Here is a 110,173-nt window from a genome sequence, read left to right as displayed (position 1 = left end):
GATGTTTTGATATACCGTATTTTAATTCTTATTGATATCATCTATATTTTACTTAATTATTTGAATATATACAGGGTGGGACAAAAGGAGGTTTACAGTTGTCCGTGTGGGAAATAATACAATAATTAATAAGTCATAATACAAAAATAAAGTCTGTATTTTCTGTACTCACAACTGTAAACTTACTTTTGCCCCACCCTCTATATTTAGAAATATATTATCTAACTCCTAAAAACTGAGGTATTTTCTAGTGGCATTTTTGCTGTCGACTTCTACTTTGCCATGGTAACCAAAGAACATACTGCCTAACTTAAGTCCTCTTCCTTTCTGATCGGCCCTTGAGGTTTTTGTCTGCAACCACCTCTGTGCTGTTATGGCAGCAAAACCGTCATTATTTTTATCCACATTTCCTTGATCCCTAGAGCAAGTTTCCATCGGGGGGGATATTTGTCTTTTGTTCAGAATTTTTCAATCTTGACACAGTCCAACGTACATCTTTTTTCTTTATAATTTGTATGTACCTTTTATTTTACATTTCAGTAAATCATTCCCTCTCCGGGCACCCTAAAGATATTCTAACACATTTTATTCTTTTAAAGTTTCTACAACAGTGAAAGAACATACAAACCGAGTAAGATACCAAGACAACCTGCATAAACCAGGACGGGCCTAAACAAACTGATAAATACTGCCACCCTACTCAGAACCCCCACCCTTTCGTTAAAAATCTCTTACTTTATCTCATCTGTCCAGATTGAGTGCAGACCTCCCAACAACAATAGCTATGTGTTAGGAACTGTGCTCAATTCTTTGTAGACACGTTTTCTTTAATTCTCACCCCGGCCCTGGGAGGTAGGTATTATCACCATCCCTGGGTTACACCTGAGGAAGTGTGGCTCGGAAAGCAAGGGGTTCCGTAAGCCACCGGGCCCACCCTTGAATTCAGGCAGCATATTCCGGAATCCCACAGGCAGTCAGCATGGAAGGTCAAGGCCATTACCAGCGCTCGGAGAACTGCAAGTAATGACTCTTTCTGCCTTCAGGATTTCTCTCATTCTGCTTCTCCTCTTTCATCTCCTGTTCCTTGTCTCCATTCCATGCTTCTGACTTTTTGCTCAGGCTCTTTGAATTGACAGCTCTATTTTAATGATCGGCCTAGCTTTGATTTAGAGCGGACTTTTTATTGCTGCCTACTACTTTTGGCTCCGATGCCACACTCCTGGGCTCTCACTCCACGCAGGGCTCGGGGCGGGGTCTACTGCTTGCCTAACAGGAGATATTAAATGAGAAATGTTAGATTCTTTCTGTAACCGATAATGACTTGTGACACATCCAATATCACCTCCAAATATCCTGTGTTCATTTACTCATTAGTTTAATTAACCCTTTTCTCGCCCCTTCCTTCCTTCTTTCTTTCCTGCCTTCCTTTTCTTCCTTCCTTCCTTCCTTTCTTCCTTCCTATTTTCAATCCTCCCTTCCTTCCTTCCTTCTTTCTTTCCTTCCTTCCTTCTTTCCTTCCTGCCTCCCTTCCCTCCCTAAACTTGTCAAACACTTAGTGCTGAGCTGACCCATTCTAAGCACTGGGCACTTGGAAATAAGTAAGGTATGTGCCTTGCCTCGTAGAGCTCATATTCCAGCTGAGAAGACAGTGTATGAAACATCATGATGATAACCAACGAGAGAGCATGGCATAAAATAGTCTAGGTATAATGGATGTTTTCACAGAAGAAGCAACAAATAAGCCGAGACTTCAAAGATGAGTGTTCTGGGTGGAGGGGGTGCTGGAACTAGTCGTTTACAATGCCAGTATAATTGGCATTGGCGTCGCCATCTTGTCCCTTGGAATCGAAGGGGACAGGGCCCAGGGAAAGAGTGTGGATGATCCTGGGGGAGGGGCTTATGGTCTCAGAAAGAGCACAAAAACTAGGAGTTTTGTTATATTGTTTATTTAGGCCTTTACTTTCATTTCCCTCCTTTTTTTTAATTCATATTTCTCTGGGTGGTTTTGGTCACCACAAAGCTGGTGAGAATTTATCAGTGACTCGTGTTTCAAGTGGAGTGCACAGGTCCGTAGTCCAGGGAAGCCCTAGTGTCCCAGGAGGTCGCCTGCAAGGCCAGAGGGCGTTCAGGCCCCGGGGGCACTTTGCCTAGAGAACCACTGTCCGTGAGGAGTAACTCCGGAGTCGTCTCAAATGTTCCCCCCTTTCTTCCGAGTCTAGGATGTCTCTTGATAAGTTACCAAAGCATTAACGAACAATTAATTTAGAAAACTCAGGGACTTCAGCCAGATTTTTAAAATCAGTATATGTGTTGTTTGGAATGTAGATATGGCTTCTACCACAGATACCTCTTCCACAGAACAATGGTATCCTGGAATCAATTCAGGCTCCTAAAAACATTTTCTTAATTATTCATCATTTCTTCAATTGAAGAAATGATGAAATGAGATGTTAAATAGCCCCGCTGCATAATGTATTACAGGCAAAGATAAGTAGTTATCCACATTCCACTTGATTTAAAGCAAAAGATAGTTGGAAGATGGTTCTGGTCTGTGCCTCCACGCACACCCTATTGGTCTCTGTCTGGAGGAGCCTAACACCCGCTTCATCATGTCCTCACATTTAAATAATCCCAGAATGAAGCTCCAACCTACCCCCTCGGCTGGACCTTGACAAACACCCTCCGTTGTTGGATGCCGTGAGTTCACGTAGGGGCTCTCTGCTGATCACTCCCGGGATGGCCAGGGCTGACCTGGATTTCCGAGCTCTTTAATTAGAGAAGAGCTTCTGTGAACGCGGATTTGTCTGGACTGCATAGAATATGCAGCGTAAGCCAACAGCCTCAACTTCACAGAGACTTAGCAGAATGCAGTTCTGCTTCTGGCTCCTGCCCCGTGGGCCGTAGGGGAGCATATCTCACCCCCGTGGTTGTAGCGAGCAGAGTTCAGCTCTGGATCTGCTGCCTCCAGGACCACGTGCAGGAAAAGGCAACCCCATGAATCCTATGCTGGCTGCTCAGGAATGCCACCCAGAAGTCACACATCACTCACGTTTGATAGGGCCCAGCAAGTAATGGTGGAACTATGGGGTCCCACGTCGAATACAAAACCACATCGTTAAGCCAGATGGGGGTCCTCTGGGTTCACAGCCGGGTCACCGGGCCATGGTGAGACACAGCCGCCAGTGCCTGGGGCTTGACCAGCTCCAGGGTTAATGATCCAAAGCCAGGAACCCAGGTCAGGGAGGTTTGCTAACGAGAGCGAACCCCATGTGAGACTTCACTGGGCCAAGTTCGAGCCTCTGAGCTGCAGCAGAGTAGATGGTAGAGGCAGAGAGTGGAGCCTCGCTGGACCATGTAGAAGGGGTATCTAGGAGCTTTCTAGGTCTCCTTTTCCACCAGATATTTGTTCGAATATTAATTCCTGTGGGACAATGTCTAGTTTTTTATGACCCCTCATTAGGTTCAATTCCCGACCTCCAAAAACTTCCGACTCAGTAGATTCTGATGCTTTTCGAGTTATTCTACCACACTGTAAAACTGGACATCTCATTGGACTGTATGCTTTCACGTCCACCTGCAACACACGTCAGATGCTCTCCCTCAGCATCTGTTCACGTCCCCAAGGTGAATCTGCTCTGCTATTGTCCCAGAGATGGGGGATGGACGCTGATGGACAATGTGTCCTCTGCTGGGGGTGTGATGTGCGTTGTGCCCTGTGACTAGCACTACAAGCCCGTGAACTCGTCACGGGGAACGTGGCACTATTTCCTTTGGTTCTTTATTTTTCCTCTTTTTTTTTTTTGGTGATGATTCCATTTGCAGCTACCCATCAACCTCCGGTCTCTCCACCATAGCTTCCCCTCCGGACTGCCACAAGCGGCCCTTGTTTCCAGTCCGTGCCTCAAGGGCGGCGCTCACGAAGCATAACAGCTGAGCTCTATTTTAAATTTTTTCGCTTCCATTAAATCAGAAATTACTCTGTTGTGTTGACATCTACACCATTTTATAAAATTAAAATGCAATTTAAAATATTTTTGACATGTACCCTATGTCCTAATGATGTAAAGACCACATTGATTAATTTAATTTTGGAGAATTCTAGGTGGTATCATTTGTCAGTTGTTGCCTTGGCAATATTTCATTATTAAAACTCCAAGTCAGTCAGTTCCCTGTTATTCAATCACAGGCGATGATTGACAGGAGGTCACCCTATCTCCTGGCCCCGCCTCCCCGTGACCAGCATGCAGCGCCGAGGTCCCGGACCCGACCAGGAAAAGTGGGGTACTGTGTGTGTACCCACCAGAGAGAGCAGGCACCTTCCTGTGGACTGTGGGAAAAATCCCCATCGCTTATCTTATCCCTTGAACTGCTCACAAAAACTGAGAAGCCACGACTTCCTACCGAATGGGTTTCTCTCCAGTTCATGTCAAAGTATTTGGGAACATTTAAAAATTAAGTCTACAAGCGCTTTCCTTTTGGGAAAAAGAAAGGCTGTTTGATTTTGTGGCTCTGACTGTGTCTGGTAGTAAATACCTACCAACCCGAAGGTCCAGCGCGCAGCCCAGTGACAAGTACTGGCTCTGAGCCCGTGACGTCAGCGGTTCTCAATCAGCGGCAGCGTTACCCCCAAGGGACAACAGCACTACCACCCCCCACCCCCATCGAGATGCAAGGAGCTGGCAACGTCTGGAGACATTTCTGATGTCACACTGGGGGTGGGGGACAGGGATATTCTCGGCACCTGGTGGGTAAAGGCCAGGGGTCCTGTCGAACATCCCCAGTGCCCAGGACAGACTCCGAAGCAAACAATTAGCCAGCCGACATGTCAATACTGACAACACCTGTACAGAATTGAACCAAATCTCCTCTCTGCAGTCATCAGGAGGTGAAATTTCTGTGGAAAAGCTAATTCTAAGGGTCAGTCTTTTCTTTTGGGGGGACGTCTAAATTTTTGATAGTCAAAATCCAGATTCGACACTACTCAGAGTGACCCCCTGTGATAAATAGGGAATCGTTTGGTGGGGGTGACCGAGGAAGGGATATTGTGGTCACTTTGGTGGCATGCACACACAAAGTGCCTTTTGGGGGAAAAGACCCCCAGATCCGCCTGTCAAGCAGCGTGGAGCTCATTAGTTAGCTCGCTGGACTCTGTTCTTTACAAGAGAAACTTCCTCTGGGGTGGGGGGAGGAGCGCTCCGGGGTGGGGGGAGGCGGGCAGTGGGCAAGTCTGAGGAATACAAACCTACCAGGTGACTAAATTAAAACCAGGCGCTGAGGCTGTAGAGCCACTGCTGAATCTGTAGCCCCGGGTCAGAGTCCCGGCAGGGGAGCAGCTGGAGCCTCCAGAGCCTGCGCTCGTTAACTTTCTGGAAGGAGCTGCCCAGGGCCAGGTCTCTCCCAGAGAGCGAGATTGGCAAGGCCCTGTCAGGAAGACAACAGGCAGCCAGTGGGAGGGGGCCTGGGTGGGAGCCCCCGCCCCCCACCCAGGGAGGACTCAGTCCTTCGCACCCAGGAGAGTGGCAGGGACCGAAGTCAACGTTCCGTGTTATTGACAATCACTGTGGATCGTTGGAAGCTGATCCTTCTTCACCTGAAAAGCTACCCGTGGCTGCGTTCGCGTGTGTGTGCACGAGGTGGAGATTTTCCATGGGCCACAGGACCCCACCACAGTTCCTGCATGGGTTCACCCCACGCGGTTTATTCAGATGGTGGGGTTCAGCAGCTCCGCCCCAGCCCCGGGTCAGGTGGCATCCCTCTCCTGGTGCCCGTGCTCCGTAGCCACGGGCAGAGAAGAGAGCAACGCCGTTGCGGGCCTTAGTTCAAAGCGGTTTTAAACCAATGCTAGGTGGACAGAGTGCCGTTTCTGTTGTAATTTGCTGATTAAAAAAAGTCCTAACGCCCAATCCAGGAGTTTCAATGGGGGGAAGTTTTACCTTCTCTGTCTGCATCACCCAAGACACGTGGCACCATCTGAGAAGGGACCAGGATGCTGCCAAGGGCCGCAATGCTCAGGGCAGACCCTGCCCCAAAGAATGAATGACCCACCCCTCACGTCCACAGGGCTGAGCCCCAGACACCCTGGCCTCGCCCAATGTCGAGAACTTGGCGGAACCCAGTGTTTGCCACTGACGGGATATGAATCTGTCGAGTCCATGGCCCATCTACTTACTGAAGCTTCATAATAACACTGAGAGACATTTCGCTTCCACCTTCCCGGACCTTGCAAGGATTATTCTGTTACACATCCTGGGTGCGAAGTGAGTTGAAAACTATTTCCAACTGCTACCTCCTCAGGCACAGCCTTTCAAGAGCACTTCTCTGTCCAAAGTGGAAAGTTGGTTGCATGATAACAAAGTTGTGGGCGATGAAGGAGCCCCCGGCCTGCCAGCCCCAGCACACAAACACAGTCACCCCAGGCGCTCCTACATGAGTGAGTCAGGTCGGTGACCCCGACGTGGCGGTTGCAACGGTCACGTCAGCACTGTCACCTTTAAATCTCTTTCACGTCATATTATCGCGTTAAGTTTAAACGACTCACGCGCTTCAAAGTGACCTAGACTTTTACCATTTCGGGAGAGTTAGATCAAAACTGAGAGGAATACGAGCTCATTTAAAAAGACAACCAAATATCCCGAGTTTGTTCTGTTGTTTTCTTTTTGCTTCTCTGCCTGTTTCTTCATATCTCAAGATTAAGTATAGAAGAATGAAAGATTTGAAAATCACTTGGGAAAATACATGTTGTAAATCATTTCAAGCTCAGGTTCGTGCGCTGCTTTCTTGGGCCAACGGGAAGGTCTTGAGCTTGTAAAATCCGAAGCTCGGCCTCCACGGCCGCCTGCATTCCTGGTGAATTAGGTAAGTGCCTATTGCTGCCCGCGCCGAGCCGGTCAGCCTGCTCACAGGGCCCAGCGTTCCGCACTGGTACTTTACATCCTTCGTCAAGCCTCCAGCATTTTCTTACGTTTCGGTGTTTATATTTTCGTTTACATTTGGAAGTGCTAAAATAAGCAAGGGCCATTTTTTCCCTGCCAAATCGAGTAAGCTCCCAAAGAAGACCTCCTGTTATGCTATACAAATACAGTGTCTGTGCTAATGGGAGATACACTGAGCAACTGTCAGAGTTTTGCAGGGAGAAGCGTGGTACTTAATGTGCTATTTGACATCCTTGTGTCGGGAGAATCAGCGCTCGTGCCGGGCCACATAAAATACAAGACTGCCCTGTCTGTGACCATCGAAGGGCTCCTTTTAATACCGTCCATTTGTTTGACTGATGTTTCAGAAGTATGTTTATTGAGTAGGAAAGGATGCTAGGGACATAAGTGTGGACCATAGAACCCTAGGAATGGCACAGGGTTTTGTAAAAATAAAATATTTTAAATGCATATTTTCCTTTATGTAGAAAAGAGTGGGGATTTATGTTGTCGTTTTGAAGTGCTATTTTTAATATTGCTTTTATTAATAGACTTGGCTGTTAAAGCCTTTTAAGGTGCATTTGTTAAAGACCCAAATTCAACTGATTAAATTTGAAGATCTAATTGACTTTATTAAGTGATTCATAGATCAAGCAGCAGCCCACCCAGCAGCTGGAAGGGCTCTGAGGGGGTGTGCAGACTGGAAGGATTTTACAGGAACAAGGGTGGGCAAGGAAGCTATTGACCCAAGAAAAGAACAAGATTATTTCCTTTTTTAAAATTTTAAAAATTTTAATTTTTTAAAATACACCACAATAAAATGTAATTTAATATGGTTTTGGAACTGCGACTAGCAATGCTCTTAGCCCCTCTGATCAGAATATTATTCCACTTTCTTGGGCATTCCTTGACTGACTCTAAGAAAGTCAATTTTCTCAAGTTAATTCCTGGGGCCCGAAGGCCAGGGGGTTGGAAACGGGTGCTTCACTGGGACAGAAACCCGTGCAGTCGCTGCTCCTCTGTCTAGTCCCTCCTGGCCCCTCCCCGGGGATTCTCTGCTGCGTTTACTACCATTCTGAAAACGGGTCAAAGCCAAGTTCCCCAGCACAGCACAGGAGCCCCAAGACTTGGCCTTGGCCTCTCTGACTTCCTCTCCGGCCACTTCCCTTCCTTTGCCTCGTTGCAGCCACCCCGGCCCTCTTCCTCCATTTCTTGCCAAGTCCAGCTCCAGAAAAGATTATTTTTAGACTAGGACACCCCCTGGACAAGGAGCTTCATCATGCAAAATGCTTCTTCTTTCTCTGGGGAATGGAGAGGTTCCACAGGACCCATGACCTCAGCTGGTGTTAAACAGGAAACTCCAGCCTGGTTGATTAAGGTGATGTTTCTGGGAGCTCTTGAAACCGGAACTAGGTCAAGTATTAAATACAGGCTTGGTGTTTGGGGCTTTAGCAGAGCTGACTCCATGTTGGGACTGTGGTTTTCTCTTTAACATGTTGTTTTTTTTTATTAAATGTCTTTCCGGTGAAGGAAAGACAAAGGGTAAAGTTCTAGATGACCTCAACAACCCCACAGGTCTCTGAGAATGAAGAACTGAAGGCCTGTGGAGGGTGGGGGTGAGGGCCCAGCAAGTCAGCCCAGGCCCCTGCGCTGTGGTTCACATCCGTGTCCAAACGCGCTCCCGGGACTCAATGACCCTTTCTGGACTCGGCGTCTGACTCCTGCCCTCTCTTCTGCTTTCAGGGAAACCTGTGCCCACACGCGGGAAGACCTCTCCGCCTCAGGGTCCTTCGCAGCTCCTGCACCTTGAGGGAGGTTCCTGTTCATACTGGAAGTTTGTGTGTGGGACAAAACACCGAAGGCGGCTTTCACTGGCCGGCTGCTCCTTCTGCATCCCCACCCCCGACCCACAGGGGGCTGTGCCTAGTGCATGCTGCCGCTGTTATAATTCAGAGGCTTTCAGAAACAAGGAAGTTTGGGGAAGGGTTGTCATTATCTTCTGCCCCACAGGCTAATATAGTTATACTAATACGAACTAGTTGCCCGTACACAGTGATGGGTGCATTTTTGCCAAATTCTCTTAGTATTTGGAAACAGCAAGAATGATCACCTGGGCTTTCATCGTTTAATCTCCTAAAATCTGCCATTTTCAAAAACACGCTGCTCTCAACAGACTGTACTATTCTAAGGATTGTGAGGGTATTGTTCAGTTGGCGGTATTGAAATGTGCGAAATAAATTACGTGGCGTAAAAGCAGCTGCATTGGAGGTCTGTTTATCTGGAAGCCTTCTCGGTCAGGTGTGAAGAATCCAGGTCACTTGGATGACCACATTTTCTATTACTTGGCAGAAACTTTTAAAAAAATGTATATTTTTTCCTAAGAAACTACAGTAGCTATTGTTGGAAAACGCCTTTCTCACAAAAGCCTTGCCTGACGCACGCACCTCATAAACTCACCTTTCTCCCGCCTCTCCTTGCCCGAGCTCTCTCGTCCCCTCACAGCAGGAGACTAAAGCTTTAGGCGCTGGTGCATCCTCGTCATCAAGGGGGCCCCACGGGTACCTCCCTTTAGTCCATTTCACGGAAGTGTCAGGCCTGGAAACAGCTTCCTGGGCCCTGGAAGGGCCCTGTGTCAGCCAGGGAGCACCCGAAGCATCCACGTCAGCCCAAGCTCACCTGTATTTCTGAACTCTTGAAGCCAAAATGCTAATATTTGCCTTCATTTCTTCCATGGAAAACATGTTGACAGTTATGAAATCGACACTCAGGTTAAGTGAAACAATTTGTGGAAACCACTCAGCTAACTCACAGAGAGAAGACGGAATTCTAGATCTCTGAATATTCGCTAAGGACTCTGACCCCTATGTTGCTATAAGGAATTCTTCTCGTTCTTTTCCTGAGAGCAGCTTGCTCAGGGAGAGGATGGACCCAACCAGGAAGACAGGCATTAGTAACTGAGTCGTTTTACTGTCCTGCGTGTGAATGACCCTGTGTACGGTCGGTCGCACGAATGGCACCCAGCACGTTCCCGTCCCTGAGGAAGAAGGCAGGTGATGTCACCACCGTCCTCTCACGATTCAGCTCTTCCCTTGTTCTGTAATTAAGTCTTCGCTTACGTAAATGCACTGCTTTGTAAGTGGGGCCAGGTCTAGCCATGGGGAGCATCAAACAAACCTGGTGGTAGCTGTTAAAAGACGACATGGGGCCACTTTGGGAATCACCACGGAGCCGGATGCACAGTGCATAACAGGGTGGACCTGAGTTTATCCCACTTCCCAATTGCGTATGCCCGTGTGGAAGTGACACACGTGCAGATCAGTCGTTAGCTGTCCCGTGAGGTGCGAGACGCGGTCAGACACAGCTCTCAGGGGATGGGGAGGCTTCCTTGCTCTTGATACTTTATAGGAGCAGCGAGCGATTTTCACTGAAACTGTGATAGCGTGACATTTCTTATGGGTGAGGCTGCCTCCAGTCTACGAATAATTCTTTCCTTAGACGCAGAGGAAAGGACAGTGTTGGAGGCAGTTATGTAGAATTTTGAATTCTTTAAAATAAAAACCGCGCACTCCAGTACGATTCTAAGTGGGAAAGAGAGAAGGGTGTAAATGCAGCGTAAAAATAGCTTACAGCTGTGCGTTTTTCCTGGGAAAGTTCTTATCAGTCTCCTAGATTGTACACACACGACACATTTCTGGTCCCCGAGTCTGTGCGTTTCTTATGGACAGGATGGAAGTCGGTCTGTCCTATATTTGCCGTGTCAGACTTTTGGGTTTGAAAGCGATACCACCCTCCTTATAAACACCTAGCGAGATGAACGTGCATGAAGAAGAGTGTGTGGCCCGACTCCCTGACCCTCAGAGATGGTCACTGTCTTCCTCCTGGAAGACAAGCTTCTGGACACCCGTGTGCGCCCACCTCTGCATGCACACGTCTGTGGGCACACATGCACACAGGCAAGGTGGCAAGGGAGGCTCAGCTGCCAGCAGGGCTTGTTCAAAGGGGAACCACGGACTTCCTGTGAGCGCCTTCCGGTGTCACCTTGCTCCGAAGAGTGGAGGGCCTTTCTTCATCAGAAAGGAGGGGCACCCGCTCCCAGCTGCTCGGAGCTGTGGGTGATGAAGGCGTTCCACAGTAACACAGAAGGCCACTCTTACTGTTGCGGGTGCCCCATGCGTGGGCTTGCATGCTCCTGACTGGCCGCCACAGCCCCAGTGACCCTGTGGCTCCCCAGGGTCCGCTGCACAGGCCCAGAGCACAGGCTCTGCAGCTGCAGCCCCGTGGGGAGGGGAACCAGCCGAGCGTTCGGGGCTGAGCCCATCTCCGCCCACATCAGAGGCAGCACAGGGGCTGTGAAGCGAAACCTCAAGCCCTCCTCCATTTGCTGTTTGCCTCTCTCTCTCCACCAAGGTGCCACTTCCTACAGGCTGCGGTGGAGGACCACGTGGACAGGGCTGCAGGGGACCCAGCCCTGAAAGGGCTCGGGCAGGAGGAGCCTGCCCTTGTGCACCCTGGCTTTCTGGGCTTCAACACAAAGCCGCTCCCCTCTCCCATGAGTTTCTGTCCTGAAGCACCTTCTGAGTGCTTGGAGGTAGATGGAGAGAACGAGAACATATCAGCCCAAAGTTGCTTCCACAGGCATGACAGAAGGACGAGGGCATTAAAAAACATGCAATGCCACCAAGCTGGGTATTCTCTTTGTTATTACAAATGTATTATTTTAAATTTATTATTTTGTTACCATCCTCCCACCGCCTTCCCTAGGGCAACCATCAGCTCGTTCTCTGCATCTGTAGGTCTGTTCCTATTTAGCTTGTTCATTTTTTTCATGCTCATTGTTTTTTGAGGGAAAATGCAAATGAGGGGGTGGCAGGGAAGAAGAAAAAGGAAGCGTCTGTAAGACAGAAAACAGGAGCAGTAGGAGCTGAGTGAGAATGGGGAGCGCTTTGCTTTCACCCACATCTACCCCAATGACAAGCCCTGGGGAGTTATTGTCACCCCCTCCTACCGACAGTCCCAACTGTCCCAAGGGGGCTGCATCTTTAGCATCTTCTGCTTCCGGTCCCCACCACCGGACTCAGGGCTTTCTATTTGGTCCTGACCTCCACCATGGGGTCACGACTGTCTCCCTACACTCCCCCAAGCCCTCCCCCTGCTACACACAGAAGGATCCGCCAAGAATGAATTCCATCCTGTTCCTGCGGCCGCAGGGCCTCTGGCATGCCACCCGCAGGCTGGACCCCACCCCAGTGGGGTGCCATCCAAGGCTGCTGGGGTCTGAGGACACCCATCTCTCCAAATCCCCGCTCCACACCCCAGGGCTATAAAGCAGAAGTGCTTCCCCGCCTCTGACAAGGTGGTTTGGTGGAAGCCTCCCGGGGACCTACCTGCCACCCCTCCACCACCCAGCTAGCTCAGTGGCCCCTCCGCGGGCCACTCAGGAATAGCTGATCACCTCCTCCTTGGGCCACTGTGACAGGCTGCTTTTCCTGCTGCATTTCAATCCCTTGTCCACGCATCTGCTTCACACTACTGCGTAGTGAGCTGCTGGCGAGGGTGGGCTTCACCCCTGCTTACGTTTGTGTTCCTCTGTCTCATCACCAACGCCTGTACTGGACACAACCCTAGAAGCGCGTGCTAAAGAGTCCACTGATGCGTGTTCCACAGCAGCCCCGTATGGTGACTCAGGGCTGACTTCACGTAATGTGAGCAATGAGGCCACACACTGGCTAGCGTGAGCTGGATCGTGGTCGGGTGGCCCTGGGTTGGCTGCTACCAGCCTGAGCACCCGACAATGTCCCCACTTCAGTCAGCGCCCACCCCCGTGGCTGCATTTCAGCTGTTTGGGCTTTAGATTTCGAATCGCTATGGAGGCAAAAGCCGCACAAACTCCAGCTGCTGTTATCGCTTCGATTTCAGTCCTGCAGAAAAAAAAAAAAGAACAGAGAGAGCGAGAGCAACAGTTCGTCCCCAGAAATACCAGTTAAAGCTGCCTGACCCCAGCTGACTCAAGACGGGGTTTAAGCACCCACCGTGGAACCAATTTTTCAGGCCACGACGGTGCTCTGCCCCGGTGGACAAGGCCTGGGTCACATGCTCCACCTGGGCGGGCAGCTTCCCCAGAGCCCAGGGCTGAGGTGGAGGAGGACCACGTACTCAGAAGGGCGACCAGAGAGAGGAAGAATGAAAGGAAGTGACAAAACGACAGGTCAGTTACAGGCACAGAAACAACACACCTTCTCCTCCCCTCACACCTGGACTTGGGAAGTTGGGAGCTCCCACCGCTGCCTAATTTCTAAGGGCAAAACCGGAAAACTCACCTCCTGTTACATTTAGTATAACTTACACTCTCCAACGTGCCTTTTAAGTGGAAACTTTGCTCATTTTCATAAAGGGACCCAGAAAAATAATTGTTTTGATCAGTACAGTCGAAATTGTTGATTCAGGGGGCCCAAGGGGAAAGGGCATTTGTGAGACAGTGTCTGAGTTTTCAAAAAAATTAAATGTAGCTCTTCATTGTATTTATTACATTATTTCAGTTACCTATTGCTGCTTAACAAACTGTGCCCCCAAATCAGGGCTTATAACATATATTATTATCATGTTTCACACGCTGGGGACCTAGAATTTGGGTAGGACCCAGTCAGACGGCTCCTCCTGCCCTGGGCCTCCGCGGGTAACAAGTCTGAGAACAATCGAGGGCCGAACGTCCCCCCGTCTGCCAAATCCAGCCCTTGGCGAGCTGTTGTACAGCGTAAGCTAAGAACGCTTTGCAAATCGTTAATGGTTAAAAAGTATCTGAAGAAGAAAGATGCCCCAAGAGGTCTGAAACTTCAGTGAAGCTCAAAGTTGCATCCACACATAAAGCTTTATTGGAACATCGCCACACATGTCTGATTAAATATTGTCTACTCTCCGAATATCCCGCAAAAGCTAACATATTTACTCTCTGGCCCTTTCCAGAAAAACGCGCCGGCCGCTCCTTCAAATAACTTTGACATGTGGCTCCAGGTGCCAGGAGTGAGTATTCAAGAGGCCATTTTTTTCTTTCTTTTTTTTTTTTTTAAGATTTTATTTATTTATTTTTAGAGAGAGGGAAAGAGAAGGAGAAGGAGAGGGAAAGAAACATCGATGTGTGAGAGATACATCAATCAGTGGCACACCCCCAACTGGGGACCTGGCCCGCAACCCAGGCTTGTGCCCTGACTGGGAATGGACCCGGTGACCTTTTAGTTCGCAGGCCGGCGCTCAGTCCACTGAGCCGCACCAGCCAGGGCCGGAGGCCATTTTCCGAAGACCTTTTCTGTCGACCGCGTCTTGGCGGAGGAAGCGTGGCGTCTGCGATCTCGCACACTTGATCTACAGCCTCGCTCCCACGGAGGAAATGTTCAGAGGGCAGAGGGTGCTTGTTGAATGGTTTTCCCCCAAGCCAGCGAACAGTTTCACAATTGCCAAGGCGATCTCTTTGCCTTGATTTAAAACTTAAAAAGGAAAAAGCCAGTTTTATTTAACTTTCTGCTTTAGTTTGGAAACAAGGATCACACGCAGAACTGGGGACTTCAGCATTCGAATGGCTCTTAGGGTGCTGCCCTCATGGTAACAAACTTGCAAACTTTTTGTTTCTGATCTCATCATGTAGTATATTTATTATGCATCCAGGTGCTTCCAACCTAAGAGAATTGATTGCTTTTTAATGAAGACGTTTTGGGGATTAAACAGCAGTCCCCTTGATTTTCTGGTTTACATGAAGTCACAATGAAATGGAGTTTTATTAGCTTGTAACCCTTATAAGTCTTCAGACTGGAGGACGAGGTCTCAGTATCGTTCTTGGCTGGTGTACGGACTAGGAAGTATGTGGGTATCTTCTTCAGACCACTTCCCCAAAATATAATGCTTCCCTCAAAAGTGACAAAGGTCCAAAGCCCCTAATCGTCCGTCTGAACCAACTGATTACAGGTGGAAGCCAAGTTCATTGATCCAAATTGCAGGTGCCCTCTGCAGGGATGACACAGGTCCGTCCCTCCAGCTCGGTGATGCAGAAGAACTTGAGCTGGTTCTTAACTTGTTACATAGGAGGTTGGAAAAGATGGGCTTGTGGATTTTCAAACCTCATGCTGAAAGATGGTTACACATGACAAATTGAACGAGGCTGGAAATTGGACTGGAATTTTATTTGGACATAGCATTTTAATGTTTTCCCCTCTGCCACTACTAAGGTTCAGTAAGATATGATCTTCGACCTTTTCCAGTTGCGACAATGATGGATTGTGCAGTCATTCGCTGCAGAAGCTAATGTGTGAGATAATTTTGTAGGCAAGAAAACGTGGAGAATTTTTTTCAATAGGGAAAAAAAGAGTGTCCGGGTGGTCACAGAGCAGGGCAGCAGGAAGTGCAAGAAGGCCTTCTGGTCCCAGGGTTGCTGTCTAGGTCACAGGCCGTGTTCTCTAAGGAACTGACATTTCTTGAGCTCTTTCCATGCGTAAGACGTTACACTAGATGTTGGTATTTCATTTCGTTCACATTCTAATTCTGTACGGTGGTACCCACCACTTTGTGTGGATGAAACCTGCTAAGAACTGGCGCTACTAAATGTAGATAACAAAATAACTTTGTTATAAAGTCGCAAAACTTTGTGGCAGCAGTTAAGTGTTTAGGGAGGAACGCAGATGAAAAGCATGTGTAGATTATGCTGTTTCTCTGTCTACAGTAACAAACTTATTTTTGTGTTAAAACTCCATCACATGGGAGGAAGAACTTTACTTCTTAATGTATTTATTTATTCATCGACTTGTTCATGTACACGATCATTCTCTTTCTCACCAACAGATATGGCACTTTCTAGAAGACAAGGTGCTGGTCCTCACACCGGTCAGTCAATGGTGGGTGCCAGCTGCAGGCCCCTCGCACCCCTGAAGCTTCCATTCAAGGGGGGGAGGCAGATGAAGGGACAGGAAGCACACGGGCCAATACAAACACCGCAGATTTGGAAAATGTTCCAGGGGAAAAGAGGAAGGCGTTGTGAGGGAGGAGAGAGCCAGAGTTTAGGGTCTTCCTTAGACAGGACGGCCAGGGAAGGCCATTCTGATAGTTAAGCCAGGATATAACAATGGGAAGGACCTGGAAGTGAGAAGCAGGAGGGAGGGAGAGTTGTTCCAGTCAACAGTGTGTGTGGTGGCCAAGGAGGGGTCCGGACAAGCACGGGAGGAGAACAGAGTGGGCAGTCCAGGGCATCAGGTGTGAGAACCGGCCTGGGGCTGCAGCTCACGGGCGGGGCCTTGAGGAGCAGACTCTGAGAAGCAGTTTGGACTTTATTTGGATTGCAAGTGGACCCTTTAAACAGATTGCATGTAAGGACCTGGCGTGGATGTACGTTCCTTTTAAGAAGCTCTCAAGGGCTTGGAGCAGAGCAAGAGAGGAAGACGAGACACAGGTGAGGAGGCTGTGCTGGGAGGGGTTCTGCAGACCGGGCAGTCAGTCGTGGGTGTGGGAAGAAGGTGAAACCGATACACATTCTAGACACAGAATTGAGAGCTCTTGCTTCTGGATCAGTCTTGGCAGCTCAAGAGGATGGGGGAGGAGGAGAAGGGCAGATCCAAGATGACTTCCGGTTTGAGTAACTTCCGGGCAGGCGGTGGCCCTCGATGAAGGTAGGGAAGTCTGCTGGGGCAGGAGGACAGGTGGAGGGACGAGGAAATCAAGAGTTCGGCTTTGGCATGGCTGTTGGAGGGACACCCAAGTGCCTTGTCACTCCAGGCAACAGGCAGCAGGGCGCAGAGGCAACATCGGGGCTGAGGCTAGAAAATAGGGATGGATACTGGAGCCCGTGGGGACCGACGGCATTTCAATTCGTGGAAACCGATGAGAATATCTTGGGAGGAAATGTGGTGGAAGACGAGGGCCTCGAATGGCAACATTTAGAAACTGGGTAGCAGTGAAGGAGGCCGAGGTTCCCGTCTTCACAACAGGATGGCCGAGGTGGGGACCCAGAAACAGAATGCTGTTTTGGGGAGAAAGGTGAAGCGCTGAATTTTCATCTTCTGCTTCCTGCCGGTTTCCCGCAGTGTGTCCAAGCCTGAGGGGTCCCTTGCATCCAGCTACCTTGTTAGGACTCTAATTATCCTGCGGGTGCCCTGGTGGTCTCTCAGGACACGTCCCACGGCAACGACATCGGATGCAGTAAAGCATGGAGCGGTCAGAGGAGGGAACGCCATCGCTGGGGAGCACGGGGTGTGCCTCTCACACGCGTGACTCACAAAGCCGTGGACACACGAGGCTCTCCTCGTTCTCTGAGGCAGCCTGGCGTCCCAGGAGTCACCGTGCACTCAGAGCCGCTCCCGCCCAGCTCAGTGGCCCTGGTGGCGGTGGGTTTTCTCGCCCTTCTTCTCAGAAGCAGCAGCTACAACGCTCGGAGCTGTGCAGCGTTACTCCAACTCTGTTCATCGGTTTGTAAGGGAAGAATTGGACCTTAGACAACCAGGCCCTCGCTCCAGGTCCTCATGGGAGATGGAACTGCAGCTTATTTAGCATGAGGCCTGCTGGCCAGGCCCAGATGTGAGTGTCCTGTGACCTCGGTGCTGCAGGGCGGGGCTGGATGGCCGAGACTCCCCCACTGACGGGCGCTTGGGCTGCCTCCCTGCCCTGGCTACTGTGAATAATGCCACAGCGCACACAGGGGTGCGGATATTCTGAATTACTGTTTCAGGCGTTCCCTACTCCTCTCTTTGGGAGGGCTACAAGGAGGAAAAGGATGCACATTTTACTGCACCTGCTTGTAATTATAACCTAACATGTTTACACCATTAAGTGAATGCTAGTTACGTTTAGTGTTCCCAGCAATGCTAAGGTAGGATGGTTAGTTCCACAGCAGAGAGACTGAATCATCACTAGAACTATTGACCACTAGGCCAAACCCCCCTTTCTTGTTCACATCAGCATTGCGTTGTTGGTCTCCGTCGGCGGCGATGGGCAGGAACAGGGTGCCTGAGGTCACAGAGACAGGCAAAGTCTGGGAGCTTGGAACAGCACCCTCCCCCCAGGCAGCCTGCTGATGGGTCAATGGGACTTATTTTTGTCTGTATTTGCAACTGACACAAAGACAGAGGAGCAGAGTTATCAAGTCACACTGATTTCCTTGCTTAATGTCTACATTTTCAAACGGCAAAATGGCCAGATGCAGGAGTGTCCTTTCAGGCCGAGTGACCACGATGCAGCCGTACTCCCTCCTTCGTGCTCTCCTAATGCTTGCTCACCGTAAGAATACGTGTCAAATTCTATCATTGCTGGCGTGAGGGGATTTAGTTGTTTGTTTAACAGGTAAACATTTCTACAGCCAGCATCCTTGGCCTGTACCACAGCACAAGCTTCCCAAGCACTCTGCCGCCTCCTACACTTGCCCACTCCCAATTTGTGTTGGCCGCGCCATAGTCTTGCGTGTAGGACTCATTCATTCATTCATTCACCAAATGGCTTGTATGGCAACCCCTGTCCTGCGCATGCCCTAAACTTCACGGTGCCCCATGCAGAAGACAGGTTGAAGTTCTCATGGGGGCAGTAGACAGCAATACACAAATACGTCCCTCCACCTGGAGAACAGAGCACAGAGAAGCCTCTTTTAAGTGGGATGATCAGGGAGATGTCACCGAGAAAGTGACACTTAAGCTTTTCCTTAAAGGAAGTCATGTTAAGTGGGCGGTGCAGGTGGAGTGGGAAGAAATTCTGGGCACAAGGAAGGGCAAAAGCCTTGAGTGGGAAGGAGCTTGGCATTTCCAAGAACAAAAAGACCGGCGTGGCCGAGTCTATGTGGCAAGTGGCATGAGATGCATCGGAAACCTGTGCAGAGACTGGATTCTGTTCAACGTGCCAAGTGGAAAATGACCGAGCGGTTGTAAGGGCCTCTCCCGTCCTACCTGTGTTCCAAGAGGATGAAATCGATGGCCCTGTGGAGGAAATGTCAGAGGGACACACCGCGGAAGCTTGGAGAACAGTCAAGGCTGTGCCGGCGTGGCAGTGGCTTGGTCCTAAGTCACATAATCCATCGCAGAGAACAGTTAGATGCTGGAGACAAAAGGAAGGGCCCGTGTTGATAAGTTGAATGCAGTTCTGACGGAAAAGGAGAAATAAAAAGCAAAAACTAGCTTTCTGGCTTGCCTGGACGGATGTTGATGTGTTTCCACGTCGGAGAAAGAGGGGGAGCCAGGGCAGTTCAAAGGGGGTCAGGACTTCTACTTCCTGTTGAGGAGCAGACGCGATGCCCGAGTCCTGAACCATAGACCTGACAGGAGAGATCACCGGCACGAGGGAGCTCACCTTGGAAGCGGGAAGTGGACCCAGGACTGAGCTTTACTGTGCGACAGTCCTCAGCAGTCAGGCAGAGGACGAGGGCCCAACAGGGGAGCTGCCAAGGACAAGCCAAGGTCAAGGAGAATCTGTCGGTGCCAGCGTTTTGAAAACTGACAAAGAAAAGGGTTAGAGACGGAGAAGTTAGCTGTATTTAACGCTGCCGAGAAGTCACGAGGACAGAGAGATCCGTGGTGGAGTGAGGTCTGGACAGCTGGACGCCAGGGGCAGGGAGAGTCAAGAGCAAGGCTTTGAAGGCTTCAGTGGTTCCCCCTGCCTCTCAGAATAAAGGAGAAGCTCTTCGAATGCACGAGGCCTAGCAGAGTCGGCCTGTCAGCTTCCTCCGCAACGTCACCTTTGTTCCTCTTTTTGTGTCTAAGCCTTTTTGTTACGCGGGATGTAGTGGACACGGACCACTGTGTGAGTTGAGGGGCACAGCCTGTCCACGTGGTACATTTGCACGTGGCAGGGCTCCAGGCTGGGGACTCTCGGCCTCTGGAGCCCCGTCTGCCTCCAGCGAGCCGGCGCTCTCTGCCTGGAAGGCGCTCTCCTCCCCGTCCCCACGGGACGGCTGTTGTTCGTGTAGGTCTAACTGGGCTGCTTTTTGTCTCAGGCAAATGTCCCTGGCCGTGTGACGACATCAAATCCCCGGTATTCGCTGCCGGCGCAACAGCAAGCGCTTCCCGTGTGCTGAACTTGTCACTCACTGCTGTCACCTCCACTGGTGTGCAGGCCCCCCCCCCCCCAGGACAGTGAGCGTGTCTGGCTTTGCTCACCGTTCTTTTCCATGTCGGGGAGCTCGATGGTCTTATGTCAGGAGAGGACTGCTTGTTGAAAGGATGGAAGAACACCACCTGCAGAAGCAGGTAACCTCAGGTAACCTGTTTCTGCCTTTTATAACTTCTACTGTATGTGACTGGAAACCCTGGCAAAGGATGATGAAGGAAAATATAATTTAACGTGAAATACTACAGCTGTTAAAAATCTGTTAACGAGCTCTGATTATTTTGAAATTTTGTTGATCAAACGTGAGATACTTTTAGATACACACTGTTTTGATGACTCGAAAAAATACCACACACTACTCACACCATGCAAACTCTGACGTCACTTCCTGGTCTTTTCCCAGCCTCAGGGTTTTTTTTTTTTTTTTTTGTATTTTTTTTTATTAAAAAAAACGTCAATTAGACTTGACATTCAGTATCATTCTGTATGAGTTTCAGGTGTACAGCCTAGTGGTTAGACAGCCCTGTACTTTACAGAGTGGCCCCCTCATATTTCCAGTGTCCGCCTGGCTCCACAAGCGGTTATCACAATAGTATTAACTGTATTCCCTCTGCTGTACTTCACATCCTTGGGACTATTTTGTAACCTCCAATTTGTACTCCTTAATCCCTTTTCCCTTTCACCCAGCCCCCCAACCCTCCTCCCCTCTGACAGCTGTCAGTCTGTTCTCTGTGCCTGCCAGTCTCCATTTCCTTTGTTTGTTTTTGTCCTTTCGATTCTACATATAAGTGAAATCACATGGTATTTGTCTTTCTCTGTCTGACTTATTTCACTGAACATAATGCCTTCTAGGCCCATCCAAGTTGTTGCAATTGGTGAGATTGCATTCTTCTTTCTGGCCAAGTAGTGTTCCATTTTGCAAACATACCACAGCTTCTTTATCCACTCGTCTATTGATGGGCACCCGGGTTCCTTCCAGATCTTGCCTGTTGTAAATAACGCTGCATTGAACATAGCGGTGCCTGTATTCTTTCGGATTAGTGTTTGGGTTTTCCTGGACGTATGTTCAGAGGCAGAATCGCTGGGCCATAAGGCAGTTCTATATTTAGTTTTTTGAGGAACCTCCATGCTGTTTTCCGCCGTGGTTGCACCAATTTGCATTCCCACCAACAGTGCCCGGGGGTTCCCTTTTTTCCACATCCTCGCCCACACTTGCTGTTTGTTGATTTACTGATGAACAGATACTCCTGTCTCTGTTAGAGTTTTTGTCTGCTGTGTGCTCAGGGCCCGATGCTTGGCCCAGACCTGATAACACAGAGATTCCCTCGGATGCCCTGGGGAAGGCCAGCTGCTCCTGCCAAGGTGTCCAGGTTAGAGCTGCCCACTTTCAAAGGGGACCTGCGCCCTGTCCTCCAGCAAGCAGCCAGGACCTTCCTTAGGGCTTCCCTGCAGACAGAAGTACCTCAGGGGTGCGGACACCTGGCTCACCCCTGCCTCCATTCGAGAGCAGCTGGACTGCGCACATATTTACCCACTGATGTCTCTGCATTACGCGCTACTTGTTTGTACCATGTGGTAATGCAACACAGATTTTGCTACCAAAGTCCCATATTCCCTGCAGACACTGAACTCAACTTTAACACATTAAAACAACACTTACAGCCCAACTTATCTGATAATTAATCTCTGTATTTGTTGGATAGAATCTCTCTGCCCACCCATCCAAATGGAATTGAATCTCCTAAGTTCTTGCTAGTTCTTCAAAGCCAAGCTCTTCAAAGCCCTTTTAAGTGTCTCTCTAAAGCTAGAGCTTGTCACAGTATAGAGTATATTTCATAGGCTGAACCCCCCTTTAGAAGACTGGAGGTCACGCACTCACCCCCAGTCAGGTACGCTGCCACAATGGCAAGCTCGCAGAACACAAGTATTTGCTTAGAAATACCCAGAGCGAGCCCCCAGTGATTTTCCACTGCACACGCGGTTTGAGAAGTAGTGGCGGAGCTAAGGTGGACCCTCGGACAACGTGGGTTTCAGCCATGCCAGTCCACTGTCCGCTAACACCCAGATTTTTTTTCAATAAATATACCGTTGGTCCTCTCTGTCCCTGGGTTTCAAAGCTGTGGGTTCAACCAACCACGGGTGGAAAACTGGATTTTCTATCCGGTGTTTGGAATCCGTGGATGGTGGAGGGCGGTGGCTGTATGTGTCATTCTACGCCCTTTTATACAAGAGACTTAAGCATGATTTTGGTGTCCACGGGGGCCCTGGAACCAATCCCCCACAGATACTGAGGGATGACTATGGATGAGTTTTTGGTGAGTCAGAAGTTATACTTAAAGTTTGGACTGTGCGGGGGGGAGTCGGTGCCCCTAACCTTTGTGTTGTTTAGGGGTCACCTACACTTACTTTCATAACTTCTGACACATTTTTTAATAGGCCTCCCTACTGAAGAGTGGGGCTTACATTTATGGCTATTTTATTTAAAAAATACATGTGCAAAAAGAGAACAACATAATGTTTACGGAGCAAATGCTCTATCTTTTAGAGATTGGAAATTATAAAAAAGACAGTGAAAAAGACTGGGGAAATAAAGGGGGAAAATGAAGGAGTATGATAAGGAAGGAAAGTAAGATAAACCTACAATATGTTCAAAGCGTGACCTGTCCACACCCACCTGTGAGACCTGGGACACAGCACCTAACCTCTGGGAGCTTCCCGGAAAAAATGAGGGGTAATGGCATTATCCACCTTGGACACTGTTGTGCAGACTAGGTTGTGCGATGAGAGTGTGATGAGGTGTGGTAACGGCCCCTTAGTCAGTGCTGACAGTCATGATCAAGTCGAAATCATAACCAAGATTTTATTACAACGTCAGTATCCGGAACTTAAGATGTGGGAATATTTCTGTTTGCACAAAGCGGGTGTGTGGATCCCAGTGGCCAAAGGAAGAGCAGAACAAATACATTGGTAAATATGAAAAGACTTATTCACTTAAATTCAAGAACCCGCGATAGTGCTTCGTACCTCGGGAGTGGGCTTCCTGCGGGGCCCCCGTCCCTCAGGGAGTCGCTCAAGCATCACAGTTTGGTGATCATAACGATGCCGAATTCTGCATTGCTGCTGACCGCGTGGCGCCTCTTCGCCGGCGTGCATTCTCCTGGACTCACCGGGAGCCCCCTCAGACGCGGGGAGAGAGCGCTGTGTTAACGTGTGTCTTTCAGTGGAAAAGGTTGGGAAGTATCGCTGAGGGAAAAAAAAAAAAAAAGGTGAACTTCGGTAAAAGATGGCTCTTGACTTTGACTGTGATTCTCTCCCTCATCAACAGCAGCAAGAAGCGGGACTTTTCCAAAGCAGGATTTTCGTAGTAGAAGGGAGTTCTGACTTCGGTCCTGGCCCCACGAGGGTACCAGCGAAAGGTTTGGGGCCAACCCGTCAAGCTCCCTGAGGGCTTTTGCATAGGAAATGGTTTGACTATTGAACCTGCCACACGGCTGGGTTTTCAGTGCCCTCCTCATAAACGTGGCTAATGGTTGCCCAGACCGACCAGACAAGTACCTGTTCACCCAGACACTTTCCACCAGCTCAGTTAGTGAATCATTGCGCCATCACCTGCCCAGGCTGCATCTGACTAAGGATGTCTTAGGTGAGAAAATTATTGGTGATTTGGGGGAGGATTTGGTATTTTAAACAGTAATGACTATTGTAAGGATACTTACACTGTGAATATTTGGATACTTAAAAACATCTTCCTTGAAGGGAAAAAATATCTTTCAATAACTATGGGCCTGCTCACTCAGTCTAATGACTTGAATTAAGGAAGTAAGATGCATCTGCACTGGCTTTGAACAACTTTCTTGACTTCCTGCAAAGGGGAGGTCGCACTGTGTTTTTGGAGAAGTTAGTAAAACCGAATCTGACATCACCTAGTTAGCAAGCGGCTGCTTCTTCGGGTAGCAAAGGAGGAAATCGCTCCCCGCGTGATAACACATCAGTGAAGAGTGTCAGTTCTGGTCTTATTTCTTTCATTCGGTTTCAGAGCGAGGAGCGTTTGCAGAGATAACCATTATTTTGCCTTTTCAGGGGGACGCATGCTGTTTCCGAGGAGCACGGCCGATTTCCAGATATGACCATGTATCTGTGGCTTAAACTTCTGGCATTTGTCTGGGTGCTTTTGGACCTGGGAGGGTTCAGTGAAGGTAAGTGGCTGGGGTTACTGTGTCCTTACCTCGTTTTTCCTGGTGGGGAGGGAATGGTTTGCAAGAGGCACAGAAATAAGTTTCGGGTCCGGGACCAGAAGGAGAAGGGGGTCGGAGCTGTGGTAGCTCAGACTGGTTTACTTTGAGACACCACACGTTGTTTCTGCCGAAAAAGGCCAGAACTGTGTGGGGAGAAAATCGCCATTTAAAAGAAAATTTATCTATTTGTATCTTTGTTTACAAACTCTTCAAGGGTATTACAAAAGCAATCGTTACTTAACCCTTCAAAGTACATGGATGTAAGCGTGTGTTAAGTCTAAAGACATTTTAATGACAATGTGAGTGAATTTCTATCCTTTGAACAAAACATGAATTTTTAAAAAGTGACCATATGCCTTTGGTTGCACGCAGCTACCCGTTCTTCCGGGGCCAGGAGGGTTGCTTCCTCAAATTTTGATTAAGAGTAATATGTTTTGTCGAATTTGAGTTACGTGATAGTTTAAAGTAACACACTTGGCTACTTAATTAGATGTGAGCTTTTTGCGTCTCCTTGTCACAGGATGCATTTTAAGTCAAGTTGCTGGCTTTCTCCTCGTAGTTTTCATGCTTATGTGCTTTGGCAACTCCGAGGGCCACCGCCCTTCCTGGGCGATGGGCAGACGTGAGGGCCCCAATGAGGTGAAATTACGGCATCTCAGCCAGTGCACCGACCTCTGCTCTGCAGAGAACGCGGCCAGCAGGACTCGAGGCCTGGACTCACGTTTGAGATCTCGCTCCACTACTGGTGTAGTTAATGAGCCTTGTTTCAACAGTTTCAGTTCGGGGTACCGGCTGGCTGGCTATTAAACGTAGCAAGTAAATTGATATTTAATAGTACTCCTTATGATGTAGTATCTAAAGTGGTTTTTTGTCACTGAAATGGCGGTGAAATGGTATTTTTGCAGAAATGTCAAGGAAGTAAACAAAAGGAGATAATTATTTTTTTTTAATTTTGCTGGTTGGCGTTCACTCTGAAATACATATATATTTTTTGTCTCTCTGCCACACTCCTTTCCTCCGAAAGGCAGGGCAGTGGCTGACTCCTGAGCGGGTGGTGGTGTCAATTCATATTCTGTGCGACCCAGGACACAGAAAGCCGTGTGAGAGAGTGAGTGTGTTTTTAAGCTGCAAAGATAGGTTGAAGCGATTTTTTATAGGGACAGCATTTCCTCTTAGTACAGAAAAGTGTTCATTAGTTGCCATCCTTATAAAGTTGCTTATCATAATCAAAGGGTTTAAACAAAGAAGAAAACCTCACAGATACAGATAATAGTGTGGTGACTGGCAGGGGGGAGGGAGTGGGGGCAGGTAGAAGAGGGTGAAGGGGGGTTAATGATGATGGAAGGAGACTTGACTTGGGCTGGTGAACCCACAGTGCAATATAGAGATGAGGTGTTATAGAACTGTCCACCTGAAACCTGGATAATTTTATTAGCCATGTCACCCCAATAAGTTCAATTAAAATTTTTTTAAAAGAATAGTAATTTTAATAGGGTGATAATATGTGTATTGTCATAAATCAGAGCAAATTTCCATGAAAAAATGGCATTCAAGAATGGTGGCAAAGCATTCCCAGAAGGGCACCAATGAATACAGAAATATTTTTTTGGCCACAGAGCAAATCACCATACAAATTTCAACTCAGTCTATTAGGGATTTTTACCATAAGAAACACCTGTGAATTTGTAATCAAAATAGAAGTATAAAATGATCTAAAAATCTTTATATTAATTCTACTGACTAACTTATACTAGAAATAAATGGATAATACATAGATTTGCTTTGAAAGGTCAAATTTAACTTCAATCGCTCACATAAATACTGTGAGCAAGCCCTTTTCTAAAAGGTGTTGATAATAGTCTTCCTGAAATATCCAGTTTTGCAAACATCTGCATAGATACAGTCCTCTGCACCTGCAGATCTCGCCTATCATGCTTTTTAGGGTCTGAGAGACATTTTGTGATTCAATGTATCATTTGGGAAGCTATTAATGCTTTAAATTGTGTATTTTTCTTTGTGAGCAACAAATGCATTGGATTGTGTTTTATTTTAATGTGTTAAACCTGAGTTTTGTGCTGGTAGGAAATATTAGACTTTTGGGTATCAAATTTATGTTGCATGCTCTGCAGGCCTGAAGAAGTAGGGGCACATGTAGGGAGACATCAGTGAAGAAACATGGGCATAATTCCCACGTTATTTCATCTCTAGACACAGCAACGTCCAATTCTGTCCCAGAGACAACCATGTGGGCTTGGGTTTTACACAGCAGCTCCTCATCTCTTTGCTCTGTGCCGTGAAAACTGGAAACCGACACTTTGTTCCAAAGTTCTCAGTAACTGAAGGGGCAGCGAAGGTTTTGAGAACGCAGCCCCGCGTATGTGAGCTCTGAGTCATAACAGCTAAGGCTCATTTCCTGGACCTCATTCTTCATTTTTCCGTCGACACGAAGAGGAAATACCTCACATTACAAACACGTACTGCGCCTTGCCCATTTTGGGGGGTCCATACAAACTGTAAATTCAATTGGATGAGCAATGCTTTAAGTTCTAAATACTCTACAATTGGGAGATTTTCAAAGTGTTTTCATAAGAAGAACCTGTCTGTGAGCCTTATCATTACTAGCATTTAGGGTGCATTTTGTCAGAGGACAGATTAGGTGTACTGGGGTCTTTTTTCCTTTTTCTCTATTGTTCTATGTAACTGAGGTCAGGGTCAGGGAGGCCAGCTTGGGCGGGGCCGAATGCGTGACTTATGTATACTAGTTCTGTATTATATGTTTATACAGAAATAGGTGTATGTGTATTTTATATGTGGTTGCATATATATTCTACATCAGTCTGTCGTCTATCGACTGGTTCCCCATATTTGTCTACTTTGAAAAATTAGAGTTCTGGGGGCTTCAGTTCTTGGCCATTTTTCTTTGTATTTTCTGCACTCAGAGTCTCTTAACATTACTTACTTCTTATTAATGGTGTCGATTCTCTGTCTGCAGACTCATCTTTGAGGTATGGACCCAGCTTCTTTTCTAAAGTTAGTCTCATTTTGTGTTTGCAAAAAAAAAAAAAATCTGAAATACATGTAAATGCTCCCCAAATTCTGTAATTTTCATTTTCAATACTCCCTGTGACCTTGCCCTCCTTCCTCGCTGCTGCCAGCCCCTTAATTCACGCTCTCCTCAGTTGTCACCTGGAGTGTTGGACTAGGCTCTTAATTCATCCGGAGTCTCGTCCATTTCTCTCCGTCCTCCACATCTCAAAACTAGAACATGGAAGCGGGGAAGGCATCGCTATCTTCGCACTGCCTTTGGCGTGCTTTCTGAGCTCCCGGCCGGAGCAAGTGAGCTCATGGATGAGGGAGGGTGGGGCCGGAGCTGGGCAGGGACCTCTTTTGCTTTCTCTTAGGACTGGTTAAAATAGCTCGAGCATCAGCCTGTTTCCACACAGGCCCACTTGCTCAAGATTGCTGAGGCTCTGAGCAAATTCTATTTCCTCTCTCGGGTTCCCTTTTATCTCTTTTGCCACAAAATACCACCACTGAAATTATACACTTTTTACCCCCTTTCCTTGGCGCCGTTCATGTACCATTTCCATCGGCTGTTGGAGGGGTTGCCAGCATTCTTACTCACCGGTCAGGGCGGTGACCGCCGCGAGAAGCTACCTGGAAGCAGAAGCTGTCTCGGGCCTGTTTTCGCATCGTCTGCGCCTGATTCCTTAGCAGAGACTGGAAAAGTAATGGATGTTTTTGGACAAAACTGCAGATTATGACAAAGGAGGAGAAGGAAGAGGAGAAAAACTCAGGGAGGGAGAGGGGACAGAAGGGGGAAGAAATACTTAGGAAGCAAACAAGGCAGGATGGGGGCAGTGAGGCAACTTCATCAAAATTATTTTAGATACACGTTTTTATAGGCTTTTCCCTCCCTTCCCCTGATTTCTTCTTCCATCTCCTAGTTTACCGTTTATCTGGAAAGATTTTCTGACTTCTTAAAAATTCATCGTTCACCAATGTTGTCCCTAAATTTTCCGGGGCCTCCTCTGTGGGTGTTCTTGCTGATGGCATTTCGGCAGTGGGTCACATCTGTTGTTCAGAGCCGGATGCTAAGAGCAAATCAGGGAGGAACGGGGAGGGAGACGCTCCTCTAGCAGGGGGACAGACACGGGTGCCCGTGTGGTGGGATGTTTCCAGGCGCAGACGGAAGGTGCAGCGCCCGCCACGTCACCTTGCGTGCTCCGGGAAGTGCGTGGAGAGTCGGGGCATCGTCTCCCACCAGGGGATGTGATGAGGAATTGCAGTCTGATTCGCTCCCGAACAGACGTGTGCAGTCAGGTTGATGGATGCGGGGAGGGGATGCACGGGACCAGTGCAAGTGAGGTTTGGCGCACAGACCGTGTGCAGCGAAGCAAGCTTGGTGCAGAGACAGACATCTCTTCAGTCTCCCATCGTATGGTTATGGGGATATTTGCGCAGAGAAAACTGGAGTGAAAACTTAACTGGATCTCAGCTTAAACTTAATTTCCATCTAGTCTAAATAGCTCTGTTAGTACTAGAGATCCATCCTATTACCAAAGGCTCAACGCAATGACCTCACATCCATAAAGGTGATACTGTCCAGGGAAGGACAAAGGGGAAAATAGAATATTGCAGGCTAATCATTTGGCAATGCGATGTGATTGATTTCATCGCCGCACATACCGAAATATGGTAACTATTAGGCTGTGTTTACATGCCCGTAACCAATATTTACATGAGAAAACATCTGAAAATTGTTGCCTAAACTCTCTCACGTGCATTCCTTCTTTACACATCCGTGTGCTACTTCAATTTCAGCCTGTCTACACGCTCAGGAATGGCGACTTTCAGCAGAGTCCTGGGTGTTCAGTAACCACAACACCAACAAGAACACTTAAAGAAACAGAACTTTCCTACTCTCTCAGCCAGAGCGGGCATACATACATGAAGTCGATGGTAGGGAAACATGTCGGCGTCTTCCACGCCTGTTCCTACTGTCCTTAACCGGTTCCTTCTGAAAAGGCAGTCAGCAAGATTATCGATGTTTTCATTAGACTCTTTACTGAAGACCCAAACTCAAAGACACCTTACTTACCATCTTCCATGGTGCTTAGCTACGCAGGGTTTCTTTCCTGCTAAAATGAGACGTAAGTCTCTGTAAAAGGTAACATGCCCCTTTGTACGTGCCCCCTTCAGCGGCTTCCTCCGCGGGACGGAATACACCGGTCCCATAACCTTGGTCCCAAGAGTTTTGACTCAGCCTTTATGAAAATACACATTTAATTAGACTGTGCCAACATTTATGAGTTTTCCTTGAGGATAGGTTTCACAGAAAAAAAAAAACTCTATTAAGCCAATTTAATTCCCTGAGTATTTTTTATGTAGAGCCTGATTAGATCATGACCAATATTTTCCATTTTTATTTTTATTTTCCTGAACTAATGTTCAACAAAATCAATTTTCATTTAATTTTTATAATTACTATTAAGTTTATGAATGAATTTTTATCCACATCATTTTTCTGATCATAGCTCGTGCCTCTGGCAATTTTCCCTCACGGTTACGACCTTCATCAGGGTAATTTTACCTGGCAAATGCTACAGGTCTCAGTTTTCCAAAAAGCTTTTAATTCTTCTATTTCATCAGAAACAACATTGCTTGTGTACAGTTTGAGCCATTGCTAGATTTTTTTTTCGTTTCCTTTTTAATGTTACATAGAAAGTGATTTATGTAATTTTGTTGCTTTTGTCGAACGTTAGCTTGGGCAGCATTGGCCGTTCTCAAACTTATGTGTTGATGTTTGTATCAGGCACATTCACTGAGCAAGGGAGAGCTGTTGATAAGACTCATTTTGAGATTCTGCGAGTTCTGGTTCTTTCTCAGCCAGTGGGCACTTTAGGAACACCAGCTAGACTGCTGTGTAGTCCAGAATTGTCACGTTTCAATTCTTATTCATTTGCGTGCCCCTCTTCTGATTAGCCTACGCACCTGTGCCATCTTCTTGCTAAACGGCGGGGCAAAAAAGCAGCGAGAAGAACCAACATAATAAGTTTAAAATGTTCTCAGTGTACAGGGGTGGGTGGGGCCAAACTAAGACATCAAATCATCCTACATTGGTCTTTGAATTTGGGGCAAATACACGCTTTGATATGGCACAGTTCGAACCGACCCTTCCAGACGTCCCCCGTCCTATCTGCGACTCCTTTGTGACATAATTACGCTGTCTCGTTGCTAACTTGCATTTTCCTGAAACTGGAATGTTTTTCTGTCTCCAAACGGTCGGCCGTGCTGTTTTTCTGACCTCTGCATGTATATTTTTTAACTGGGCAAACCTTAGTTGCTGGGGGAAAGTCAGCTCTGCGCAGTGCCCGCCACCCCCACCCCGCAGAGAGAGGCGGTCTGCGGGGCGGGCCCGTGAAGGGTGCTGTTGGAGGCCCCGTGCGGGCGTCTCTCAGTCACTAAAGTCACTAAGGCTGGTCGATGGGAGGAGGGGCCAGCCAAGAGTCCCCATTTGTTGTAGTTGGTTTTTGTGATTTCAACTGCAAATAAAAGATGTGTTGGGAAAGAAACGGTAAAGCACACACACACCACACACACGCACACACACACAAATAAATCCTTGGTATTTTTGGTGATCATTCACCACCATGTTATGAGGTCACCGGCTCGTAAGGAGTGGGACATGGGGGACTGACCTGTCATGCTGGGTCCAATGCTTCTGGGTCTACGCTTTTCCCACTGGGTTCCTCGCCTGCTTAGCTGTCCCCTTAATGACCAGGGCGTTGAGGACATGACCTCGTGACGGGGGGCACATAACACAGAGACGGAAGGGCAGTGAGCACTTCGTCCGAGGTCACTTATGGGAAACGGACACTTCAGCCCCATCCGCCTGATGGAGCTGCGTCGGGGGAGCTCAGTGCTCTGAGCTGCTTGTGCAGCAAGACCTAAGTCAGCTACGACCGGTGTCTCTTAGGGAACACAAGAAAGCGTCTTTGATTCACTTGCTTCGACCGTGAATGCTGCCGCCGCCACCTTAGCAACGCAAAGGCGGCAGGTCTCTGCCACGGGGAGAAGGCATTGAGAGGGCCCAGCACCGAGCCGTCTCCCGCCGCGTGCCAAGATGGAAGGACTGGATTTCCCCCCACCTAACTGGTTTTTGACATTACACAAAGTGAAAGGCATTGAATACTTTATCAAAGTGTCTAGATTTTTTTTTTTTGAGTGCAAGGGAAGTAATTTGACCTTTTCCAAACACTTTGATCACGAAAAAGGCACACGAGGTTCTCGTCCCGTTCCAGAAAGCGAGGAGCCAGGTACCCGTCCCAAAGTCGGGTGGGAGCGTCCTGCGGATCTGCACTCCAGAACGCGCTGGCAATACCTCAAGGGCAAAGAAAGGAAACACTCATTTACTGTTTGGTTACTATGTGGGTTGCCAGTGGGATGATGTAGGCCCAATATTGTATTTTCACTTCTTCCATGTAGGTTTCCAAATCCTCTTTTGTCTTCTAAGGGAAGATCATCCCTTATTCCTCATGACCCTGAGCCTTTCTACTGCTCAGCGACCATGAGTTTGCACATTGAGTTCACTTATCGACACTGCAGGTGTGGCCAAGGGACGCAGTGGCCGAGGACGGAGGGCAGAGCAGAAGGTATCACTTCCGAGTTCTGGCCTCCAGAGGAAGTGATGGGGACGGGGGTAGAAAAGCAAATGAAAAGGGTCAGGGCATTGATGAAAGCCCTTTGAAGAGATAAATGCTTGCAATGCTGGGGGCAGACAAGCTCTACTTTTAAAGCGCCTAAGAGTCGGTCTTCCACCCCTTGCCTGGACTCCCTTCTGGGCTTTCCTGGGATGAAACCTGAGGGACTCACCTTTCAGAGCCTCGGTTTCCTTTTCTGTCCCGAGGACATCCCAGCAGGAGCTACTAAATGAGACGATGTCACTCATTGCTTCAGCGGCTGTTGACAGAGCTCCTACTGTGTGCTGTTCGAAGTGCAGATGTGTGGTAAACGAAAGAGAAAAGGCACCCACTTGCATGAGGCTCACTACCTCTTAGTAAGAAAGGTAACAGACAAAAGCTAAATAAATAAGAGAATTTCAGCTCCTGATAAGGGCTGTGAAATGAAGCCGTGTGATAGGATAGGGACAGGATGGGGACAGGCCAGATTAGGGGGGAGCAGTCAGTGGCCCTCCAAACAGAAGGTCCCAGCAAGGCCTCTCTGGAGAGATGTCATTAAGCCATCCGTTGGCTGACAAGATGTCAAGATTTGTGTGAACAGGAACTGGCAGGTGCAAAGGCCCCTCAGAAAAAAAGCAAAAAAAATTGGCGGGCTCCAGGCACCGAGAGGAGGCAGGTGTCTGCAGGCAGTGGGCAGAGGCTGAGTCTCGTGTGGGTGGTGAAGCTGCAGGCTCAGCAGAGGAGGCAGGGCCTGCGGGGCCTTGATGGATGAGTGAAGAGTTTGCATGTCGCCCGAAGTGGATGGGAAGAAGCCACTTGGAATTTTTAAGCAGAAAAGGGCCTAATTTTATTTCTGTACTAAAGTGATTCACTTGGCTGCTGTGAGGAGACTACTTTGGGAGTGAGTCGGAGAGAGCAGCGGGGAGCCCACTGGGCTGGGGGCAGGGAGAATGGGGTGCAGGTGGAGGGAAAGCGCACAGTCACACGGGGGCAAGAATGGGGCTGGGTGGACAGGAGGTAGGAGGTGACCCTGAATGACTCCCTTTCCAGTGAGCAGCTGGCACAGGAAACCCCCAGTTAGGGCCAGGCAGCCACGGGTTGCACTTTGTCCCTATTGACACTTATATTCTCATTCAACACCGAACTAGAGAGGTCTGGAAATGACTGGAACCATAAATCTGCAAGTCACTGTTTGCAGAGGGAACTTAAAGCCAGGGCACCAAGCATGACAGGGTGGGAGCCCGCTGAGACGGACAAGTACAGAGGACTCCTCTTGAGCCCGGGGAACACGTCTCATTTGCAGGGACCGGAAGGAGGAGGCAGGAAAAGAAAGTGACAAAGGGAGTCAGACAGGAAGAGGAGGAAAATATTTTGCTTGGGATGTTGAAAAAAAGATGCGATGGACCTTAAAGAGCTTAGCACACTTGCTGACATGCAATGAGAATCCAGTAAATTCCATAAAAAATGCAAAATGCACATCTCCTCTCGAAAGGTTGATTGTGGGCATGCTAATTACTGTCAAAAATCCCTACTTAACCTTATCAGAAAAACCAATGTGAAGGAATTTATAACAATATTTGGAAAAATTGAATATCATATGTATCTCGCTGGCTTAGCTATTAAAAAGAGAAAGGGCCAACCAAAGAATTTGTTTTAAAAAACGCTGTGGAGAATATATGTAGAGACGCATCATGGGGACTTTAATGTAAAATGCCTGCTGAAGGTAACACTCCAGACTCCCCTTGTGGTGTAAGTTTTGTTTTGATGCATGTTGGTGAAAATATGATAAAACACTATTGGAGCCAAGACTTGGGCAGGTTGGGAAGTGTGGCGAGTGGCATAAAAGAGTTAGTTCTGAATCAAATTTTATATCTTTCATGTCTTTCAGACATTTGAAAAATAATTGGTTATCACTTGGGCTTCTGTTAGGTCAGGCCTAATAGCCTGGGCGGGGGCACAGCACACAAATAGAGATTTGTTCTTTCAGGAACATGTGGACAGAAAGTTTTAATTTCAGGCTTGGCAGGTTTTCTTAAAAGAGATATATATTTAGAGCAACTTGTTTTGGTACTAACTGGTAGTTATTTAATAAGACCAATCATTAGCTAATAAGGAAAACAGTGCCAGGCACCTGTTTCTCAACATTTTATACAAGTGTGGTCTCATTTAACTTAAGTAGACCCGTCATTATGAAGTCTCGCCTATACTTGACCGTAAGTAAACTTGTGCATTTGTTTCCCGACGTTTCTCATGAAAGGTACTGGTTATCATCTCCTGAAAGAGACTGGTTCAGTTCAGTGTTCCTTGTTTTCATCGTGAGTACTCACATTGAGAAGGAGGGAGCGAGGGGAGGGAAGGGCCCCGGAGCCCGTCCCACATACCTGGTGCCTTGCAAGTGTTTCACCTCCACTGTATCTTTGATGTCCTTGTACATTTGGATTCTAAGTCTTCAAAGTGTTAAGGAAAAGCTCAGACAATGCCTGGTCACTGGACTGGAGAGAGGAAAACAGAACTTGGGTGCAGACAAAGGACTAAGTAACCTGAACACCACTGATACGTAATTTTGCGGATGGCTTTTTGCCAATGTTGAAAAAATGGGCGCACTGGTGGTCTTGGCAGTTCACTTTGGTTTGTGACAATTGGGGTCAGATTGAAAAGCCCAGCCCAGGAGAAAGTCCCACCGCTTTCTCTTCCTGCTCTGCTTAATTTTCATAAGGAGGCACCGCAGCGGTGTAAAACATCTGCTTCAGCTCCAGAGAAAGGGGGGAGGCTGTGTAGGGACCGATCTGTTGCCAGCAGCATCTTGGTGTGTGGGAGCCAGATGATCACGCAGGTAGGCACTATGGTTGGTGAGCCAAGAAGCAGAATTAACTGCAGTGCAGAAAAATCTAGCTGCGTGGAGGTCCGCAGGAGACAAAAACCCCTGTGAACGAACCCCAGCGATCCATTTCCAGCTCGGGTAGCTCAGTTATGCAAGCGGATGTCACGGTTCTTACCCGTTGTTTCATGGATACAGTTGAATGAAGGAAAGAAGTGTCCTTCTCAATCAAAGAGGGGATGCGTCACTTAGAGGTGAGGAGGGGCTGTCAGGCCTCCTGTGCACCTCATGGTGTGAGGCTGCTGGCACCCACGGGCCCACCCCCAGGTCCGGGAAAGGCAGGTTGTCACACAGAGAAAGATGTAAGGTCGGTTCAGGGTGACCCACAGCAGAAAGCCACCACAGCCTTTGAAATGCAGCGTCTTCCTGTGGCAAGAAGTTGAGGGCGGCTGGAAGGGGTGGATGAAAGATGGGCTGGGAATGGCCAGGGCATCGTAGCCGCAGGATCTCAACGTTCCGGAAGTGGAACGAGTGGGCACTTCAGAGACCGGAAGACGAATGATTAAAATATTACACCTCCAGTCGTCACATGCAAAATTGGTGCCAGTTTCCTCATGTTCTATTTTTTCAGGAGCTCTGGAACACTACAAATAGTATCAGTTAACACCAATTTAACTACCCATGTTTTTCCCATCTATCTTAACCAGCCAGTCTTCAAAGAGGGAAAAAAATATGCGTGATGCTCGAAGAACCCAAAATGACTTCTTTTTGGTTATCCTTAACAGAATGCCTTCTCTTAATCTAAATGTTAATATTTATATTTCTAAGTAGAGGATGGTTGTAGAAAGTGAATGTGCAAGTAGAAGCCATACAGGAATTTGGTTCTGTTCCCACTAGTATAATTAGCTTCTTTTTTGGTTTTTCACTCTCAGAGTCGGAATCAAAGTTGAAGTCTTGATTGAAACAAAGAACAAATGGTTCCTCTATTAATCTACAAATCTCAGGGCAGACACATGGAACGTTCAGCCCCTGTCCATGAGGATTTCCAGTTTGTAATGAAATGATTCTGTAACCATCTGCGCTCGCTAACGAGTGAATAGACTAGGGGGAAACACAGGTCAGTGCAATCCACAAACCCACGGCTTTGTATGGCCTTTGCTTCACTCTAAGTTTTATCACATTCTTAGAAGTACGTATCAGTTACCTATATCTGCTAAAGAGTAGCCTTTATAGTTTAAATCAAAATATTTACCTACTGGTGTTTCTGGAAAAAAAATTAAAATCCTGTGCTTATATCTTAAGCCATCCATTATCCCACTCCCTAGTTAACCTAGAAAATAATTAGTATAATTCCTTTAAAACAAAGGTGAAGCATAATTCATTGAAAAATCTCTTTTGGCTTTCCTTGCCCATGGTTTTCTCTGAAGTGACACGTTTAGGGTGTCCGATGCCATAACCCGCCTTTCACTCTAAGCCTGTTTTACGGCCTGAGCGTCTGGCTTTGATGGGCGAGAAAACGTTTCCTTCCGCTGACTTTTCCAATAATCCCCTCTAACAGATACACATGCGTCCTGTGTGTTAATAACATTGACATGATTTTAATATCTACTGTTTTAACACACAATGAATTATGGAATTTTCAAGGACCTTTTTAATTAAATACATTTTAAGCTCCCTTTTAAGGCCATTTCGAGAGCTACTCTAAAAAGTAGGAGGACCACAGATGTTTCCCTTCATCATGTTAATTGATTTGAGCACCATCGCAGTGTTGTTAAAGCGTCCAGAGGTTAGCACCAAAGGATGGCACATGGGACAGATTAAAATTCTTCCTGTGTTAAAAATAATAATAAAATGATAGCTTAATTTCTTCCGATTGAAAGCATCCAGGTAGTGCAGTGAAGTAACCTGACACCTAAAATTTCATTCTTTCATTTTGTAATGAAAGGGGATTTAAATTAGGATTTAGGGGTTATATGGTACCCGCAAAATTTATGCACAAAGGTTACAAGTACTCGTTACATTTTCTCTTTTTATCTATTGTCCTATTGTTCATTGTGGTGGTTAATCTACAGAACTCTTCAGTCTAAAACATACAGCAAATAACAAGCCACTTTGGTTCCTCTGTCACTCTAAGCACCTGAGTATTGAGGAGAACATTGTAATCACGAATCTCTTTTTCTTGTCTACAGTATCACACTTCCTAAGTATGAAGCACAGGTGGATGAACACTTTGGGAAACTTTTTTCTCAAGAAATAGGTCATGGGGTTGTATCTGCTGAAACAATTCAATTGATTCAGTAACAACAGCTAGCTGTGTGCGTGGCTGAGTTCCGTGCCTTTTCATAGTTTTTATATTGCACGCACACCGTCAAAGTAAGGGAACACGCCCACGGGCTGCGCCAGGACCGCTCTCTCCCGTTGAAACAATGGACCGCGAGCAGCATGCCTGTACGCCTGCCACTGTGCTTTTACATCACGCATTTTACTCTGTTCTTCGCTATTTTCTGAAAGTTAGGTATTGCTGAAGACACTGGGTTTTCTGAATCAGCAGTAATTTTTCCTACTTTTACTTGGGTTAGGATGCCTAGGGAAGAAGTTTACAGAGAGAGAAAGGGAATCTGGAAATTTAGAGACTGTTTTAATGGGAGCAGCATTACCTTTACAATAATACAATTTTAGAGGAAAAAGAGACCTTAGAAATCATCTATTTTAACTCATCGCTTTTGCACATGGTCAAACTGAGACGCAAAAATACCTCATGACTTGCTCTATGTTTTACCAAAAATGATGGGATTTGGTGCAGAATTCCATCAGTATCGAGCACCAGGCCTTTACCCCTTTGTCTGATGCAATGAGATGAGTTTCAGATTAGACATCCCAGGATGAATTTTATACCCTAACTCTTCCCCTAATCCCTTTTCACTAGACTTAGGTTCCGAGGTGTGGTATTGGATAAGTCTCTTGCCTTCTTCAATTCTCCGTCCCTTTTTTAGGGACATGAGTGGCTTCGTCCACCTTGCCAGTCTCAGCCTGGTTCACATTCCGTGCTGGGCAATTGGCTGTCCTGGGCATTGTAAGACGTTCAGCAGCGTCCTTGGCCTTTACAAACTATATACAGTACCTCCCTCCCTCCCTCCTCCCCTCCCCCACAGCATCACATCCAAAACTGTCTCCAGGTGTGGCCAGATGTCCCTGCAGGGCGAAACCGTCAGCCCTCCCCACCTTCCTTAGGAGATGCTGGGACAGTCAAAATCATTTCCTAAAGGACGCACCTCGCAGTCGCTTTGTGCTGTTCTAGACCATGGGGAGGACTCTGGGACACAGCATCAGAAAGCACTCCCTCCGCGTCACTCAGCATGAAGCCTCTGAGATACCCTTTACAGTGACCGAAGGGGACACCATCCAACAATTAGAAACTTAGGGTGAAACATCAGAAATACACACAGGTGAGAATTGTCTCGTAGCAATGAGATATGAAATACCAGGAAGGCCCAAGAAGGCATAACAAAACAATCTAAAAATTCATCCACTGGATTGGCATCCGTTTTTTCCATGTAAGAAACATCTGTGCATTTACCAGTCACCCCAAACACACCACGACAATTTGGCCGCTGATTCATGGATGCGTGGGGCTTCCCCGCAAATCCGACTCCTGCACGAGGCGTGTTTCTTCCTAACACTCTCTTCTCTCTGTGGGGCAGTTGTTTCTGAGAAGATGTTACTACAACAAACACCAAATGTTGCACAGTTAAAAAGGGTCACAGGGGTATTTTCATTCTTTGCACATGGAAGAAAGAGACACTTATTAACGTGCTTTTCAATGAAAGGATCTTGTTGCTTCTTTCTTCTTCTCCTGCACCCTCATTTTTCACCCCGGGGGTCCAGACACCACCAAGAGAAGGTGGCAAGCGAATGGAGGCACAGCGCCATCGGACGCTTGTGTGGTCCGAGAGCTGCGGGCGCGCTGGGCCGCACACCACAGGGTCACTGGGGTCTAGGCGTGACCACAGTTCCCTGAGGAAGTTGGCTGCCGTGCGGTTTACGAGAAACGCTGTCCGGGAGGTGGGGTGGGGCGGGGCGGGTAGGGGCGGGCGCTCGGGGCGAGTCTGGTTGCTGCAAAGTGGAAGCTGAGCCCTCAGATAGGTGGGTTGAGTGCCCCGCCAGATGGAGATAAAAATGGAAGGCCACATCCTGTGACTAGAACCGGTTGAAGTAAGCAGACTTTTGTTGTGGGGCAGAGACAGTGTGTTCACTAGACAAAGAGATGAACTTCAGCTGGGAAAATCCTTTTTGCTGAGGCTGGAAGATCGGTTCCTTGTGTTGGCAGACCACCTTACGCCCACCCTAAGTTGGTTCACAAGAATCGCACGCCTACCACATACAGTCAGCACAATACACACGTGATTTATCTTTTCCTGCTAAAGCAGACTTGGGACTGACAGCCAGTGTTTGGTCACCGGCGCACAGCAAATTAGCTGGGTCTTTTTCTGAATGACGGTGTTAATGATAAATCTTTCAGAAATCAAGTTTTTCAGAGTTCACCAGAGGACTAAATGTTCTTAGAGAAAAGAAGCTTTTCTGACAATGAATACTGTCACTAGATTCCTGGGGCTTCAGGTTTATTTTTATTAAAGAAATGCAGCTTTTATAGGCCTGATCATTGTCTGTTTGTATTGGAGTCAAACAATGGTGATTTTGTTTTTCTCCAAGCTAAGCTAAAGGATGTCGAGAACTAGGTTTTCATTTTAAACAAAAATAGATTCACTATAGATTTTCACCTAAAATCCCAAACATATCTGAATGAAGTATACTAAGTGTTGTGGATGAAAAAATTTGATTGCCATTTAAAAAAAAATAATGTATTCATTTTTCACTGCCTTGCTACTTCCGGGTTCTGACAGTAACAGAAGCAGAAGTTGGGAAACATTCTGAGAAAATTATGTGCTTTTTTTTTTTTTTTTTCTTTTTCTTTTCTTTTACTTCCTTGAGATGATCTCGGGGGTAGGGTGGAATGTGTGCCCTGCCTGGGAGATGAGAAAGCTTCTTTGGGGAGCAAGTTTTTATACCTCTTCCGCCCTCTCCTGTCCCTCTCACCCCGGGTAAGGTGGTTAACACTCCTTCGGTGTGTGTGGCCCAGGATGATAAATGGAAACTCTCTCTCTCTCTCACTCACGCACTCACACACCTGTACAACAGGACGCAGTGGAATTTCTCTTCTGCTCTTCATGTGCTGGCTTCCGGAAAATCTCGATCGTTCAGACCCCCCGCACAGCCTTTAGATACAGCAGTGCAGCTTTCCGGTTGCTTTTCTTTATAATTCTTAAAGAAATCCTACTCTCCCTTCTCTTTGGAGTAAGTGTTTGGAAGAAAAAGTATTTTTTGGCTCCAACCCTTTGAATATCAAGTTCAATGAGCAGCGTGGCCCACCTTCCGGAGGTGTGTGGCCAGGTCTGCCCGGGATGGCAGCCTTCTGCCTCTGTGGTGGCAACTGAGAAAAAGTCTCTTCTTCCCAGGCTTCTCCAAAGAACGTTTTCCAAAAAGGCTTCTTGATGAACATACAATTAAAGACCAAGTTCTTTCAGGTAATATGCACACTCTTAGAGAGAGAGCCTATTTCCTTAAGGCGGACCAGCGAGACCCCTGGCCCAGGGTAGTGTCTCCCTGAGTCCTCAGTTACCAGGAAAGATGTACCAGCTCCTTTGTGTTTCGACCTGGCCTTGTCCTCTTGCCTGTCCCCGGGAGACACATGCTGTGTGAAGTGCATGTTTGCTCAGTGACTATACATACACAGAAATTGTATGTCCTGTGACTTCACACTCAGCACACACACATGTCAGTGTATGCCAGGGAGCAGTGACGAAGCAGTGGTCAGAAACCGTGGCTCCGCCCTGTGTGGGGCTCCCTGCGTGGCCCCTGCGCCGTGGAGAAGCAGAGGGACGATGCTTACTCTGAGGACACAAGAGGTGGGGTGTCTGAGGAAAAGAACAAGGCGTGTTCAATGAGCAAATCTGTTTGGTCCAAAAGGACTAAATTCTTCTGTGGAAGGAGAGGAGTTCAGAAGTTTGCAGCCAGAAAAGAACATCTTGCCCTGTCCGGTGTGGCTCAGTGGGTTGGGCGTCGTGCCGCGAGCTGAAAGGTCGCCAGTTCGACCCCCAGCCACAGCACGTGCCCGGGTTCTGAGTTCGGTCCCAGGTCAGGGCGAACACGAGAGGCCACCTGTCGCTGTTCCTCTCCTACTTGGATGTTTCTCCTCGTCTCCTTCTTCCTCTCTTGTCCGCAGCTATGAGACTGTTTCTGTTAGAGTCGCACACCTGGAATTTCTAGGGCGAAAACCAGGAACATCTGAAGTCTTTCTCTGCATATCAGTGAATGGCCTTTCAGAAAGGGCTTCCTGCCTGAGCTCCGCCTTGCACTGTTCTCGGGTTTCCTTTCACACATACTTGCCAGGGCGGAAATCATTTTTTTTCCATTGTTTCCAAATAAGTGTTCATTCTTTAGATGCAAGTGCTGTTTCTCAACTTTCCTATTTTGCGTTTCATTTGATTTTTATCGGGTTTTTTTTTTTAATGGCCTTGCATTTCTTCTGGGAACAGCATCCACATGAGAGGCCAGCTTCTCCCTAGGCCTTCAGGCAGCGTTTGAATTTTGATGTGCAGTCACACGGGGGAGGAGAGGGACATAGACTTGCTGAGTCGATGCAAACGTGAGAGCCAGGATGAGGAGCCGAGCTGTGACAGCTGTGACACGGGCTAGCGGAGAAACCTTGCTGCTGCCATTGCTTTTCTTTGAAAAGCTCTGAACCCTGAGTTTCTGGAATATTCGGAGGAGGCTTGTGATGTCATCACAGAAACCGGTCTCCACCCCCCCAGGAAGAGGTCCCCTTAGGAGATGTGGGTGACGTGGGTGACGTGGGCAGTGAGCCCGAGCCTCCTCCTTCCCACCAGAGCTGCTGCGTGTGGCACCCCCCCCCACCCCCCGCTCCGGGCCTCACCCTGACCACCCGCCCTTCTGCTCGCTGCCTCAGAAGCCTTGTGAGAACCCTTTCTCGGGAGGGCCCCCTGTCAACTCCTTCCTCAGGGAAGGGCACAGTCGGACTTGAAAAAGGACTTAGAGGTCGTTAACACCGGCACACGCCCCCCTTCACACTCAGCCTCCCCGTGAGAAGGTTTTCTGAAGACCACTCTCTCAAAAGAAAAGCTCCCATTATTACAGAGTTGTGGTTTCGGAATCTTCTACAGCACGGCTGAACCATGGCTCCCAAGCATTTTAGTCTCAATACTCCTTTGTCAACATCCTTAAAAATAACATAAACTCCTCCCTTCAACAGAACCATGGGCCCTGAAGAACTTTTCTTTATGGGAGTTATAGCTCTAGCTTCTATAATGAAAGTTAAAACTGAGGGCTTAAAAACATGTACTAACTATTAATTTGATAATAATAACGGACCCCATATATGTGTTCATGTAAATACATATTTTTATGAAAAGTAACCACATATCTAAAGATAGAGTTAAAGAGAACAGAGATATTGTTTCATATTTATACACACCTCTTTACGTACTCTCTGTCTCAGCAGAAAGCTGAATTCTCATATGTACTTTTCGCGTCCTGTCTGTGGTCACATCGTATGTCATACAGGCTCTGGAAACGTCCTTGTGTACTGGTGAGAGAGGAAAAGGCAAATGATACCTCAATATTGTTGTTAGGATAGTTTTGACCTTGAAGACACCTTGAAAGCTTCTTGGGGAAGCCCCTTGAGTGTCCAGAACACACTGTGAGAGCCTTTGACCGAAGCCGCCTGGAGCAAAGTCCTTCCCTTACAGAAGCAGCACGGACTGTAACCGTATTTCCACGTGGTTTCACGTGTTTGGATGTGTATCTGGTATTCTCACGCTGCTCATTCTCAGGAAAACATCCCCCATGCTCTTACATCTTCCCTATTCAGCATGCTGTGTTTCACTCTTCTCAGTCCCGTTAGCCCCTCCAGCCTCGCCCGTCCCCACTGAGCGGTATCCCAGACAGGACACCACAGTCCAGGGGCCTGGTTCCTTCTCTCAGCACACATCCATCTTCCAAAAGGTGGCTTTTGAGGAGCTCCCGTGTCCAACCCATCAGCCAACGTTTCATGTTGCACCAAACACGGGCGACCTTGGCGGCGAGGTCACCAGGTGCAGGTAACGCACTCGCTCCGCGCTGCGCTGGGTCGATGGGTAATAATCGTCTAGCTAGGCGTACTCAGCGCGGTCGCTGAGGGCGTCCGGCCCTGGAAAGGGACCAGGCGCTGTGCCGCAGGTACACACTCACTGCCGGAAGTCGTACAGTAGTCCTGTGTGGAAGTGCATTTCTCATCCGCGTTTTGTAGAGGATGGGAGGCCCGGAGCAGTTCTAGGTGAGGCGGTTAAGGTTACAGAGCTAATCGGAGGCAGAGCCAAGATTTGATCCCAAACGGTTTGAGTCCAGACTCATTTTTGACGAGGAATTTTCTGGGAGCTGTGTGGTTACATAAATATATAAAACCAGAAACAAGTTTGCTCATTAGTGTAAACATCACTATCAATACATATTTTAAACTAGAATGTCATAAATAGGAGTAGTGTATTTGGCAGCAATGAGAGGACTGCAAGAGGATGAATAGAGAAAGAAGGAAGGGAAAGGCAAGTGAGAAAACTGAAAGTCCTAGGAAGTCGCCCTCTGTATCCTGGACGCGCCCGCCCTTTTCACCTTTACACTCACCGGTGACTTTGCTCGCCCTGACCGGGTCCACCTGGTCCTTTTCTAGGACGACCTTATAGGCAGCTATCTCTGTGTTTCTGTTCCTTCAGCACACCTGCCTCTGTCACTGTCTCATCCAGGTGTTTTCATGGGACTCGTGAAAGTTAGGGTCTCTCCCTCAGCTCCGCGGACTGCAGGTCAAGCTCACATTCTGGACTCCGTGGGGCTCTTGTGAGTCGCTGTAACTACGCCATCCTGTGTCCCTTGTACAGTCACAGGGTGGGGGCACTGAATTTCCGTGGTCCCCAGCCAGAGCTCAAGCCACTCGCCATCGGAGTGTCTGGGTCCCACGTCCCAGGTCTCTGCACCTGGCGAAAGCCAGGCACTCCCGAGCCTGCGGGCCCCGTCCTGTGGAATAAAGACAGTCTCCCCGCACAATGGCCCGACAGGCGGGGCTGAACTGCACTCCCGCTTCTGTGCGATGGGTAATAATCGGGTCTGAATTCCCAGACCCGAGCCCTGCTGAGTACACCCGCTTCCTCTGTACTTTGCTGAATTTGAATAATAATGGCCTTGAACCTTTTCTCTTTCTTTAAAAAATAGCGTTCTGTGGAGCCCTCTCAGGGCAAATTTCCTTTATCTAATGAAATAAGCTTCAACTTCCTGTGAGGCATCAAAGGGCAGAGGTGGGTGTGTGGCATCCTGAGTCTGAACGACTGGGGTGACTGGCAAGCTTCAGGAAACAGTGGAAGGAGACTGACTGGCCAGCAGCTAGACCTAACACACAGAGGTGTCCAACCCGCGTTCCGAAAGCCGCAGGCAGCCCAGGATGGCTATGCATGCAGCCCAACGCAAAAATGTAAATCTGCTTAAAACCCTTTTTTTGCTCACCAGTTTTTGTCAGTGTTTGTGTATTTAATGTGCGGCCCAAGACAATTCTTCTTCCAGTGTGGCCCAGAGATGCCAAAAGGCTGGACACCCCTGGGACAGGTAACATCTTACCTGGGTATTAGACGCCTGTAGCCTCCCTCTGAGTCCAGAACTGGCTCAGTGATCTTGATAGGTAGTATGAATTACAAGGTAGTTTTGGGATTGGTTGAGATGGCTGACTTTCATAAGGAAACTTCCCAGATTACAGTCCCAGCCCTGTCCCTTCCTGTGTGTCTTTGGAAAAGTTGCTTGGCCTCTCTGTGCATGCATTTCCTCATCTGTCAACGGTGAGCACTTGAGTGCCTACCTCACAGGCACTACAGAGTAGAGGTTGGCAGGTAGAAAGCACGGACTTATGTTGGCAGCTCTTACCGTGGCTGGGTCAGTGCCCCTTTGCTATAAGCAAAGGTCCCGTGACCTGCTTTCCCAACAGAGCAGCAGAAAACAGAGGGAAGGATTTGTCTTAGTAACAACAGCAGTAAGAATTCTCGATGCTTCAGAGAAAGAGCTACCCCTCTCTCCCCAACATGCATGCAGGTCATCTCAGGACTGTTGTCAAACAGCAAGAACACATGGCCTAAACGGGAAGGGGAGGACTGTTATGTAACATGCGTCTGGTTAGTTTTCTTGTGTCCCTACAAGCTCCTATGTTCTAAGAAATCGGTCTGTGGACAGTGGCGCTGGGGGTGCGGGTTTTTATTCTGTTTCCTTCAGATGGTATCTGCGGCCAGCTGTGAGAAAAAAGGAACAGACAGTCTTCCCGCTTTTGAGAGGGAAGTAGACGAGAGTGGGAAAAATTTTGTTCGAAATGGCTCTTTGTGTGAATTCCGCTGTAGCTGTGAAGTGTGTGGCAGCCCAGGGGATTGCTTGGCGGACAAGAGGAGATGTAAAGATGCTGCGTGTGTAGCGAAACCAAGTCCCTCGCCATTTTTCTGGGAACAGATTCTGTTAGGACGTGATATTCCCATGGCCCTTCCTTATGGCCACCTAGCCAGGGCCTGGTGTAGATGGCTTCCCCATAGAAAACACCTCTCCTTTTTTCCTTTGTCAACCAGTAATTTCTAACAGTCAAGCTCCTTGATGACCATGTCAAGTAGAGTAGCTTCTCATGGTCAGGGAACGCTCCTGGGAAGTTGGGAAGCTTGCCGCTTAGAGACGCCAGCCGCTGCTGTCATCTTGCCCCGAAGTCCACCATGGGCCCATGCCGCATGTTCAGGGAAGAGTACAGAGCTCCCCTCTGAGGCCATGTGGCACTAAAGGCCACCACACTGGGGTCAAGGACATGTTCCCAACTGCCGGTGTGTCCCCTGCAGCTTCCAAATGCTTGGTCAGAGCTTTTCTTTGGACTTTGTGATGCCCGGCAATTGTGGGTTATGTCAAGACAAGGAAGAGAACAGCTCCCCCGATCCCCTCAAGGTGGCTGTTCTGGGGCCTTCCACGAGAAATTCAGGTCTCCCAGTTTGGAGAGGATCTTACGAGGCTGTGTGGGACTGGAGCCAGCACAAGGGCGATGCGTTCCCTGCAGCCTCTGAGAGCAGTTCAATATGTCATTTGAATGACGTTTCATAAGGGGGTGCATTTCATCATTCACTATAGTTTGGATGAGCGTGTTTTCACATCAAAATGGGTCAAAGGAGTCAAGTTGGGTGTGCGAAGAGTGGGAGCAGGCTGCAGCTTGTGCCGTGGCACGGGGCAGCTCAGACACAGACGGGACCACTTGCAGTGAGGACAGACCCTCGTGGCAGCCTGAGCCGGGGTCCTGCCTTGAGGGAGTGCAATATCTAGGACAATATCTCATCCTGGTCTCCCCCGGCTCATAAGTGTCTCCAAGAACAGGTCAACTCGGAACCCAGCCCATGTCCCTCTGCCCTCCTCATCCTCTGACGGCTGAACAGGACAGAAACCTTCCCCCACGCTCAGGGCAGTGCCCGGCAACAGGGACCCTGGCCCAGATCGAGGGACGTAGTTGGCCAAGCACTGACGGGTCGGCACATAAATCGGATGGGCGCCTGAAGGATGAAATGAGACTATGAAGGAGTGTGGACCTTGCCCTGGAAGAAGGCGCACGTGTGTGCACAGGTTCTATGGCTGCGGGCGTGCCCCTGCCTACACAGGGCCGCTCATTCGATGTGCCCATCTGAAGACGTAAGGCGAGCTGTGGGCAGTGCGGCGGGCGAGTGTGTGCGTCTGGAGTAGCGTGTGTCTTTACTTGTGTGGGGACGGAGGACAGGGACAAGGGGCCATCCTTCTGGTGACCCCTGTGGCCCCAGAACAGGTTCTCTGGATGTAACAGAGCTTGTTGGGGCCATTTGCTTTGGAAACTATTTGTAAGACCGGCCTGTCTTACAAAGAAATGGAAATAACTAAAGCATTTGTGGACCCCAAGGGCCCGTTCACCTACAAACTGAGTGGAGGAGACATCAGAGCGGCTTTCCATATGCAGAGTCAGAACAGAGGCGGTGAGCAGAGCATATCTGCAGCCTTAATCGGGCCAGACACGGAAGTCAAGGGCAAAAATATTCCGTAAGCAAAGGACTCACGGCACTAGTTCTAAGGGGGACCACAAGTACTTCACGCATGGATATACTGTTTTAAATGGCAGATTCATCTTCCTTTGTCTTTGTAAATTACATACACTCTTGCTTGACTATAGCTGATTGCAAGCTTCAAGGATCACCCCATGAGGTCCCTGTGTCGGCCAGCTTCGTATTCAGTTGGCAAACAAAGTAGAATGCGATTCCTAGTGGTTCGAATCAACAGGAGCTACGCACTAGAGCCCTGGAGGAATTCGATGCACAAGGGTGTCAGCAGCACAGCCTCCTTCACGTGTCTTCTCCACCATCCTGTCTGGTCTCTGGCTGCTGTCACGCTTGCTGCCTCTCGTCTCTCAGTGGCTGCTGTGTGCCCACTCCTTTCATCTGTAGTCCAGCAAGAAGAGAAGGAAGGGCTAAGTGGCAAGAGATTTTTTTTCCTTGTGACCTTTTTGATTTGGGATGGAAACCTTCCACATAGACTTTGTCTGTACTTATTGTCCAGAAATATATCTGAGGACCCACCCATTGCTTAAGGGAGTGGGAGGGAGGCGCTGAGAATGAAAATATTCTGGCTTTCCAGCCTCTCTTGTAAAGTTAGATAAGGGTTACTGGGATTATAGAAAGCTTCTGAGTATTTATTGTGTCTCCTGGTCACCAGAGCTGGTCGCCGCTTCATGTAATTGAATCTGTATGAGGTCATTTTATCTGACAAGCTTCCCAGTGTACAAAGATCCAAGGAAAGCAGGAAGCTTGCCTCCGATGGGAATAATTCTATCTCCTGAGAAGTGGTGATATAAGATGACAGCTTCTGTGGCCCAACGAGGCTGGAAAGCCAAGGTTTTGGCGTGGCGGCATTGCCGATGGACAATAAAGAGTAGGGACGTTCGACACTCATATTCATTCATTCACTCATTCATTCATTCATTGGCACACTCTAGCTGCCATTGAATCCTTACTAACTGCCCACCAGTGAGCTCCGCACTGGGAAGAGCCCAGCAAAGAAAACGTCAGGGTCCCTGCCCTGGAAACACGTCTTCTCTATTAGTGGAGCAAGACACGTACCCCTGTAAGAAACCAGCAATTCGCAGGATGCAACAGAACTATGGAAAAAAGCATATCGATGAAAGCTGGGCTGTTCGGAGACATACTCAGATCGTTGCTAGCATTCGAATCCTAAGGTTTGGATACTAATCTCTGTATCGCAGACAAATGGGGCAGCACACAGAGTGAGAAACACTGTAATAAAAATAAACGGGGGAGCGTGAGGGGCTGGGTGTCCTATGCATTTGCAGAGTAAGTGAGGGGGTGTCAGACGATTACACAGGGGTTCAGCGGGGAGCTGACCCTGAATGCAGAAGGCGGAGCTCCAGTGTGCTGTTGTGACTGTGGGGCAGTGATTGATAGAGGGGTCGGGATGATGGTCCAGAAAAGACATTGGACCAAGATCAGAGGCAGCGAGTCAGCCACACGGGTACCTGTTGGAAGAGCATCCCAGGTACTCAGATCAAAGGTGAAAACACAGTAGGACACCCTTTATATAAACATATGCACGAGTGACACAGTAGGAGAAGATAATGTCCTCTGACTCAGGGTTTGAAAGGCCGCCCGGCAATTAGTGAGGGGGAGGAGCGAGAGGAGGAGGTAACACGCAGAAGGAGGAGGCACTGGGACACCTGAGGAACAGGCCTGTGCATCTGCAGACGGCTTTAGTTTGGCCAGCACCCTCCCACCGTTACTGCGAATGAACAAGACTTAGAAAAAGGAAGTAAGGGGTCTGGGGACTCACAGAAAGGCCCCTGCACTTGGCACGGAAACGCCAAATAAGGATAATAGTTCGAACTGCGTGGCTGGGAGGAAAGACAAATGATCAAGGTCACAGTGGGAATGGGTGATAAGGCTTTGGGGGGTTCTGGAAATTTGTGTCAGGAAATTTAAAAGGGGAAGAGAGAAATACAGCAGCCGCTAAAATGTGCTTGGGAGGAATCCAAAAACTTTTCAGATGAGGCGAGGAGGTTGCATGAGAGCAAAAGACAAGAAGCAGAGATAGACCAAGAGGAAAGAAGGTGCTAGAGGAGGAGGTACACAAGGGCTTGGAGAGATTTCAGACTCCAGGAGGCATCGGAAGGGGTTTCTGCCTTTCAGAACCGGGGAATGCATTTCTCTCTGTGGAAGAATTGCAGCCCTTTGGTGAGCACACATATATTTCAGGGACATGAGAGATTTTAACAAAAGCCTGCCATCCATCCGGACTACAAGCAGAAGACCACCCGAGGGCTATGATGCATTGAACTAGGACAGTAGGTGACATGTGACATAAAGGCTGGGACATGTGAAATTGATACAAAAGTCACCATTTTATGTGATTCAGCCTAATGGCACTTGTTTCAAAGGAGTGCCTTCTGTACCCAGAACTAACAACACATTGGGCAAAAACGACACAGGTCGCTAAAGGTTGCAGAGTAACCACAAAAAGTGATCACACTTATTTTCAGAATTCAAATCGAGGTAGATTTTAGACTGTGTTTGGAAATGACTGATTTATCACGTTGTTCTTTCTGGCACGGAGCCCCTCTGTGAGGCTGTGTCTCTGGTCGCGCTCACAGTGGCCGCTGGCAGGCAGTCAGCCAGCGCTTCAGGGGCCGCCCCCGCCCACCTGCACCCCAGCACTTCCCTTTTACTGCGTTCAGCCTCCTCGCTGGCACTTCCTGGACCCCGCCCACTGCTTCATCTGCTGTGAACTCATCAAACTAGATTCTTTTAAAATGCCTCCACAACCTTCACTCTTCAATACAACACTTAGCCAACTGTTCGGGAATTGCTGTGTTTCGCAGATGAAAATTATGTTTGTGGTACGTCTGTGTTTCTCGACAGAAGGTCCCACACTACACTAACTTATTTCTACACTATCTAGAAGCGATCATGTGCTTAGAAAAGATACCAACGCTTTTGATTGGCTAAGAAATAATTTGATGACTCAGAACATCTACCTATAGCCTTTATTAAGACAAGGACTGGAGAGATCATTGAATTGTTTGCTCAAGATTTTTTTTCTTAAATGATAAATTGTTTGACTTCAAAGAAATTATACAATTAGATTTAAAAGTTTAATATTCCTTTTAAAATATCTTGTTTCATTTTAAAGTTTCCACGTGATTTTCATTCCTCCTTGGAACCTTTGCTAAACATCCCCCAGCTGAATGCTTCGGATCTGGAACCTCGGGGCCTGGACTTGCTGTTCCGTCAGAAGCGGGGACAGGGCCTAACCCACCTCCTGGCCCCTTCTCTCCCCCGAGCAAAAGAAAAACCTGTTTCTTGTACAAAGAGACATAGTTGGGAAATTTTTACCCATCAGGTTGCGTTTTAACTCAACTAACGATAGCCTAGTACCTGAGCCGGGAGTTCCAGTGGGTAATGGAATCAGTATTTCCAAACCTCACCTTCCTCTGCTCCACTTTTTGTCCTAAAAATCGCATTTGCAAAGGGAATGAATTTAAATCAGGTATTTCGTTGGCATCTCTCAGAGGACCTTGGTAAAGAAAAGCGGTGTTCCTCTTGCATTTTTCCTCATTGTGTCTTTCTTCAGAACCATGAAACAAATGCTATTTCTTATGCTACATGAAGCCTCGAAGTCTTATTAGCTTCTGATTTGAATCCATGTTTTTACTGATCTTAGGAGTTTTGACAGTGATAAAAACACGTTGCTTTTGGGATGCATTCAGCACATGCAAATTAAGTCACAAGTGACACAGGCCCTGGCCTCACGTGGGTAGGCCCCCGTGACAGACTGAGCCTTAAATACTAACTACAAGTGTTTCTATTGTCCATTTTTCTTTGCATGATTAAGGAAAGACGCTGGAAGCCAACATCTCCATAGCAACATTTTCAGAATACTTTTTATTATACAATAGTTATATGGCCTCATTACATACAGAAATTATATTCAACTTTCTAAACATGAAACCTGATCATTTGGGGGGGGTGAAATACAGGTAACAAAAAGAAATCCCAAACCACAGAAAAAGGAACTCAAGACAGCTTGGGGCACATCCAGTAATTAAAATGAGAACAAAGCCTTAAAAAAAAATTGAAAAAATTTCTAATGGATTTAGTATACAATAAACTCCAGAAATACTTACATTATGGTTTTTTAAATCTGGAGTTTTCTTTCCATAGATTCCAAAGAATTTATAAGCATTATCATCAAAGCACATTTCTGAGGACAGCAGTTTTAATGACAGTGCAATTAAATAAAGAAACACCTTCTCTCCATTGCCAGTGTCTCTCGTAGTTACGCTCCTCCAGCTCTTTCTTTTCCTCCACAGACTTTAACATGTATTTTTGCAACCTCAGAATCTACATTTTCTCATCGTGCATTTACTTCTCAGCTTCCTACTTTCCGGCTTCTTCTCCCAGAAGCCCCTGAGACTTCCTGCATAAACACCCCAGTATCCCCGACGTTGCTCCGCAGTTTCTAAACAACTCAGCCCAGTGGACCAAATCAGAGCAGCTCCCTCCCTTCCGTCGCGCCTGGGAGACACTCGGCCTTACTGACAACTTCCTCCTCTTTGAGAGCCTCTCCTGCCTGAGTTTTCGTGACACGTGAAACTGTCTTCCCTGCGTTGACCTGCTGATCTCAGCCCTGGTTCTGGCTCCATTCTCTCTGCCGGCCCCTCCCATGTCCCTGATGGATCTTTCTGGGGGTGGGGGGTGTCACTCACCCCATTGCTCAGCTCATCTTCTCCGAGTTGGTGGCTCCTACATCTCTTCCCCAGCCCTGCATCTCCTTGTCCAGCTGTGCCCTGGTCGCTTTCCCTGGCACCCCCTGGCGACTGACACCTGGCATGGCCAATGCCAGGCTCACGCTCTCCTCCCTGAGCCGGCCTTGTGCTCACACCTCGCATCCCATCAACTTCCATCCCAGTCGCCTAAGCCAGAAACTCTCCACCCCTTCTGACCTGGCACTTGCTTCCCAGCCACGAGGAGCAACTTCCCCGGGGTTCTCAGCTCTGAGCCATCCTGCCCCCCGTCTCTGCAAGGCTTGTCTTCCTGCCTGACCCTTAGTGTCCTTGTGGGCTCAGACATTCCTTTTTTCAGGAATTCGTTTATTATTTTCCATAATGGGTTGGGCTCGCTTTCTCTGTGTCCACAGCCCTGGGCCTGCCTCCCCTGTAGCTCAGCTCCCTGCGGGGGGGAAAGTATTGGAAACTGCCCTCTGCCACATCGGGGACGGTCACTGTGCATCCCTCACCTGGTCCCCATGACTGCGGAAGCTCCTAGATGCGCGCAGGCCCACAGATAGTACCAGTGCCCATCGTCACTGTCACGGCCGGGCCTGTGTAATTTGCTGAGGGTACAGACTGAGTCTCTGTAGCATGGGACAGGCTGTCTCCTGTGTCATAGGGATTTAAAGCTATTTACTGGGTGAGGAAAGAGCAGTGACTTCATTTTAAATGCATGCAAAGGCCTTGCCTGGGTCCTCCCCACCACCGAGGCAATAGCCCCACCTCGGCCGGTTCTGCAGAAAGAGTCTCTCTTATTCCCTCCCCCAGGGATGTGCTGGGAAACAGCCTCTTAGGGAAACGAAAGTGAAAGAAAAGCTCCTTCATCCTTCTCTGAACTATAAATACACATTTTTGAAAAATAGCCTTTAATTTGGGAGTAATTTCAGGACGACAGAGAAGTCGTCAGGGCACTTTCCACCCCCTTCCCCGGCTGCGGACATTTGTGTCACCAGTGGGTGTTGGCCAGCACTAGGCCAGGACCGTTCGGGTGCCACCAGCTCGTCCTCCAGTGTCGTTCCCTGCGAGCTCCCACGTCGGACTCGGTCACCGTGTCTCCTACGTCCCCTCACATCTGTGACAGGATTTCCGTCTCCCATCCTGTTTCCCGGTGGGGACACTTCAGGGAGGGACGGGTCAGCCGCTCCGTGCAGTGTCTTTGAAGGTGGGTGTGTCTGATGTACCCATCAAGTTCAAACGCCCTCTCTTCAACACAAATGCGAATCATAAGTAATTTTCAAGGGAATTTTATTGTTAAAACCAACTCGTGGTTGTTTTGGGACCGAGAAATGTACTGTGCAGTCACAAACAGGCTGTCATTTATTTTCACGGTGACGCTGCAGAGTGGAGATGGGAGGCCGCTGAGTCTGTCTTTTCCACTCAGCGCTACAGGGAACCCAGTGCTTCTTCCTCTTGTACATGGCCTTGACCCCCTCTCTGTGAACGTCACATGTAGAGTCCCCTCCACAGATACTCGGGGTCACAGGTCACCTTATAGAGACTCCCCGCCCACTACTGTCTTTCTGCAACTGGTCATGTCCTGCTTCAGACTTATGTCCTGGCCTGGAAAGCAGCTGACACTTACAGAGATAAGAAATGCTCTTCTATCTCTGTGAATTAGGTGCACGTTGGGAACCTACGTTAATGAGTTGATAATTAGAAGCCCCGGGCCCATTTCCTGAGGAAAGGTTTTTATCGCTGCCAAAGGAAGCCAGGTCTCCCTTTCCTTAGCTTCCACCTTTATTTATCAGACCAGCTGCTACATTCCTGCATCCGAAAGGGGTCACTGCTGATTTCATTTCAAAGGGTAACTGGAGAATATTAGAAGCCCTATCCCAGGACTGTGGCAAGGTGAGAACAGCATTCCCGTCCCCAAATCGAAGTCAAGGTCTATTCCTCAAAACTGAGGCCGTGGCTGCTGCGGCAGACGGAATTGCCCCTTACGGTTAAAAGTTAGCGAAAGGAACGGTTCACATAATAGACCAGTAATGAGTAATTTTATCAATATCGCGACCTCTATCTGCTCCCTCTCCAAATGTTGCTAAAGGACTTGAACCATTGGCCAAGATCCCAACGGGGAACTGTTGTAGCTTAGGTTTATCATAAGCCAGCGGTGCTCTGTGATGTTTGGGAATCCCTCGGTCCACGAACAGGGAGGAACACTAAACTCATACAAGCTGAGGACAAGCCGTGCCTTCCGCCCCCCAGCTGCGAGAACCTGGTTTTGAAACAGATGGTAGATCTCCGTCAGTCGGCGAGGGGCTTCTGAGTAGGTTTCTTGGATGGTGGGCCAGAAGCTGGCCCTCGAGACCACAAGACCCTGGCCTTGTCTGCGTTCCTTTGGGAGAGGAGGCCGGGGACTTGGAGCCCAGGGAGGCAGCCGCTAACACTGTTAGCACAGAGGTAGAGTCACAGACAGTAGGTTGCTGAAAAGTCACATGTTTGCAAGGGCTGGTATCTCGACTGTCACCCTAAGCCTTGCTCTTGATAAGGTTTCCTCAGAGCCCTCCCAGGGACGAGAGGAAGTGTGAGAGGAACGTGATAAACTACGGCATCGAATGTGGCAACACGTTTGAGCGGAGAGGCCCCCTGCACCCCAGAATCTGGGAAGGGCACTCACTTCCTCGCTTCCTCGCCCAGCACACATTGGGTAACATAGAAAATCTACACAAAAATCCTGAATTCACGACAGTAGGTGCCTGGAGACTCTCATCTAACTCGTAATCAAACATTAAATGAGATTTTATGTGCTGATTAAATGAATAGATGGCTCAGCCCAGAGGACGTGGCAAGGTAGTTTTAATTCTCAATGGGTCCCTGAACTTCACTTCCTGTGAAGTTGTGGCCGCCGATGGCCGCGGGCAGGCAAGGCAGAGGGGTTAACGGTGATGAATGCCCAGCTCCATAGCTTGGGAAACCCTCTACAGGTATCGCCGCATCCAACCCTCACGCCACCCTGTACGAACACCAGTAGGATGGGCCTGTCCCTACCTCAAAAACGCGCAGGTATCATCGAACCTGCACGAGGGCCTGGTCGGCTGAGCCCAGCTCCTTCGGGCGGTGGCTTTGCATTTTGCTGTTCATTGCAAAGGACATGAATGTAGATACATATGAAAGTGTGAACGCAGTGAGCGTGTCAACAGGAAACACAATACCACCTTAGGAAATGAGAATTTACACATGTTGCATCTTACAGTGAGTTTCAAAATAACATTGCTCAGAGTTTTGTTACTGTGGGACCACAGAGGCAGGCATTAGGATTAAGACCCCAGGTATTTATCTATCTTCCACCAACCAGCCACGGTGCAGGATGCAAGGGACACTGGGTCACCAGTACCTTCCAGAAGCAGAGCTCACAGGGCAAATGTCACCTTGGTGGGTGACATGTTTACTGCCATTCAGTGGGTTCCAGAACAGGCAGTTCTCAGCGCTCACTTGCAAAGTGCTTCACAAGCCCTATCCTATCTGATGTGTACAACAGCCCTCTGCATAGATAGTCTGGATTCACTGAGAAGGAACTGATGTTCAGAGAGGGTAAGTCACTTTTCCAAGGACACACAGCTAGAGGGGCAGAGTAGCTATTCAGACCAATGCGTGCTATTTCCAAAGTCTGTGATCTTAACTGGGCCCCCCGCCCCCGTAGAAAAAGGGAACTGATTATTGGATAGACAAGCTGACTTACCTGATGTGGCCCTGTCTGCAGTGGCCGTGGCTATTATTCTAAATGCTTGAGTGCCCTGATAGCCTGGGGACAGCAGGGAAATGGTCACGCCTTTGGCATTTGAACAGAGCCTGGAGGATGGCTGTCATCCAGGGTCACTACCAGGAGGAGAGACGTAGGATAATGTCAAAGGGAAAAGGGGGAAGGGGCGAACTCAGAAACCTTACTGGGTCACAATAGAGGCGTTGGGTCTAAATTTGAAACAAGCAATTTTAAGCATGTTGATAATGTTATTGGAAAGGCAGGTTGGAGTGGACTGTGGAGGGCTTTCAATAACAATGGCAAAGACGTCGAAGCCTCTGAAAACCTTAGTGGAAAAGAAACACTGCACGTTCGGGGTGGGGGGGGAGGGCTGGCGGGGCCGAGTCTGGTGTACACACTGCAGGGAGGGGGAGGCTGTTGTTTAGAACCTGGAAGGAAAGTTGGTGAGCAGGGACACGGTCAGAACTCAGATAAGGGTAGAGGCCGTGGAAAGGGAAAGAAGCACAGGCTCCAGATGCTCGGCATTCAAGGACGACGTACCTAAGCTCGCGAGAAGGATGTGAAATGAATCCTCTATTCCCAAAAAGTGGCGTCGTGGGATTAGCAGGAAATGCACAGGCTTAGGCATCTGGTCGACCTGGGACTGAGTCCTTGCCCTTTTACTGGGTTGCCCAAAAAGTTCGTTTGGTTTTATTCCATAAGATGGCTCTAGTAGTGCTTAGTTGTCTTTAACTTCATTTGAAACATTTGTGTTAGATTGCATTGTGACAGCAGTCATATCGGCGTGCATTTTAAAAAAGCTTATCAAAACTGGCAAATTTTTGTGCAGCCATTTTAATGTTGAAGAGGGAAGAAAATAAGCAACATTTTCAGCATATTATGCTTTATTATTTCAAGAAAGGTGAAAAACACAACTGAAACACACAGAAAGATGTGTGGAGAAGGTGCTGTGACTGATCAAATATGTCAAAAGTGGTTTGCCAAGGTTCGTGGTGGAGATTTCTCGCTGGACGATGCTCCGCGGTCGGGGAGACCAGTTGAAGTTGATAGCGATCCAATCAAGACACTAATTGAGAACAGTCAATGTTCTACCACGCGGGCGATAGCTGACATACTCAAAATATCCAAATCAGTAGAGTTACTGGTGAAAAGGAAAAACGTGCCTTTTATTTTACAAAAAACCAGAACAGAGTTTTTGGCCAACCCAATACTCACTCATTCTGTGTCAGAGCAATTTATTTAATCTGCCATCGTGTTCGTTTCCTCGTTTATAAAACAAGAGTAATAATACTACTTGTCACGTAGAGATATGAGGATTCTAAACCATGTGTGTGCGGGGGGGGTTTTTTTAAACTCCGGATAGAGGAAAACTATGCTGACATAAAAAGGCATGAAAAACTGGCCCAGTAGGAATTTTTCCAAAGCCGTTAAATAAAACGTTACCGTCTAACCTTTTCCTGGATTTCTACTTTCTACTAATATTGTCTACGCCATGAGACAACTATTTTCAGTGAAAACATAAGACAATGGGTGGACAGGCCCCGGGCTGAAGCGGTCAGGGGGCACGGTGAAATGACCCTCCGTGTCTGTTCGGACACTGTCTTTGGGACCCTCCCAGCAGGGTACCGAGGAAGGCACCCCGCACACTGAGCGCAGGACAGCGGCTTGCGCGGGTCGGATGTGGTCCGTCGCAGAGGGAGAGTGGCGCTCAGATGGGGCGATAAAGGAGCTCTTCGCAAACCTGCGATACCGTCGCCCTCGCTGCTTGGCCCTCTCACAGTCTCCGGGTCAGAGAAATGAGGATCCTATTTCAAAGCAAGCACGTTTACTCTGCCTTTTCCTTTGTCATCTATTTTCTCCAAGTTTCACTGTGTAATGAATTCATCCCACGTCCTCGCTGGCCAAGGAGAGCGCCACTTGCTGTGCTACTAAAGATAAGATTGGCTTTCACTTTTTTTTCCCTCCTGAAAATCGCTTTGGCCGAGGCTTTGCAAAAGGAACTGTTTCGGAAGCAAAGCGAATCCTCCTCATCCTGATAATCAACCTTATCTTTGAAATGCGTTTTGGGGGGTGGCTGTTCAATGTCTCATCAGACAGCATCGACCTAACCTGGAGAAAACTGGGGCTCCCCCCCAGAGCCCCCAGATAGGGCTGGCTCAGCCGGTGCCACGGCAACCTGGTGCACCATTTGGAAGCGCTTTTGAGCTTAACCGCAGGGGCCACGCCTCTTCCTTTGCTATAAAGACCCAGAAGCAGAAACACAGAAGCTCAGCACAGAGGAGAAACCACAGGCCTCGGAGACTGCAGGAGCTCGGAGCTCTGCACCCAGCAGCCTGGTGGGAACGCCAGGGCCGGAGTCTTCGGTTTCACACTGCAGCCCTCCCACTGGGCCTGGTTCCGGGCACCAGGCTGAGGGTAAACAAGTGTTTATGTTCAGAGCCGTGGTCAAGGGGAAATGAGGAGAAGTCAGCAGGGTCTTTATCAGCAGCTTCGAGGACATTCGATGGGACTCTAGTCCGTTAGGCGGACTCCCATAAGCCAGCGTTTACTGCCTGTTTAGTTCTTGTTGTCTTGTACTTGGTTCGCACGCACACTTACACACACCGAACACCCTCCAGACGTCCCTCCCGGCCCACTGGGAGAAGTTTCTGTGGACAGTGCACCAAGTAACCGGCCACAGGACCACCCAAAGACGCCCCTCTCACTCTCCCTCTGGCCACCGCTTCTTCCCCACCCGGGGCTCCCCTTCACCCATCACTTCCTCACGCCACCTCTTCGACAAGATACAAGCGTTTTCCTGGTTGCACAGGAGTAAACCATTTTCAAGCACGCTCGATTTCTCCCTCCTTGAGGGTCTGGGTAAGAGTGCTGAAGGCCAAGTTCATACCATGGTTGTCTGGGGCCTGTTCACGTTACACCACCCCATTTCCCCCCTTAAACAATAAGAATCCAGCTGTTTTATAGTCATTGTTCAGCAATGTGCACTTTTAAAAGATGAATGTTAATGTGTGACTTCCTCCGATGGCCACTTGGGTGGCTTTTACATGACACGTCACTCACGTATGGCTCTCTGATAGCTCAGTGGTACACCTGGGGCCTTGCAAGGACAGATCAGTCTCTTTGAAACCAAGCTCTTTTGCCGTGAGCTCTCTAGCCTTGCCTGGGTTTATTTACTCTCGAGCCTTCGTCTGCGAAAGAGGATAATGCTGCCTGCTCTGTGAGGTCCCTGTAATGGTCAGACGGAGTCACACGGAAAATCACTCAGCGCCACGCCACCCCCACGGCAGCAGGCTATTGAACAGCCAACATCACATGCAGCGCCAGAGGCACTAACAAGACCATTCACCCCTGGTGCCCGCACTCCCCCCCCCCACCCCGCCCCCGCCTGCTGCAAGTTGACTCCCCACCCTAGAGGAAGCAGAGAGCTACAGCAACATGCATTTGCTAAGGGATGAATAAAATTAAAACGTTTTTGCTGCCCAAAGTACATTTGGTAAGTTAGGTCTTTACCCCAGGGTTTACGTAAATGAAAAGAGACATTTTCATAAGAAACAAAAAGATTGATTAAGAGAATCCACCTCTCCCGGGAAGTGTTTTTGCAAAGTCTGCGCCTAAGGGACTCTCTTTGCCGTGCTCACCCTTGGAGCTTTAAGAAAAGACCAGCACCAAGAGCCCCTCCCACCAGCACCCAGAGCCCCTCCCACCAGCACTCAGAGCCCCTCCCGCCTCGGATGTGCTGAGCCCGACTTTCCAGAGCGGGGGCCGGGACCGTCCATTGGATGTGCTCTGATTAATTCTTATTCTCCATCTGACGCACAGCCAGGGGAGCGCAAATCCCGATCTGTGTCCATCAGTGGTACATTACTCTATATTCTCGCATGCGTTCTCTCTGCCCCGCACTCCTCTTTCCTCTGTATGTGTAAACCCATCACATAACCGATACAAGCCAGAGCCGCAGGCCGTGTCCCTGGGAACACGGGGTTCCACGGCAGCCACTTTCCGTGACCACATCTCCAACATCTCCGGGGGGAAGAAAATGAATCTGTAGCAAAATCGTCTGGGAGATTTCGGGTTAAAGAACGCTGCATAAATTTCTCTTGGCCTGTAATACACGAACACACCTTATAAATCTCCCTCAGGGCCATGTTTCATGAAATGCTTCTGGGAAAAATTTGACTCTGGGACCTTTTAAGACATGTAAATCTAAAGCTGGGACCGGACACAGGGCGTGACCATCTAGTGGTTCCTCCCCCTGTGACTTAGAGACGAGTGTTTTAAGATGGGCAATAAGGTGAAGCGATCAATCTTGTGGAGAGGGTGATCCAGCCCTTACTAATGTTTTTGTTGTTGGGTTAATCAGCATGGCCAAACTGGATAACATGACATATTAAGCCCACTATAAAAACACATAGGGTGCATGCCTCGTTTTAGAGGCGTGTGCACATGCATGTGCTCACATGTATGTGCACACACATGCACTCACATGTGAGTGTGTGTCTGCACTCACACATGACCAGCAGATCGTGGGGTGGTGCGCAGAAAACTGTCTGGGCAGCTGCTGGATATCGTCACTGTATTTAAAAATAACAAATCCCCTGATTTTATTTCACCCCAGAGCCTGGACCTTTGTCCCCCGCATCCTCAATTTTCAGTACTGACACCTTTCTGATTTGCATTTTTATTCAAATGGGTGCCGACAGCTTTCACAGTGCGATAAAGTCTGTAACAAAAAGTCCGTCCTTGGTCTCCACGCTGCTCCCCACCCTGGGCTCCCGCTTCCCAGAAGCTAACACAAGCATTGGAAGAGATGTCAGCACCTTCGAATGGTATTTTCTGCTGTACTGTTTCTCTTTCTTTTTCTTTCTTTTTTCCCCAAAGATTTTAGCTAGTATCTATGGATTTCTTTTCTCAACCTCACCAGGCTGCTTTCTCTAACTCCTTGTTCGTGGACGCGCTGGTCTCATTTCTGAGGACGTGAGCTGCTCTTGGTCCTGGGGTTTCTCCTGCTCCTGCGTTCTCTCGCTTCTCCCTGTTTCTCTCCTGGTTCTCTTGGTCTCTGTCTTGTCTGAGGCTTTGGTCTAGGGTTTTCTGGATGTCCCTTAGTATTTAAGAGTGAAGACCCCAAAAAAGCAGGCTGAAATTCTGTGGTGAGGAGTGGGCTCGCAGATCACAGCCTTACTTACGTGCATTTGAGTTTGTGGAGTCTTTCAAAGCAACTGCGTGTCCCTGGATATTAACATTCTATGTTCTATGTGCATTGAATGTCTGAAGTGACCTTCCACAGGGAAGCAGCAACTGCTTTATCCATCGGATTCCAGGCATAACAACAATACAACCAACGTGCTCACATAAAAAGAGGAAGAAAATTATTAGTAGACACGCTCCTTTACGTCTAACACTTCCTAGGCGTATTGGCCGTGCAATTCACCCAACCGCTTCAGCCTCCGCATCATTCCCTATAAAAGAGAAACAAGCATCGCCCACTCCTCGATTAAATGCAGAATCCTAGGTGAGCAGCGGACTTGCATCCTGTCGTCTCATACACGATAAGGGGCCGCGCACAGGTGCGATCATCGCGTATTTACCGGTAAACTGGAGGAGGGAAGGGAAGACGGTTCCTCTGGCTCTCCGAAACCCAGACGAGCGAGAACTTGCCACTTGCACGGGGCGCTCACTCCATGAATGCTTATTCACTGGGTACGACTTCTTGGATTCTCTGTCTGTGGGCCGTCTTCCAGGACTGCGGAGTAAGGAGAGGTGGGGCCTGTGCACTTCTGTGTGCGTTACTTTTGTGCCTTAGTAAGCGAGGAAAACCATGCCGATCTCGTGGTTCAGCTGGCCCTGATGTGTGGTCTTGATTTGCTTTTCCCATTTGTTATAAGAGATGCTGAGAACGAGTGCGTATTCCATCTATTCCATCTCACCCTTCCGACCTTGTGCGTTTAAGAGACTTGCCAAAGCAGACCCGTATACATCCCTGTGGAAATGGCATTCCGTTCCTTTGGGGGCGGCGGGCGGGGAGAGGAGGGTGGGAAGGTGGTATTCACAGCCCAGGTGCCTCTTTTCAAATATTATTTTCACTCAACTGATGCCTAGTTTTTGCCAAAATCTCCGATGGGGACTTGGGGGTGTGACGTCAAGGTAACTTTGAATAAAGGAACATATTGGGAGAGGTAAATTCAGGACCGATAAATTCATGACTTAGAATAACGCAGCTTTGAAGATCAGGGCTCTGTGACCTGAGTCTCACTCCGTGTACCGTCCAAGGTCAGTTCCACTGTTTGATTCTCTCCAGAGTTGAGGGAGGAGCCCCACTTAATGGTTGGCACATTTCTGGTTCTATGGCGCCACCTACTGGAATACTTGTAGAAACACCTTTGTCTAAATGAAAATCCACATACTTAACATTGAAAAAGTATATGTATATGTATTTCTCAGAAGAGTAAAGTCAAAGACTAATATATAAAAGCACTAAGTATATTACTGCGCTCTATTTTATTAAATTCATTTGGTGTGCTTGTCGAATGTAAGAGAGGGTTTAAAATGCAGTTCATACTTTAGAAATAGGGACACCTTGTCTTTATTATAATACACCCATTCGTGTTTCTAATTTGAGATTTGCAGTCAATTTGTTTATATTTCAAAAAATACCTGAAATTAAAAGATTATGCAACCTAGTGGACATGGCTTATTGAAATGAAAACTGCTTCAAGTCCCTTTGCTCTGGTATCTGGATGTTTTTTCTTAAGGATCCAGCCTTCACTCTGGGAGTGGCTCGCATTTTTTTAAAAAATTATTTTAGAGTGCTTCCATGACTGACTTTCGAGTGCCTAAATAATTCTCACGTGATTTATGACGTTAACTAAAAGCGTATCGGTGACTCAGACACCCGCTGATAACGATGTTGCAACCATGAGAACAAGCAGTTTAAGTTTTACCCGGATTCGAAACTGTGACGCTGAAGGTGTGGCATTTTCTTTGCAAAAGATAAGGCTGTGTGTGTGTGCGTGTGTGTGTGTGATTTGTTCCTACAAAGAAAATGAAATAAAACACAAGATAAGGCGCAGTGTTTTCATATAGTCTAACAATCACTCAGTGCAGAAATTGAGGTTCCGAGTCTGGGGTAGGTGTAAAAATTGCTGTTGGGAAGCTTCCCACGTTCCACTTGGGAAGCCTTTGTGGGACGTGAGCATGAACACAGAAGAAAGAGAAGTGGGGTTCATCTTTCCCTTTTGTGGTGACTTCCCCGGGTGCTAAATAGTGTTGCGTTAAAGATTAAAGGGCTTGGAGGAATGTCGAATACGGAGCCGCGATAAAACCAGTAGTACAGACACAGACATACGCAGAGATGGACCACAGGTGCGGACAAAGATGTGTAAGTACAGAAACAGGCGGACGAAGAGGGACAGGTGCAGAGAGCTTATTCTGGTCCCCAGCCCCAAAGCCTCCTCCCGGCTAAACCGGGGGCCTGTGAGTTGGATGTCACCGCAGCTTTACTTGCCTGTCAAAACAATGTTCTTTCCTAAATTAGACTGACACCTCTCTGAATTTTCTCATGGTTGTCTGTACCATCTCTACAGAATTGGATCTGAATGCCTCTGGTTGGGTCCACTTTGTTCCAGCACTTTAAGTCATTAACTCTGTAGTCCAGTTCTGTCTAAGATGATTTTTACTTAGCTTGCGAGCTTTTTTTTTTACTAAACGGGAATCTCCATGGAACCTAACTCAAGGGCTAGCTCTGCTGGAGAGACAGGACTATAAGGAGGAGGAGGCAGGATGCCCGGGGGGTTCAGAGCCTGGCCTGCAGAGTCACACAGGCACAAGGTCAAGCCCGGGCGAGCCCACGCTAGCCTTGCAAACTTGGCCAGACACTCGACTTCTCTAAGCTTCTCGGGGTTGCTGCGATGCTTAAGAGGGAAAATACTAGCGAAGGGTATAATAATACGCCATTCTTCGATGAGTCTTCAAAAAAAGATAAATCTCTAGAAATTGTCCATTTTGGTCATTTACCTTGCTCTCCTCTCCTTTTCAAAACTGAGATTAAAATAGCGCCATGTCACATATTTCTGTGAGAAAGGCATTGCTTCTGAACCAATCAGAACGAAATTAGTGTCTCTGAGGCATCGAGCACAGGGGGCTGGTGAGGAGTCCGCTGGCTGGAGACACTTCTGGCATGTTTAGTAGTCACAGTGCTGTTGTCAAAAACGAAAGCGCTTCCTCCTGTTCCCAGCACCTTTTCTCGTTTCCATAATAAGCATGTGACAGCCTTTCATTCCTTTTTAGAGAATGCTCTGCCCGTGCTTTGGTGGCAATAAATCAGAGCCACAGCGCGCCGTGGTCTGTGGATTTGGTGGCAGAGCCACGAGACCGTCCGCCTTTCTCTGCCATCGAATCCACTGTGGGATTTCTCCTCCGCGTCCTGTGGCGATGGCCCCCACCGCTCGGGGAAAGTCAGCCTCCTTGTCGCTGGCCTGTTGTCTCAGCTGCTCTACGGCATTTTTGAATTTTTTGGTCTACATTTCACACCAAACCAAGCTTATCTGGGGCAGGGGATCGCTCTGTCCTGGTCCCATTCCATCCCTGGAATGTGGCATCATGCTAGCACACAGCAGGAGCTCGATGGACAACCATGACCTAAAACATCAATGACGCATTTGGGGAAACTTTCCCAAGTCTTTTGCAGGCTTGAACGTAATCCCAATAGCTCTCCTTTGTCCTGTTATTTTTCCTGTTTTACCTGAGAATTCGAAAACTTATAGCATGGTTTGACACAATTAGGCTTTGCACACCTAGCACTAAGAGAAGGAAGGTAGTTTTACCGGGGTGAAAGGTACCGAAAATTGTCACTTTGTGAACGTTAACTAGCAGAAATGAGAGGTATATAGATATTTTTATTTACATATGTATGGATGAAATTTGAAACTTTCTAAGAGATGTCTGTTTTCCTTTTTTTTTTAGGAGATACCTCTGTTTCCGTTACTTCTGGTAAGAATTAATATTTGCATTTTACTTATTTTATTTTTTTGTTGCAACGTTTATGTTTATTGTGATAGGATTTTTTGTGATTATCTAATGCAATCCTTCCGTAAGGACAGATTTTCATGACTAGAATGTTTTCTTGTTCTTAATGTTTCTGCTTATAAGATACAAAGTTCGATAACTGCCCGAACATATTATTTGTATATATGTTATTGTATATGAAGTGCAGCTTTTCTCTAACTTTATAGTAAATCACACAACAGATTCCAATCTCTTTGCATTTTAACATAGCAAATAAATCAACTCAAGTTAGATTACAAAACCATATTTAAAAAAAAAACAGGTTAAGCAATTATTTGAGAGATTAGAGAGAAGTTTAAACAGAATTGTTTGTAAAACATACATTCCTTCAGGGGAAAGCTTTGAGACTCTTCGGATATTTTGTGACAATTATTTCTAAATTCTGCTGCCACACCTGAACACAGTCTTATCAAGTGCCCTAGTCCTGTTGTTACAGTTAAACAACATAGATGCTGAAACTAAATGTATACATGTTACATGCAAAGTAAGAGAGAAGTATTAGGTTGCATTTGGTTAAAAATGAATTCTATCACTTAAATGTTACTGCCATTGAACATGTATTATTGATTTCCTGATTAAGTACCTGGTTGGAAGTAGGAATCAAGAAAGGGATAAGACCAAAAGGCCATTCTGACGCAATAGGCAGGATGCCCCAGGCTAACAGGCCCGTTGGCCAAGTTCTGAGGGTTGGGTTACTCAAAGAAGCCTTGCTGTAATTAATGAAAACTCATTCCGAACGACGGACCCAAAGAAGCATGCAAATAGTAATGAAGCACTCCGGGATCTGCCTAAGAAACACACTCTTTTGTTTTTCAAAAGGATCCGATGTCAGCTTTCTACACTTCTGTGATGTGGCAGAGAAGTTTATAAAGCTAGGGACATGCGGGATGCCTTGGCACCCGGTAGTGGGTTTAGGCCACTCACACGCCACTCGGCACCTGCACCCTTTAAGGAGGAGCAAGCTCGTCCCAACCATAGAAACGGCGGTTGTTGCGGGAGGGGGTGGGGATGCGTGGGTGGGAGGGAATGTCTCAAGTGCTGGACGACCACCCCTTCACTGAGAGAGTTCTGTTATCTCTGCCCTGACCCTGTTATTGGAGCCTCCGAACGGTGAGCCCAAGTGAGTTAAAACTGGACCCCAAATGCAAGTGAGAACTGTCTCTCCCTGGAAACCAGAAGTATGTCCAAAGTCGGGGTGCAGGGGCGAGGTAGACTTGGCAATGGAAGCATCTTTTCTAATTCTAAACGGAATTCTAATCGGAGGAACAAGGGAATGGGCACCCAGCTTGAGGGTGTGCAAAGACCCTCTAGGCAGCTTTTCTCCATCCACCCTGGACCGAATTTCTTTGGCTAAAAGTCATCTTCCAGAATGCTGCTCATCCAAATAGTGTAGTACAGTGGCTTGGGGGACTCGGAGTGATTCTTCTCTGGTCTCTGTCATTCACACCTGACAAGAGAGAGGGCTCAGAAATAAAGGCAGAAGGTCGCTACATTTTCCCCAAGCAGATGCCTCAGCCCCTGCCAGCAATGAAGGTAGTTTAACCTAAAACAACAAACAAATCATTGGCCAAGTTTACAGTGACGAGAGAGACTCAAATGCACAGGATTTGGAGGTCCTCCTTCCCTCCTTTTCCCGTCTCCTTTCTCCCTCCCTCTCTTCCTCCTGTCTTTTGTCCACCTCCCTCCCTTTCTTTCGGTCAGGTAGAGCAGGTAAGAGGGGACTAAGGTTAGGCGTAAGGTTTTACACCAAGGACAGGAAGCAGCTACCTGCCTGTGCGTTGGCTGTGTCGACAGGTACTGATGGGCGAACGCCCACAGTGAGAGGATTGGTCTGTGAGTCATTAGGATGTGAGATGGGAGGAACTGGACGTTTTCTTGGGGAGATAACATGTAACAACTGGGCCATCACTCTGTAATCACCGAACAGTCTGCGGTGTTTCACGACCGCTGCAGCCGTTCAGTGAGTTCGGAAGGCTTTTATCTGAATCCAGGAAAAATGGACTTCACTTTAGGTTTGATATTAATGAACGAAGCCAGGACTTCTGTCTGTCGTCTCTATTTGCATATTCTTAATTCCCTGCTCAGTAGCCTCTCCATTCCAGTCCTTAATTCTTTCCTGTCTCATCACTCTCTCTCCCCACATTTGTGCCACTTCATTTTTCTAAACGTGTTGAACTGAATCACCTAAAATACTTGAGTGGCACAGCCCACTTTTGGTTCATTAAACACGGAAAACTGCTAATTCGCTATTCATAGAAGTAAACACATGTCACACATGGAAAACTTAGAAACCGTACCCTCCTATAATCCCAGGGTCCACAGATCACGATGTGCTTCTTTTTTCGTTTAAAACCAATTTTGGCGCATTTCCCCGTTTCTCTTTTACGGAAACGCACTTGCTCAGAGAGCCCCAACACGACAACGAGGCGTGTAACCCGAGGTGCGGGCTCGCCTGCCCTGCAGGACCTGGTGTACTCACCTCAGCCGTGCACACGCTTGTCCCCACAACACACAGCACCCCCGTCTTCTCTCCAAACACTGAGCCTGGACACTGTGTCTCCTGGATCTCAGGGGTGGGTGCCCGCGGTTACGAAAAACGAACCCTTTTTCTGTAGACTTGGGTCATTTGTATTACACCTGTTTGTGAATTTTGTTTTCTAGTCTTTCACCCAGTCTTTGCTTGCTCTGAATCTGATTTATTTTTTTTAAAAATTAGTGCGTATGTAGGCTTCGGTCTTTTATTTCTTCTTGCAAAGCTCGCCCTCCTACCAATCCCTGTTCGACTCCGTCTTTTTCTGTTCTTTTCCTTGTGGATCAGCCTTTTCCTGTTTGTTTCCATGGGCCTCGTCCTTCTGACCCCCGCTGCCCTGGACAGTCGGGAATCCAGTGCTTGCCCAGCAAGACGGTGGGAAACAGCTGTTTCAACTGCACTAGCCTCGCCCCTGCTAGGCACGGCCACTGCGCGGCAGCTGACATCACCTCTGAGTCTCTACACCGTATCCCTGTTTCTGTGCATGTCTACTCGTACGCATGCTCGTGTACAGATGCGTGTGCATTTACACACACACACACACCTCCGTATGCATGCCACGCACCACGTCTGGCACCTGGATGGTGTGTGCGCACACACGCGCGTGTCTGCGGATTATAAACACAGCAGGACGATGCGTATATTCACCTTCTCCTCCTCTGTCTCCCACGAATGCCGCAGGACTGAGCGAACCCGGAGGCCCTGGCACTCACCCTCCAGACGTCCACTCTCCTGCCCACACCACGCCACCCTCACCCGCAAGCACCTCTGAGCCAGACAGCGGCTCCCCAGAAGTCATGCCACCTCTTAGTGCCGGGGGCCCATCCACAGAGATGCCCGCTCGGGACACGGCCAGCGGGCCCCGTGTGACAGGTCTGCGCGCAAGGCACCTGAAGCCGGAAGACGGGAGCCTGTCTCTTTGTCGTTATCATTCTAAAGTTCCCACAACAGGGTTTCTTTAACGGAACCCTGTGCTCAGTTTCCAGGCAGTTGGTTGTGGTAACGTGTCTAAAATGCAGGGAGTCTCGGTGTTTATGAAGTAGTGGCCGGGCAGCGTCAGGAAGGCTCACCTTGCTGGGGGAGGAGGGAGGACAGGAGGGGAACTCCCCACGGGTACCATCCAGGAGGCAGGTCAGGGGCTCTCTGGGGCCCTCAGCTCTCCCCAGGCTGCCTCTGGTCTGTGCTCACTCCGGTTTTCTGTAGCCAGCACACCCCGCCTCGGGCTCTGTCAGCCCTGTGCTGCTGGGCTGTCACCCCAAAGCAGAGGCTTTCTCAGCTCCAGTCCAGCTCCTCCGCACCAGAAAATTATGGGAGACAATTTATTATTTTTTTAAATACAGTGATGATTAATAATCTAGCTTTGTTATTTGGGGTTCCCTCCCCAGGGATATTTGCATTACTTTTTTTTAAAAATTAAGTCAATGAAGTAAATCCGGGCAGACACATGTTTTCATAGAGCGGGTCATTTCAGAGTTTGGTAGATGGTCACGGTTACTGGCCCCTTGTAGCCTCCTAGTGTTTAACTTTTCCACCTGCAGCGGGGACCTGTTGATGAAGTGATGTCACTTTCTTACCTTAGATGCCACATCAGCACCGGGGCCTCCCTTTGCACCGTCCACAGACCCCCAGGCACCCGCTGCCGGACCTGACTCTCAGGCACCCCGCGTGGCTCCCCCACTCTCACTCACTCCGGCCCCGGGCGGCCAGGAGCCAGCAGGTTTGCGGGGTTAGACTTGTGCAAATGTGTGGACGCGTGAAAACCGCCTATGTTTCAGGACGGGGCGAGGGGCGAAACACAGGAGGGTGAAGGACACCTGTTCGTTGGATGGATGGATGCTTTCACAGTTAGCCTGAGGGACCACGTCCCAGAGGTGCTTGTCCCAGAGAGGAAGTGGTGAGGAGGAGAATTATGAGACACGGGAAAACCACGCTGAGCAAGATATATTTATTCAGGGATCGTCTCTGTGTTTCTTTTTATTTGGGCCACGTGTCCACAGAAGAGAGCTTTCTAGGAATAAAGACCCACATTCGGAAGGAAGCCTTTACTTAAAGACCTCCTTCCAGAAAAACCAGACAGTGAAGAGCAGGTGACTTTTGTTAGCCCTGAGACATTAAATTGCTTTTGCAAAGGATGAGGTAATGAGAGGAAGTAGATGCTCCCATCCCCCTTGGAACATCGAGATGCTTTGAGCTTAGCATCTTTGTGTTTATAAAAACCAGGAGACACGGCCCCTCCCTTAACTTTCCAAAGTCAGTGTCTAAATCACGTCTAGGGGCCCCTTTGTATCCTGAAATGCAGGCATGCTTGTCGGGTTACAGCCGGCTCAGCCACACGGATGAACCCGGGACCCCAGCGCCTGGAGGGCAAAAGGGCGGGTGAGGAGCCCTGGGGGGGCAGCCTGCGCTGTACCCGAATCAAATGCAGAGGGGGTGACGCCTGTCAGATCGAATGATGGCTCTTTGAAAGTTGTCAACCTGCTCCCTCGGCGTAAATCCCCATCCCAGGCGACCTACTGACTTTACAGCCAGGAAAAGAGCTGTTTGTTGCTGTCGCCATGGCAGCTGCAGTGAAAAAAAACAAAAAAAACAATCTGGAGCTTCTAGCAAATGGGCAGATTGGGAAATTGTGGCGGGGAAGGAGCTGGAAAAGGACCAGAGAGGACCAGCCGGCCGGGCTGGTGGCCGTGCAGACTCATGGGTCTGCTCTGCCCTGATGAAGGAACCCTCCCGGCGGCTAAGGTCACTCGTTAAAAATCTATTAGAGTGAATTAGCCCAGTTAAATTGTGAATGCCACTCCTACGCCTTCCTGGAGATCCCCTATGCGAGGGACGGTAGCTGTCAGATGAAATGGGGTGATACGGGGCTTGGCGGGGGCCTCTGAGTGGCATGCGGACCGGGGTCTCTTGGAAAAAGAAAAGCCCCAAAAGGCTGGAAACAAACCCAGCTGGTTTGAAAACTCCACTGAGGGTCAGTTCTGTGTCTAAATTCTCTTCTGAAAGGATGCAAAGCCTTTCTCCTGTTCTGGTCCTGTCGGGGTCCACTCCTGAGGACCTCCCGGCTACGCTGCTCCTTCTTTGCTGGTTTTGTTCCCTGAGGGGCTGGAGTGGCTTTTGAAGACAGCACTGGGACCCCGAACCCAAAATTTTGGAAGGTGCCTTTTCCGTCCTAATGGGGGTGTCCCTGTGAGCATGAGGGAGTGGCCGCAGGAGGTCCCGTTTTCAGACCAGGCACCACTGACACACCAGAGTCAGGCTGCGAATATCAGGAGCTGAGGGCTGTGATGTCACGGGAGGGGGACCCAGACACCGAGGCAGCCTGACAAGCTTACACAGGGACTGGCTTATAGTCCTTCGGCTTTGGCTGTGACGCCACCCGGTGGGCACACACTGGCCACCTGTGCTGGACTGCCCGGCCTGGCACCTGTGCGGCTGCGGCCCCTCGTTCTGCCCCGATGGGCTCTCCCACGACGGGAAAAGGAAGACCATGATGTCGGGGTGCCAGGGACCCCCTTTGGTTCTAAGGCAGTTTGATGTTTCCGGTCAGGGGTGCCCACGGAGTGAGAGCAGAATCGGAAGCATCCGCAGGACAGGGAATACCTGGAGCTCCGCGGCTGCTCAGGCAGGAGCGGGCTCAGCCCTACTGTAAGAAAAACAGAACTAAGCAGCTGCGCCGGGGGCCCCTCCCCAGAGAGGGGCGCACCCCGCACGAGGCCCTCGGCACGCGGGGTGCCACGCTTCCCCCTGTGTCGACCTAACACAGCCTGTCCCCGCCCCTGGGCTCTCGGCGCCAGCATGCCAGCGCCCCTCTGTCACTTGGCTGGAATTTGGGTTCTGCGGGCTGTCCAAGCCGCCCCCGAGGTCCCAAACATTTAACATTCGGGCTCTGACGGTGAAGCCTCATGGATTTCCAGCTGTCAGCCCTTCAGCGCACCTCTCTCACCACCTCGCTGAGTCCCAACATCGGGCAGGGCGTATGTCCTAGGGTGTGATGGAAGGGACGGGTCATCTGCTGCTCGGCTTAGCCTCAGTAATCCTGTCCACGTCAGCTGTCTGGCCCCTGCTCCCCACCCCCCATGTGGCAGGGCTGAGGGACAGTGCTGACGGCCTTTCTGATTGCAGGGACTCCGGCAGAGACGGCCCCCTCCAGCGCCTTCCCAGCAGCCACCGCCGCCCTGGCCACCACTGCCCCCAGCCCCGCACACAGCAGCCCCGCTGCCTCACCCACACGCATCTCCAACAGCACCTCCAATTCCTCAGGTCGGGCCAGCGCTCGGGGGCTGGGTGGTGGTAAAGAAAGGGAAACTTGAAATCTGAACGCAGCAGCAAACATGTGGGCGGCTGGGTACTTGGCACATGTCTGTGTATTGCTGTGGATTCGGGCAAGAGAAGCATGCCAGGAAGCTTTTTCTGGGCACATTTTATGTTCTTCTTCATATTATAAGAGTGGATGGAGCCCTGGGACCAAATCCAGCCTCGTTCCCTTGGTAGCCAACTTTGGCACACGGGACCGATACTTCCTGCGTATCGGTGTTCCCTCCTGTAAAATGGGTGCAGTGATGCTCATTTTACCGGACTGTGGTGAGGACTGAAGATACAAAAAGCCTGGTATGAAATGAACAAGAGAGGAACTGGCATTCTTCTTAGTAGTTACAATGAGGAGAGTTAAGATTGAGAGAGAGGGAGGGACTTGAGGAAGCTCACACACCAGGTAAGAATCACGCCAATGAGCGAATCCTTCCTTGGCTGTCAGCTTACACAACGTTTAATTCAAATTATGTGGACTATCAGTCATCTTAAAGATCCTCGTGGGGATAAATCTTCGAGTCAGGATCTTATTTTGAAAACGGCGTGTGTCGGTTCCCTGGTGGAGACGGGGTGAGCCCGTTCTCTTTGCCCCAGGGTCGTCCTCCCCCTCGGCCGTCCCTGCGGCAAACGCATTAACCTTCATTCTTTGTTCATTTCCTTGCAGATCTGGGCACGACCTTTGCAACATCAGCCCCTACAACAAGCAACCTCCCACTCACTACTGCAATCCTAGGTGACAACCTCACCCCCAGTCACGCAGCCACCGTACCAGCACGCGCCTGGGACGTGCTCCCAGAAGGGTCCTTTCTTTGAGACGTTCTGTTGAGGGGTGCAGTCCTGCGGGCGGGGGCCACGGCATGTGCCAGCGGGTGGCAGCAGGGCGTAATGGCTAGAATGGCTAGAGTGTACATGATGTAACAGCCTATGGCGTCCCTCTAGGGGCGTCCCCCAAGAGTGGGGACTTGATGAAAAACGTGGGCAGCAATGACCACATAGCCCAAGGCTCCTTTCTCTCAAAGTGGGGCTGGGTCGTGGCGTGAAAACGAGCAATGCCACCCCAGGACGCTGCAATCCAGGTGATGGGTAGTGAAGGCGTGGGCCCCAGCCACACAGCGTGAACTGAGGCAGCGCCTCCGAGGTACAGACGGCCCCGCTGTCGTCGCCGAGGCCGAGCCTGCGAGGCCACCTTTCACAGGTCCTTCAGCTCAAAGTCCAGAGTAGCAGAAATCACTCGGTTTCCACCCCGTTCTGTAAAATTTCACGCTCACACAAGGCATGTCTCCATCTGTTGAGAGAGCATGTATTACAGTTACCGAAGGCCAAAAGACAGATTGAAACCGCGCTTGCCTTATTTTCTGATGTTTTGAAACAAATGTGCCCACAGAACTGTCTAGACTCGCAGGGGTGTCCAACCCACAGCCCGCGGGCCACCCACAGGTGGCCCAGGATGGCTGTGAATTCGGCCAACACGAAATCGTACCTGTACTTCAAACACAGTGAGATTTTGTTGGTGATTACATGTCGCAACGTATTTAACGTGTGGCCCAAGACAACTCTTCTTCTGCCAGTGTGGCCCAGAGATGCCAAAAGGTTGGACACCCGAGGTTATAATTCTATAAAGCTATTTTGAGATAAGTCAAGGGTCCAGGACCTCGAAAATGTTCTTGACTGCGTGTTGCCGACCACAGTCAGATGTGAGCGCCAAAAGGTCTTGTCATTATTATCGCCATTGCAGCGATCGGGTGAATTCAAAAAACATCCCCTAGAACTAGCCCATTTGTGTAGCACGTGGTCCAGGCATTGCCGAGGCTGTGTGGTCTGTTAAACCTAGCCCGAGAGTCCCTGCACAACCCCCACCCCAAAACGATGGGAGCAGAGATGCTCTAACATGAATTTTTTGTCTCTGTTGCAGCTCCAACTGTGCCTAAGCCGACCTGCGGTAAGTTTGCCCACTGGGAGGCAGCGCGCGGCACTTCCGGAGGGTGCTCTCATTATGTCCTTCTTCGGGTCGAGCTTCTGAGACCCCTTCTGAGACCCCAGCAGGCTCCGCTCACTGGCTCCCATTTCTCACCTACGACTATTTCCAAATCTTAGGAGCCTGAGTCCCTCTCCTTCGGGGGCAGGAGACTTCGATGTCATCATCTCTGTCAGACCAGGACTAATAATCATGCGCTAAGCAACTTGGGGGAAGCCACTTACCTTCCCTTTGGGTGTCTGTGAGATGGAATGAGAGCGAGTCTGTTTGGGGTGGAAGTGAGTGTGAGGGGAAATTCGAGATGTGGGTAACGACTGTAGGCTTCTCGGGAAGAAAAACACGTCTGTGTCCCCATCTCCATTCACTTACAAGCAGGGGCCTTTGGTGAAGCAGGGGAGGGAGTTAGGGAAGATGCTGGGGGGAGGGGGGGGAGGGTGCCGGCTGTGTTCCTTCTCTTTCCATGTTCCTGGGGATGTTTCACGAACAATCTGATATTTTTGAAAGCATGTGTTAAGGAGTTTGCATTAAAGGTAGGTTTCTTTGTTCTGAAAAATAAAACCTCCCTGTTTTATCTATCTTCTTTTAGAGCACAAATTTGCAGGCATCTCTGTGACTTACCATCATGTCAGTGGACACACCTTCAAGGCAAAACTAGAAGTCGGTGATGATGTGACATGTTCCCCTATGTCGTGTCAAAACCGTGAGATCTCTGGCCTGCAGGAATGTGCAACCAAGACTGTCAGCATATCTCACAGTTCATGTACCGAGCCAAATAAAAATTTAACATTGTATGTCCCACCAGGTAAGTACACATTGATGGCCACTTGTATATTGACACACACAGTACCTTGTCGTGCGGGGTGTCTTTCAAGACGCCCGGGAGTCCCCAGGTGACAGGACAGGGCTGAAGGGGAAGGCAGCTAGCAGGACGAGAGTGGGCGAGCTCTCTGGTCCCCTCCCCCAGCAAAGATGATAAAGCCAGAGAAGCCTTCTGCTTACGTCCCTACACGTCCATCCTTCACTGAGCAGTTCCTGCAGATTTGCTCTCACGCAGCCCACGGGGTGATTGTCCCCGAGAGCTCACTTTTCTCCTCCGCTTCATTCACGTCACTAAATACATACGTGTACATATTTAGCCGTTTAAACACGGGTGTGTCTGGAATACACCAGGCGAGACTGCAACGCTGAGGACTTGACGTTTGAGGAAAGAGCAGAACTACTTTCACACAGAAAAGGAGAGCGAGTAGTCCCAGGGCGGGGGGGGGAGGGGGGGCGCCTTCAGGAGGTCCCACTGGCTCAGCTTTGTCGAGAGCGGGGCCTGAGGTCTCTCCTGGCTGCTGCGTCTCCACAAACCACCTCTGCGAAAGGGCGGCAGGGACCACGCCACTGTGTCGAATCTCTCACGTCCTGTCGTAATTCCGGATTACCGACCAGTGAATGAACATTGACGGAGGCTACGTCTAGTGTTTTCCTGAAAAAAATGTCATTTCACGTAAACACTTCCTCTAAATATGACTGAAATAAGTGATCCGTTAAAAACAGAAAGTGACAACTTTTTTAAAAGGCATTCGCCAAGAGGAAGCCCCGCACTCTGTGTGCTAGTCGTTCAGGGAAAACTCAAGGGCCTGTGGAAAAAAGTGAGCATAGAACGAAGAAGTAAAACGGGCCAGGTGTTTTGAGATGTGCAAAGATGCGATTGCACCTGGACGTCCGTTGGGCTCTGGTTTTGAAAAGTAGCATATGTTCGAAAGAAAACGTTACCGACATGTGTGATGTTCAAAAAAAGAACAAACAACAATCGAGAAACACAAAGCCCCGAGTTTCGAGTTTTTCAAAAGGAATCCGAACGCTTGTCTGGAATGTAATTTCTGTGTCACGAATAGAATGTCGGCGACTCTAACAGCATAGGGCACATGGCATGAAATACTCATCACCTGTTTCTGCATCGTCTTCTTGACAGGTCCTGGCCGTTTTCAGTTAAAGACGTGTGGGGACGAGGACGACGCAGATACTTCTCTTTGTTTAACTTGGGAACAAAGTGGAAATTTTACTTGTGAAGAAAGTAAAGTTCAGTACAGACACCAATGTGGTAAGAATATAGCGCTGATCCAAGAACTTTTTGTGGTAGGAAGTTGTTCCCTTCCTGCCTTCCTTCTTTCTCTCCCTCTCGTCCTCCTCCTCCTCGTTCTCTCTCTCTCTCTCTCTCTCTCTCTGGTACATTTGCAGTCAGATCACGGTATTCTCTATACCACTCGAATTTATAAAACAGACAAATCCCCTCCAAAAACCCTCCTGAAATAGTAAAAGTCAACTAATGTGCAAGCGTTCTCTTGGCAACGGTCCCCCACAAGGCCCCGTGGAAGAGGTGCCCAGCGAGGAGCGTCAGAAAGAAGGGGGTGATGCGCCACCAGGGGCAGGAAAGGGGAGCAAGCGTGCGGTCAGGCGACGCCAGAGCTCACTGGGTCAGCCCACCAGCAGCAACAGTCACAGACCACGGCGGGCCCGCGCAGATGAAAGCGCAGCGGGAAGAGAGCCGTCTAGGAATGAGCCAGGCTCATATGGGGGAGGGGGCCAGGGCCGAGCTAGCGTTTCTACTTAATGATTACTGATTGAATGCTTTTTAAGTCCCTTTTTATTTGAGCTGATTGAGGCGGAACCTCCCTCTCTTTGCACAAAGCCATTTGCTAGGCCACACTTGGGAAGACGGACAGACACCCCCCCCCCAGGGGTGAGTACAGGACAGACGTCCAGCTGCGATGCTGGCCTGAGGAAAGCCAGCCCAGATGTGTGCGGACTGACGATAAGACAGGGACCTGAGGTCTCTGTCAGGTGACAGCTACCTCAGGTGCGGTCTCGGTTCGGCACACAGAACCATGCGCTAGTTCCAGCAGTTAAATAAGACACATTCTCAAACTCCACTCTAGTTCCCAACATTTCCTTTAAAGCTGAGTGTGGTAAAATAGTGCATTGTGATAATAGTTTTCAGGATCTTTTTTTCATTATTTTTGCTATTTGCACAGGTTTGCAATCTAATAGATAGTAATTATAAATGTGAAATCTAAAAAGAAAGTTACGTGCCATATTGTATTAATACATTCATATGCAATACTTATTTCTTTCAGGTGATACTGTTTCAAATCAGAAGCAAATTGAAGTAGAAAACCTTGAACCCAGTACAAATTATACTTGTACTTCAAATGTGTCCTATGAAAACTATGCCATTTCTAATCAAAGTAAGACTATTGAAACAAAACCTAGAAGTGAGTATAGTACTTACATACCTACATAAACAGTTTTTCTTTTTCCATCGTTATGATTCTTTGAGTTTCACAGAAATTGATGTTACAGATTTGGAAGAAGGGATTCAGAAACACAGTTGTGTCACTTTTTTATAGAAGAACGTGGAAATAAACAACCTGGGGCCAGTCTTGGTGCCGTTGGGTTTGTGAGCCGTGGGCTGATGTGAGGCTGTGGTGGGAGCGCACTGGGGGCTCAGTGAGATACTGTTCCCGCCTCGCCCGGTCAACTCCGCTTTTCCCAAGCACCGCCCCTTCTTGGGGCACTCAACAAACACAGAACTTAACTCAAAATGGGTTGCAGACCCAAGCTAAAGCTAAAACTATAAAATATCTAGAGGAAGACATGAGAGAGATGTTTTTGCTACTTTAGTGTAGCAAAAATTTCTTAGAAGGCATAGAAAGCAAGAATAATTTTAAAAATTTTACCGATTGGACATCATCAAAATTGAACACTCTTGCTCTTTGAATAAAGCCATTAAGGAAATAAAAGACCAAGCCATCCATTGTGAAAAAATAGCCACCATTAATTTGTTTAAACTAAGAACGTTTTTCCAAAATCCAGAGACTTTTTTGAACTACAAAATGAGACTTGAGCACCTCAGTTAAAAATGGGCAAACGCACCGACCTGTGCCTCCAAGGGGTGTGCCTCACGTCTCTGACACGAGCATTTGCCACATTCTTCATTAGAGTCCCGATAACACGTTCCTGGAGGCGAGGAGAAGGGACACTTCACATAAGGACTGTAGGGGGCGCCATCGGTTCTGCCAGAGACGGCTAGAAATCCCAGGTGGCTGGGCAGTGCTGTGCAGGAGAGGGAGCAGGGTCCCCAGTTAGTCTGCGCGTCGGTGGACTGTCTCCGGTCACGGCGACCCTGCTGCATGACCCCAAAAGCAAACCTAATGTGACCAGGTGTCTTTTTTACAACGTCATTATTAATCCAGCATGGAGTAAAATATGGCTCTTCGTAACGCATGCTTACCGTGTGAAGAATGTTTCCGCCATGTCCTGATTTTTACATTTTATTCCTATTCTCCCCACAGTTCCAGGGCAGCTTCAGAAGCTTTACTGCGCTGGAAGTGACCAAAAAGCAGAGATCTCCTGGAAATCACCTTCAACTTTCTTTCGTGATTTTCTTCTTTGTTGCCAACCAGGTAATTCACGCCGCATGTAATTCCGTGTCGGGGAAGAGAAATCAGGAATCGGGACGCACTAGGCATGGGGACTGAGGCAGTGAGCCCGGCGCCCTCTGCATAGCCACGGTGACCTGCCTGCCACCTGCGGGCCGTGTTCCAGACCCCTGTCTGATCACTGTGACCGCTCCGGCCCCCGAAATGACGGAAGCCCAGCACGCCCCAACATCTGTTTGTCTTTCTTGGTCTGTCTTAGTTCCCATCTTTAACCCCAAAGGCTGGAGAAAGACTATCTCTGGGAGACAACTGCTGCCCTCCAAATACCAGGGGAGTGAGTTACGCTGCTTTGAGCTCGCTATTCAGGCTCACGGACAGACCTCCTCCAAACCTCGATCCACATAAGCACTGGCTGCCAAACTGGCTAGGATAAAAGCCTTGTGGAACCACATAATCAAAACTTATTTCGATCCAGAATGGCGGGCATTAAGTCAATTAACACCAGCTTCGGGGATTTCTGGGGAACAGACCCTTAACGAGGTTAGAGCAGACACTGTCTCTCGCTGTCCAGCAGCCCGCGGTGACACGGAGACAGTGGGCAAGTCCCTGAGGCAAGGAACGTGCGAACGTTAGACCAGATATTTTCTTACAGAGTTTCTGCAAGTCCATGGGCACAGCCGGCTGGCCCACAGAAGTGAGGTGTCCAACCCTAAGCGAAAGCTCAGCCCCTCTGCAGAGCCTTGTCCCTTGTCCACACCAGACAGTAGGCACAGTGGGACCTGAGACCTCCAGGCCCAGTCCCATCCGGGCTTTGTTCCTCCTGCCCGTTAGGTCACAGACAGGTCGCTGAAGGGGGGCGGGGTCCAACAGAAACCCTTGGCCCAACAGAAAATCATGGATTTACTTAAAACATTACCTAGTTTTATTACTAAGTTTTATTACTTAGGTGCGTTTTCTCTATAAGTGATCTCCGATTTGGGACCTGCTCAACGATTTTAAAATATTATCAAAAGGGCCACCGCATAATGAGGGTGCTTACGGGAGGACTTTGTTTGCTTATCTGTGGTGGTGGACATCACTAAAATTATGCACAGACCTGTTTTTGGTTCCTCAGTTTTCGTTACTGTTTGTGTATTTGATGTGTGGCCCAAGACAACGCTTCTTCTTCCAGTGTGGCCCAGAGACGCCACAGGACAGCTTGGGCAGGACACCCCTGGCTTAACATCTCCGTAGCTCACTTTTCTGGTCTTTAAAATCAGATGTGGGGATGGCCAGGCGCTCATTCCCACCACTTTCAAACAGCACTTGGCGCGTAGAGAGATCTGTGTGTTATTTTTATTGTGACGGTGTTGACATTCTTAAAGAGGTTTTATTTATTTATTTTTAGAAGGAATAGATGGGTGTAGCAAAGAGAAGAAAGACCCCCAAATGCCTAACGGGGACCTGACCTGTAAACAAGGTATGTGCTCTGACTGGGAATTGAACCTGTGACCTTTTGGTTTGTGGGGCAGCGCTCAACCCCCTGAGTCCCACCAGTCAGGGGGGACGGGGTTGACCCTATTGTCACCATAAGTGCTATTTCCTACTCAGAAATAGTCCGGGGCCAGTGACTTTTCATCTTCACAAATGCTGACTCCCTGCCTGAATGTTCAGACATATTTAAATAAGTCCCACCACCCACGTGACTCCCCAGCCAGAATCCACCATCTTACTCGGGCTCATCCCTCAATCCAAAATCATCCTTGCTCTCATGGTGGTTTGCATTCACCCTTCCACCTCTTCGGTCTCACCCACCTTTCAGTAAGAGCTGACTCACATTTTACTGCCAGCACGAACCTCCCCCTCATTCCCCGGATGCCATGAATTACCTACCGCTGAGTAGACCTGGTTGTTCGTGGCTGACTGGGTCACTCATCTAACATCCCTGACAGTAGCTAGTATCAAGGGTCCACGTTTGGAGTTTAAGTGTTAGAAAAAGGGTTGCTTAAAAAAAAATCATCTTTCTGAAACATCACAAGTCAAGACTTCCATAATATCCACCGCGAGCTGTTTGCTCAGGAAGGAAAGATCATCTTCGCAAACGTGCCTCAGCGTATGACATTGTTTATTTACCAAGCTAATTATATGCAGCCATAATTTTGAACACTTGACTTTGTTTGTTACAATGGAATTGGTTCGGGATAATCGCTGGCCATTGTGAGTACTTCTGAACACCAAGGATATATTTGCACGTATTTTCTCAATCACAGCTGGCTAGGAAGGATGTTGCGTAGACATCAAATTAAGTGTGTGCTGCTCTTGACTTGTAATGACGTAATGTTTTCTTTTCCTCCCTGAGATGGCCCCTGTCATAAACTGAATAAGAATGTGACCAGTGGTTCTTTGAAAGAGCTGGAGCCGTACAGGAGGTACTGTGTAACAATGTATGCCTCTGTCGGGGGAAAAACGCCACGTGAGGGACCTCCCAGCATATGTGCATTTCGAACAAAAGAAGCACGTAAGTTATATGCTTTAATGCTTCCTTTTTTCTAGGAACGGCAGGAGCAAAGTAGGAGCATTTGTAACATACGGCACCAATGTCTTTATGCTCCACTTGGGAAATGCCGGGATCTGGCCTGTTTGTTAGGGTTTGTACTATTTAAAGTACAATGATTGAAAAACTTTTCCTGGGTCCTCTGTATGCCTCAGCTATAATCGTAAGGATTATGAAAGCAAAGCGTGAGGGCCTATGAACTGGTACCGCGTGTGAGATGTCAGGCACGGAAGTCCCTGACCCCCTTAGATGAGAGGGGTGCTGTCTACTGCCGCCGTTGGTGTCCAGAGATGCTAAGGGCCGCTGGTCAGACACCTAACGCTGCCTGACCCACAAAGCATTCCCTCGCTAACCTCTGCTTCCCTGCCCAGACGCTTCTTCCAACGAAAATGTCTTGTTAGCGTTTTTCTGTCTTTGCGTTGCCCTGTCCACCTGGGGCTCTCTTTTACCTGCCTGGCATCTCTGTCATTTCCAGACCCCGAGCTAGACCTGCTCAGAGGTGAATGTTAGGCCCAGGAGGTCAGGGGACAGGAGATGCCGTGGGCAAGCCGACAGCGGCGGCCACAGAGGCCCTCGCTGGCATGAAGACAACTTGCCTTACTCAAGGCTGGACATAAAATGCTCTTAATGACCTGGAGGTTTGGGTTGAAAACGTCCAGGTTCTCAGGTGCTAGGCTTTTGTCCCAATCCTGGATTTCTGTGACGTCCCAGAAAACAGAGCCAAGTTGCAGCTTGCTGCCCACGGATCCCGGCAAGAAGGCCGCAGGTAGCATGCAGGGCGGCCGGCACCCTCCCTCCCCCTCGGTCCTGCAGTTCTCCGCGCCTTCTTGGTGGGACGGCACGCACGCTCGAGGCTTCGAGTGCAGCGTAGAAGCTAATGGTCCCTGAACGAATAGGTGGTTTATTTCCGATGTTCTGTTCCAGTTGTTTCCCGGAAGTACTGCTGGAGCTTTCTCCTCCGTACCTCCCTAAGGAACACCTGAACCCGTTTCTGTTGTAAACACAGTGTCAGGTAAGCACTCAGCGCGAGCTTGACCGATCTTGCTTCCTTTCGGTAGCCCCGACCCAGGTGAGGAACGTCAAGGTCTCTCGGGACTCAGACAACAGCCTGTCCGTGACCTGTGAGAAGCCCGACCACGTCTATGGCCCCAAAACAAACTACAACTTGATAGTCAGGACCGGGGGTGCTGAGGTTCAACGTTACTCAAAGGAAGTGTGCAAATTCTCTGTGGAAAATCTTCATTATTCAACAAAGTATGACTTTGAGGTAAGATGATCATTTCTGGTCTCAGACCGTGGCTCACGTGAGCTCGAGCAGCTCCGAAGTCTAAGGCAATCACCCTTTAAAAGTCTTAAAAGTTTGACTGCAACCTTTTCCCCACCACAGTAACAATAGTACCTTAAGGCAACTATTTTGTCAGAATATTTTTAAAGGTAAGTTTCTTTTTTTTTTAAGATTTTTAAAATTTATTTTTAGAGAGAGGAGAAGGAGGGAGAAAGTGAGGGAGAGAAACGTCAATGTCTGGTTGCCTCTCTAGCACCCCCTACTGGGGACCTGGCCCGAAACCCAGGCATGTGTTCTGACTGGGAATCGAACCTCAACTCTTTGGTTCACAGGCCAGCGCTCAGTCCATTCAGCTACACCAGCCAGGCCTGTCTGAATATTTTTGGCCCTCAATAATATACCAGTATATTACCTTTAGATGATCAATCTATCACATATCATTAATATATGATATCATCAACATGTGATGGTCTTCTCTCTTTCCAGAATTTTCTTTTCCCATCTGTTGAATAAAATTAAGTTATTCTGGAAAATTATAGGTAAACATATTAAAGTGCAACCCTAAAATTCAAATGAGGAGATAATTACTGAGTTATTCACGCTCTCCCCCGCTCTCCAAGACTTTTGTGCTTCACCAAACGCACGGCCGCCGCTGGTTCTCTGCTTCAGTCTCCACTCCCGCGTTCACACCTGCGTGAGGGGCATCCTTTTAGCTCCACTCAGCATTGTGACTGCCGGCTCATAAACTAATAAAGTTGTTGTTATTACTGTTAACTTCATTACTTTTCTTTTTTGTAGGTTTATTTTGATGTTCTGGTAGTTTTTCAGCCATGTAGTTCTCTTTTTTTATTAACTAAAGAAAATTAAAGGGTTTATAAAATTTTGACTGTATCCCATGTCTAATATTACTCATCACTAATTTCTCAGTGACCGACAAAATTATATAATGAGTGGATTATTAAAGTGCTCTTATTGATCATTTCTAAAGAGTTTAGAATTGCAATTTGAAAGAGTTTTTAATGTACCTGTTTTTTTAAAGACAGTGTTTCTATATTTCTCGGGCTTGATTTTTTTTTTTTTAACAACTGCTGCCTTTTGGAATTTCTAAAGTATTTGTTACAGTTCACTCTATGATACATGCACATGAATATTCTGTGGTCACTGGAGAAATTACATATCCTCTATAGGGTAAATGCTTAGATATATATTTTCCAGATTAATAAGTTTGCAAAAAAATTTTTATTTGTCATTAATCTCTTTAAAGATATGATTCAGTTAATGTTTTTCACTAAATTTATTTTTACTTAAATTTGGGTGGGTTTTTTTTTTTTTGCCAAACATTCTGACCGCTCTCTTCCCCCCCCCCCCCGTCAGTTCCCCCGCATATCTAAACGGGTTTTGCTGTATTTCTGTCCAATGTCACGAGATGCAGGGACTGAGGCTGGTTGCGTCCCTCCCGTAGCTTTTGCCCCACGCCACTCAGAGCATCGGGCTTTGCCGCTGCGATGCTGGTGGCCTAAGCGTCACGGGAAGAGCAGCATCACGACGGTTCCATTGCAGTGTCTGCCGCTGGAGGGCTCTCCTGCGCCTTTTCCGTGTTGTTCTCGTCAACACTGAATGGCAGCCGTTTACTTTTAAAATAAAATGTGGAGATTTATCCCCTATTAATGGGGAATTTAACTTTAAATTATGAGTGTTTTGAAGGGCTGGATTTTATTCCTTCCATTTCTTTATTCTTCTCGACATAATATCATTGCTAAATGGGCTAAGATTTCTTTATCTATTTTTCACTGTTAAACATTTTCTTTTAAACAACATCTGGTAAAAATACTGACATCACCTTCAAGTTTCAACTTGCAATTAAAGACCGCCAACGTATTTCTAATGGAAATAAAAACCACCGCGTGAGAAATGTATATATTGCATTATAATATGTAAATTCACACGAGAAAACGAGTTTCTCTTTTATCACTGAAATTCAGGTCTTTTTGAACAACGGGGTGTACGATGGGCCCACAGCGCCTGCTGCTGGATCAACATCATGTGAGTGATTGCTTCGCTGTTTACTGTGTTGATACTTAAAACTCTGCGAACACGAAGCTTGAGAATTTTATATTCATGTCATGTTTAATCATTAAATGTTTGAATGACATCTATTTTATAAACATGAGTTTACATAATCTGAAAAAAAGACCATATAGATGAGCATCCTATTAAAATACAGTATCTTAAATGCAAATTAGGAAATTCAATGATTAAAAAATGGTCAATTTCAGGAAATCAGTCCTAAGAGGATTGGCCCGCACAGACTGTTAAATTACGATTACGTCTCTGACCTTGATCACGTTCGTAACAGACGTGTTCGTTCCGTGTAGTTTGGAGATCGTGACCCAGTTTACCCTGTTCTGTCCCTCATCAGGACCCTCCTCTGCCCCTGAGTTGCCTAACTAAAGTGAAGATCAGCATCGCTAATAAGAGAGCTACTTAATTTTGTATCGAGAATATTAAAAGTATTTTAAGCAAAATAAATGTGCATACAGGGAAAAAAGTCACGTAAAATGCCCTCAGCATTGTGAGAACAGCCAGGAGTCACACGGCATGTTTTCCGGTCTCCTTCCCTCTGCCCCCCACCCGTGGGCGCGTGTCGTCTGCTGCCCAGTCTGGCGTCGTTGGCGTTGCCAGCTGGGCCGAGCTGCTGGGGGAAGGAGGCTGGGGTCACCGTTTGGAGTGTTCCCTACTTCCTGGTGTGTCAGATAAAACCATACTACTGACAGCTCTCAGTCTGTCCCCCTCCCGGCCACTTCCTGCGCTGTCTCCCACGCGCACGTGGTCATCACTGATGGCTCGTTGGCCAGAGAGGGACGACACAAAAGCAGCTTATCGTCGCCAACTGCTTGGCTAAGTCTCCTGTAGAAATTTAGCTATGGCGAAATTTAGTAATGCACAACAGAACAGCTCCTAGTGTCCGATGCCAAACAAGTTCAGCCTCACACCTTCGACTCCATGCTCATAGAAACATTTCACAATCCCTTACGGTAAAAACGGCGTCCTAGAGTTTTTCCAATTATGTAAACAATTTTCAGCAGCGGTGCCTACGCCTGGGGGCCAGAGACTCAGGGGACGAGTCACAGGCACACTTCCCGGGCCTGGGGGAGCCAGCCGTAGTGCTCTTGAACGTGGTCCAGAATTCAGCTCTCTCTGGTTCTTCCTGGTCTGTTTGCTCTCCACCCAACCACTCAGGAAAACTGCTCTCGTCCAATTCCACAAGGCCCTCCCTTCTCCTGAAGCAAGGGGGCGGGTCTCTGGGCTCCTGGACCTTGACCAACCCGCACCTTTGTCATCATCGACTATTGGTTCCTCCTAGAAATTCTTCCTGCGGAGCTGGTTCCCCAAACACACCCTCTCGGTTTCCCTCTTCCTTCACTTGTGAGTCTCCTTGGCTGCTTCCCTCTTTCCCCTCAGCCGTTTAACATGGCTGAGTCCCAGGGCTCAGTCTGCAGATTCCTTTCCTCTCCATCTGATGAATTCTGCAGGCTTATAAATTAAGTAGCAACTCTCGGTTGAAGACTCTCAAATTTATGTCCAGTGCCAGACGTGTTCTCGGGAGATTTCCGGCAAGAGTGCTCCAAAGTGGCCTTTCTGACTTCCTCCTTCGCCCGCTTACTCAGACATTTAATCCTTTTCCCTGTTCTCAAATGCTCTCTGAGCTCCTCCTCCCCGAGCCTGCTGTACAGCATGGCCCGCCTGGTCCCGGCAGCGGCCACTCCACCGGGCTACTCCCCCCACCTGCAGAGCTTTGGATCCGAGCTGGACCAGTCATCGTGTGCCCGGATTATGGGATTCACAAGTATTCATAAACGTCTGTATGATGCAGGAGTCAGGGTCTCTTTCTCCTCTGCTCCACATCCCCCAGGGGCTACACATTTAACTCAAAACCAACGTGGCCTGCACACCGTTTTCAACCCCCAAATCTGACGCTTCTGCCCCCAGGTTCTTGCCCTACCTACCCCTCTGTGTCATAAGTTGTTTTTGTGAAAACTGCAAAATCTGAAAATAGTACAGTGTTGCGTACTTTCAAGGTGATTACTCCGAGCATCCAGCGAACGCCATGACACAATCATCTCTCTTCCTGTGTTATTTTTCACTTCTAGATAACTCTAAGGCTCTGATCATTTTTCTGGTGTTTCTGATTGTTGTGACCACAATAGCCCTGCTCATTGTTCTCTACAAAATCTACGACCTGCACAAGAGGAGGTCCAGGTAAGTGCTGATTTTGAACGAAACACAGTGGCAACAATAATAGTGATAGTGGTGAAGGCACCGACCCGTGAGGCAGGGGCAGAACCAGTTAAGGGGGGAAGGCCAACACCGCACGAAGCCTAGACCACCATTGAACCTTGGGTCAAAGATTTCGGCATGGCCTTATTGGGTTCTACTAAATATTAGCATTTTCTCCATTCAGGAGCCACGGTATGGGTTTCTCTGAATAGTAACCAGTGACGAGGATGTGTCTGTCTATACAGAGGGGTCAGAGGGATCCAGGAATGACAAAGACAAAAGAAAGGGGAAAACTGCTGAGGGATGTATATGTAGTCACTTGGCCAGGGATAATTACACTTTATGAAAAACAGGAGTTTTAAAATAAAATAATTTAGTCACTTGTCTGAGACTAACGGACAAGTTAGTTTCATAACTAACTTGGTTTTCTTCCTCCCTCACTTTTCCTTTACACTTTACTCCCCTCCTCTTCCATCATCTCCCCTGTTAATCTTTCTTCCCTTCCTCTCCTGCCCCTTCCCTCCCCATCTCCATCCACTTCTCTTCCCCCTCCCCTTCCCTCCTCTTCCCTCCTCTCCTCTCTTTGCTCATTATCCTCCCTGCCTCCGTTCCCTCCTTCTTTTAATATAATTATTAAATATGATTTAAATGCCAGCTGAATTCTATGTTTAAGACTAGAAACTTACATTTCCTATTTTCACAGCAATTTAGATGAACAACAGGAACTTGTTGAAAGGGGTGAGTATGCCTATTTTTTTAACTGAAGAATTCCCTGCCCCCCCGCTTTTGAATCCATTCATTTAAAATAAGAATTCCACACTGTTTATCTAACTTGGACAGCCTCTGTTGATACCATGACAAAGTTTAAATGTACTTATTCAGTCAGCAAGGACTCAATCCAAGTTGTAAATTTAGTGACAGGAGAGTGAACCTTTGAAAGACAGATGTAACACTGGTCTTGACTCTTTAATCTGCTTAAAGACGATGAGAAACAGCTGATGAATGTGGAGCCCACCCATGCCGACATGTTGCTGGAAACTTACAAGAGAAAGATCGCGGACGAGGGGAGACTTTTTCTGGCTGAGTTCCAGGTGGGCGCTCTTCTTGGTATGCAAGGGGGAAGCTTACTCAGTGACCAAGATACCCAGCTGAAATTTGCCTTTATAATATATCACACGCAGTATCGCAACACTATCCAAGCAGGTCATCTTAGCAGAAATTGACAGGCCAGAAGGGAGACCCATAGGAAACTGGCCGATATTCCAAAGTCATGCTTCATTGTATTCATACATGTTGTAAAACTGTGTCGCGAAGCCTACTTGGCTGATTTTGTCCTGGGATACTCAGTAATCATCCAACTCTGTGTTTTGTTTTTGTCTTTGAGTTATATATATACATTTATTAAATGTATTGGGGTGCCATTGGTTAATGAGATCACATGGGTTTCAAGTGTACAATTCTATATTACGTCATCTGTCTATTGCATAGCGTTCACCACCCAAGGTCAAATCTCCTTCCATCACCATATATTTGACCCCCTCACCCCTTAACTGCTCCCCCCCTTCCCTTTGGTACCTACCAGATTGTTGTCTGTGTCTACGGGTCTTTGTTTGCTTGTTTTTCCTCTTTTATACTTAAATTGCAGTTGACATACAGTCTTATATTAGTTTCAGGGGTACAACACCGTGATTAGTCAGTTGTAGAACTTACAAAGTGGTCACCCCAATAAATCTAGTCCCCATCTGACACCACAGACAGTTGTTGCAACAGTACGATGTTTCTAAATGACTTTTGAATTGGTAGAACAATTCTTCCTAAATTTCCTGTCACTGAGAATTTATTCTCCAAGTGCGGAATTTATTTGTTTTTTTTAAAGTGTTTTTTGCCTCATTCCTCTACGTTCATTTTGGTGGTCACACGCAACTTGTCCATCCAGGAAGCAAGTTATAGCCTTGTCTCATTCCCACACCATAACCGGCGAGGCTGACACTGTTTCCCCTGAGCCCGCCGTGACCCCGGGGTCTTTGTGTCTTTCAGAGCATCCCACGGGTGTTCAGCAAGTTCCCTATCAAGGAGGCTCGGAAATCCTGCAACCAGAATAAGAACCGCTACGTGGATATCCTGCCCTGTAAGCCTCCCTTGAGAGCGGGGTGTCCACGAGGGCAGGCTGCTTGGGGATTCGTTATCGCACTCACTGGCCTTCCTTTCCCGGGACAGACGACTACAACCGTGTGGAGCTGTCAGAGATGAATGGAGACGCAGGGTCCAACTACATCAACGCCAGCTACATTGACGTGAGTACGGTGCCGGCTGCCGGCTGAGGGCACGTCTTCGCCATTTGCGTTCCGTCCCTCCCTGTCATGGCACGATTGTGGAAATGTTGCTAGAGCTGGTTCGAAGTAAGCCCGTGACGTCCCTGCTCCAAACAACAAAATCACTAATATTTGCAAGAAGAGTTACTTACTATTTGCTGTCGGTGCTACGTGTGGCATCAGATTTTTCTCTGCAAACCAAGTGATACTAAGAATCAAAATACTCCGGGGCCCAGGGTGTCCGACTGGATGGTCTAGGCAGGGATTTCTCACCACAGCGTTTGCTCCACCTGCGTGCACTGCCGTTGTACAGGTGGGCCGGGGCCGGGGGCTCTGGGTATTTAGTTTCCTTGTCCTGGTTCGAGGGGGAAAGGCCTGAGCTGGGACTCGAACCCCTGCTGCCTGGCGCCACCCTGCTGCTTCCAGTACACGGCATCAAGGGTCAGCAGGGACGTCCTCCTGACCCACCACGTCCGCTCGTTCTAGTCATTCAAAAACAAACACTGTGTGTGGGGATTTATCCAAAATAGTTAAAACTGGGATTTCCTATATAACTGTTAGATGAGTAATGCATTACACACACTGTGAATTTTTAAGCACAACACATTTACAGAGAAACTGGAAAGAATGTTTCTTTCCCCCGCCCACCACTCGTCCCGTGCCTTCATCCATCAGCGAGTCTCCTACGTATCCGTCCTGAATTCCTTTCCACGTGAACATAAAAACTCTCAAATTCATTATTTCCCACCTTATCCAAAAATGTTAACGTAATATTCACACCTTTCTGAAGCTGAATTTACCTAAAACCTTCTATATTGAATATTCAGGGTCCAGCCAAAGTAACACCTGCTTGAGTGTGGTTGGTGGGGTAATAATGTGGCTGTAATAACTTATAGTTTTAATTTAAACATTTCACCGAAAAGGCCGTGGTGTGCTTGAGGGTGATATTGTTATGTTACAGAATGACATGCTTACGATTTTCTAATAAAAGACTTGGTAATAAAAGGGAGCATTATTTGTGCTGGACCCTGTTTATAATATCATTATGAAGAGTCCCTTTTCTTAAAGAAAAAATAATTCACATTAAGGGGTTTTTTTCCTGTTGGTTTGCTGTGCCCTACTTGAATATATAAACTTTCAGAGGAGCAGACGAAACGGGCAAAGGACGAGAATACATGTAGTAATTCGGACAGTGCGGTAGCTTCCCAGGGCCTCACCAGCGTAAAATTTCTGCCGTGTCGGACAACAGAAACGTCTCTTTCACAGTGCTGGACGCTACAGGTCCCAAATGAAGGTGTCAGCAGGGGCGTTCTCCCTTCGACTTCTTATTTTTACAAGAATTTACATAGTCTCGGCGGGGGGGAGCCCGCTCTGTTTTCTGTTCAAATACACACGGCGATCACCCGGGCGGCCCCTCAGTAACTGCCTGTTGACTAAGTGAATGGAGGAGTCAGCTGTGTCACGCGGAGTTTCAGGAAGTGACTGAAATGAATCGTGACGTTTTGTGGCCTGTGTGACTGGGCTTCATCCTTTGTTTTCTTCTTTTAAATGTATTTTGTTGGTTATGCTATTATAGTTGTCCCATTTCCCCCCTTTATCCCCCTCCACCCTGTACCCCCCCATTCCCTCCAACATCCCCCCTTAGTTCATGTCCATGGGTCGTACATATAAGTTCTTTGTCTTCTCCATTTCCTATACTATTCTTACCCTTCCCCTGTCTATTTTCTACCTACCATTTATGCTTCTTATTCCCTGTTCCTTTTCTCCCTCCCTCCCCCTCCCACTCCCCACTGATAACCCTCCATGTGATCTCCATTTTTCTCTGATTCTGTTCCTGTTCTAGTTGTTTGCTTAGTTTGTTTTGGTTTTTTTAGGTTTGGTTGTTGATAGTTGTGACTTTGTTGTCATTTTTACTGTTCATATTTTTATTATCTTCTTTTTCTTAGATAAGTCTCTTTAACGTCTCATATAATAAGGGCTTGGTGATGATGAACTCCTTTAACTTGACCTTATCTGGGAAGCACTTTATCTGCCCTTCCATTCTAAATGATAGCTTTGCTGGATAGAGTCATCTCGGATGTAGGTCCTTGCCTTTCATGACTTGGAATACTTCTTTCCAGCCCCTTCTTGCCTGTAATGTCTCTTTTGAGAAATCAGCTGACAGTCTTATGGGAACTCCTTTGTAGGTAACTCTCCCCATTTCCCTTGCTGCTTTTAAGATTCTCTTCTTATGATTAATCTTGGGTAATGTAATCATGATGTGCCTTGGTGCGTGCTTCCTTGCATCCAACTTCTTTGGGACTCTCTGAACTTCCTGAACTTCTTGGAAGTCTATTTCCTTTGTCAGATTGGGGAAGTTCTCCTTCATTAACAAATAAGTTTTCAATTTCTTGCTCTTCCTCTTCTCCTTGTGGCATCCCTATGATTCAGATGTTGGAACATTTAAAGTTGTCCCATGGGTTCCTAAGCCTCTCCTGATTTTTTTGAATTCTCATTTCTTCATTCTGTTCTGGTCAAATGTTTATTTCTTCCTTCTGGCCCAAACCATTGATCTGAGTCCCGGTTTCCTTCCCATCACTGTTGGTTCCCTGTACCTTTTCTTAGTTTCATAGCCTTCACTTCTTCCTCTATTTTGCGACCATACTCAACCATTTCTGTGAGCTCCCTGATTACCAGTGTTTTCAGCTGTGCATCTGATAGGTTGGCTATCTTTTCCTCACTTAGTTGTATTTTTTTCTGGAGTTTTGATATGTTCTTTCATTTGGGCCATTTTTTTGTCTCGGCACACCTGTTACTTAGTAACGAGGGGCAGAGCCTTAGGCATTCACCAGGGCGGGGCAACCCACACTGTCTGTGGGGGAGGGTCCGAGAGTGAACAGTACCGCTTGCCTGACTCTCTGCTGGTTTTCAGTCCTTTCCCGCACTACCCTCAAGCAACGTGGGTCCTTCTGGTGCTGATTCCCGGTGGGTGGGCTTGTGTGCGTTCTGGGACCCTGTGGGTCTCTCCAAAAAACTCTCCTGTGAGGCTGGGAGTTTCTCCCGCTGCCACGTCAACCCCCACAGGTGTTTTCAATCAGAGATTTGAGGCTTTATTTCCCTGCGCTGGAGCCCTGGGTTGCCTGCTCTGCTTCGCTCCCCAGTTGTTCCTCTCAGTTTATCTGCATGCAAATGGGGGACCCCTGCTCTGCCAGCTGCCACCTCGCCTGGTTCACCAGCCGCTGCCTTGCCGAGAGTTCCCTCCTCTACCAGGCTGCCCGTCTCCGCCCCTCCTACCGGTCTGGATGAATGTTTCTTTAACTCTTTGGTCGTCGGACTGCCATACAGTTTGATTTTCGGGGAGTTCTGGTTGTTTTTTGTTTTTAAATCTGCTGTCCTTCTTTTGGTTGTGCGAGGAGGCACCGTGTGTCTACCTGCGCCTCCCTCTTGTGGGTTTCATCTTGTGGCAGAGATTATCTCTCTGGAGGGCTTCCCTGATTAACGAGGTGAATTGAAGGAATTTGAGATAATTTGGAAGAAATTGGCTCAGGATTGTGTCTGCCTTCGTATCCCTTCTTCCCCTTTGGTAGCAGGAGTGGGGAGAGCAGACATTTGCAGGTGATGAGATGAATGTTACTGCATCGCTTCTCTGGGATGGAGTCTAGGTTGACATGTCACCTCAGGGTGATTTATTAAAAGACATTGAGCAAAAATCCCCAAAGTCACAACGGGTCTGGTCAGGAGTCGTGACAGGTGGTACGGGTTCACTCCTGTGAGCTGCTGTGCCGCCGCAGCTGGGAAGGAAACCTAGCTTTGCAAAATTGTTCTGGGTGCAGAGCAAAGACACGTGAAGTCCTGACGAGGGGCGTAAATGCCACCTGACATGTTTAGCGCAGTCAAAGGCCTGATTGTGGGTTCCTAAACCACACCCCCCCTTGTGATTGCAAATGCCCAGGGAAACCCACAGCCAAGAGGCGGGGGCTCTGGGGCGACTGCCTTCTACTCCCGATGGTGGCAAAGGAGTCCCCGTGTGTTCTGTGAGTGACGTGTCCCTTTGTGTGTGTTTTGAACAGGGTTTCAAAGAGCCCAGGAAGTACATCGCTGCACAAGGTAATCAATCTCTCGGACTGTTCAGTATTCTTTGGAAACCTTGTTTTACAGCCTTTAAAAAAAGAGATTGCTTACTTGGCATCTGTTCACCTCCTAGGTCCCAGGGATGAAACGGTTGGTGATTTTTGGAGGATGATCTGGGAACAGAAAGCCACGGTCATTGTCATGGTCACTCGATGTGAAGAAGGGAACAGGGTAAGCACCCGGAAGATTCTTAGGGCAGACGCTGGGGTGAGGAAAGGACTGCGTTGAGGTGCATTTCCCAAAGTCACGTACAGGTGCTTGGTAATGAAAAGGGGCGGCTCCCTATTTTAATCAGCATGACACTCGACTGAGATTTTTCATACATGTACAGACATAAAATCTCTACGTATATACCTATATGTACATGTGAATAAAGTTTAACCATTCCTGCTGGGCTTAAATTTCAGTCCTATGTCTTTACAGTATTGTTGTTAGTCCAGCTCATTTCTCTTTTAGAGATTTTATTTATGTATTTCTAGAGAGAAGGGAGAGGAGGGAGGAAGGGAGGGAGAGAAACATTGATGCAAGACAGACACATTGATCAGAAACATCGACCAGTGCCTCGTGTACCCACCCTGACTGGGGGCCACACCCACAGCCCAGGCCGGTGCCCTGACTGGGAATCGAACTGGTGACGTTTCACTGTGCAGGATGACACCCAAGTCACTGAGCCACATGGCTCAGGGCGAGTTCAGCACATTTCTATGAGTCGATGTCACAAATGCTTGTAAATACTTGAAACAGAACTGACCTCAGGCAGATGGGTGGTCATTCACGTAATGTGACTCTGAAAAGCGTGGAAGTCTCCCTGCCCCTCAGCACAGAATGAGCCACCAGCCCCCACATCACTTTGCCGACCACTGAGCATGCCCTGCCTTGTTAGGCAGCGAACCCTGAGCAGAGCACCCTCTGCAAAGCAGCAGGAAGCTCGTCCTCAGGACCTGATTGCGGAAAATGGAAGCTATCTCAAGCTCCCATCTTAAGGCGTACATGGACTTAAGAAAGAATAGACGAATGTTTTGAGAATTTCCAATGACCTTGTTTCTATGTTAATGCTTTTGTTTAAAGAACGTGTAATAAACACATTTGTTTACATGGGAAGCTGGAATTATTGGTGATTTTTTAAACGACAGAACAAGTGTGCGGAGTACTGGCCGTCGATGGGAGAAGGCGCCCGGGAGTACGGAGACATCCTCGTGAAGATCAGTGAGCACAAAACCTGCCCGGATTACATCATCCAGAAGTTCAGCATCACCAACGTGAGTGTGCCTTACTGCCTCGTCCTAATTGTCGGGCTCTTTGCCCGACAATGCAATTATGGAATATGCAGCGTGAGAAGTTAAACTATGCTTGGGAGAAGTGACTTTTTACGACCTGCAGGAGGAGACGGTGGGCGGGAGGAATATCAGAAGTCAGCAGGGTCAGGGTAAGTCACCAGCGAAAGTAGTCACCTGTCTAAGTCCCATCAGAGCTACTTAGAATGCTGACTCAGGAAGCACCAAGAAAAAGTTCATGAAATGTGATGAATTGATGATTGACTTTCTGAATGACAAAATGGCCTCTATTCTCAGTGGGTTTCTCACCGATATGGGAAGAGTATCTACACAGAAGGCATGATTAGAGATTGTTGCCAAAAGTACAAAGTTCTATGCAGGAGAAATACAATGTTTAATTCGGAAAACTCAGCGTGTCCTTAACAAGTAATTAAAAATGGAGGTCCTCGCACGTGTGTGTGATTCCACTGGAAAAGTCCAGAACAGGCAGATTTATAGACAGAAGGCTGGCTAGCGATTGGTTGGGACTGAGAGGGTGGAGCAGACTTTTAGGATGACAGCTAAGAAGTGAGGTTTTTTGGTTGGGGGTGGGGTGGGAAATGTCCTGTACTTGGGTAGTGGTGATGATTTTACAACTGTGTCAATATAATTTTAAAAATTGCACTTTAAATGAATGAATGAATTATGGTATGTGAAGAATATCTAAATAAATCTTAAAAATAGAGGTCTTTCCAGACCGGGTTGAAGTTTTCTCTGCATTTTGCTTGTTGAAGGAGGGTCTTCAGTAGCGTAAAATGCATTTCCTTGTGGTCCAGACGTGCATGTCTTCTGCCATAAAAAACACGAATTGTGTATTTACCCCAAGGTCTCCCACGGTTTCCGTGGCCTCATTAATTGTACCCACGGAGGGCTGTGGAAGAATCCCACCAATGGCTTGTGGCTGAGTAAGTCACAAGGGCCCCAGCCCATAGATATGGGTGACATGTAGGGGTCAATGCCAATGTGGTTACCTTGACCAGTTGGATGTCCCTATTCTTGGTTAACTTAGTTCCCACCAGATAAGTACAGCCAACCAAGTTCTGTTGTTTCTTCTGTTATGGAAACGTAGGTGGTCCCTCTTCCCACCTGGTCAGAGAACCATGAATTCTGCATCTTCTGGCGGCACCTTGAAATTGGGGCCAACCTGAGCTGTGATCTGGGCTGACTGTCCTCAGTTCTCTGTCCACAGTTGACATTTCTAGGATGAGGGGGCTCAGAAACAGAGTTTAATCCAACCATTTCTCAGACTTTCTTCACGGGACAGGCGTCCTGTTCGAGTGCCCAGCGGGCAAAAGTGTGTCAGTCAGCCGTGAGAAGGGCCTTCTCTTTTCACGCCCGCTCCCCGGCCCCACGTCTGTGCGTTGTGAGTGTGTGTTTGTTTGTTTTTGGTGTGGCGGCAGGAGAGTTCCTAGCAGTTTCAGCGACACTCACGTACCTCACTTAGCTTCCTGGTCAGTCGCTGCCAACCGGTTCGTGCACGCCAATCATGCATGACGTCACAGTGACCGCTATTCATCAGAGAAGATGTAACCACGGCTGAAAAAACGTGCATGGGGAGTTATTTGTACTGGCCGCCCCTTCCTCTTATTTATGTTGGGTAGTTGCTTTGGAGAAAAATAAAGAACATTTGATCTCTTGACTAGAAAAAAGAGAAAACAGCTGGAAGGGAGGTGACTCACATTCAGTTCACCAGCTGGCCGGACCACGGGGTGCCCGAGGACCCCCACCTGCTCCTCAAGCTGCGGAGGAGGGTGAACGCGTTCAGCAACTTCTTCAGCGGCCCCATCGTGGTGCACTGCAGGTGAGGGCTCCGACCGCGAGCCCTGGCCCTCCCCCAGGGCCGCCTCCCGCGGGCAGGGGCTCTGCTGGGGGCAGTCTGTCCTCTTCTCTCCACTTCACCCGTGTTGGCTGTTCCACACCTGGCCCCGCCGTGACCATGACCTGACTTACTGCCGCGTTTCTGTTCCCAGCGCTGGCGTGGGGCGCACCGGCACCTACATCGGCATCGATGCCATGCTGGAGGGTCTGGAGGCCGAGAACAAGGTGGACGTTTACGGCTACGTGGTCAAGCTGCGGCGGCAGAGGTGCCTGATGGTGCAAGTGGAGGTCCGTTCTCGCTCGCTGTTCTCACTGTGGCTCCCTGTGGATTTTTAGGGGGTGGAAGTGGGGATCATTAAGGAAACCCAAATTCTTCTCAATCTCTACCAGTGGGTGAAAATCACTCCAATTCCTGACAGCTAAAGTGTGGGCTAAGCACCAACCCTAGAAGCATTTGCATTCATGGCTGAGCGCATGGTGAAGAGGGATAACTGAAAAAATATATTTTTTAATAGTGTAACACCACCCACACATATCATATTGGGAAAAGAATAAAAATACTGAAAATCCATTTGGCGGCATCTCATAAAATGAAAACTAAGGAGACAGAATAGTACCGTGGTTAAGAGCTTGCTTTTTGGAACTAGACCTCCAGTGTTCAAACGTTGCTTCTAATTCCTAATACTGTGCATCCTTTTAAAAGTTGTAATGTATCTGCACCTCATCATGTCACCTGTGCCGTGGGGATAGTGGTAGGATTCACCTTACAGAGTTAGGGCAAAAGGTAACTCAAGTAGGGTGTTAGACAAGTGCCCGGCACGTGCATGGAGCCGGTGATTGTTGAGTGGTGGCTTTTAGTGACACATGCACACTTGACCCCTCAATCCCACGTGTGCCCAAGAGAAGCACTTACAATGTGCACGGCAAGAAACACGCGGTAGGGTGTTCCCTGCACTCCCCGGCATTAGGGTAGCAAGGAAATTGACACTGACATGTCTATCAGTTGAGAAATGGACAAGCAAAATGCGGTCACGTGGTCTCTTTGGGAAAGGGCCATGCCGACCTTGAAAGGAGCAGCCTAGGTCTACGTCCATCATGGGGTAAGAGCTCCGATGAAAACAGAGTGAATCGAGTCACCAGCGAAACAGTGGGATGCGACTTACGTAATTTTTAAGAAAACACACAAAAATGTACAATGCTCATGGATACATAGCTACTACTGTAGAAGTATAAAAGCTGATTGTTCACCGGAGGGGAAAAAGAAATTGTTTCATGTGGGAAAATATATAGAATTGAAGGGTATAGTCAAACTCAGGGAACCAGAGTGGGCAAAATAGGCTCAAACTTGTTCAGAAATGTGTCTTATATTTTAAAATAGTGGATTTAAATATGATAAACAGTTTGGAGTTTCTGGGTTTGGCATGTTGCATTTTTTCAAAAAATAAATTTCTCTCTTAAAAAGTTCTAGAAAACTCTTCTAAAAATGTGTTCTATGGAATATAAACTTCTTATTTCTCAGATAAGTGAAGTTTACTAGTGTTCTAGGTTAGTGATTTCACTTACTGACTCCATAGTAGTCACCGAGGGATGTAACAGATACATTTTTTTTTTTTAATTTTTAGGAACAAGGTGAAAGTTAGGCGCTACCCGGTAGATATCTCATCTACTTAGCAAGCTTTTTTTTTTTTTTTTCTGGAAAAAACGTCAGAGATGAAACTTGCTCACATACCTAAGAACAATGAGAACCAACTCTCAGAATCTTTAAACATTAGCGAGAACTTTTTTCTTTTGCATATGTGGTCCCCATAGGAGCAAAATTATGGGACTATGTAATTTATTTAAACGTGACTTCTAAGACACGTTAAGCTCTCCATTAATCATCTGTTCTTTCCCTGAAATCGCAGGCTCAGTACATCCTGATCCATCAGGCCTTGGTGGAGTACAATCAGTTCGGAGAGACGGAGGTGAGCCTGTCCGAGCTACATCCGTACCTGTCCAACATAAAGAAGCGGGACCCTCCCAGCGAGCCTTCTCCGCTCGAGGCAGAGTTCCAGGTACCCACAGCGATAACGACGATGGTAGCCCTTACAGACACCGTTCCCCACGTGCTGTTTCCTGGGGCTGTGGGAATCACACAGCTATGTTGTAGGCTTGCTTACACGTAGAAATCTGATTCAACGGCCAAGGCTTTTGACCGTTCCTCGTTAAGCGGGTATGAGATGAAGGTTAAAAGTAACAGCAGAGAGCCACCACACTGGTCTGCCAAAGGCAATGTAGCATCCCGCCCTAAAAACGCATCTGGTTCTGGTTTGTAAAGGAAGTCATTAGAGGGGTTTACGACTCTTTAGGAAGTGGGGCTGGCTGGAGCTGGAGACGGGAACTGAGGGAGAAAGACGGGTGTCGCGCCCCATTTATGGGGCGATCACTCTAAAAGCCACCGCAAGACACAATTCGCTGCGGCTCCAGAGTGCGGGCATGGTAATCTCCGAGTGGCTCACTTCTCAGAAAACATGTTTTGGAACTTTTCCCCTTCACCTATGATTTCCAGTTTCCTGAACTCTTCTGGAAGTGACCCAGTGGGTCCGTTCAGAGAGTCTCACCCACCAGGAACGTGCTTTTAATCAGATGCAGAGTCGCTGAATGTTGCGGCTCAGAGGGGGGCTGTGGGTGGGGAGCACTGTGATCTCGCCATGCGCCCCCTGTGGGCCTGCCCTACAGGGAAGGAGAGGACAAGGCAGGCTTCCCCTCGGGGGTCTCCGTGTGGACTTCCTGCTCTTGTAACTGATAAACCAACCCCATTCAACACCCTAACCCTTCTAAACAGCATATGCACACACACTGTTTGGAATAGCTTAGGGATTTAATTTAAACACTCATACATAAAGTCACTAAAAGCAAGAGAGAGTCCTTTCTCTGAGCAAATAGGATTGAATCTGTGCTCTGCACCCAGGGCCATTCTAGAGTCAAGGCTATGTGAGGGTGGGCACGGGAGCCGGCGAGGCCCGAGCCAGCTAGTGACCGTCTCTCGATGGGAGTGGTGGAGCCATCCCATCTGGGCACCAGAGATGACAGAAGTTAACAGCAGAGATGTAGGTCAGCTGTTAAGTTTGGTGACGGGACGTTGAGGCCGTTCTTATCTAACTGCTTTTTCTTTCTCAAGAAAATAGGGAGCAAGGCCGTCAGTTGGGAGTCTAGGGGGACCGGAGCCAGCAGACCACAGAAGGGCTCGCGCCTGAGGGAGGGGAGGGTATAAGTGTTCACGTCGCAGTAGAAAAGCGGTCTCGCTAGGCAGAGGGAGTGGGGTGCCAGAAGGTTTTGTTGGGTCATTTGAGATTCAGGGTCACGGATTTAAGGAGAGGTCAGTCGGCAGTTCTGCTTTTCCCACAGCAGCACTGAGCTCTCAGGGACAGGGGCTGTGTACACAGAAAGTGGGGTTGACTCCATCAGGGATTTTTAAGTGAGTATTTGACAGTCGGGAGACAAAGGAGTGGAGGGTGTTTGCAAACGAATGATAGCCGGTGGGTGATAAAGAGCGACTGGCCGCAGAAGGACACGAGGCACACAGAGAACGTAGCCAGGACAATTTCAGATTTGTAGGTTGAAGACAGTAGAATAGAGGGAAGAATAGAGGTGATTTTCAATAACAGCGATGGTTGAAACCATCGTTTTCAAGGTGACGCGATGTCTGCAGAAAAACCTGCCACGGTAGAATGGAGAAAATGCATGGCTGCAGAATGGAGGGGCCGGCCGTTGGAGTGAGGAAGCTCAGGCGTGAAGGCTGGAGGGCTGGGTCGAGCATCCTTGTGCATGTTGAATGACCAGGAGGAGAGGGCACGCAGTTACCCAAGGGTAATGCTAAGTGAGGTGGCGCGCTCAGAAATCAGGGCCTGACCGTCCAACTGGAGGCACAGAAGTAGCAGGGTGGTGGGAAAGTCACAGTTGGGCTTTTGAAGGAGACGTGAGTAGAAATGGTTCTCAAGTAGGGGCGGGAAGCACACAGCACGCACACTTTTTCTCCAAGCTGTGGGTAACTGGGGCAGGAGGGGGCACATCAGCTTTTTTAAAAAGCTACTATGTTCTTAGTGGCGTCTTCACGGGACACCCAGCTTTCACGTGGTGCCCTGCCCCCAACACACCGAAAAATAAATACAGATACTGAGGCGAAGGCAGATAGGAGCACTGGCTGGTGGCCGCTGCCTGCCCACGATGGCAGGGTGTGGATCGCATGAGAGACGGGCTCCACTCGTGTTGACTGCCGTCCCATGAGAGAGGACAGTGGGCTGGACCCCACAGAAAGAGAGAAAAGCAGTAGGGCCGAGAGCGGCACCGGTGGGAAGGGTGGGCTTGCTGATGGTTGGCCACTTGGAGTAGAGGGACAGCAGTCTGGGAAGGAGGGAATGAATGAAGTGCCGACTCTTCGGAGTGAGCCCCGTGTTCTGTGAATGCTCCCTCCGGGGCGTGTGCTTCCGACCATTTAAAACCCTTTCCCTTCGCTTTTTGCCACATGGGCGATAGTCGGCATCGGTGGGGTGCATGCACCACACCAAAGAGCAAACCATACCCAGAGCCTGTAAGGCAGAAGCATGTTCTGTTTCATAATGGTGTGTATTTAGTTCAAACGTACCGTGTCAAACATACTAAATGCCAGAGCCACTAAAAGAGAAAACTCAGAGGCAAACTTCAAAATTGTGAGCCCCAGGGAACGTATGTACACTTCATAAGACGTGATGAGAAATGTCTCTTTAGGGCCCCACAACAGAGTTCCAAACCAATACGTACACGTGTGAAGGCGTCTCCCACTCTCTTTGGTCTCCCCCCAGAGACTCCCTACGTACAGGGGCTGGAGGACACAGCACACTGGGAACCAAGAAGAAAATAAAAGCAAAAACAGGAGCTCTTCCGTCATTCCATGTACGTAGTTGATTTTCTTTTATTGTGGTTGTGTCCGCTAAACTGAAGCTCTTTGGGACTTAACAGAAGACACAGATGATCTTGAAGCAAGTTTTTGACATTGGGTTGGCAGTCGAGAGCAGTGGATGGGCTACTTAAAACTAGGTTAAAGCAAATGCTTCGACCCCCAAACATTCATTTGGGAGGATAGGCCATCCTCAGTGTTTTCTTTCTACCAATTATTTCAGAAAAGGGTCGTCAGAGAGGAGTCCCCTCTGGAGCTGGGGGAGAATGGAGCCAAGTCCTCTCCACCGGTCTCTCTCGGCTTCGCTGGGTTCTAGTTGCCCCTCCGGGGCCGTACACAGGGCTACACGCTTCTGTTCCCTTTAGGGCTTCTCGTTCTCCCTCCTTATCTCAGGGAGGTTGGAAGTGGGTGACAAGGACTCTGTTACCTGCCCATCATTCAGTTTCACAGATCAAAATACACACAGTTTTCAAGACTTGCATTCTGCCATGGAAGCAGACCGAGAGAACCACATCCAGGGCGGCTGTGATTAGATTCAGATGTGTGCCCTAAAGTTCGCCCGAAGGGAACATAACCCCGGCTAATAAACTAGGCAACCGGACAAATCCGACCAGTGCATGTCGACCGAGTTCATTTCTGGGGAATTCTTATGAACGTAGTTTAAACTATGAAACTGACAGTGAAGTAGCTAATGAGGTCATTTGGTCAGGGTATTTTTTAAATTGAGATACCGAGGGATTATGGACTAAATTTTTTAATTAAATAATAATTCATTGGAGATACTGATTTCATTAAGATGTTACTTAAAAGTTAATAGAACACAATAGGAAAATAAGTTCTCACCTCAGCGATGTATTTTATTAACATATATATTTTTTTAATGTATATCAAGCAGAATGCTAATCATCCATGGAAAACTGAAGTGTAGGTATCAAAGACTGAATACTCACATGGAAAGTTATGACATCAATGTGTGTTCAATACTGAGTTCTGTCCCATGTGTGTTTCCTGGAACCCTTCCGGGCCCTTTTTCAGAGACTTCTCCCTTTCGATCAGTTACCCTGCAAGCACTGAGTTTTACCTAGGACCTCATGCCCTGTCAATCCGTGCATTCGCGTAACGTCACCTCTAAATTACTTCCTGAGTCCCACGTGAGGATGGGCAGAGGGGTTGCCATGTTGGACGGGGGGCTCACTGCTGCCCTACTCCGTGCAGACGACTTCAACAGAGTGCAGCTGAAGCACGAGCTGGACTTCAGCAAGGAGAGCGAGCAGGACTCAGACGAGTCTTCGGAGGACGACAGCGACACCGATGAGAGCAGCAGATACATCAACGCCTCTTTCGTGATGGTGGGTGTGCGTCCCAGTCCCCGGACCCCAGGTCCCCCCTGCAAACCGCCCCTGGGGCCGTCTCGGCCATTCTTTAGTGATTTCACAACAGAATGATGAGCGTGGCTGTGACTGTGTGTTGAGGGACATGAAAGTTTCAATTCTTTTTTCTTCTTTAAAGTGTATTCTTTTTATTGAATTTATTGGGGTGACATGGGTTAATACAATTATATAGGTTTCAGGCTTTAATGCTGTGCTTTAATTGGAAGACAAAGATATTTAAATTAAACCTCGTGAGTTACTATGAAATAAGACAAATACTATTTGTGCTATCTAGGAGAAATTCAACTATAATCATTAATTTGAAAAATAACATTTGAGCAAATACAAGTGTTTGAAAATGTTTATATCTACTCACATACCCAAGTTGTAAGCAAATCCAAATTTGCACATTTGTACATTTAAAAACGTTTAGTTCAGGTTATCTGCGCTATTAGGCGAGTCTGTGCCACGAACCCTTGTTTTTCAGTGGACTGAAAATTCGCACAAGAAACCTCCACTCACTCAGTAAACACTTCTTACATATATGCTAGGCGTGTACTTAGTTGGCCTTGTTTCCTATCCAAATTCCCTAAAACAGACGTTCACAAAATATTAAGGTAATAAGGAGCTGTCATACGAACGTAGAGACAGCAATAAAGTGGACGCATAATGAAGATAATTTGAAAAGCTAATGCAAATTCCTTTTACAATCCTATTAACCTTTTTAGGAAAAAGAGACATTTTTGGAAGGGAGAACGTGGTAGTTCTGTAAGACGTGTTCTCAAGGTGCCTTTACAGTGTCAGTGAAGTATGATCACTAACTAGATAAGCATTTTCCACCCAGCTATCACGCTGTTTCTCGGGCCTCAGGGTCTCGGTGTTTCCATGGAACAGCATCGCTGTCGATGATGTTGAGTGCCTGCATTCCCAAACGGTGTTTTCGGCACCCACCGCTCTCGGCAGGCAGCGGTGGTAACAGAGACCCGCTTTTTGTTTTTAAAGAGCTACTGGAAACCGGAAGTGATGATCGCTGCCCAAGGGCCGCTCAAGGAGACCACCGGGGACTTCTGGCATATGGTCCTCCAAAGAAAAGTCAAGGTTATTGTGATGCTGACAGACCTGAAGAATGGAGACCAGGTGTGCACTTTTAATAATCTTTTATTTTCCCCTTTCTGTCATCAAATACCATTCTCCACCTGTGGGTAATGTACTTAATTGCTCTACCCAAGTCCCGTTGCCACCCCCTCCCCTGTTGTACAAGTTCACCTGTTCGTTGGGACAGTCCCCCATCCATGAGGTGGCTCCCAGCATCTGTGTCTGGGTTCAGAGTCTCCAGTCCTGCCCGCCACTCCCAGAGCGTCTAAGGAGGGCCCACCCAGGGTCACCTTGCTAAAATGACCAGCGACAGCCCCGTTCTCCTTATTTTCTTCAACACAAAAACCAAACTCCTCAGTCTACGGCTTAAGACCCTCGATGATCTGGCCCACGTCCAGCTTTCCACTTTCCTCCTGTGTTTTCGTTTTCCATACTCCACCCCGCCCCACACACAAGCAGGTTTACCAACAGAATCTTCACACTCTGCTTGCATTTTCGTCCCCAGTCCTGACTGACTGGCTGACACCCTGTGTCTCCTACTGTCCCCTGTCTCCCCAGTTTGGCCTTACTCTGCGGGCAAGGCAGACGTCTGAATCCTGCCTTCTTGGTGTGCGCATTGCATTTCTTGGCGTAAACTTCTACAGTTGGAGGTGAATCTAAGATCTGACTTGATGGTCTGCTCGATGCCTGTGATGTGCACTTGATTTTCTCCCTCGTCCCACGTCACCCAAATTTCCCCGACTGTTTGGCACCGCGCACTTAATCTGACACACACGTTGAAGCTTATTTAATGAATAGCCTCATAAGCACGTGATTATACTGTATGCCTTCCCTTTCTCTCTTTTTTTCCTGGTCCCCTACCCTGGACATAAAAAGTTCTCTTTTATCTTTATGTTTTTTTTCTGTTTTTCAAAAAGAGATGCATGTTTATATTTGCAGTCATCTCCTCCTTCATCTCAGTTGTAAACGCTGGGAAATGGGATGGGGGTGCAGGCAGGAATGCCTGTTGTACTCGGCAGCTGTGCCCGGAAGCTGATGGAGACCCGTCTGCAGAGAGGACACACCTTTGGGCTTCACCTGCTCTTCCGTCTGACCCTTTAGATAGACGCTCAGTCAACTTCTAGGGGGCCGCCTGTGGGGCTGGCCCCCCAGCTACAGAGACGGGGCTGCAAAGATGCAGAACTTTCCTCAAGGGGCCACGGGAGGGGCAGTGAGACCTAAGCTATTGCAGGGCCTCGGCCTACAGCCGCTCGGCCTATGAACTGTGGAGAGGCCACAACAGGGTGTGGATGGGAGGAAGGAATCTCGAAGGGCCTCCACAGAAGTGACAGGGCCGATCCCATGGTGTCCTGGCCACGTTGGTCATTCCCAGGTTCCCTTGATCTGCACAAGGAACCTCCAGAGGTGTTGAATGGATGTCCTCAGACTTAAACCAGATGCTAGAGTTTTACAGGCAGCCTGCACTTTTGGAACACAGTTAGCAATTTTAATTTACCAGAACGGAGGGGGCAGGAGCAGAGAACACTCGTGCGGATGCGGTTGCATGCTGTTCTCTCTCATCCAGGAGGCCTGTGCGCAGTACTGGGGAGAAGGCAAGCAAACGCACGGAGACGTAGAAGTCACCCTGAAAGACACCGCCCAGTCTTCAGCTTACACCCTCCGCATATTCGAGCTGAGACACTCCAAGGTACAGGAACAGTTTCCAGGGCGTAAACACTCTGGTGTAAAAATCGACATAAGTTACTCCGTGAAAGCAAAGCAGCTACCTATAGAATGTTTTCAGAATGAAATGGTTAAATGATTTAAGCCCAAGTAACTGGGAAGAAAACGTGACTGTCCGGGTATCCGCTGGGCGGACGCTCACCTGAGCCCGTGTTCCCTTATCTTGCGGTTGCAGCGGAAAGAGCCCCAGACCGTGTACCAGTACCAGTTCCGACACTGGAGAGCGGCAGAGCTCCCGGCAGAACCCAAGGAGCTAGTGTCCATGATCCAGGCTCTGAAGCAGAAGCTTCTCACAAGGGGCCCCACTGACGGGCACAGGCACCACAAGAACGTGCCTCTGCTGGTGCACTGCAGGTGGGTGGGCCTGGATAGATGCGCTCCGAAAAGCATCGTCCACTCGGCTTCCTGTTCCTTCTACTCATCTCCATGCGCAAGGCGTGCGGCCCGAGGAAGAGCCTCCGAGGGAGTCAGCGACTCTCTCTGTTAGGCCCGGCCGTGTAACTGTTACAGAAATGTTTATAATAGCTGTGATTAGATCGTGGCGTAGTGATTTTAGGCTGTGACTTCCTTAGTTCCAGTGGCATGTCACCTTTGAGTCCCTAGTGCCTACCTAACATTGACTCTGGAATGTCGTACGTCCTGGACAAATTAATGGCTGAGTGGAAGAATGTATGAACAGACAGACAGACGGATATGATGTTTGATTTATACTTATATACATCAGTCCACTTGGTAGGTATTAACAGAATCCAGAGGACTGAAGGTTTTGTCTTCAACGAACATAGGCTCAGTATTAACTGAAATCTTAATTCTTAGTGACTTTGATTTGAAAGCTACCAGTTGATTTTCTAACCTGACCCATGAGGCAAAGGTTTTAACAATAAATGATTCTTCCCTTTATTAATGAGTTATGCAGACCCTTGACTTCCATCTGTAATAGATGTGTACATACCCACCTTCAATAAGAGATTTTGGAAGGAGGAGGCATACTAGAAAACATTTCCATAAAAATAGCACAGTAAATGAGAAATGTAGATCCAGTGAGGTGCTTTCAGACTTTTTCAGAAAGCCTCCTTATTATGACTAGAATCGCATAGTCTAGAATTGAGCCCTTAGAGACACCTTTTGGCATTTATTTGAGTTTTCCAAGGTGACATGGATGTGGAGGGAAAGCCGAAGGAGCGGCGTTCAGAGTTTGAAAGAGTGTTTGTCTCAGGATATGGCTGAACACCAGTGATATGCTCCCGAGTTACGTGCAATAATAAATAAACTTTTTTTGCCAGTAATAAATTCTTTAAATGAGATCTTGAGAATAATGTAACATACCTCACAGGTGAGCAAATCATTCCATTGCCCCCTTTTTAATGAATCAGCCCACCAGATGCATTTTTCTGTGGATGCAGAAGGGTAAACATCTGTGAAAAGCAGTGGGAAGGCAGAGAGAGAAGGAGAAGGCACAGGGCCCGGTCACTGACAAAATGCCAGTTCTAGTACTTCTGGCTGCATCAGTGTCTGGCCGTGACTACGTTCCCGAAATCTTGGCATCCTCACCCATCAAACTGGCACCATCCTATTCGTCCCGACAACTTCCGATGTAAATAACAATGCACAATAATCTGAAAAGCACTGAACAGAACGGAAGTATATTTTTCAGCCTAAGACAAATATGTTTTGAACTATAGGATTATTATATTATCCACCCAAATGTACTTAGCATAAATATTTGGTTCTTAAGAGATTAGAATAAAATAACACAATAAGCATGTCCTGAAGAATATATTCTGTCTCCTTTTCAATTTTTAGTCTACTATCATTTTCTTTCTATAAACGGTGGAATTATTTTTAAATGCCTCTTCTCCCTTTTATAGAGATGGATCTCAGCAAACAGGAATATTTTGCGCTTTGTTAAATCTCTTGGAAAGTGCAGAAACGGAAGATGTGATAGATGTTTTCCAAGTGGTGAAATCTCTCCGCAAAGCCAGGCCAGGAATGGTGCCTACATTTGTAAGTCTATCTCACCTTCGCTTGTAACGTGTTTTGTATTGTTATTTGGACAATTTCTTCTTCTCTCCTCCTCTTCTATTTTATCTCCCATTTTTGCATGCTGATTCACATTGAATTATTGTCAATATAAGAGACCTAACTGGAGTTCACCAACAACTTGTCGTGACTGAGCAGGAAGGCCACTTATTTAAATGCTCGTGAATCTCACCCCCACTCCCCTCTTTCTAAAAAAATTTATTTATTTTTAGAGGGAGGGCAAAGGAGAGAGAAGGAGAGAATCATCAATGTATGGTTGCCTCTGTGCACCCCCTACTGGGAACCTGGCCCGCAACCCAGGCATTTGCCCTGACCGGGAATCGAACCGGCCACCCTTGGGTTTGTAGGCCCGTGCTCAATCCACTGAGCCACACCAGCCAGGGCTCCCTCCTCTAATCTTGTATCAGTTTGTGAGTTTCCAGAAGAACAGCAGCAAGGAACCAGACCTCTCCGGGCCCAGGCTTGGACCTGGCCTAACCTGTCTTCCTCTACATTGAATTTCCTAGACAAGTCACCAAGGCCAACTCAGTGCGAGGGGCGGGGAAATGGACTCTGTTCCTCTTGTCAAGAGGGACGGCCTGCTCAGTCACACGGCACAGAGATGTGGGGATAGAGAGGGTGGTCTGTGCAGCATTTTTCTTCAGCCTACATGTACCCTCCTCTATAAGTGGTTGTAACCATCGATGATAAATAGTCTGGGAATTAATTCATAACTGCTCATTAATTAATTAGCAGACTTACCTGCTCCTGCAAATGCATGCAGCATTTAATTATTTGACACTGAGCTTGCGTGTGCTGACTGTTAGAGTGTATTGAGGGCCTACTATGTGCTCCTGCCATTAAGAGACTCCCTGTTCAGTGTAGAGAAAAGGCAGATACTTGTTCAACAATGTGGCGAGTGAAATGACAGAGAAATGATAAGAAGAACCTGAATGAGGCCACAGTTTAACCTCTGGGCATCAGGGTGGGCTTCCTGAAGGAGGGGACTCTAATGCTAGGTCATGTGTAGGTGCTAGCCAAGAGATTAGGTGCAAAACTTGTCATCCTGGGCCAATTCGTGTCATGGCTGTAAGTGTGGGAGTGAGACTGTGTGGCCCGTCTGATGAGGCCACCGGGTACAGTTTGAAGAGTCCCCTGCAGCCCGCCCTTTCCAACTGTTGGGACAGGAAGCTGGTTCACGTGTTCTTTGTGTGAAAATGTAGAAGACCAGGTTTCTGTTACACAGGGCTTCCGTGAGTGCCCAGTTCGTTCCCGCTCCTTCTCATTGGCTGTGAAACCCCAGGAGCATCCCCCACCAAATTCTCGCCTCTCTCCTTCACTAGGAGCAGTACCAGTTCCTGTATGACGTCATCGCCAGCACCTACCCTGCCCAGACCAGGCAAGTGAAGAGGAACATTGATCAAGGAGATAAAATTGAATTTGACAACGAAGTGGACCAAACCAAACAGCAGGCTAATTCCGTGTGTGCACTCGGCACCCCAGAGAAGGCCCAGGAAGGAGGCAAAGAGGAGGGAGGTCCCAAACCCGCCAGTGGCTCTGAGGAGCCAGAACATTCTGCCAACGGCCCTGCGAGTCCAGCCATGACCCAGAGTACATAGGAACGGCCGTGGTGGGAGGAGCTCAGAACCTCCTATTAAGTGTTATTTCTATTTTTCTACAAGTAGGGGGCAGCATAGAGATGCAGTGGATTAACCATGTGATGTGGACCAAATTTTCGGGCAAGCTTCTATTTTTTTTTTTTTTTTTACTTTGGAAAATATTTAAGACCGTTTTGTACAGTGTCCTGCTCATTTAAAAAGTTTGCCTATCACTCAGCAAAAGTAACTTCTTTGTAACCTTTGCATGGGGGTTGGGTGTGCATGTGAGAGAGAGGGGGTGCGGACTTCAAGTGCATCTAAGAGCTCTTGAAAAACTTTGCCTTTTCGTTTGGGTTTTTTTTTTTTTTTAAGATGAAGAACAAGGAAATATTTTTTCTGGAAGCACGTGCTTAAAGCATCTATTTTCTGAAATCACAAATTGCGTGTGGGCTGTGGAGGACGGCCGTGCCTGTTTCTGGAACCAACTCCAGGGGTCCTCCCTGTTCTACCAACACCCGTCTCAGCAGGTTCTGTTTTACTGTTAACAGCCATGAAGTAGCAAGTGTGTGCGCAGCTCCTACAAGAAAGCCAACCAAATTAACGTTTAGAAACCTTATATTCCATATGCTAGCATTTAGTGCAGTCTCTTTTCAAGCTTATTTAATCTAATTTAAAGTTTTCAAGCAAGCCTATCTTGGTATCTTTCCATGGTGTTTACATTTTGCACAGAGAGTTATTCTTTGTATGATATGTGACATTCAGTGCTTGATACTTTTGACCCAAAATTATATGTTTGTTAGGGTTGAATTTAAATAAACATCTTTAAACAAAGACAGTCTATATTAAATCCATAGAATAAAAATAGAATCGTGCAAATGTATTTGTGCTAAATATTTACATATGAAACTTAATACAGCTATTTTCATGGAATAAAACATTGATTGAGACACAAGATTTTGTATATGTGTATTTTCCACGTGAAAGGTTCTCTGAAGTGCTTTCGCTTTCAATATTTCAAATGCTTAGACCACTTTTCCCAGGAATTGATACCAATAATCATGATAAAACTTAACTACTATCTTCTCTTGTCTATAAAAGTGTGTTGCGTGTTCATAATGAACTCTGTGAGTACACAATACAGTATAGATTATGCAATTAACATTTATAGAACAATTGTACAGGTCTCAATTTTAAAGAAACATAGTTTCATAATTGTTTAGGTTCTGGGAAAACTTCAAGGACAATGTTATTTTTCAAAAGAATAAAGAAAACTTGTATTGAATCGTGCATTAGCTTATACATTAGTCACACTGCTCTTAGGTGGGTTTGGTTTTCTCCATCTTCGCTCTCCTGATTTTATTAATCTTAGGAAAAATTTGTATTATAGTTGACACGGTCTTATATTTGGTTCCTGACCGATTTTAAATGTCTTAACCATATATCACCAATTGCTTGTCATCCAACTCACGTTCATCTGGAGTTTGTCTTTCTAATTTTTTATTATATATACAAAATTAGCAATTATTCCTTACATTGTGGTTTAGTACCCTGTGAACATAAACTTTGGAATGAAGCAAGTTTCTAACTTGGAGTGTTTACTCGCTATCTCTTTCCTAACTAAGAAGGTGGGGGTTGGGAATCATCAATTACGAGCTTAACACCAGAGAGAATAAGTTTTTATGTGTCTCGTTAGTTGTTCAAACTCTTGTGCCTCAGTTTCTCCAACTGGAACGTGACCAGCTGCCATTCACTGGGTAGCGTGGTGAAAATGTATAGTTAGTTCTCATGTTCAGCAAACTAGAGGTGTGTGTGTCTCTTCCACCTGTGAGCTGCTTGAAGATACAAAATGTAAAAGTTCTAAATGTCAATCTGCACGTGTTCAGAGGATTTCAGCTGCAAGTGATTTCTGCCACGTGGGGGGGTCGTGTGTTCCAACTGCGGATTTCCCACTGGAGTCTGTCTTTCCCAGAAGACACGAAGGATACAGTAAATACACAGCCGTGGTGATTTCTCTTCATGTGGAAGCGGGCTGGGAGAATGTTTCTTTTCTGCGTAGAAGTTGTGGTCGAGGGAGGAACAGTGGTGGGCCTGTTACCTCTGGGCAAATATGTATTAATCAGAACCAGTCAATATTAATCAATGGGGC

The 110,173-nt window shown here is 47.9% G+C and overlaps 1 protein-coding gene across 4 annotated transcripts; it reads left to right on the top strand.

Moving 5' to 3' along the window:
* The first annotated feature begins 23,839 nt into the window (after window positions 1-23,839).
* On the top strand, window positions 23,840-109,617 carry PTPRC (protein tyrosine phosphatase receptor type C). Of its 4 annotated transcripts, XM_053913014.2 has the most exons (34): window positions 23,840-23,970; window positions 24,051-24,166; window positions 64,321-64,347; window positions 67,634-67,825; window positions 68,532-68,669; window positions 71,072-71,209; window positions 71,922-71,990; window positions 73,170-73,196; window positions 73,819-74,034; window positions 75,193-75,321; window positions 76,355-76,492; window positions 77,573-77,683; window positions 79,047-79,118; window positions 79,998-80,156; window positions 81,251-81,459; window positions 83,460-83,520; window positions 85,629-85,737; window positions 86,459-86,493; window positions 86,737-86,846; window positions 87,793-87,883; window positions 87,973-88,049; window positions 92,117-92,153; window positions 92,251-92,348; window positions 93,311-93,436; window positions 95,134-95,291; window positions 95,461-95,596; window positions 97,213-97,362; window positions 100,129-100,219; window positions 101,439-101,572; window positions 102,596-102,730; window positions 104,253-104,375; window positions 104,586-104,764; window positions 106,279-106,414; window positions 107,773-109,617. In XM_053913014.2, exons 2-34 carry the CDS (start codon window positions 24,094-24,096, stop codon window positions 108,046-108,048), a joined length of 3,960 nt encoding a protein of 1,319 aa, XP_053768989.1. In that variant the 5' UTR covers window positions 23,840-23,970; window positions 24,051-24,093; the 3' UTR covers window positions 108,049-109,617. The 4 variants fall into 4 exon arrangements, with proteins under 4 accessions (XP_053768989.1, XP_053768990.1, XP_053768991.1 ...); XM_053913015.2 differs by lacking the exons at window positions 23,840-23,970; window positions 68,532-68,669 and having other exon boundaries at window positions 23,979-24,166; window positions 107,773-109,616; XM_053913016.2 differs by lacking the exons at window positions 23,840-23,970; window positions 67,634-67,825; window positions 68,532-68,669 and having other exon boundaries at window positions 23,979-24,166; window positions 107,773-109,615.
* Window positions 109,618-110,173: the final 556 nt, after the last annotated feature.

This window comes from Desmodus rotundus, chromosome 10 (assembly GCF_022682495.2).
Source record: "Desmodus rotundus isolate HL8 chromosome 10, HLdesRot8A.1, whole genome shotgun sequence".
NCBI lineage: Eukaryota > Metazoa > Chordata > Mammalia > Chiroptera > Phyllostomidae > Desmodus > Desmodus rotundus.
The sequence above is the reverse complement of the archived record's forward strand: the minus strand, read 5'-3'. Positions and strand labels throughout refer to the sequence as shown.

Coding starts and splice junctions, on each gene's coding strand:
- PTPRC (XM_053913014.2), top strand. CDS start 24,094: ATGACCATGTATCTGTGGCTTAAACTTCTGGCATTTGTCTGGGTGCTT. Junction 64,348..67,633: donor CTCTGTTTCCGTTACTTCTG/GTAAGAATTAAT, acceptor CGAATGCCGCAG/GACTGAGCGAACCCGGAGGC. Junction 80,157..81,250: donor ATTTCGAACAAAAGAAGCAC/GTAAGTTATATG, acceptor TCCTTTCGGTAG/CCCCGACCCAGGTGAGGAAC.